This window comes from Mauremys reevesii, linkage group 7, assembly GCF_016161935.1.
Source record: "Mauremys reevesii isolate NIE-2019 linkage group 7, ASM1616193v1, whole genome shotgun sequence".
In the NCBI taxonomy this organism is placed as follows: domain Eukaryota; kingdom Metazoa; phylum Chordata; order Testudines; family Geoemydidae; genus Mauremys; species Mauremys reevesii.
In genome coordinates, this window is record NC_052629.1 from 115,654,312 (window position 1) to 115,778,727 (window position 124,416).

A 124,416-nucleotide genomic window follows, 5' to 3' on the forward strand; every position below is an offset into this window, starting at 1 on the left:
TTACGGTTCACACCCCTGAGCAGCATAGTTAACCCAACCTACCCACAGTGTAGATGGGGTTAGGTCAACGGAAGAATACTTCCCTCAACCTAGCTATCACCACTCAAGGAGGTGGATGACCTACATCCATGGAAAAACCCCTTCTGTCGATGCAGGAATTGTTCATGCTATTGTGCTACAGTGGCATACCTGCAATAACGCTTGTACTGTAGACATAGCCTCAGCCTTTGGTTAGCAGGAGATGTCTTATGTTACACAGCGGCAGCTCCTTGGGCCAATGATTAAGGCTTAACTTTCTTCAGCCTGAAAGATTGTGCCATTGAAATGGGACTTACCGGGGTTGCCAACTCAACAACAGAAATATTAAGGACAGCTGTAGTGCCAACTCCAAGCATTAAAAAATCGTGAGTTTGGCTTAAATTATTAGATTTTTTTTTTTTTTAAGTCTGAGGTTCTTTTTATTTGCTATTTGGTTATTGAGCTTGGGTTCACGTTTTCAAGCTCCGCAGCCATGAGGGCTAGCAACTTATTTTATTTTATTTTTAAAATTAGGGTTGCCAGTTTTGGTTGGACATATTCCTGGAGGTTTCACCACATGACAAAATCGTTAATTAAAGATTCATCTTTAATTCCTGGAGACTCCAGGACAATCCCGGACAGTTGGCAACCGTAGCTCAGATTCTCACCTAGTAATAAGATTCCAAGAGCTGGGGTTTTAAGAACACCAAATACCCTGAGACTCTTGATAAAATCATGAGCATTGGCAATACCAGGTGTTAAATACAAGGTGTTAAATGTAAATGAACAGTGGTAGGATCCAGCCAGTTCCTATTTATCCCCACCCCTCTTGAATGACACTGCCCTCCCTGCCTTAACTTTAAAATTTAAAGCCCTCTAAAATTTGCAAAAATACATACAAGACTCAAAACAACTCTTTGCAGTTCGGTTTTAGGCTCATGCACCAGGCATTGCTTTGGCTATGACCTGATCTGATGCTACTTTTTCAGGGGATTGTTTCATATGCCTATTAGTCACAGGACACTAGTGTTGACTGGGTCTGGCAATGCGCAGTTTGGTTCCAAGAAAGCCAGACCCCTACCTCCACCACAGAGCTTTTCTAGAACTGCACACAAATGGAATCTTTTGGTAAGAATCTGAAACCCATGGATAAGGCTTTTTCACTTCCACTTCTGGTCATAGCTAGAAATCTTGTGAGCACGTCAGTCCTCACGAGCTCAAGCTTGCACACACAGGAAGTTTTGATAGTTCAGATAAGCATCCGTCATTTTGGTTGCTTTTCCGAACTAAACCTGAACCCCAGCGCTCGATGACACAGACCTTTGCAAAGATAGATTCCCCCTTTAGTTAGATCTCCATTTTCAAGGGGGTTTCTGGCTCTCCGTTAGAAAGCTGAGAGCAAATCCTGCTGGCTTCAGTGCCACTGCTGATAAGAGTAGAACAAGCAGGATTCGACCTCTGATAAGAAGGCCACATCATTGGTATTGTCTGATTGTGCTATAAAAGGGTATTTGCTGTTCATGCACCACAAGTCTGTAGCCAAGGCTGTAGATTCTAGATTTGCATTTATTAGCCCAGACAACCCTGCAAACAATTACTCCATCCTGAAAACATCCTTACTGAACCCATTGAAATCCTGACTACAGGATTGGCTCCGTGTCACTAGCACGTCAACCTGTTAGCAGCATTTTGTACTGTGAACCTGGAGGTTTCATGGGAATACTTCAGAACCCTTACATGAGATTTAGCGAGTGTGCATTCAGTTCTGTCTGCACTAGTGCTGTCAATTTGTTTCCACCAAACATATTTTGCTCAGCTGGTTGAATTGCAATGTTGGGTCCCTGAGGGCTCCATCATGCTCCCCTGCTTTTCAGTGTTTTAATATGATATTTATTGTTTTCCAGCATTTTGCTGCTAGGTATCATTGCTATGCAGATGTTACACAGATCTATTTATCATTTTCCACTTATCCTGTTGTGGTAATCTCTTCAGTGCCTTAGTGTCTTTCCATATTGCAAGCTTGTATATTCAACAAATTGTTTAGAGCTGGTAGACAAAAGTGCTTTTTTGTGGGTTGCCAGTGTCTGGTGAGAGGGGGAAGATTCTGAGCTGTTGGGTTTTTCTATGGATAACAATCAATAAGACCCATTAGAAAGACAACTACATACATCACTAAACTTTGACCTATGCTCCCCAGAGCGGTCCCAAGATGCCTATTCATTCGCTAGTGACATCTAGATTATACTGTTGCAAAAAACCTCTTTGGTAGGGAAGGGATTAGAGATTTAAATTGCACGGACATCAGCCTCTGCAGAATATAGCAAGCGGGATGCTTTACCAGTGTCCCTGGTTTTAGCTGGCTTTCTCTTCAGTTCTACTCAGGTGACATTCATATTTGACTCTGCCACGCAAAGTATTTCAAGCATCTTCTTACCTATTCAGATTTTTTTTCTACTCCATTCTCTGTCTGTCAGTGGTGGGCAGTTTGTAGATTCATGGCACTGACTGGCTTGCATGTTACACCTCATCTTTCAGATCCTTTTTACACTGTGTTGTGCTTGCTGTAGGGTGTTTCTGATGGAAAGTTTTTGGCTCATGAATTTAAGTTATTGATAGCAGGGATTTGATCATTTGCTAATTTGGTGCTAATTAGCTATTTTATTTATTGTTCCTAAAGAATCATGAAAGATAATCTAGAAATAGATTATTAAAAACTATTTTGTTTTTCTGGAAGACTTCAAATTAAGAAACTGAATTTAAAAAGAAGCCAAAAAACTTTGGGGCATTTCAATGTGCAAACTGTTTTTGTATCTAGGTACATATCACCATGAGCAGCAAAGAGTCCTGTGGCACCTTATAGACTAACAGACGTATTGGAGCATGAGCTTTCGTTGGTGAATACCCACTTTGTCGGATGCATCCCACGAAAGCTCATGCTCCAATACGTCTGTTAGTCTATAAGGTGCCACAGGACTCTGCTGCTTTTACAGATCCAGACTAACACGGCTACCCCTCTGATACTTATCACCATGAGGTCTCTCTTCCCTGCCCTCTAAATCCCTGTGCCTTGACGCATAAATTGCAAATACCTATCAGGAGGAGCATCCCCTGAATCCCATTCACTAGGACTAAGTCTGAGGGCTAGTCTACACTTACCAGCCGGGTCGACGCGGTGAGTTCGACTTCTCGGAGTTCGAACTATCGCGTCTAATCTGGACGCGATAGTTCGAACTCCGGAAGCGCCGGGGTCGACTCCGGTACTCCACCACTGCAAAAGGCGGTGGCGGAGTCGACCTTGGAGCCGCGGACTTCGATTCCGCGGCGTGTGGACGGGTGAGTAGTTCGAACTAGGGTACTTCGAATTCAGCTACGCTATTCACATAGCTGAACTTGCGTACCCTAGTTCGACCCCCGCTCTTAGTGTAGACCTGCCCTAAGAAATGTATTCAGTGAGGGAAAAGAAGGCTAGAGTTATAAAATAACATATATTGTTCCCCCTTTCTGATTTGAGTGGCTAGTCAAAGTTCAGGGCCCGGGGATGTTCCATTTGGGAGCAGAAATTGATGGAGTCTGGTAATTTGTTTGATGCAATCTTGTTTATTTACAAAGAATGTACAAAGTCCTGCTTCTCTGAACACAGGAGGAAGCAAGAACAAAAGGCTGAGTTTCTTAACTTATAGCCCCAAGTCTCTTTAGCCAACAGACCCAAAGATCTGTCTAGCTTTTTCTAGGGTCACACTGTGTTCAGTGGCTACTGCTTGGCTTTTTGCCTCTGCTTCCCTCTGTTCTGTCTATTCTCGATTTCTGTGTGTTCTCCCTACACACACATAGGCACGGGAATTTTGGGTGCAGCGGGTGCTGCAGCACCCTGGGCTCCCAGATGCCACCCCTGCACCAGGGCTCTGCTGACACCCAGTGCCTGGGGCTTTACTCCCAGCCTCAGCTCTGGGGGGGGGGGTGCGGACAGGGGCAAGGGGGCTGGCTTTCAGCACCCCCACTACTAAAAGCGTTCCAGCACCACAGTAGACACACACACACATTGCTCAGCAACACCGCCCACTCACTACACATTCTGGGCTGGTTCACAACCTGCTTTTGTCTTAGGTGAGGGGCTTCTGATTAACTCATGCTGACAGTTATGTTAACTGAATTATGTGTTCGCACCCAATCTCGGTGAGGTCTTTGATCAGTGCAGTCACCACTACCTCTCAGCATAACAAAATTTAGGCCAGGTCTTCTACGCTACAAATTTACATCGGTATAACTACATTGCTCAGGGGTGTGAAAAATCCATGCGACCGCTTCTGATGGGGGTGGATTAACTACGCCGAAGAGAGACACGCTGTCATTGGTGTAGTAACATTAAAGCGCTACAGCGATGCGGGGCAGCTGAAGCATTGTATGTGTGGGAAACCCCTGGACAAAAGAGGGGCCAGAGAGAGCAATTCAAAACTCCAGCCCTTCCTACAACTTAGAGAGACTCAGGAGCACTTTTGTCATTCATGATGAATTTCTCAGTCTGTTCTTCTTTCTTTGCCACTCACTCCCTTCTTTTATATTGTAACTGTCTCCATTGTTTATTTCTTTAACTCCTCGTCCCTCCTCTGACAACGCCCTCCTCACAAGCTGCCATCGTTTCTATGAATGCTTCCTCAACTATTTCCTGAGTCTCTCCTCAAGGGTTCTTGTGATTGTCACTACAGTTTCTTCAGGCCCCCTGCCGTAGCCCTGAGCCCCATCCCGCACCTCAAACCCCTCATCGCCAGCCCCACGCCAGAGCCCACACCCCCAACTGGAGCTCTCACCCTCCCGCATGCCAACCCTCAACCCATGGCCCCAGCCTTGAGCCTGTACCCTGTCCTGCACCTCAAAACCCTGCCCCAGCCCAGTGAAAATGAGCGAGTGAGTGAGTGAGGGTGGGGGAGAGCGAGCAATGGAGGGAGGGAGGGGGGATGGAGTGAGTGGGGGTGGGGTCTCAGAGAAGGGGCGGGGCCTCAGGGAAGGGGCGGGGCAAGGGTGTTCAGTTTTCTGCAATCAGAAAGCTGGCAACCCTACCAGATCCTCAAAGGTGTTTAGGCATCAATCTCAATGGGAGTTAGGCTTTGTCTACACTACACAGCTTTTAGTGACATGGCTGTGTCACCACAGCTGTGCCGCTAAAACTCGTGCAGTGTAGCCACTGTATGTTGGCTCTCCTGCCGATAAAAAATTTCCACCCCCAATGAGCGGCGTTTTGGTTGTTGGCAGGAGAGCACTCCTGCTGACAACATGCTGTTCGCACTGGCACTTGTCGGGGAAAAACTTTTGTCTTTCGGGGGAGGGGGAAGGGTTTGACACCTCTGAAAGACAAAAGCTTTGACGTTCAGTTGCCTGTGTAGACATAGCCTTGGACTCATGAATACCTTTGAGGATCTGGGCTCACGTGCCTAACTCTTATTGAAATCAACACCTGTCAGTCAGTGTGGTTTAGTGCTATTTTTTAAGAGTATGTGACCATAAAAGAAGGTGAGGTCAGTTGGACAAATTTAACACATACTTTCTGTTCTGGTATTTTCTCTTGTGGTGGAGGCTCTCAGGCTTCTGAGCATGTCTTCCTCATGGTCCCAGCCAAGGGAGTGATCACACGGCTACAGTATATGATGTTGGTCTATGTGAGGTCCACAGGCTGTTACCAAACCATCCTCTTTTTTTCTAGCGGCGTGGCTGGGGTCATTTAGTGCACTGGATGAGGTATTCCACATACTGTGATAGACATGTGTAGGACCCAGCGATCTTGAAAGTAAACCCCCAAACTCACCAAGAAATCTGTTATGTACAGCCAGGCACTCAGATACCACAGGATATGCTCCAAGGTTAAAGTCCAGAATATGCACCTTCACACACTCAAAACTGCCTTCCCCAAACAAGGATACTCCGCCGCGTTATGTAACGGGCCACCCAAATACCCCGAGAGAACCTGCTCGCCATCCTGAAAGAAATCTTTCCCTAGCCCCCTCTTCTGGCCTTCAAACAACCCCCAATCTCTTCAAACTCATCATCAGAAGCCCGCTTCCCACAGACAAGGACACACCAACTCAAAGTGGCACCAGACCCTGCCAGAATAACAGATGCAAAACCTGCAGATATATCTTCACTGCTACAATGATCAACACCCTCCACAACACAGCTTTGAAGATCCATGGGTCCTACACATGCCTATCACAACATGTGGTGTACCTTATCAAATGCAATAAATCCCCCAATAACAACTAAGTGGATGAAACCTGACAATCACTACAATCTCAAATGAACTCTCACAGGAAAATATAAATGACAAAAACACTGTATCACCTGTGGGTGAACACTTTTCACAAAGTGATAGCTAACCTATCAGTCCTTATCCTCAAAGAAAACCTGCACAACACTTTCAAAAGACAAGCCTGTGAGCTTAAATTCATAACTTTGCTAGACACTAAAAGTCCTAGTCTTAGGCTATGGCTACACTTGTACTTCAAAGTGCTGCCGCGGCAGCGCTTTGAAGTGCTAAGTGTAGTCAAAGCGCCAGCGCTGGGAGAGAGGTCTCCAAGCGCTGACCGTACTCCACCTCCCTGTGGGGAATAACATACAGCGCTGGGGCTTTGACCACAGTGGCACTTTGCAGCGCCGCAATTTGCAGCGCTGGAGAGGGTGTGTTTTCACACCCTGCTGCAGCACTGCAAATTTGTAAGTGTAGCCAAGGCCTTAATAAAGACACTGGATTTACGGCTTATTACAACAGTTCGTAACCCATTGAGTCCCACCCCACCCCTCCTTTTTGTCTTTTGACTACAGGGATGCTAATGGGCCACTTCACTTTGAATGGTCTCTTATGGGCTAACTACTTATGCTAAACTATCTGTTCAACTGCATTTAGCTGTGACACTCCGATTACCTTTCCCAGATGTGAGGAAGAGCTCTGGGGAGCTCAAAAGCTTGTCTTTCTCACCAACAGAAGCTTGTCCAAAAAAAGATATTACCTCACCCACCTTGTCTCTGCTGTAGTATAGACATATCTTAATACAGACCCCCAAGTTCTGAGTTTGTTCCCAAATCCAGTGTAACAAATTCTTTTCTAAAATAAACCCACCACCAATAAACAAACAAATAAAAACAGCCATTTACAAGTGGTTAGGAATCAGGCTGTTGTGCACAACAAATCTATTCTCAGAAATTGCACACATCTGACGTAAAATTTAAAAAAATGCATATTTACCACATTGGTGGCTATTAAGCTTGAGTTAATATTTATATTTGGCATCAAATCCTATACACAAATACTGACTTTGTCCCCTTATGTTTCACACCAGTTTATTATTAAAACAGTTTATACTGACAGACTAGGTGCAGGAAAATAATCTCAGGATCTCTGCTCCCTGGGTTGCGGAAATCCACCCACGTTGCAGAAGCAATTAACTGGGTGCTGAGTTGGAGGGTGCAAGTTGTTGGTGTGCTCACAGAGCATCCCTTGCCAGCTGCTCCATGGAGAAGCCTGGACAGTAGACTTGGATCGTATCCCACTTTCTCAGCTGAAGCAAAGAAGCCAGAGCAGCTGCAGTTGCTTGCTACTGGGGATGAGAGATCATTCAATCAGGAGTTAAGTGGCTGCAGGGAGAGGGATTGGGAAGGCAGAGTTAGGTGCGTTGCTTAGATTTCTCTAGGGGGGATTCTTATATATTGGGGGGTTGGGAGGAGATGCCTTTGCTAGCATTCATCTCTCAAATGGTCAACATGACCTTTGTGAACAAAAGTGCACAGAAAGTGGTTATAATTTGTTAAACCTATCTGCTCATTTGGCATTTCTAATGTGCTCATCACCTGGGTATCTAGGTTCTTCATCCAGTGATTACCATAGAACAAAGATGGATCACTACTAACTGCAAACTGTTGGATCTTCCAAGATTAAGATGGTAATTTATGATTTGCATATATTTATCTATATTTTGCATGTATGTATATCAATATTTTAGTAGCACTTTCTCCCCCCACACATGACCCAAGAAAAGTCCTAATACAGGGGTGGGCAAACTATGGCCCGCGGGCTGGATCCGGCCCTCCGGCTATTTTAATCCAGCCCTCAAGCTGCTGGGGAGTGAGGTCGAGGGCTTGCCCCATTCCAGTGCTCTAGCCGGGGAGCAGGGTTGGGGGCCGCTCTACATGGCTCCCAGAAGCAGTGGCAAGGCCCCTCTCTGGCTCCTATGTGTAGGGGCAGCCAGGGGGCTCCACTCTGCATGCTGCCCGGACCCAAGTGCCGCCCCCACAGCTCCCATTAACTGGGAACTGCGGCCAATGGGAGCTGCAGGGGCGGCACCTGCAGACTGGGTAGTGCTCAGAACCGCCTGGCTGCGGCTCCACGTAGGAGCCGGAGGGGGGACATGGCTGCTGCTTCCAGGAGCGGCTTGAGGTAAGTGTCACCTGGAGCCTGTACCCCTGAGCCTATTCCTGTGCCCCAAACACCTGCCTCAGCCCTGATCCCCCTCCTGCCCTCTGAACCCCTCAATCCCAGCCTGGAGAACCCTCCTACACCCCAAACTTCTCATCCCCATCCCAGAGCTCGCCCCCCCAGCCGGAGCCCTCACCCCCCCCTTGCCCCAGCCCAGAGCTCCCTCCCACACCCTAAACTCCTCATTTCTGGCCCCACCCTGGAGCCCACACCCCCAACCAGAGCCCTCACCCCCTTCTGCACCCCAGTCCCAATTTTGTGAGCATTCATGGCCTGCCATACCATTTCTATTCCCAGATGTGGCCCTTGGGCCAAAAAGTTTTCCCACCCCTGACATAATCCGTGCTTTATTAACTACCAGGAATGCAAAGATCTGGCGTATCGTACAACTATTTAGTGGACACTGATTTGGACACGAAGCCAGGCACGGGAGTGGACAGCCAGGAAAGCAGAAAGAGTTAGGATCACTAGGAAGGGAGCAGCCAATGGAGTGGCTGGCTGAATATGAATAGCACACGTTTAACAATAACAACTGCAGTTGTGCCCAGAGGGCCCTGGATGTGTGCAATAGGGAAGTGGCAAGCTGGCTAGTTGGGGAAGAAGGGTATAAAGACAGCTCCAGGGGGAGGGAGAACAAGCTACAGAGGAGTCTTTCAAATAAATGATAGTAACATGGTGGAGGGCTGCCACTGTTTGATCTCAGAGCTGTCCCTAATGCGCGGCTTTAATTACACAACAGAGGTACAGGTTAGAAATTCAGAGTGGGTGTGTCTCAAATTTTAGGGTCTGTGGGTGACTGCTGGGCAAAGCCACCCTAGATCTAACTGGCATTGTTTGGTTTTGAAATGGGTGCCATAGATTTCACATGGGAGCTAAGCAACCTACCGCTTTAGCTCTTAACATCGGTAGTGCTGGAGTTCATAAAAAGAAGATGCTAAGTGACTTGTCCAAGGCCACATAGTAAGTCAATAACAGAACCTGGACTACAATACAGGTCTCCTCATGCTCAGTCCTGTGCTCTAGCCACTGTTGCATTTCAGTGAATTCAGAGGCAGGCTCTAGTGCTGCACTAGTGCTGACGATAGTCACAGTCTTACTCTCTGCACCTGGTTCCTCTCTCACTCTCTGTGTTAGAGGGTCTGTGTGGGTCTGCAGGAAATAGTGTCCTGTAAGATGTGGCAACATCAAGCTTCCTGCTGAAGAGTAACTATACTAGACAACCACTAGACTATGCTGCTTCTCAGTGAACCATTGCAGCCTTTCCATCCAGTCTAGGAAGCTAGAATCTACTAATTGCCACTTGAAGAGCATTTAATAAACTGGGAATAATTACCTCCTGTTGTATATACATGATTAAATGAAGTCACACTATGGTTAGGTTGCCAAGCTTTCAACATGTGACTATGAAAACATTATTTGCTAAGCAAGGAAGGTTTCCAGGGCAATTTACATAACGGATGTTGTAGGTTTTAGAAAGAAAACAATTTTCACTAAGAAAAAAAAATAACTTTTTGAGGAGATAAATTGCTTCCTATGATGTGCCATGGCTCCTTAGTACCGCTCAACAATAACTTATTCTTTGTTTGCAGAGACTGTCCTTTAGTATAGTACAGGCACTCTGAGTTAAATCTTTAGCGAAAAAACTCAAGCCAACATGAGATTTTTCTGGTATTTCAGAATGTGAGAGTCAAATTCTGCTCCAATCAACAATTGAATCAAAGTTCTGAAGCTTTTCAATTCAGTGTATTCATTTCTGATTATCCACTGACGTTCCTCAAAGTACTCAATCACACACACAAAACCTTTGGTATGATAGTGTTCTGGTTGCAGTCACCCTTGGCCCAGATTCACTGAAATCAATGGAAGTTAGGTGTCTAAGGGTTTGTCTACACTTGAAATGCTACAGCAGCACAGAGGCAGAGCTTCAGCTGCGCTGAATAGTACTTTAGTGTAGACAGTACAGAACTCTTCCAATCAGTGTAGGTAATCCACCTCCCTGAAAGGTGGTAGCTAGGTTGACAGAATTCTTCCGCTGACCTAGCGCTGACAACACCAAGGGTTAGGTCGGCTTACTACGTCACTCAGGGTTTGGCTACACTTGCAGGTGTGCAGCGCTGGGAGTTACAGCTGTCTTCGTACAGCTGTGTAGGGAAAGCACTGGAGTGTGGCCACATTTGCAGCATTTGCAGCGGTGTTGGGAGTGGTGCATTATGGGCAGCTATCCCAGCATTCAAGTGGCTGCAACGTGCTTTTCAAAAGAGAGGGGTGGAGTGTGACAGGGAGCGTGGGGGACAGAGAGAGTGGATTTTTGGAGCTGACACTGTGCGTCAGCTCCCTGCCTTGCAAGTTCCGATCCCTTCCTTTCTTTTAAGTTTGCCCAAGGAGATATCAGTGCAACCCTCAGCTCCTCTCACCTCCTCGTTCATGCTCCCTGTCTTGCAAATTCTGACCACTTCCCCATCCCTCATTCACTCTTAAATGCAAATAGCCTGCAGACCAGATAAGCAGCTGCTCCGACAGACTCCCTTTCCCCCCATCCCCCGCTCCCGCCGTGCTGTTTCTCTCCTCAAGCAAACACTAGCTGTGGACATTCATCCCCCTGCCTGCCTCATTCACAGCAAACAGTAGCTGTGTTTGTTTTTTACATAAGCAGCTCCGGGAGCCCCGAGTTCACAACAAAACAAAGAGAGGCATCATAACAAAACAAAGAGATTTCTTTAGTTAAAAGCATTACGGGAAAATTCCAGAGGTCAGTTACAGCGTAGTAAGATTAATCACTGTTTACACTGGCATTCCAGCGCTGCAGCACCAGCGCTGCAGTCGTTATTCCCCAGGCAGACGTGGAGTACAGCCAGCGCTGTAGCCAGGGAGATACAGCGCTGTACGTGCCTTGCAAGTGTGGACGGTGAGTGAGTTGCAGCGCTGTAAAGCCACCACCAGCACTGCAACTCTCCAGTGTAGCCAAGCCCTCAGTGAGGATTTTGCACAGCCCTGAACGCCGTAGATGGGTCGACCTAACTTTTTAGTGTAGATCAGGCCTCTATATCTTTGAGGATCTTGGCCATTGCGATTACTGGCACTACAGACCTATGGTACTCAGGGGTGTGAAAACTCTACACCTGAGCGACATAGTTATACTGGTCTAACTCCCCATGTAGAGAGCGCTATGTTGACAGGAGAGTTTCTCCTACCAACATAGCTACCGCTTCTGGGGGAAGTGGATTAACTACGGCCAGGGCCGGCTCTAGGATTTTTGCCGTCCCAAGCAAAAAAAATTTTTGGCTGCCCCCCCCTTTTTTTTTTCATGCCCCCCGGCCCCTCCCCAACTCCACCCCTTCTAAACCCCTTCCCCAAATCTCCAGCCCCGCCTCCTCCCCCAGGCGTGCAGCATTTCCCTCCCCATTGCTTCCTGGGTGCCCCCACGACATCCCACCCTAGCTCACCTCCGCTCCGCCTGCTCCCCCCGGTGTGCTGCCTCTTGGCTTCTCCCCACTCCCTCTCAGGCAAGGGAGGGCGGAGCAGCGGTGCATTCAGAGGAGCAGGCGGAGCAGAGGTGAGCTGGGGGGGGGGCGCGCAGAAAGTAACTGGGGATAGAGGAACCACTCCCCTGCTCCAGCTCACCTCCGCTCCACCACTGACGCCTCCCCCGAGCGCCCGCCGCTCGGCTTCTCCTCCCTCCCTCCCAGCCTTGCTGCACGAAACAGCTGTTTTGCGGGCGGCAAGCCTGGGAGGGAGGGGGGAGAAGCGGTGCAGCGGCACGTTCAGGGGAGCAAGCGAAGCGGAGGTGAGCTAGGGTGGTGGGGCACAGGAAGTAACGGGGGGTAGAGGAACTGTTCCCTACTCCAGCTCACCTCCACTCCACCGCTGTCACCTCCCCCGCCCGCCACTCGGCTTCTCCTCCCACCCAGACTTGCTGTGCAAAACAGCTGTTTCACGCACAGCAAGCCTGGGAGGGAGCGGGGAGAAGAGAAGTGGCAGCGGCATGCTCAGGGGAGCAGGCGGAGGCGAGCTGGGGCAGCGAGTTGGGGCGGTGGGGGCACTTTTTCCCCATGCCCCGGAGTCGGCACTTATGATGGCCGGCGCCAGAATGCCGCCCCTAGAAATGTGCCGCCCCAAGCACCTGCTTGTTTTGCTGGTGCCTGAAGCCGGCCCTGACTACGGCAATGGGAGGAGCTCTCCCGTTGGCGTAGTAGTGTCTTCACTAAGGTGCTACAGTGGCCGAGTTCCATTGGTGCAACTGCACTGCTGTAGTACTGTATGTGCAAACAACCTCACCATGTCCTTAGTGAATGTTGCAGTTACTGTTCCAACATAAATCCCTCACAAGAACATTAGCGCTATGATATAGCGCAAACAGCAAATATTAGGAGAACAGGAAATGCATCCAATGAAATGGGCTGTAGCCCACGAAAGCTTATGCTCAAATAAATTTGTTAGTCTCTAAGGTGCCACAAGTACTCCTGTTCTTTTAGGAAATAAGGTGATATTTCTCACATATATCCACATAACCTTAACTTTGTCCTGGTAGGGATGTTAGCATCCTGTTGTCTCAGTCCTTGGGGCTGGATGAAGAGGGAATTGGTGATCTGTATAAAGTACAAGAAAGCAATTTTCAGAAATCCCCTAGTGTATTGTTAGCCTCTTTAATTGTAATTGCACAGCTGGAAACAAGGAGGAGTGGTAGCAGTCTGTCAATCAGTAGCAATTACTGTGCAGATCACTGCTACTACACAGGCTGTACAAACAGGAATCTTAATTGGAAGTTATGGTGGGTCCAGATAACATGGAACTTTTCAGTGTTGCTAACTCCACTGATTTTATCACAAATCTTATATCTGGTGGTTTTCTTTAAAGCCACAGCTCCTGGAGTCATGTGGTTACATGAGAATCTTAACTTTCTTTTTTTTTTTTTAAAGTAATTTTCTAGCCCTAAGGGTTGTGGAAAAAACTTGAAAACATAATGCCTAAAGTCTCAAAAGCCAAATAAAAAGAACCCAAAATTTATTACTTTGTAAAATTATCATGATTTTTAGGGGCCTGACTCATGGTTTTTGAACCCCTGGGGTTGGTAATTCTGCTTTGTGTTCAGGATAGGTAGGATATTGTGGTGTTTTGAGTTTCTCTTGACATCCCTGTAGGCAAAGGGTTTAGGTTGTGAAATTCTCATGTGTGGGAAGGGCTAGGCGTGGAACTGGGCTGCAACCTTTGACTACTGAGAGGCCTGCTGCTCCATAAAAATACAATCCAAATCTGTTAAATTATACCCAGGGCTTGGCTGTGAATGGGCATGTGGGCAGGACTCTCACCACCTATGGATAAGCCTATGTCACTGAGGCTTTAAAGTGCAAAGCACAGCCACACTCTCGCCTTTTCCTGATACAAGCATATGCTACCTTAAGTCATTTACAAGAGTTTGTTTTTCTAAATCATGAAACAACACCCTTTTTTGGGTGCATTGTCACCAGCTGACTTCTCCAGCCCTGCCTTCCTTTGTCACTCTCAAGCCCTGCCTTCTTGCTGACTGATCTTTTTCCCTTTGTATTGCTGGGTATGGCTCAGTGCGTGCCACTTAAACTCTCCTAGGTTAACACCACAGGCTGTATAGTGGCACAGGTACGGCACTGCCATTGTGTCGCTATACCGTCATAGTGTAGCTGTGTCCTACATCAACAGAAGGGGATTTTCCATTGCTATTGTTAATCCACTTCTCTGAGTGGCGATAGATAGGGCGATGGAAGAATTCTTCTGTCAATCTACCTAGTTAGGTCAGCTTAACTAAATTGCTCAGGGATGTGAATTTTTCACACCCCTGAATGATGCAGCTAGGTCAATTTAAATTTTAAGAGTAGACCTGGCCCTCTAGACCATGTTGCATCCTGTGGTCTTGTCTGCACTAGCAAATTTTGGCAGCTGTAATTCTTCAGCAGTGGAGGCTGTTAATGTAGACATACATTTTTGCCAGTGCATCATCTAACCCTGGTAATGTGGTAAAAACGCCTGTGTACACTACACAGCTTCCACTATGCAGCTACGTCGGTGCAGAACTATGGTACTGGCTAATACCACTCTAGATGCACTCCTTTGCGTGTGCATTAGGGGAAGGGGAGGGGATGCACAGCTCATGCTGAATATACTACTCCCTATTCCCTTTTTGTTTTTAAAAAATGTCAAATAGTTCATGAGTCAACCATGAACAAATGTGAATGTCACTTTTGAAAAGCTAAGAAATTACAAATATGCCATAAAGGCAATAGTCAAGTATCTGTGTGGGTCTGTGATTCACCATGAAGAGCAATGGAGAGAAGAAAGAAAGTAGGTCAAGTCTGGACATCTTCAGAGGTGGCTCATGTACTCTGAGGGGGAAGTGGAGACTTGGGGCTCAAGTATGGATGCCTCTCCTCAGGAACTCACTACACTCTTTGCTTCTCTTTCCAGGCTAAATTCCACACTCCATTTCACCAGGGCAAATTCCATTGAAGTCAGTGAAGTTGCTTACGTGTGTGAGGACAGAGATTGGCCCCCTCTCTCCCCCGAGCTTGCTATGATACCCTTTGCAGGGTCTGAGGGAATGCGTGGCAGGGAAATGGGGATATACTTGCTCGGCTTTCCTATTAATGTCCCTTGCCTCTGAGATACTCAACTTTGCTCCCATGGGAGTAGACTCGCTTTCCCTTGCCCTGGGACTTACTGCATCATCCTTTGGGTGGGTACCTCCCCTCTCTCCTCCGGACTCACTGAACCCTCCTTTTGGTGGATGGGAGAGTGAGCAAATCTCCCACTGTTCTGGTGCACAAAGTCCCCTTTTCACTGGGCTGACTGGGGGTGAAGCTGGTCTTTCCTCAATGCCCTCTCCCAAGATCTCCCATCGCTAGTCCCTACAGGAAAGGAATGGGAGTAGATATCCTCTGTTTCTTGATCAGGACTCCCGTCTGCCTCTTCCCCCTGGGCTAGCTCTTGGCTTTCTGTGTGGGCTAGATATGGACACAGTCCCCCTTGCTTTCTCCCCATACTCTCTCTCCACTTGGCTGGACTCTTGACTTCGGGGACGGGGAGGACTCTTAGGGGACACAGTGTTTCACTCTTCCCTGGGCTCACTGTGGTCCCCTCTGGTTGCACTGGATGGAGGAGGGTTTGTGACCTTACTCTCTCTGAGGAAGCCCCTGTCCTCCCGGCCATGGGCTGTAAAATCTCTTTGGGTTCAGTGGGGGAGACCATCCCTTTCCTTCCCCTGGGCTGTTTTGTGCCCGTGATAGCGGAACTGGGTGTGGCACATTCACAGGTCTCCTCTCACAGGGGCTGAGATGGCTGTTGGGCAGTGTAGGCTGCTGCTGGCCTGTTTCCCCAGCCCAGGAAGGAGAGACTGCTGCACCTGCGACTTTCAGGGCCTTGCCCCAGGGCTTAGTTTTAGTCTTTCAAAACATAAAACGTTTAGGCAAAACCATCACAACACAGCAGTTGCAACAAGACACACCCTTTCCTTCAACCTCCCCTGCTTCAGGGCCTCCTGCAGAGCCCCTCACCTTCTAGAGCTGCCCCCAACTAACCTCTCCGTCCTTTATAGAGAACAGGGCTGGCTGGCCCCAGGCATCCCGGCTCCTTAAAGGGGCAGGCCACTGTGTTACAGCTGGAAACAAGCTGCCTTGTTGTCCCCCACCATTCCCATGGGGTGGCTCTACCCTGCTTTGGGTGGGTACAGACCCCACTGCACTGTCTATCAAGAGCGCCCTCTTCCCTGGGCTCAGGCTGTGCCTTCCCTGTTGGTTGGTTTAGCTTGTTCTGTACCTAGTCTCAGGAGCTCCCTTTCTCCTCTTCCCTCTCCTGGGTTACCTGGGCTCACCTTTGGGGAGGTCGAAGCTGGCTGTGGGACACAGTTCCCTCTCTCCTGTGGGTGGTGGCTGACTGGCTGGGGTGGGGAACACATTCCCCTCTCTCCTGTGGGTGGGCAGCTGGCTGGGCTGGGGTGGGGGTTGTTGGCTGGCTACATTCCCCTTTCCTCTTCAGGTGGGTGGGGGGGCTGGTTGTTGGGTGGGGGCACATTCCCCCCTCCGCTGTGGGTGACTGGCTGGTTGTGGCTGGGGGGCGGGGAGGGACATTCCTCCATTGCCTGTGTGTGGGTGGCTGAGTGGTTGTCAGGGGCACGTTTCCCTCTGCCCTGTGGGTAAGTGGCTGGTTGTGGCTGGGGAAGCCGGTTCCCCTCTCCCTAGTGAGTGACTGGTTGGGGGTGGGGGGCATGTTCCCCTAGGGGAGGCGGGGGGCTGGAGAGGCAGGTTTCCCTCTCCCCAGTGGGTGGCTGCTTGTTGGGGGGCACATTCTCCTGGGAGTTGGTGGAGGCAAGTTCCTCTCTCCCCAGTGGGTGGCTGGTTGTGGGAGGGCACATTTCCAGGGAGGGAGGCGAGGAGGCAGGTTCCTCTCTCCCTAGTGGGTGGATGGTTGTGGGGAGGCATGTTCCCCTGGGGTGGGGCTGGGGAGGCAGGTTCCTCTCTCCCTAGTGGGTGGGTGGTTGTGGGGGGGCATGTTCCCCTGGGGGGGACTGGGGAGGCAGGTTCATCTCTTCCCCAGTGGGTGGCTGATTGTGGGGGGGCATGTTCCCCCAGGGGGGCTGGCTACATTCCCCTTGGGGGTCACATTCCCCGGGGGGGCTGGCTACATTCCCCACTGGGGTCGCACACTGCCCTGTGGCTGGGGGGCTGGCTACGTTCCCCTCAGGAGGCACATTGCCCTGTGGCTGGGGGTCACGTTCCCGGGGGGGGGTGGCTACATTCCTCGGGGCACATTGCCCTGTGGCTGGGGCACGTTCTCGGGGGCACATTGCCCTGTGGCTGGGGGGGGGGGCACGTTCCCGGGGGGGGCTGGCTACGTTCCCCTCAGGGGCACCTTGCCCTGTGGCTGGGGGGGGCACGTTCCCGGGGGGGGGGCTGGCTACGTTCCCCGCGGGGGCACATTGCCCTGTGGCTGGGGTCACGTTCTGGGGGTGGCTACATTCCCCTCTGGGGGCACATTGCCCTGTGGCTGGGGCACGTTCCCGGGGCTGGCTACATTCCCCTCGGGGGCACATTGCCCTGTGGCTGGGGGGGCACGTTCCCGGGGGGGGGCTGGCTACGTTCCCCTCGGGGGCACATTGCCCTGTGACTGGGGGGGGCACGTTCCTCTCTCCCCTGCCGGTGGGTGGTTCGGGGGGCACGTTCCCCTCCCCCCTGCGGGCTGCCAGCGGGGGCCCCGCCGCGCTGCGGGTGGGTAGCTGGGGGCGCGTTCCCGTCCCTGCTCCCCTCCCTGGCGGAGCCCAAGGCCGGGCCGCCCGGATTGGCCGGGCCGGGCGGCGAGCTCCGCCCGCTGTCGCCGTGCTGTGGGTGGGAGGGAGGCAGCCGGGCTGCGCTGCTAGTCTGGAGCGGAGCCTGGCAGCGGCTGGAGCGTCGGCGGCGGCTGAGGAGCAGCCGGAGCCCGCTGGACCGAGTCAGCCCCGACCCGTCTCCTCTCCCTTCGCGCGCAGGGCAGGGGGGCCCCGATCCATGACCATGGGCGACAAGAAGAGCCCGACCAGGTACGGAACGAGCGGGCTCCCGGGGTCCGGCCAGGGGAGGCCCCGGGGGGGGTCGGCGGAGAGAGGCTCCTAAGATGGAGGGAGGGTGGCCGGCCGGGGTAGGGGAGGAGTGTGGGGCCTCCCCCAGCGGGCAGCTCCCCTCTTGTCTGGGTGCTGGGGGCGCCTAGGCCCTTGTGTGGCTGCGGGGGGGGCAGTGTGGGGGGGCTCCTAAGATGGAGGGAGCGGGGGGGGCTGTTTGTGCCCCTCCAGCCAGGTACAGAAACTCCAGCCTCTCCGCGGTGTGCGAGGGGCTGTTCGCGAGCAGCGAGGCGCCTAAGATGGAGGGAGTGTGCGAGGGCAAGAGGAGGAGGGAGAAGGGCTTGTGTCTCCTTGCTGCTGGTGCCAGGGCTAAGCTGGTGTGAGAGCAGCTATGGCGGCTCCTCTCCCTCACACAACACACTCTCCTCCGCTCCTCACTTCTCCCAGACAAAGGGAGATTTACCAAGGTGGAGGAGACACACAGACATGGGGGTGGGGGGAACACGCCTCCCAGCTTTTCAAGTCTCACCACCCACCTCTCTCCGAAAAAGGAGGCCGAGGGGGAGACGGGCTCCTCTTGCCTCTCCCCTCCCCTGCCCAAGTCTCGCCCTCCCAGGTTCACTGGGTAACCGCTGTTGTTTGTGTGAAAATCGATTGTCTGGGTTTAAAGATTGAGGGGAAACGCACCCCCTCTCCCCCCAGTTTCTTTCCTTCCAGGGTGTGTGTGGGCTGGTGGTTAGGTAATGCAGGGTGTGTAGTGTGTGTGGGGGGAGTTGGGTAAAGCTGGGTGTGTGGACGGGGGTGGGGGCGCAGGCTAGTGTAAAGCAAAGTGTGGGATTACTGCTTCATAATAGTACCCCCTCTCGCCTCCAAGAGCAGATATTTGATGACTCTTTAGGCAAGGAAGAGAAACAGAGTCTGGCGATGCAAGTTGAGAATTACAGAATGCACTGGATTTCACCGCTTGATAATATGGTTTCTAATGTGTGTGTTTTTCTTTTTCTCCTCCTCTCTTCCTCCTCCTCCTTTTTTCCTCCTCCCCATACACACATACGCACACGCACACTCTCTCCTCAAGGCCAAAAAGGCAAGCAAAACCTGCAGCAGACGAAGGCTTTTGGGATTGTAGTGTCTGCACCTTTAGGAACAGTGCTGAAGCCTTCAAATGCAGCATCTGCGATGTCAGGAAAGGCACCTCCACAAGGTATAGATATACATTAAAATATGTAGCTTTGCTTTTTATTTATTTAATCCATAATTATTCAGTTTTGTTGATTTTTACCTGCTACCTTGAAGTGGGTTCAGTATTTTATTTCCTTTAGAGGAAATAATCTCCCCTGTCCTGCGCTTAATACTGTGTGTTGTTTTAAATTCTGTTTCAATGCTTAAATAAACCTTGGACACAACTGTTTTGTAGGCATGGCACTGACCTGATGTTTTTTTCTATATGCTCCATTCGATGATGTAAAAAAGGCTCACTACTTTTTTTAACCTTTCAGTTCTGATTTGGGTGGATATTTCTCTCTGACATTTGGGGAAACAATTTTTGTTTTGTTGGAAATATTGTTATGCATTTTGGGGATAAGGGAAGTGAAGAGAAATAGTTGAAACTAAAGATGCCACAGAAACAACTTTTTTGAATTCCTCTTGTCTTGTTGATCTTTGAATTCCGATTGTCATTTGAAATGAGTTGGTTTTCCGCAGAAATTTAATATGGAAATGTATGTGGATTTCTGAAATCTTTAACTGTTGGTTCTTTCTGCATGATGGGAGTTTTCTCAAGATGGTGAGACTGCCATACTCCAGTTAAATGAGTACACATAATCACTCTCCCTGCCCCCCCCCCTTTTAGAAAGTTACTCTTGACTGTGTGAGTTAGGACTAGACTATGAACATAGAACTGCTTTTTTGTTTGAAAATCTCCTTTCAAATGCCTTTGACTCATTTTAATGTTTTTATATTTTGTACAAGTACATTCCTAAATTTGAGGAGTTCATATTTTTGTCTCCTTCTATTAAGGAAATATTATATTATTTTTTTTCAAAGTTTAAGACAGTGTTTTAAGTAAAACTCTTTGCATGCTGAGAGACATTTTCATGAGCAGACTTTCTTGAAGACTTCTAGTGCTTTGAGTTGATTGACAAAGGAGGCTAAAAATGTATTGTTAGTTTATTTGTACAATGCTTTGAACAGAAAAAAGTGCCTTATAAGTGCTAAGCTTTTTTTTTTTTAAATTTAGACCATGCTTTTGGGCCATTGAGCCTGTGGGTGACATGACCACTATAGCTATGTATAGTATTGTAGTACTCCACTAGGTATCTAGCATAATTTAATTATATTGAATGTTGATTATAGTGTGTGTATGCTTTACAGTAGGGTATTCTGAAAAGTGTTGAGCTAAATTGTCTTATCTGAATTTGATATATCATTCATTTAGATACGATAATATGAAGAATATAAAGCCATTTGCATGTGGACCTGAATCTTGTTCTGTTAGGCTCCAGTCCTGCAATTTAACCTGCACAGGTGGATCTCTTGAGTCTGGGCAAAGTGCTATGGGCTTCTGTGGGATATCTTAATGGATCCATCTGCAGGGTTAAGGCCTGACTTTACTCCTATGAGTAGTCCTGTTGAAATCAGTGAGTGTAATCATGGTCATAAGGTTGAGCATGTGTATAAGTGCTTGCAGGATGGGGGTCTAAATAAGACTAGGATTGCAAGTGTGGGTGGTGCATGGACTCACTTGGTGTATCCCTATGAGATCTTTTCAATTTGAGCACAGTACTGATATCCTTTTTGAGAAATGAAAATCCATATAAAACTTTTTTGAAAAGGATACATTTGAAAATGTTTGTTGAGCCAGAACGATTAGTCTTCCAGTTAAGAATGAAAAAATGTTTTGTAAGAGACAACTTTAGGTTAAGAAATGCTACATAAATTTGCAGATGTGATCATTGGGTCTAGAACATCATAGATCATTTTTCCATTAGCACTTTTTCTGGACAGCTTATTTTAATTTAGAATATATTAAGTTTCTGTGCATTTGAGTGCATTAAGTTTTTGTGTGCCGCTGTTTGATTTATGTTGTAGAATTTGAAAGTATGTATGGTACAGGATACTCTCTAAAAAAATCATAAAGTTTTGCTTCAGTGTCATTTAAGAATAGTCAACTGAAAGTAGTAGTCACTGTCTGTTGTGAGTGCACTTTTGTTTTTGTGCGTAAGTAGAAGACCTCAGAGGTCATAGTTCTTTATTGTGGTTTGGCTTTGAGTGTTACTGTATGTGACGTATAAGTCAATAGCTGGGAAACTCTTCAGAGTCTTTTTCATAAGTGACTAAGGAAATGTAGTGGTTATGGCTGACAATTTATTACTCAGAATACTTCTGTTTGATGACGAAATCTGTTTGAGTGATTTTATATAAATTTTATCCAGATAAAACTCTGGTTAACCTGAGAGATTGGATCAGAAATTTAAGATATAATTTGACAAATTGATGTCATTTAGCCATACTTACAGCTAGTGAGTTTCATTAAAGTTTGAAGTATTTTGCTTTATATTTACAAGTAATTTGGCAGATTTGTAATATTTTTTCAAAGACATGAAGAGAAGCAAATGTCTTTCATCTTTAACTCTGTGCAGTTGAAATGTGCCCAGTTTCAACAGATTTACATGGACCCAAAGTGACTTTTTTTTTTTAACCCCACAGTGAAGTCAGTGATTTGCTGTAGAATTTTTGTTTTCTGATTTGTGAACTACTTTAGACTTTAGCTAACTCTCATTGTGCACGTTTTTACAGACTTGATATAATCCTTGTCTGCTGTGTGGGAGGAGTGACTGGCTTCAGTGAGAAGTTTCACTTATTTTCTGATTTAACGTCCCTTCCCTAGGAGCCTAAAAGGAATTTTACATACAAATACAGTGACTTCCAAATTTGCTAATGAACAGGAAGAACCAAGATAGACTATTAATTATTAATCTGTACCTGAACAGAGTTTTTTTCAGTGGACCCCATGTAAATATTTAAGTTACGAAATAATATTTTTAAAATGCGTAGGTCCACATTCAGCCCGGGAGAATTCATAAATTTTATGGTTGGTTTAAACACATGATGTAAATTCTAGGGTAGTCATAATATGCAACCATTTACTTTCACAACTTATCTTCTCACTTTTTAACTTCTAAAATGTTATCTCCCTCTACTTCAATAAATTTATCTAGTATTGAGTGTTCTAAGGAATTTTCCGATAAACAGTAAAAGAAACAAAGGTGCAAATTACATACAATCCAACATTCATTTCAGTGAGGTGAAAACTTCAAAGCTGAATTGAGACAGAACAATAGTAACATCAAGCCAAGTAGGCTGAGGCTTTGTCTACACTGGGGTTTTTGTACTGGCATAGCCACATCAATGTGAACTGCCAGTGTAGGTGTGGTGCACGTGTGTAAAAGGTGACTTATGGTAACATGGCTTATCTTGGTTTCAAACCAGGGAAAGTTGCACTAGGGCAAGTCTGCTTGCATCTACTAAGGGGTTTGTGCTGATATAGCTACATGGTACCTAAAAAGAGATTAGGGCTTGAATAAAAACTTCTACTATTGGGGAGATTTGCTCAACACACACTACCCTTCCAGTATCGAATATTACTTCAAAATGTAGAAGGAATATTTAATCTGGACATTTTAGGGCCAGATTTTGCCCCCATTGATATTAATACGAGTTGTTTGTTTGAGGGCAGAGTTTAGTCCATTGTTTCTAACTAGTTCTCTTAAAGGTCCTGGCAGTCCTCTCCCTTTGTTTCTATTGCACATGTTGCATTCTCCCCTTCTCCTGGTCACTTCCCCTCCCAGCTGAGTGATCATACCTGAGAATCCTGCTGCCCCTGTTCATAATTAGTTTCACACTGCTGCTGGTACTCCCAGAAAAGTGGTATTTAGCAACAATAGTGATCATTCTCTGGGATTTTCCTGCTCAGGTGACTGGGGAAAATGTGGGAGGGTGATGGAGAAAACACAGAATGTCTGATAGTTTCCCTAGCTTAACCCTTTAGGATAGGCTCCTTGTTTGCTTCTCTGCTCCCAAAGCAGGGCTTTTCCTTTCAAGTTACAGAGATTGGCGTCTTCTCTGTACATGTGAAAAATGTGAGAGTGGAAATTTGCCATCTTATTCTTGAGAGTAAGTGACTTTTGAATAAAAGAGCAACAATTTGCCCCATAAATACCCTGAAGAGGGTATGTGTGTTATCACTAGTATTTGTAGACACAAGGTATGCACTTGGAGATCTGATTAGATATCTTCGTTGTACTTGGGGTAATACATGTTTGATATTAGGATCTTGATCTTATTTCTCATTTCAGTATAGTATATTCATAAAACACAGATTTACAATCCTTCCCCTACATCCTTATTTGGAAACAAATGGTTATGGATCATAATAAAAGCATTTGATACAAAATTAATAATCTGTAGTTGGGGACAAAAATCTAAATTACCAGCCTCCCTCCTTTTCTCTCCCCCCCCCCCCCCCGACTATTTCCCTTCCCCCCTTTAGAATGCATGTGGCTTCCAACCCATTTTTTGAAGGACATAAATCTCCAGCCTATCTGATTTAAAAAAACATTTCCCTTGTTCTGTATCGAATACACACACACACATCACTGTGTGGCTCTTTTTATTGTCAGTGCTGAGCTCATTGTAATAGTTGCTAGGTAGCCCAGCTCTGTTCTGGGAACGAGGGGCTGAACTCTAATTGTGTCCCATCCTTTTGACTTAACTGCTGGACCATCCTTTCCTGAAGATTTTTGTTTACCTCTATAGTCATGAGGTAGTTAGATGCAAGCTGCTTTCATTTAGCTCTCATTTAAGTGTCTTTCACATGTATTAAAATTCATTTGATTTTTCAACATAAGTATATTTCTATACTCTTAATATGCTACAGCTGTACCCCTGTAAAAAGGTTCTTCCTATTTTTAACTCCCCAACAACACTGGAGTTGGCAAACTCAGTGTGATTGGGGAGCTAAAAATAGGAAGAACCTTCCACAGATCTGGCATTGTAAAGCAGAAAATATTGGATGTTCACAAACGTGGCCTGAACCGCTCAGGTTTTTTCCCGGAGCTAAAAATCCAGCATCTCTGGGAAATAACTCTGAACAGGAAGTGTGTCCTAGTTATTGACATACACATAAGCACATCAGGAGACACCCCCAGATCCCCTCCCTGGATCTTTTTAGCTCCCAGCCTTGGGCATCTGAAATGCTACAGGTGATTAATACAGCAGGTGCCATCTGACTGGCAGAGATGTTTGTTTTCTACCTCCATTCCCTACTCCTCTCTTCCCATTTCTGAACACCTTATTCAAACAAAATAAATAGAGCTTTTGGGGTACATCTTCACTGGGAAAATGTTGTGTTTTTTACTGTGTTAGCTGACATGATAAAATCCTATTTTGGACACAGCAGTCTGTTAGCAGGATGTTAACAGGATGAGGTAAACGCTAGGGGGAAGCTGAAGGTGTAAAAGACATAACATTATTCCTAGTGAAAACAAGACGTTAGTTGCCCCCACGGGTTAGCCCCTGCCTCTGGCATTGACCCTGCTACTCCAGCACCAGATATAGACACTGTGGATGGCCCCCCTTCATCTTGGTTTGTCTCTTGTAAACAGGCCCTGCATCAGCTGGACACCAGCTCCCTCTGTGTGTCTATAGAGTCTTGTGCTGGAACTACGTGAAGGCAGAGGAATGCAAAGTCCCTTTCCGGGCATGCTTTCCTTAAACTGACTTGATTGTTTCACTTTCCTATGGGTTGATCAAAAATCTGGAAAGCTGATCAGATTTGAGAGTGGCTTCTTGCAGTGCACCCTGAAAGATCTCTTATGTGGGCCCTTTAAATTACAGGAACCCAATCTCACGTGGACCGGAAATAGGCAGCAAGTGTACACTATATAGGGTGACCAGACAGCAAATCTGAAAAATCGGGACGGGGTGGAGGGTAATAGGAGCCTATATAAGAAAAAGACCCAAAAATTGGGACTGTCCCTATAAAATCGGGACATCTGGTCACCGTAACACTATACCAAGTAGTTAGGAAACTACCAGATCCTGTCACCTCCTTAGAGCATGTCTTTTCTGCAGAATTAGCTTGCACTCATACTTGATACTCATTCTGATAGTCCTCCAGTGCCTTCCCACAATTCCACCCTGTGCGCCCAGAAGGACAGACAAGTTCTCCTACAATTCAGTAGGAAAGAGTCATAGAGCGGCTCAGCATATTGCAGCACAAAGAATCAGGAGATGTGCCATAGTGACACACGCACAGCTGAGTACAGCATCAGTGAGGACCTGGTAATGGGTATAGGTTTTCAGTGTGGCTGCTCACACCCAGGTTAGGCTAACCTGGGTGCTTAGACCTTAGTGCCGAACACTTGAGTTAATTTCATAGTGAAGACCTACCCTAACTGTTTTCATTTGGTAATTTGCTCCTCTGCATGAAACACATAAACTTATCTCTACATCTGTGTAGTCAGTCATGTCACTTTCACAATGATTAAACACTCTTTTTAAAGAGAGGAACCCAATAACCTACTTCGTGGGCATTCAGCTAGTTCTGTAGGTCAGTAGGTTTCCATTCCACAATGTAGGTCACCTGGAAGGTGTGCAGCGCTTCTATAATGAGTAGCTTTTGACCTGAAACAAAATTTATCCAGGCCATGCATGCAACTTTTTTTGTAGCAGTACTAGGTATAGCTTAGTATCTGTCTTTGTCCTGTTGTTCCTTTTCCTAAGGTACAGTAAAGAATTTGGGCTTTCCTGGATGGAAGCATTTTTATAAGAGGACTTGTGTGGATTTTTAAATTTTATTTTAAGTATTCATATTTTAGACAGACAGATAGGGACAACCTGTACTTATTGCTGCCTGGTTACTATTTAGTGCTCAGCAAAATCACAGAAACATCTATTTAATATTCTTTATATAATACACTAAGCAAATCTTCGGTATTCCAGAGGAGGGAGGAAATTGTGAAATTTTTGGCTTATCTCATCTAAGTCAACTCTATGGCTGTATGTGCTTACTACATCTGTCAACCTTTTGTGCAAATAAAATATTTCTGTGAACACACAACCAGTGCTCTACTCACACATCTTTAGTGCATCTATAAGCACAGCCAGTCCTTTCAGTTTATTTCCTAAACACAGCATCACCCCTTCCATAAAACAGGTGCAAATTAGAAGCACATTCTGGATATTGACATGCTAATAAGCTTGTCAACCATGTCAGTTTACATTGGGAATATAAGAATTCTAATGTTCAATTAAGGACTGAGAAAGTGGGTCTATTTTTCCTGGTTTTCACTTTGGACTCAGCAGTGGTATCTTCAGAAAATTCTGATAAATTTAGCTGTAGCCAGAGAAATTAAAACTGACACAAACATGGTAGAATTGGTTAAATATCTGGGTGCAACTCCCATCGTATCGTGGGGCATTTCCCTTTTGTCATAGGAGGTGTTGCCTGTGTTTCTGAGGCAGTGTACACACTACAGTGCTCCCTTTGCCAACAAAACTCTCCTGCTTTGCAGACAAAATAAAACCACCTTGGCAAGAGGCATAGAGCTTTTTGCGGCAAAGATATATCCCCAAGTGTCAGCATAGACACCGCGCTTGGTTATGTTGCTGTAAAATGGCCTCCAGGAAGGGTTCCACAGTGCCCATTCTGGCCGCTCTGGTCAGCAGTTCGAACTCCCCTGGCCTGCAGCCCGGTACACAGGCATTTGCCCTTCCCCTTTAAAGGCCCAGGAATTTTTTAAATTCCCCATCCTGTTTGCTCGGTATGGAGAGCTCACGTTGCATCTTCCCAGCTGAGCATGGTGGCTCCACGTAGCAAACGCTATTCCGCTTGAAGCACACGTGAGTCATTGGATTTACTGGCACTATGGGAAGAGGAGGCAGTGCAATCCCAGCTTCACTCCAGCCATAGAAACTTTGATGTCTACGGGCAGGTTTCTCATGGCCTGTTGGATAAGGGCTATGAACAGGACATGCAGCAGTGCTGTGAAAAGATAAAGGAGCTGAGGCAGGCGTGCCAGTTGGCAAGGGAGGCCAACCGTTGCTCTCGTGCTGCGCCGAAGACCTCCCGCTTTTATAAGGAATTGGATGCCATCCTCTGTGGCAACTCCACTTCCACTGCAGAGAGCCCTGTGGATACTTTGGTGAGGCTGGAGGTGGTGGATAGTAAACCTAACCCCAAGGAGAAAGTCATGGTCGAGGAGGTCAAATTAGAGGACGATGTGGAGCACATGGCAGGGTTGTCTGGTGGCACAGCGAATCAGGAGCTCTTTTCCACTCTGGAGGATCTAGCTAGTCCCAGCCATCTGTCTCTGGCACACATGATGCAGGAGAGGAGAGCCCTGGTAAGTGATCTTTTTGAGTTGATGCTGCTCTATTGTATGAGACTAATGTACAAGACTAGTTGTGTTTGAGTGTGCTCCACATTCCTTTGCGCAACTAAGCGGTGGAACAGCAGTCTGTTAATACACACTGAGATTTCATGGGACTCCTCCAGAGAGATCTCTAGGAAACTTTCCTGGAGGTATTCGCCAATCCTTTCCTGAAGGTTCCTTGGAAGAGCTGCTTTGTTCCTTCCCCCTTTGTAGGAAACTTTCTTGCACCACTCGGCAATCACTTGTGCAGGGACCAAAGCAGCACACAGGCAAGCAGCATAGAGTCTGAAGCGGAAAGCATGCAGGAGATGCATCCTTGCTTACCCTCAGGAGTGAGATATCGGCTTCAGTGACCCCTGCCTGTGGAAAATGGTGGCAGAATTTACAATATTGTCCCTAGTCGCCTGCACTGATGACCTTAAAAAAACCCACCTAGACCCTTTGCCCTATCGTAAATGTCCAACTCCCACACGAGCCGAACTCACCATGTTTAGGGCATTCGCAGAGATGTGTGCTTGCAAAGGGACAATGAGAAAGTGATCTGTATGTAAAAAGATGTGTAATTTACTATAATGATTCAATGCTATGTGTGAACCAACAATTATGCTTCTGTGTATTGTTTCTTGTGCTTCTGCAGATGTATAGGGTAGGCGTTCTCAAACTTCATTGCACCACAACCCCCTTTTGATAACAAAAATTACTACATGACCCCATGAGGGGCGGCCAAAGCCTGAGCCCCACCGCTCCGGGGGGCCAAAATCCGAGCCCAGCTGCCCTGGCAGGGAAGGCCAAAGGCAAAGCCTGAGCCCCATGACTTGGGTGGGGGTGGGGGGCCCAAAGCCCCAGGGCTTCAGCCCTAGGAGAGGGGCTGTAACAGAGCTCTGCCACCCATAGCTGAAGGGCTTTGGCCCCAGGCCTCAGCAAGTCTAACACCAGCCCCGGTGACCCTGTTAAAATGGGGGTGTGACCCACTTTGTGGTCCCAATCCACAGGTTAAGAACCACTTGTGTAGGGGGTTCCTGTGAAGGCCACACCGTCAGAACGCCTCTGCCAGATAAGGAAACTACCAAAGCGGTGCAAGGAGGACATGTTCCGAGAGGTGTTCCAATCCTCAGAGGCCGAAAAAAGAGAATGCAGGGAGGAAAGACTGGACAGAAAGGAGAGAGAAGCGCATTGTAAAGGGCTGGGAGTGGATGATGAAGGTGATGGAGGAACAAACAGAGATGTTGAAGTCCCTAATCATGCTCCAGGGAGATCACGTGTGCTCCCTCTTCCTCCCCGCCCCAGCCGATACAGAACTGCTTTCCATGCCCTTTCCAAACTCATCCCGCACATTCCTTGCAGCTTCCTTGACCATCTCAGGACTCTATTCACTCCACCCCTTTGGACAGCTTCCAAAATGATAGCTGGACTTACACACAGCTATGAGAGCCTACACTGCCCCTCACTGTTATCTCCCTTCCCATCAAACTGTGTGTGTGTGTTGTTAATTGTTATTTAATAAAAACAAACTCTGAAATATAGCCAATCTTTTGTCTCCTACACATGGTGATTTCTGTTGGTAGTAATACATAGTATCAGTTCGATCATTTTCTGACTATAAATCCCGGTCAGGAATCCTCACAATTTTCATGCAAGTTAACAAAGCATGGCAGAGTGCTGTATAGAAAGAGATGTTACTGGTGGTCATTATACAAATGTTGTTTCAAAGCCTCCCTGATTCAGATTCAGCCAGGCGATCCACCTCCATGCTCCTCACCAGGGGAAATTTTTCACCCTTAGCCTCACAAATATTATGGAGTATGCAGCAGGCTGCTATGACGATGGGAATGTTGTCCTCATTTAGATCTAACCTGCCATAAAGGCAGCGCGAGCATACTTTTAATCCTCCACTATCATTCTGCACCTGCTCAGCCTATTATTGAAGTGCTCCTTGCTGCTGTCCAGGTTTCCCATGTAAAACTTCATGAGCCATAGGAGTAAGGGATACTGTGGGTCTCCCAGGATCACTATGGGCATCTCAACATCCTCCACTGGAATCTTCTGGTCTGGAAAGAAAGTCCCTGCTTGGAGCTCTCAGTAACGGCCAGTGTTCCTGAAGATGCGTGCATCATGCATCTTTCTGGACCACCCTGCGTTGATATCAGTGAAATGACCCCAGTGATCCACCAGCGCCTGCAGTACCATAAAGAAGTAGCCCTTTCTGTTGACATACTCCATCACAAGATGGTCTGGGGCCAAAATTGGGATATGCGTGCCATCTGTCGCCCCTCTGCAGTTAGGGAATCCCACTGCTGCAAAGCCATCCTCTATTTCACGTACATTGCCCAGAGTCACTGTCCCTCATAGCAGGATGCCCTGTACACTTGCATTACCGCAGCCCCAACAGTCGATTTCCCGACTCCAAACTGATTCGCAACAGACCCGGTAGCAATCTGGAGTCGCCAGGTTCCACACACTGATAATCACACGCTTCTTCACTGCTAGGGGATCTCAGGTTTTGGTGTCTTTGTACTGCAGTGCTGGGGCTAGGTCTGAACACAGTTCTAGGGAGGTGGCTTTCTGCATCCGGAAGTCCTGCAGCCACTGCTTGTCATTCCAGACCTGCATAACAATGCAATCCCACCGCTCAGTGCTTGTTTCCTGAGCCCAAAAGCAACGGTCCACTGTGTTCATTTGCTCCATGAATGCAAAAAGTAATCTGGTGTTGTTTTTTCCATGGCACACAGGAGGTCAGGCAACTCTGATTCCTGTTCAGATTGGGAACTCATGATATACTGCATGACCAACTGCGATATTTTTGTAACACTGACCACAACAGTAGAGCCGTGCGGATCCATCTTTTCAGACAGAGATGGCGCGCGCACAGTGAACAGGGGCCCTTGAAAAATGCCATGAAACATAGTTGGTAAACCATAGAATGCTGCGACAGAAAGAACTACATCATGGGATGTTGTGCCTACACCCATGATGCGCTACGATCCACTCTGCCATCCCAGAACTCCCAGCTGCAGAAGGTGGCAAGTAGCACAGTGGGATAGCTACCCACGGTGTAATGCTCTGTGTCAGTGGTAGAGCACCAAGAGTGGATGTGCACCACCGACAGAAGGAGCGTAGTGTGACCATGCACAAGTGGTGTAATTATACCGTTTTTTGATTATTGGTTTAACTTGCATCAACAAAACTCTGTAGTGTAGACAAGGCCTGGAAGTAGAAGTGGGCCCGGTGTGTCCATGGTCAGCACTCTTTTCACAAATGATTGTTGCTAGGAATACTTGAGACAAGGATATATCTACAGTTAAAGCAAGGAACGTGTGGTACTTAGGAGATGACCTGGGTTTGATCCCTGATTCTGCTAGGGCTTGTCTTCACATAAAGTGCTATAGCTGTGCAGCTGCACCAGTGGAGCCACACTGCTGTAGCACTTTGGTGAAGACGCTCCTACACCAACAGGATAGCCTCTCCTGTCAGCATAGTTACCTCCCCGCCCCCGCCATAGCGCTGATTTAACCTCCTGAGTAGATGGTATAACTGTTTCTATCAGGGTTGTGGATCTTTCACACCCCTGAGTGATGTAGTTATACTGATATAGGTCTGTAGTGTGGACCTGGCCCTAGTCTTCCTTCCTACTTTTGCCTCTGTACAATGGTGATCACTGTCTGTTACAAGGGAGTTGAAGCTTAATATTTGTAATGCACTTTGAGATTCACAGCTTGGAATTGCAGTAGGAGCACAGGATTTTTTTATTTTATTTTTGAGCTGATACATTTCTGACAGATATGAATTTAGATAACTATGTATCTGATCAAAGTTTATAATTTATGGTGTTTTGATGGGAAGCCTCCACTTTTAGGTAAATGTAGCAATGTATTTTCTTTATCTCCTTTACTGCCATTCTTAATTTGAAATTATTGAAATCCCCAAGAATCCTTTTTACAACTTGTGTTCAAATATGTACACAAGTTTTAGCTGCTTTAAAGCCCATAGTATCCTTTTAGACTATCTTTTTTTTTTTTTTTAAAGCTTGCTCCACTCCTTGTAATGCACATAAGGTAGTTTGCATTCTGCTTGGGGACAAACAATGGATAAATGCTTAGACTTGTGGGTCTTTCACCAAGCAGGACTATATTCTTCAGTATTTAAGAGTTATGATAGATTTCTTTGTAGCACGCAGAAGTGCTGAATGACATGAATTATCTTGCCTATGATAAAACCGTCGTCTTCAGATTTATAGTGAGTAAACATGTGACTGCGTGGAATCCGAAATACTGTTTATTTTCTGAACTAAGTTGGTGGATTCATTTGTCCAGGGTTGACATATACTGGGAGATGTTACATAAAATATTCAAACATAACAGGCAGAGTAATTTAACCATTATTCATTCTAACAGATTTGGTTAGGAGATGTAGATGGACCCAGATTAATTTGTTTGAATTATTTTACAAAAGTTCTGCAGGTTTGGAAGTTGGGACCATCAGCTGCTCTAATTTGAAGGCAGACTAGAGGTCTAATCCTGCTCCTTGTTAAACCTGTGACACAATTTGCAATGACTTTAGTGAGTGTAGGGTGGAGGCCTATGTGAATATAAAAATGTTCTATATGTGGTTAATAGTAAAGTAATATAAATTCTCCTACTTTTATATTTCCCTCTCAGTCCTATCTTTAGTGGCCATCAAGGGAATGTAATATCCAGTGCATTCCGAGCCTACGTGAAAAGAGCAGTTTAAAAATGTCGGGATCAGCTAGTCTTTTCTTAATTATCCCCAATTTAGCATTTGCTAATTAGTTGAGATCAGATGTGATGGGTGAATATAATTCTGTATAGATTAATTTATGTACAAAGTGTTTTACTCCGTTTGTAGCTTGTAAAATCCAGATGCATGTGAGGGCATATAACTTTATTTATTCTTAGGCTTTGGCTACACTTGCACTTCAAAGCGCTGCCGCCGTACTCCACCTCCCTGTGGGGAATAACGTACAGCGCTGGGAGCCGCGCTCCCAGCGCTGGGGCTTTGACCACACTGGCGCTTTGCAGCACCGCAATTTGCAGCGCTGGAGAGGGTGTGTTTTCACACCCTGCTGCAGCGCTGCAAATTTGCAAGTGTAGCCAAGGCCTTAGTTGAATAGTGCATTCACTTATGCTCAAGCTCTTGAAGCTGTGTTCTGAGATTCTGCTCAAATATTTGGATCTAATTATTTGAGCTGCTGTATTTGACATTCTTATTATGAAAATACATGCACTGTTTTTTTCTGAAGCAGCACTGAGCACTCTCTTCCTGAGATTTCAACAGAAGAGGCAATATATTGATGGATGATGGCCCTGTGATGGAGTCAATCAGCCAGTGTAGTCATTTGTCTCCTGGGGATACTAGGATGGAGCACAGCATTTGCTGTTGCGGGGAGGGGTGTTCCTCTGTGATCTTAATATAATGTAGAAACTTTGCTATCCCTTTGCTGCTGTTGTGTGCTTAAATATAGTAAGAGTGGGTGTAGTGCTCAGTTTAATAATATTTATTGAGTTTTATTGAAATGCTCTTAAGTAGAGGCAAGACTAGGGTGACCAGATGAGCCGATTTTATAGGGACAGTCCTGATTTTTGGGTCTTTTTCTTGTATAGGCTCCTATTACCTCCCACCTGCTGTCCCAATTTTTCACATTTGCTGACTGGTCACCCTAGGCAAGACTATGTCACAAACAAATATTTCTAACAAATGGTTAAGTCCAAAAGTTGCAAACCTTCCTTTGTTTGTGACATGTGACTTCCAGTTTTTAAACTGCTTTTATACACTTAATTTAAGAATAAATTTGAGAATTCCAGTCACCGTCTTATATCAGAGGTAGAATGTAGAAGGAGGAAGACTATTTTTAAAAATACTTTCAATATTTTATTTCAAGTATTAGCAGTTTTAGAATTTTTGGCCAGGCATTGCTATAAATATAGAAAATAAAGCAGGAGTATTTGTCTCCTTAAAATACGTGACTACAGCTAACGGCTTGTCTATTTAACGTTTCAATGAAGAATTATGCATTCTGCTTGTATGGTAAACTTGTAGTATTAAAATTGTAAACATCTGTATTGGGGAACAGCTGAGTCCTCATAGAGCTTTATTGTGTCACTAAGATTGTTGACATGTAACGCTAGTAATCTAGTCCAGTAAGGAATTATTTTTAAACTGCGCATACTCAGGTTGGTGGAAACTGAAACAGAAAAGAAACGGAATAGGGTCATATCTTTAAAAACTTCTCTCCCTTCCAACCTACATCCACCCAAAAATGTATAATGTAAATTGCTTATTGAAAGCTTTTGACTATTCAGGTTTTTTTCTTTATAAATCCAGTGTGGTTTATAAGCAACTTTTTTCCAAAGCGGGAGGTTTTTACTGGCAAGTTAAATACAAATAGCGTAACATGGGGTGTTGGACGTAAGAAAGAACATCACAAATTAAGTGCACATTTTCTTGTTGAGACAAATAATATCAGTTTCAAGAATGTCGTGGGACACAGGTTATCTGATCTGGAACATCAGAAAAACAACGTAATGAACTTATTTGGGTGCCTTTTCTATAAATGATTAAGATCAGGGCTTGAAAACCAGACTCTTATTGCCTGAATTAGGAATCAAAGAAAGGGAACCATCCCAGCAAGATGTGGGGCAACATAGAGGTGAGAGGCCTATTGTATCCCTTTGGCTGCTTTGAAGCCTGCATGGAGCAGAAGGGGATGGGGATGTTGGTTGGTTGAGATTGGATGTTTTCCCAAGAGTGCAGTTTCCAAGACCCCAGTCTAGGGCTCACTTTTCACCGTAATTCTGACTTGCAGCTGCCAGATAAATACAAAGAAGAGATGCATCTTTTATTCTGAAACTTCCTGTTGCCTTGTGAGAGAGAGTCTCTGTCCCCTCAGCCCAACCTTTCCAACTTTGGCTGCAAAAAAGTGTTCTTGGGGAAGCTTGACACTCATTCACCTTTCTCTCCCTGTCAGCCCCACCTTCCTCCGCCCCACCAAAGAAAACCAAATCACCCACACTTTTCTGTTGTTCTATGAACAACTTCAAATATAAGAGTGAAATTGACATGTCCTATCTCCTATTTTGAGTAGTTGTGAAACTGATCTGATTATTATTAGTTTCACTTTGCTGAGGAAAAGCTTCCTGTTTGCCAATGGCCAATACATTTTTCATGGAGTGACAAAACTTTCTTCAAAGACAAAATAGGGGCATACAGCTGATGATTAAATTAGCCTTCTAGGTCAAAGAACTGCTATTATAATGGAGCCTGACAGAACTCGATTTCAGTCATGGTGGGTTAGAGCTGGAGTAGTTTTCCTGGTGGACTCAGCTTATCACCCAAACTGTTTACTGTCAGGTTCACATTTGCTGTAACAAAGCATACTAGAAAGCTTTGTAAGATGTGAGCCTGAGTTACTGACTCATGGAACTGTATTTAATTGTTTAAACTTCTGTTGTTTTGTTTTATTTTCAAATATTGTTTATCAACCTCTTGCACCTTGTATCATTACCAGATATTAGAAACTTGCTATATATTTTGGGTATATTCTATTGGATATCATTCATTGGGGATTAGTGTAAAGGTAAACCCAACTGCCTCAAATGAGGAGCAGACCAAGGGGAGGAGTTTGTTTCCAAAGTAGCTTGAGGTCTTGGGGCGGTCTTGCCTAAAAAGACAAGGGCTGAAAATTTTGCATGTGTGAGAAGGCCAACTGTCCAAAGACCTCTGATTTTTTGTGTGTGTGCTTCCCTCCACCCCCCCCTTTCTGCCTCCTCTGCTCTCCCTCCCCCGCAGCAGGAGAGTATAAACATTGGCAAAAGAAGATAGGAGAGTTTAACAAGCGTATTAGTTGGATCAGTTGCTTGGTCTTAATGTTATGAGCTACAGCTTGGGAGGCTCAAGAGCGGGAGTGGTCAGAGCTAAGAGCATGAAAGTAGGAGTCAAGAATGGATATTTCTGGATCTTCTATTAACTAGCTTTGACATTAGTCGATTACCTAACTTCTTTTGTGCTTCAGTTTATCTATCTGCAAAACAAGTCACAAATGGCTGCTGTGTGGTTTGTTTAATGTTTGTAAAGTGCTTTGAGATCCTCAGTCTCCCCCCCCCCCCCATCTGAAATAAATGCAAGTAGGCTTAGACTTAGAAGCAACTTTTGGACCTTCCATTCCCCAACCTATACAAATACGCCTTTAAAGTGACTGGGACACCACCTAGGCTGCAAGAGGACTGGGGATGATATCTACTAAATTATTCTTGGTGTGGCATGGCTAATAGTTCAACGTGTGAGTTGGATTTATCCACTAGAATTTAGCTGTTGTATGGACTGCAGTGAAATTTCTCCAACATGTTACAGGAATTTAAATTCAGACTCATTTGTATCGTACATACTTTTAAATAGGCATATGATTGGTAGGTGGAGGCTGTATGTTTTATGTCTTGGAGAGTGGAATACACTTGCTTAAAGATGGTACTACAGTGTGTTATACTGGGAACAGTTAAGGATCATTACTTACGACTACAAATCATAAAATCACGTCTGGAAATAGATGGGGGAAGCCACATTTCATTCCTTTTAGAGCACCAAAAAAACCTTAGACACATCAGCCCTGATTCTGTAAGCTATTTCATGCAAGCAGACCCCTGCACCTTTAAGGTGCCTCAGCATCAGTGGAGTTATGAGTGTGTAAGAGTCCATCCTTACGGTCCACTTGTCAAGACCAGAGTCTGAACTATAGCCTTAATCCTGAGGTTCTGTTAGATAACTTTCTGCAGTTACTTGACATGCACACTGGTAAGCAACAATACATTATCCAGACAGAGGCACAACCTGATTAGCACAAAGTAAAATTTCAAACAAAGCATGGCACTCTTCATGTGTTTTTTGGAAAGCTTTTTCTACGGGGTTTCTGCAAATTAAAGAACTAGAGTACTTAAAAATGCCCCCAAGCAGATTTCTTATTGCTGTATACTGTGACCAACATTTTTAGGTTTGGGTGTCTTAACTGAAGAACTGATATCTGTATTGAGACATTTCCATTGACTTCAGTTGGAGTTGCAAATTCTTGGTATCTCTAAGTTCAAGAGTTTTGTTCTGAGTCTTATTTTGAATTCCCAGCTAAAGTATCTACAGTACTGTAAGAAACTTGTAAAGGGGAGCCAGGCAGTTATGCTATCCTTTTAGCATTATTTTGTTGTGTAAATTGCTTTCTCAATATTCAAGAAATCAAATAAACTGATCCTTTAATGTTAAAAAATAGAAAGATTCAATCTTGGTTCAATCTTCATTACACTCCACTGAATGGCTGTTGAATAATAGTGATGGTCAGTACACAGGTTAGACTCTTGAGTCCATATGTCATGGCAGTCTCAAGAGTAGCTATTAAATGTATGAGATCACACCCTATAATTTTAATACATCGGGAAACATACTAATTCCCAAAGGTCTTGAATTTTGGTACACCCCTACCATCTGTGCTTCAACAGCACCCCCTCACCAACTGTCAAGGTAAATCATAGAAAATGAACCATAACCAGGTATCTCTGGTAATTCTATACCAATAATTAAAGTTCTGTGACTTATCTTGTATATGCAGTGGAAAAAAACACCTAGCTGTAGTTCCTTTTTCTCTTTGCTTCCTTTCATTGCTAAACCATTGCCTATCAGTTTCTCCCGTGTTGCAAATGTGAAGTTTTCCCTTTGGTTTGTTGGTAACTTCTGATTCTTACCTAGAGGGTATTTGAATTATAATGGTAAGACAGGCATTTCACAGATAGAGGAAAAACTGCTTATTTTTCTTTTATAGCTATTTGGGTACTCTCCTGTGGACCTTGTCCAAAGTCCACTGAAGTCAGTGGAAATCTTTCAATTGTCATTGATGGATTTTGGATCAGTCCCTTGATGGGTTTCTGCCACAAAAAAATAAAATAAAATTGAGTTTAATGCCGGTTTAATCTCTTCCTTTTAAAGAGATACCTCTGACTGTTAATTCTAGGCCTGCTCTCTTTGCTTTAAAATAATTCAGTCTGTGGAATAAAAGTTTGTTTAGTGTAACAATGGGATAAAAAGGTATGGGAATTTTTAATGTTGTCTTAGTCTGGAGAAAAAATACTACTGCTGTTTTCTACAGAGAGCTGAAATTGATGTGAAATCGGGCATATAGCACTTCTACCAGTCTTGATGGTATTTACTCTTCTTGTGTTTGCAAATCCTTAATAACGCAGACCATCTTGTACAAAATTTCTGTAGCAATCTTATAGATGGTGACATTTCATAGTTAAAGTGCAGGAAAAATCTATTTTTTTAAGGAACAAAAGAGTAAAAGTGTAATTTTCATTCATTTTTGCATAGCTATAATTCTCTGATGAAGGGCGTAGACTTTGAACATTATCTTCTCTCTTTTAATCACTTTTCTGTGTAATATTCCATGTTTTTATTGCATTAAGTGTAGAACATGCTGGCCCTCCTTTGACTGACTAAATACCTGTTTGTCATCTTGGGTCATAAGTAAGGCTGCAATTTAGTCATGGAGATCACAGATGTCACGGAATCTGTGACTTCCAAAGACCTCCATGACTTCAGCCAGCACCGCTGCAGGGTTCCTTGCTGCCTGTCGAAGCAGAGAGCTGCAGGGTACCCCCGCCACCCCAGGCAGTGAGAGCCTCCTGCAGTTCCCAGATACAGCAGGCAGACCCTCCCCTGCACCTTCCTGCCAGCGGGCGGCACGTGGCACCCCCACAGTTTCCCAGTGCTGCGGGTGACACAGGGCACCCCGGAACTCCCTGCCGCTGCGGGCCGCACGGGGGGTGCAGCAGGGGTCCCCTACCTGCTCCCCATCATCTTGATGGCAGGGGGGATTCTGCAGCTGGGAGCCACCATAGGAGGGGGGACCCTGTAGCTCCAAGCCCCCATGGGTGGTCAGGGCCCCTGAAGCTCCAAGCCCATGGCAGATGCCCAGGCTCCCCATTTTGTAATGGATATTTTTAGTAAAAGTCAGGGACGGGTCAGGGTCTTCTGTGAATTTTTCATTATTGACCTGTCCGTGACTTTTTTCCAAAAATATCTCTGACAAAATCTTAGCCTTAATCATAGGTAAAAGCTCCCAGCTGCAGAGAATCATGCCTGTGCAGTCATGAGTGGGACAGAAGAGTAGAAGTCTGAGTTCCATGCTACTGCCCCTGCCTGGTCAACTAAGAAGTACTGTGTGCAGTAGCAGCAAAGCAATGATCTTCCTGTACAGAAAAAATTCTGGCTTGGGGCAAAGCGGGATATCCGTGTTCCGTTACCAAATGTGATCTCCTGGGGTTTGTTTTTGTTTTTAAATTCATATAGTTTGATCTATAAAACTTCTAATGGAAAACACTAATTTTCTTTGTTATCTTCATCTCATCACTATGTAGCAGGAAAGAGTATTCCTGGGGAAAGGAGATGGATAATTTTTAAAATTGTATTTAAAATAAATCATTTTTTAAGTGTCGAATTGGGCTGTCTTAGAATGTAACTTCCATCACGTTAAGTTCTTGGATGAGACTGAATTTACCTGTTGATTAGAAGAGTACTTATTGTAGTCAACTGAATCTTTGCCCTAGTAAAATGTGCTGTTAAAGCAAGGATATATGCCTTGATTTCATTTATTCTTTGCTAATCAATAGAAGTTCTATAGATATCTCATCTTTAACATATTTCAATATTGTTCTACATGAAGCCCTGTAAATCACAAAGAAGAATTTCATAACTTTCCTAACATTTCATTAGATGTTTTCAGGGTGGATTTGATTTAAATCAATCCATGATTTGATTTTAAATCAATCATGATTTAAATCACTAGACAGGAAGACTCAATTTAATCATGTTTTTCTAGGTAAAAGTTCATTCTTGTTGGTTGTTATAACCTTAATACATATTCTTCACAACTCAGAGATAGATGTAGGTTTCATTTTTAGAAGGTACACACTATACGTTTTTAAACAGTGATTTATTTTGAAAACTTTTCAGATTAGTTTTACAGCTATATTGGAAAATGAATGATTGTTTGGTTATTTCATTTACCAAAGGTAATTGAAGCAGATATTTATGAAGTCACTGGGAGGTGAACTATCTCCAATTCAACAGGTTAATCATTAATATTTGAAGGATTGTCTTGCCATGCTGTACTAGGAGAACATCACCAGACAGACATTTAAATTGTTTTATTTAACTAAAACAACAATGTTAAGTATTATGGATTTTTTTCAGCAACAGCAAGCATATAATATTTTAACAAAACAAGCATATGTCCTTCACTTCTCACATTTATCTCCAGACTACTTCTCCTCGTCCAGATCTATTCTGCCCCCAACAGAGTATCCCTTACTCCTATGGCTCATTGAACTTTTTGAAACTTTGCACTTTTAGAGAGAGGTAAGGGATTGACTCTGTGTACACAAATTTGCAGAGGGACAATAGAGTTGAGGTCTGTTATTTCTCACCTCTATTTATTTATTTAAAAACATTTTTGCTGTTAACAAGCATGTTACCTCTGGAGAGACAAATCCACAGTTTGAGAACTGCAAAACTAAGTATCTCTGATGGTATCTTCTAGACTGAGCACTGAGTCCCACTGGATAGATAGAACTCTGTGGAACCCCATAAGATTGGGTCCCTAATCCATGAACTATTGGAACTCATTTACAAAACTTTTCTTAAATATTACATGAGTATATTGTCACATACAATAGAATTAGAATTTATAATCCCTATTCCATGATGAGAGATGTTTGAGCTATAATGTGTCTTAATTAAACCTTTCTTTAGATAGTTTTTTCCTCAAAAAACATTTTACCCAAAAAATCCAATTTTATTTATTTATTTTTAAATAATTGATTTTTTTATCCACCCTGAATGTTTTACAAAACCAGCTCGTGTTCAGTGGTTATTGGTAGATGTGAAAATCTAAATAATGCATTAATTTTGACTTTATTAAAAATACCATCTTTCATATTGGTATCCTCCTTTTTAAAATTCACTTCTAACTCTCTACTCCTAAACAAAGCATTTTAAATTTTACATTTTTTTTAATATGATGGGGGAAAAATACATTTTCTATGCTCAAACCATGCATCAAAAGCAGTCCCAAGAAAATCGGATAGAATAATAGAGCACATAAAATCTAATACAACCATTGCAAAGTATCACTGCAATATTTAAATAATTATCCCACTGCATGACTTAGCAGAACCAATAAATAATGCATATAGAATTGTGTTGGTGCTTGCAAGGGAAGACACATGCTGGCAGAGTGGATGAAAGAGAGAGGAAGATAGGGAGAAGGTACAGCACGCACAGCCTGACCTATCAGATCCTTTTCTTGGAAGCCACTGACTCAATTCAGTGCTTATGTTAAGTAAGATGCAGTTTTCTATTACTCTTATTGGTTGTGAGGTAGCTTCCTTCCTAAAGGTTATCATTGCCACGTTAGCAAACCAATTGTCATTGGTGGCACTACCATACTCTAAAAGTTGGCCTCGCTTCCATTTCACCAAGACATTATTAAAACATAAATAAATTTAAAAAAATAAAACCTAGTCTGAGGTTTTGTGTGTAACTGGCTTGTAGTTTTAATTTCAGATTATATTTAGGATTTATCCAGCCCTGCCTCTACTTTATTGTTGGAGAGCTCCTTCTGTCTGGGGCAGGGAGCTGACAAGAGACAGCACATGCTGAACTAGCTACTGTGCTGGGATGTTGGCAAGAGTGCGTCTCCCTAAAGAGCTCAGCTAGTTTTGGTGGGGATCCAGTTTTGGGGCTGGGTTGTGACGTGAATTGTGCAGGAGGGAATGGGTCGATGATAGTTTGGGAAGCTGGTGTCCAGGAGTCATAGGAGAATAGGCAACCAAGTGGAGTTATCTCATTTGCAGCAGCTCTGCCTCCTTCTCCTGATTCATGAGAGATCAGAGAGCTGGAGTAGGGAGCAACCCCTTCATCCCCTGCATTGGCTCTGCTCTCAGGAGCAAATTCCTTCCTCTGCCTCTTGCCTCCAGATTGCAGGCTCCCCATAGCCTATAGGAGAGATGGGTGAGGGCATCTGCTGCTGTGGAACTCCTCAGGCTCTCTGTTCCCCCTTTGGCTCTATATGGCCAGTTGCTTTTTCTCACAGCAGCTCCATCAATTTCTATACACTTCACCCGCATTCTTTGTCTGCCATACATCCTTGTCTGCTGTTGTCTGAGCCTTTGAGAGCAAAGAGGAGAGTGAAAGTCATACACAGGCTTTGTCTATACTTCACAGTTTTGTCGACAAAAGTCAGATTTCATTGACAAAAGATGTGTATACACAACAGTTCTCCTCCCGCTGATTTAACACTCCTGCTACACCGACATAATAAAACTATCTCAACCAGCGGCATAGAGCTTTTGCAACAAAGTTAGTGACGTAGTGTCAGTGTAGACACTGCTTACTTATGTTGCCCTAAGTGGCTCCAGGACATGTCCCACAATGCCCATCATGACTGCTCTGATAAGCAGTTTCTACTCTGCTGCCCTGAAGCCAGGTACACAGGCATTTGCTCCTCCCCCTTTAAAGCCCTGGGAATTTTTGAAATTCTACTTCCTGTTTGTTCAATGTGGACAGCTCACATTGCATCTTCCTAGCTGACCATGCCAGCTGTCCGCAGCAAATGTCTGTTGATGGAGTCTGGCGTTGCCGTATCTTTTGGGGTCTGTGGAGAGAGGGGAGAAGGTGGTGATTTGTGTAGTGGGACCCACGGTGCACTGCTCTCTGTCATTACTGATGCACCAACCGTGGATGTGGTCTACTGACACAAGGAGCGTTGTGTGAACATGCACAAGTGATGTAATTACAGCGGTTTATGATTGTGGATGGAACTTACCTTAACTCTGTAGTGTAGATATGGCCTCAGTACACTAGCACAGCACTTGACTCTCATCTTCTGCTCTGAATTTTTTCAGGCACATTTGAATGGCAAAATTAGGACTGCTATTTAATACTTTTAAAGGTAGAAAAAACAAATACTCTTGGTCTGTGTACCTCAGTAGAGAGAGAGAGGGAGCAACCCATGCATTCTAGATTAATGGAGGACTGGCAACGGTTTATGAATCTGTCGCACTGTAAATGACTTTGAAACATAGTATGAAGTAATTACTAGTATGGGATGTACCAAAACTTCAGCATCATGAATAAGCACAGGAAAATAGAATACAGTTTGAAAAGCAGCTCACCTCTCAAAAGAAATTGTCTCAAAGCTGTGTGTAACTCTTATGTGTTAAAACCCATTGTCGCAGTGCAAGTACACCCTGTCCCCCTTTGGGGTGGGGAAAAAGACATTATAGCCCTGCAGCTGAGCCCTGGTGACCACCCTTAGTTTCATAGCAGTATAACCTAGTGTCCAGTGTCAATATGACTGCCCTCTTTAGTGGGGCTGCCTGTCCTAATGGCCAGAGTCAATACAGTTGCCCTCCCTCACAAGGCTATGTGGCTTAGGGGCCAGAGTCAGTACAGCTGCCCTCTTTAGCAGGGCTGTGTAGCCTGAGGCCAGAGGGGGGTAGTGGCCGGGGCAGGGGGATCTGGTCTCTCCCTATTCCACCAGGTCCCAGCCCAGGACCCTGTCAGTGGCGAGTATATTTGCCACTGGGTCAGTGGGGATCCAATTGAAACGTACTGATTTATTGTTCAGTTCTACAACCGGACCAATGGCTTGTTCCCTTGGGCTGCTTCCTACCCTGTCTTCCAGGGACATGGTCCATAGGTCTATCCATGGCTTTTTACTGAGTTAACAGAGGCCTTTGGTGGTATTAATAGAGGCACTGTGGTAGCTCTTCAAGACACTCAGCTCCTCGGATAAGTTTGTACCATCCTGTGTTATTCCACCAGGATAAATCTGGAAGAATCTTTTACAATTGTCTTTTAAAATGTCTTTCCAGTTGAAACAGGTGTCAAGCAGGGATGGATATTCTCACCTTGCTTGTTAAATCTGCTTTTTGCTGATGCTATTGCTACAATTTCTAATTGCTGCCCCCACAAGCAGGATTCTGCATCCTCTTTGCAGAAAGTAAACCCTTCAGTTCATTACAATATGATCTACTTTTCCCTGCTGCTACTTATGTCGCCTGTTTTTGTTCAGGAGTTTTGAAGAAATTGTACAGCACCTTTCTTTAATGGAGCATTAATAAAACTTGGTCAACATTTTATCTACCTTGTGAACAATCTACTTCGTTCAGAGATGCTGAAAATTAGCAAAGAAATTTCTGCTGTTTGGAAAGCTCTAATGTCTGGAAAGACCATAGACTTCACAGAGACACCAAGCTTTTGGTAGGTAGTGCTAACCATTCTGTATAGTTCTCAGATCTGAACTCTTAATAGGCATCAAACCAAGTGGGTGGATGCCATCCGTGTGTGTTCTCCAAGATTATTGTTGTATCACTGTTCTAAGCATATAAAGGTGATGGTCAATCAAAATTATCAGATGTAGCTGTAGTTCTGAGGGAAGGGAGGAAAAGTAATTGAATGAGGTTAAACAGCTGCTTGAATGCCTCTGAATGAATATCATCTTCTAAAGAGCCTTCTTCTGTAGTCAACTGAAGGAAGGTTTGTGCTGGCATACAAGCCCAATGTCTCTATTTCAAAGGTGGATATTAATATATTAATATTGCAGCTGATACTTGGTTTGATTCGTTTTCAGAATTTTCCAAGAAGAAGATCATTAGAAAAGGAATCACTATGTTTCAAAAGAACTAACTTGAGAAACGTACACACCTTTTTTCGGTGCTATGGCTTCAGGCAAACTAGTGTAATCCACTGTTCAGTGTGTGTTGCATGTCCCTCTGTGTGTCCATAAGTGGGGGCTTGTCCAGGATTCAAACTGCTGCTATGTGCCTTAGATGGTGAAGATGAAGTTTTTCTGCCTAGAGGAAACGTATAACCTTCTGATCAGTGCATGGTACATGTCCCCATTTGTGCTTGATGATACGAGTTGTGTAACAGCCCCTTGTTGTTTTTAGCTCATGGTTGAAACTGCAAGTCGGTTATGGAAGTCCTGGATTCTGTGACTTTCTGGGACCTCCGTGACTTCTACAGCCGCACCGGGTAGCTGCTGGCCCTGGAGCTGCCTGAGCAGCAGCGGTCCCGAGGACAGCGCCTCAGGCAACCCCCCTCCCGCTCCCTCTGGAGCAACAGTGGGCCCCTTCCTCCCCGGGGCAGCAGTGGTGCCGTGGGGCTCCAGGAGGAGTATTTATGGTAAAAGTCATGGATAGGTCACGGGCAGTAAACAAAAATTCACGGCCTGTGACCTTTCCATGACTTTTACTAAAAATACCTATAACTAAATCTTAGCCTTACTCATGGTTTTAGCTTTGTAGGTCCCTAATGTTGGCCAGGATCTCAGACATCACATCGGCATCCCGCTTCCGTTATTTGGTGCTCTATGATCTTGATTGCAGAATTTTTTAAATTTCATACCTTTATTTATTTGATTCACCTTAACTTTTCTGAATATCCTGTGTAGACAGTCCCTTAAATTGGAAGCTCTTTTGGGCAAGGACTGTATATTCTATTTGTTGGTAAAGCACTTAACACAGTGTAGCACTGATTATGGTTGGCATCCTTGGGTTCTGCTACAGTGCAAGTAATTAATAGGTATAGTCTTTATTACTGAACCTGAAGTACAAACGGTAAACACAAAAATATGGGATGTCCTTGGGGTGCCACCCAAGTTTTACAAACTTCTGAAACCAATACTTATTGACTGCAGACTTGAAAATCTTTGTTTATTTTAGCCTTTTTGATAGGATATCAGTTGTTTGAAATGATGCATAATCTTTGTTGAAATTATCACTGTGTAGCTACTGTAGGTTTTACAACTTCTGTAATTGGTTTAATATAAAAATATTAAATATATTAAAAAAAAAAAAAGTCAGGCAGCGACTGTCACTGACATTGAAGTTCTGCAAGGGAAAAAAGTTGAATGGGAAAGGGCTTTAATGAAGGTGGTTCTTGATTTGCAATGAGTGACACAGAACAGTGTTCAGAGTAGCAGCCGTGTTAGTCTGTATCCGCAAAAAGAACAGGAGTACTTGTGGCACCTTAGAGACTAACAAATTTATTTCAGCATGAGCTTTTATGAGCTACAGCTCACTTCTTCGGATGCATAGAATGGAACACAGACAGGAGATATTTATACATACAGAGAACATGAAAAGGTGGAAGTATGCATACCAACAGGAAGAGTCTAATCAATTGAATGGATTTTTTACCTTTATCAACTCTTTGAATTGTTCATGAAAAGGGGTGTAAACTCTTCTATTTCCTACCCTGTGTCCTGCATTCTGAGAAACAAGTGAGGGGAAGGATGGTATTTAGAGTGGGAAACATAACATAATCCTACTAAATGCTCACTATACATTTTCTTATCTTTTATGAAATTGTGGGTGGGTGGGTGTGTGTATAATATTCATTTCGATTACTTATAGCATTTTAAGAATTAAATTACTTTCTTAAACTAGCGTGGATCCCATCTTTATTCTTTTCATAAAGATGCATAATCTCAATCTTTCGGTTTTTATGAGATTGATGGCAAAAATGGAGTACTTATAAAAGAACATTTCAAGCATCAAAAAAGGACTCTCCGAGCCACTTATTCCCTTTGTGCTTTCCTTCTTGTGTATCTTAGCAAGAACCTGACCATGCCTGTATATTCTCTGGTAAAAGAGAGAGCACTAAAAGTGATCAATAAAATTTGTTCTGGCTGTTGAATTCACAAGTAGCTTGTTGGCTGAACTCAGCAGTTGAGGTGGCAGCTGTTGATCATCAGCTTTGCTCTGTCAGTAGAGTCTGGAGAGCTTTTCAGGAGATGGTGATGGATAATCCACAGCAATACGTGGCGCCGCTACTTAGAATAAAATTAAACTGATGATACCTCTATAAAGTTAAACTGAAAATTGGATTCACATCTAAATTCTGGTTGTTAGGAAACAGATGTATTATGAAGATTTGTTGCATGTTGTGTGGTTAATCTTTTTCTATTCTGGAAACAAAAAAATATTTTACTCTTAAAGTGAAGATATTTCTTGTCATAACTAGTACTTCCCAGGGGTGATTTATTTTCCCTCCTACATTTTGCTGCCACTTGAGAGCATTTTATACTTTGCCTCCCACATATGATAAGACACGCACCCTAATCTGTGCCTCCCTGAGTAAGGAAAACAATTGGATTACTGTTTTAAATAATTGACTCACTTCATGAAGCAGACAGGTACGCCTGATGTTCATAGACTCTTCTGTCCTTCCATTGGTTTCCTGGAAGTACTTTGCTCAAATGACAGACCCAAAGGACTGTTAGTTTGTGTACAGATTACTTAATATTACCAATATCTATCACAAGAGTTTAGAAAAGCCCGGGTTTTCCCCTTTCATTTCCCATGTAAGGAAATGTATTACTGTCCTTTTATGTGTTCACACCAGAGATTAGAAATGAAATGTGGTATAAAACACGAAATATTAACAAGAGCCTAGAATCACTTATCAGTACAAGTACATCCACTCAGAGTGGATCCAGACTTCAGCGGAACTAAAAGATGGAACATTCCTCCGTCATTTTTTATTCCAACTTTAAAGCATGTGCTCCAGCATTGTTAACAGGGTTGTTGTAACCCAAGTATTTTTAATGCCCCCAGCATTGTTTATATGTGAGCATCAGGTCCTGAGTAACCAAATAAAATATGGGGATACAGGGGTCCATCCAGCTCTCATTAAAGTCAAAGGAAAGACTAAAGTAGGAGTTAAATCACGCACTTGGAGTCACATGTGACAGACTAACAATATTCTGAATGAACTTTATTAAATTAAGTTAAACCTTCTGAATTAGTTTTAACGTCTTTGGAGTTCATTGTATTAAAATGCAAATATTTATGCACTATTGTGATATTATATGGAACTTCTTTATCAAGAAGCCAGGATTAATGCAATCTCTGGGAGGGATTGTAAGGATCTTCAAAGGACCTTTTGAAACAATGCGAATTTTTAAGATTAAGGGAGTTTCTCAAGGGGGAGGGGTTATATGCTAATATAGTTCTTCCAGTTGTCGCCCATCAGTTTGCATATAGAAGTTCAAACAGGATTCTCTAGAAATCAACAGAAGAAAAGACTTTGGGATAAATAGCCTGAGACTCGGGGCCTTCTTCCTGAATCCCCATATCCCCCACACACATTTGATAGATCCTCTGGGCCACAGAGTGCCTCAATCCATAGGGAAGGATTGGAGGGTTTTGACCTAATGAGGCACCATTAGACGGGGTGCCCATTCTGAGCTGAAGCTGTGGTGTATTTGTAGCCACAAGGAAAACCCTAGGGTAGAGTGTTGAAAGACTGCTTTTGCCAGAAATGATGTTAGAGCTGACATGAATGAACTCTGGTAAACTTATTAAGCACATGTGTAGGTTCTTTTATTGTTTTTAATGTTTTCTCTATAGTGCTTTTTATCTTAGGAATAAAATAGGCTTGCTTAAAAAGAACTGTGTGATGATTTTAGATCTGTAGCAATCACTTGATCACTCTGTTATCAGTCTCTGAAGAGAAAGCAAGTTGGTCAGTTTAGGCAGACTGTCTTTGGTGGGACTAACACAGTGAAGGCAGGGAACTGCTCAGCGTGGACTTATCCTGGTCAGAAGGGAGTGAGATGTGCCTCCACCCAAGAGAGGCAACAGCTGGGGAGTTGAAAGCCAGACACTGGGTGCCCTTGCTGAACCACTGGGGGGAAATACTGGTACAATTGCCCTGAACTTGACACCACATTCTTAGTTCACTTTCTTAAAATCCACGATTAAAATTGGGGCCTGCCTAAGCAGTTAGATTGTGTCATAATTAGGACATAATGAGAGCTAAAAATCAGAGCTTAAAATTTTAGGATGGAGAATATACATAATTTAAAGTGGTTTTTGGAAAAGACTTGTGTGGAAACCATTTTAAACTGACTTAGAAATATCTTGTGAATATACACATTCACAAATTTCTGAATGCCGCTTTGATAGCAAAGGTCTCCATCTTCAGCATCTATTACTTTGATAGAAAAATCCCCAGTCTTTATCTAAAACATACACACAGGTTAACTTCCATATGGTTTGTAAATCATTGCTGAGCAATCTCTTCCCAGTGAGCAGAATTGGTTTTGTATCTATTTAGTCCATTGGAGTGTATGAATACAGGGTTAAAATAGTTTCATCACACTGAAGAATTTGGCACATTATTCCTTTAAGATCTGAAAAAACCCAATGCCATGATAATAGGAATAACTGTCTCACTGGAATGAGCTTAAAAGAGAATAAATGATCCACAGTTTTCAAGTTTGTAGCAAAGTTTTCAACTATCATTAATATACAATAATAGTAATCAACAAATAGTCCTTTGAGTATGTGTCATTTTGAGTGAAATACTTCTAGGGAATGGGTGGAAGAGTCTATGAATATTAGATGTTCTGGTCTGTCTTGTGAAGTACACCAATTATTTAAAACAGTAATCCAATTGTTTTTCTTACTCAGGGAGGCATCGATTAGAGTGTATGTCTTCTCAAATCTGGGAGGCAAGCATAGGACAAACATGAATAAATTCTTAAAACCGGGAACCCAGTGTGATGCTTATTGTTTATGAAGTGGTGGATAACAGTGGCTTTGTGAAAGACTTAGGTGCTGATCGTGCAATGAGCTCCATAAGGGCAGACTTCATTTGTCCCGTGGAGTTAGTTAAAGTATTATTGAGGCATTTTGTAAAGGTGATCTATGTTTGTTCTTGCTATAAGTATGCTGTTTTAACTTTCAGATATTTCATGAAAATGCATGTCAGCCATTTGAAATTATCTTTGTTACACATCTATCTGACAACTTTTTTTTTTTTCCAACCACTTACTCTGAGTAACACCCAAGATTTAGGCTACTTTATTGTGGATTTTGACAGCACTTGTCTATACAGTAACTCCTCACTTAATGTAGTTATGTTCCTGAAAAATGCGACTTTAAGTGAAACGATGTTAAGCTAATCCAGTTTCCCCAAAAGAATGAATGTAAATGGGGGGGATTAGGTTCCAGGGAAATTTTTTTTTGACATACAGTACTATAGTTGGGAGGTGCCCCTGCCTTACCCCACCCAGGCACAGCTCATTGGCGTTGGAGACAATGAGGCAGGTAAGGAGGCTGAAGGTGCTGTAGGCTAGGAGAAGCACGTTGCGCAGCAGCAGCGGCAGCTTTTCCTATTCAACCCTCGGCCTGCCCACTCCACCCCTTCCCCCATCCTCAACCCACTTCTTCTTCCTCCCACTTTACTCTGCACGCCATGTCCTCGCTCCTCGCCCCTGCCCGCGGCAGTCAGCTGGCTTGCGGCAGGCAGGAGGGGAAGCCTGCCTGCCGAGTCCTCGCTTCCTCCCGAACGCCACAAGCCATCTGGAAGGTGCTGATCTGCGGGATCTGCCGGCGGGCGGCAGGGACTGTGGGGGTGTGTGGGGAGCTAATGGGGGGCTGCCAGCTGTGGACAAAGCAAGCAGCCAAACAACGTTATAGCGAAGCATTGCACAACTTTAAACGGAGCATTTTCTGTAATTGAGCAGGGACATAAGATCGAAACAACATTAAGTAAGAGGATGTTAAGTGGGGAGTTACTGTAGGCTTCTGCACTCTGTTGCTGCATGAAAGACTCACAAATTAGGGAAAGAGAAACATCCAAGAATGTGGAAAGAGAAGCATCCAAGAATGTGGAATTTATGATGGTAAAAGCACAAAAATCATTATGGAGGACTCTGGTAGGTGTAACATGGAAAACTACTTTAACTAATTCTTTAAAATTGACTAGATTTCAAGTTACCTCTGTCCCTCAAATGAGTGTTGCCTCAGTAATCCTTTTTTTAGAATCCCCATGTGTTAATTCTGGCTTAGGCCAGAGGGGAACATGAGTTTGATCTGCAACTATTTCAGCTTGTAATGGAATTGAAGCTGCTCTGAATGTTTGTGTGAATGTTAGTTTAGTAATAGGGGGTTGTCAGGAAAAACAAACAGGGAAACAGTGGCTCAAGATGTGCCATCCCTCAGTAAACACTTACAGGTTATTAAGAGAGAATGCCCAAATTGTTAGTTTTGAAGATTCTACCACCTAGATCCAGCCCATTTACAGAACTGGTTTTGACAAGCAGGGTCAACGTGTGAGAGCTTGAAAGTTTAAAGGAACTTTTGCTGGGTTAAAAGTAACTCTCTCAAGAGTGGAGAAGTTGTTCAGCAGAACCAAACTGACACACAGGCACTAGCTGGGGATATCTGAAGAAGATAGGCTTGCCTACATTTTCAACTCAGAATGGTAGGGCTTTAGGTAGGATAGGTGTGGGTTTGTGCCTACTTTTAAAATAAACAATAGTTTGGTTTTAAAAGTGGTCTAGTTACTGCATCTGTCAGTGCTCACAGATTCCCAAAGGGAAAAATTTCAGGTGCTGAACTGAGTTGGATCTGCTGGGTAAGCATGGCTGAGACACAAGGTACTGTAGTTCAGGGCTCAATCTAAGGGTACGTCCATACTACCCACCCGGGTCGGCGGGTAGCGATCGACTTCTCAGAGTTCGATATATCGCGTCTCATCTAGACACGATATATCGAACTCCGAACGTGCTCCCATTGACTCCGGAACTCCACCACCGTGAACAGCGGTGGCGGAGTCGACGGGGGAGCCGCGGACTTCGATCCTGTGCTGTGAGGACGGGTAAGTACTTCGAACTAAGGTGCTTCGAGTTCAGCTACGCTATTGAACTTGCGTACCTTAGTTCGAAACACCCCCCTCCCCCCCAGTGTAGACCAGGCCTAAGAGTGGGAAACTGTGGAATTCTGCCCTAGGATAGGTGAAGCCACAAGGCCTGACACCTGAGGGGATGCACTTAAAGTTGTTCTACAATAATGATCATCTGTGCATGGAAAGGCTACAGCATTAGAATAGCAATGATGTTGCATATTAGGAATAATGCTCATTAGCCAAGCTATATCCAGACAAATTTGCAGTAAGTGTTTTGGCTCTAGCTAGCTTTTTTTTTTTTGACCTTACTCTCAGTGTAAGCCCAATCCTGCGAACACACAATTGTTTAAATATGAATAGCCCCACTGAAGTCAGTGGACCTACTCATGAATCAAGTTAAGTATATGGGTAAGTTAAGTATATGGGTAAATGTGTGCAGTATGTGTTGTGTGTGTTACTGAGCACACACAACACATCTCTGAGGTGTACTTTTCAATATCTGAAGAAATACAATTCATATCGAACATTTGAGAGCGAATAAAGGATCTCTGGGAAAAAGTTTGCCAGTGGTATAAGGTTTTGTAATACTTAGAAGTCTTTTTCTGCTTTAAGTCTTGAATGCAGATTCAACTTCCTAAGTAGTAGTTAAAGTTTAAATTCTATAGGTACAAGACAAAATTCAAACTAAGCGCTGTGTGTGTCAGGGGAATGAAATTAAACAGAAGCTGTACGTTTTTTTGTTTTTTTTTCTTTTTCGTTTGTATAATAACACATTTTGAATTGAAATAATTTGCCCTCTTCTCCTTAAAAACCATTTGAACCTGTGTACATGGTCAAAGGGGAGTAGCTGCCTGAATTTTAGAGTATCTTGTGTGAGGTGAACCCAATGGTATGGAGTGATCAATCCATTGAGAGTAGTTCTTGTTTTTGGATAAAGCAATCTTCCCTGTGCTTCAGCTAGTTGCATGGCTTCTTATTGCTACAGGTGGGGAAAGAGGCTGAATAAAAGGTGAAACTACAGAATAAACAGAAACAAAGTAAAACTTCGCTCCTATGTAGAGTGTGTTTAAAACTAAATAGGTGAAGCAGTTGTTTGAAAATGAGATTTATTTTATTAGGAATGATGTACAGAAAAAAGCATTTTAACTCTTGCATTTGTACCATAATATTGTTCATTTCCAGGCATTTTGCTTGTGTAGCTGATATCACTTGCAGATTATTTTTCTCTTGAGGAAACTCATATGGAAAGTAAACTTTCCAATTGTACTTGAAAATTGGGCAATAATTACTAATTTACTTAAATGGGTGCCGCTAGCATGAAAATCACATTTGTATGAAAAAAATTGTACCTGCTATTGTTAAAAAGGGCATCCAGATCATTAAGACTAAGAAGTTAGTGAGAAAATGTTTTTCTAGTCTTTTTCAGTTTATTTACTTTATGAATTTGTATGTTTATCCTGAAACTAGGACGAGACATGTAAATTGCTAAGCACTCCCCAATCTACCTGATGTTAGTACAAGCTAGGGCATGCAGGGAGGTGCTTAGTAGGTCACTGGATCAGATCCAGTGTGATTTATTAATAAATAATACAGCAAGAACTTGTTACTGTTTCTAGACCATCACAATTTCCAAGAAGTTAGTCAAAAATAAGTGATTGGCTATCCAATCCCAGGAAGCAATTAATATAGGAAACAACGTAAGTAAGTTAAAAGAACAGGAGTACTTGAAAGTATATTTATTTGAGCATAAATGTAAAATTTATTTGAGCATAAGCTTTTGTGGGCTATAGCCCACTTCATCAGATGCATAGAATGGAACATCTAGTAAGGATATATATACACATACAGAGAACATGAAAAGGTGGGAGTTACCCTACCAACTCTAAGAGGCTAATTAATTAAGATGAGCAATTATCAGCAGGAGGGAAATAAAACTTTTGTAGTGATAATCAAGATGGCCCATTTCAGACATTTTGACAAGAAGGTGTGAGGATACTTAACATGGGGAAATAGATTCAGTGTGTGTAATGGCTCAGCCATTCCCAGTCTCTATTCAAGCCTAAATTGATGGTATCTAGTTTGCATATTAATTCAAGTTCAGCAGTTTCTCGGAGTCTGTTTTTGAAGCTTTTCTGTTGTATCTTTAAGTCTGTAAAAGCAGCAGAGTCCTGTGGCACCTTATAGACTAACAGACGTATTGGAGCATGAACTTTCGTGGGTGAATACCCACTTCACTGGATGCATGTAAGTCTGTTACTGAGTGACCAGAGAGACTGAAGTGTTCTCCTACTGGTTTTTGAATGTTATGATTCCTGATGTCAGATTTGTGTCCATTTATTCTTTTGCGTAGAGGCTGTCCAGTTTGGCCAATGTACATGGCAGAGGGGCATTGCTGGCACATACCACATAGGTAGATGTGCAGGTGAATGAGCCCCTGATGGCGTGGCTGATGTAATTAAGTCCTATGATGATGATGTCACTTGGATAGATATGTGGACAGAGTTGGCATCGGGCTTTGTTGCAAGGATAGGTTCCTGGGTTAGTGTTTTTATTCTGTGGTGTGGGGTTGCTGGTGAGTATTTGCTTCAGGTTGAGGGGCTGTCTCTAAGCAAGGACAGGTCTGTCGCCGAAGATCTGAGAGAGTGAGGGATCATCTTTCAGGATAGGTTGTAGATCTTTGATGATGCGCTGAAGAGGTTTTAGTCGGGGGCTGAAGGTGATGGCTAGTGGCGTTCTGTTGTTTACTTTGTTGGGCCTGTCTTGTAGTAGGTGACTTCTGGGTATTCTTCTGGCTCTGTCAATCTGTTTTTTCACTTCAGCAGGTGGGTATTGTAGTTTTAAGAATGCTTGATAGAGATCTTGTAGGTGTTTGTCTCTGTCTGAGGGATTGGATCAAATGCGGTTGTATCTTAAAGCTTGGCTATAGACAGTGGATCATGTGGTGTGTCCTGGATGGAAGCTGGAGGCATGTAGGTAAGTATAGCGGTCAGTAGGTTTCCGGTATAGGGTGGTATTTATGTGACCATCGCTTATTAGCACAGTAGTAAGTAAGTTAGACTCTCACTCACTTATTTTTGTTAAGCTGCAGGCTGCAGTAATTGTCCCAACCTGAGGAAGTATGATCGAGTTGTTAGGGCAGTAGCCAGGGACTCAGGAAACCTGAGTTTAATTCCTTGTTGTACAAAATCTTATGTGAAATTCAGGTAAGTCGTTTAGTCTCTTTGTTCCTCAGTTCCCCATCTGTAAAATGCGGATAATAGTATTTTTCTACCTCATAGGGATGTTGAGGATAAATGTGCTAATAGGTTGTGAGACACACTGATACCTTGGCAATGGGAGGTCATGTAAGCCCTTAAAATAGCCATAAAAACCCCAGAGCAACCCAAACTGGTGGTCTCTCAGCACTTCTCAGCAAAAACATAATATGGCTGTGCTGTGATAAGGTGTATTACCTTTATAGTACATTTGCTAATAAGAAAAAAAAATGAGAACTATACAATGCTTTTCAAAGTGTATTTTGTGGTAGAGTTTCAGATATATTGGGATTTGAAAAGGCACAGAGAAGGACAACAAAAGTGAGTGGGGGGGGTATGGAGCAGCTTCCATATGAAGAGAGAGTAAAAAGACTTGAATGGTTCAGTTTAGAAAAAAATGACAAAAGGGGTTATGATTGAGGTTCATAAATTAATGAAAGGTGGAGAAAGTGAATAGGGAAGTATTTTTCACCCCTTCACATAACACAAGAATCAGGGGGTCACCCAGTGAAATTAATACGCAGCAGTTTTAAAACAAACAAAAGGATGCACTTCTTCACAAGACACATAGTTAACATGTGGAATGCCTTGCCAGGCGATGTTGTGAAGGCCAAAACTATAACTGGGTTAAAAAAAGAATTCATGGAGGATAGGTCCATGAATGGCTACTAGCCAAAATGGTCAGGGATGTAAACCTATGCGCTGGGTATCCCTAAACCTCTGATTGCCAGAACCTGGGACTGGATGGATGGGATGGATCATTCGGAATTGCCCTGTTCTCTTCATTCCTTCTGAAGCGTCTGGCACTGGCAGCTGTCAGAAGACAGGATAATGGGCTAAATGGACTGTTCTTTTCAATTGTAAACTCTTAATGGTAGGGACCATGTCTATACTCAGAATTTTTGTGTCTGATTTCCGTCTCCTCCTTCAGCCCCAAGTCAAATCATGAAGAACTTTTTAAAATAGCTACATCTTAATCCTGTTAGTGATAACTATTTCACTCAGAATTCATTTTTGAGATCATCCCATTGAACCTTTTCTGTAATTATACAATTAAGAAGATGAGTTACATACAAAGTAATTTTAAAATAGAATTCTTACTTCCAAATTTTGAATCCTTTTCGCTGTTGGAAAGGAAATAAACAAATGAAAGTTGAATGCAGTATATTTGTGTTTACGTGTTTTAAGTTACAGCAATATAAGGATCAATGTTGTTCTTGAGTTTATCAATCTATTCATCCGTCCCATAAAACAAGGGGGAGAAAAAAAACCCAAATATTCATGCCCCAATCTTTTTGGACCAGTATTTGAAACTTTAATAATTGGAAGTTTTGGAAGCCTGAGGCTGTTACTAATCAGGTGTTGTTTAGTTTTACTTCAATCTGAGACTCTACAGATGACGCATTGTATTGGGCTGACAATTCCACACATGTTGTGGGTCAGACACACTGCCAAGTTTTCAGCATTTAGCCAGCAGGGGAAAAAAGCATTAGGAATCCCAATAATCCACCCATCAGTCTCTGTATACTCCTTGGTCAGTGGAGACTGAACAAGTGATTTGTGGAGAGATTGCGGGTATTAAATGGGATGGGTAATGAAAGGCTATACTGGCATTGATGTGAGACTCTTTAAATAGAAAATGACTTTAAATGATGGTGCCAGGATGGTTGGAGTGATTTACAGCTGATACAAGTTCACAGTTTAACTGTTAGTTCTCAACAACACTGTCCACTTCAGAATGTAGCACCAGAAATGTGCTTTTAGAATTAAAAAGAAAACAAACCTTCAACCTGAAATTTGCTGGCTTCCCCTCTTCTTTAGCACATGCACCAGAATGAAGGAGATTAAAGATGCTATACATATGGCACATGAATGTATTTAAAATATTTGGCATGTTAATAGTGGCAAAGTAGTGGTGATAAGTAAAATATGCAAATATTTAATCTGCTGGACAAATACAGTAGAATTAATGTTATACTTCTTAGGCTCACTTTAAGCAAGCAGTTTTTCCTAAAAATGGTAATTTTGCATCTTGGACAAATACCTTGAATATAGGAAAAATGCTGATACTTAAATTAATTATTCCTGGCTTTCTGTTGTGAAGGATTGTTCTTTGTCGTGCTAATTTTGTTTATAAAGTTAGTTGTTTTTCCTTATTAGACAGTTTGTTTGGTACATGTGGACAATTAGGATTAGGACTCTTAAGTGAGGAATTGATTATGAAGTAAATCTCTTCTGATGTTCCCTAGTTAAAGGACAGGAAGAGAGAGGTTTTCAGCTGAGCATAGCAATGCGCTCTGTAGCTCCCTGTAAACTTTCAGCAAACATTGGGCCATATCCTCAAGCCCATTAAGAATAAAATTAGCAAGTAGGAATGCACAGTGTTCTGTATTTCTAATAGCTGTTCTAGCAGCACCTATATTGATAGTACTTAAATGTGTTGGTGCAAATTTGAAAATACAGGATACATAGGTATGCTATGCATTGTCTTCTGCTGATAAAGATAATTACAGGAATTTTTAATCTCACATTTCATTTTTGAAAGAAGCAAACTGACATCTTGAGTGGTAAATTTTCCTCTTAAAATAACCATTGGCAAATCAAATTTCCTTACAGATTTTGTCAGAAGTATGTGACATTAATTGCCTTTGTACTACAAACTGAAACTTTGTTCATAAAATTACTGTTACTTGAAGGACTGAAGCTTTGTTTTCATATCAAATGAAATCTATCCTTGATCCCCTCTTAAATAGATTTTCACTTGCTCTAAAGTCAAAACGCCCTTCATTTGAGTAAAACTTGTAGCATCTGAAGTGGCTGGAGAAAACGTGTCTTATTTATAGCTGGATTCTTTCTTGGTTTTCAAATGGAATCCTAAGAGATGTAGGAAGTGTAATAGGAAAACATGGTTTGATGTATCTATTTTTGAACAGGTAGACGTTCCAGTTTTACTTGTTTATGATGAATTTAGTGCTTAACAATGAATGATAGGTTGAAGGCAGTGTTCCTTTGCTTATCTATATGTGTAAGGTGTCCCAATATTTTGTGAGTGTAAAACTTTACTGTGATCTGCCAGTGCATCCCAGCTTGCCGTGTAGTATTACAGCACAAATCAATTTCCATGCTCATTTCTGTGTCATTTTAAGCAAGACCTACCATTACTTGAAGCAGGTGTATCTGTAGTGACATAATGATTTAAATATCTACATTGGAAGCAGAAATGTAAATATTTGAAATATCCATGCTTCTCCAAAGGGATGGGTGTGTGTGTGTGTATCATGATAGAGGTATATAAAATCATGAGTGATGTTAAGAAAGTGGATAAGGAAAAGTTATGTACTTATTCCCATAATACAAGAACTAGGGGTCACCAAATGAAATTAATAGGCAGCAGCTTTAAAACAAATAAAAGGAAGTTCTTCTTCACGCAGCGCACAGTCAACTTGTGGAACTCCTTACCTGAGGAGGTTGTGAAGGCTAGGACTATAACAATGTTTAAAAGGGGACTGGATAAATTCATGGTGGCTAAGTCCATAAATGGCTATTAGCCAGGATGGGTAAGAATGGTGTCCCTAGCCTCTGTTTGTCAGAGGATGGAGATGGATGGCAGGAGAGAGATCACTTGATCATTGCCTGTTAGGTTCACTCTCTCTGGAGCACCTGGCATTGGCCACTGTCAGTAGACAGATACTGGGCTAGATGGACCTTTGGTCTGACCCGGTACGGCCTTTCTTATGTTCTTATCTGTCTATCTATCTATCCTCAGAATTATGAACACTTTTTGGGAATTGAGGTTCTTTGTAACTCTGAAATGTTCGTAATTCTGAACAAAACATTATGGTGGTTCTTTCAAAAGTCTTTACTATGCAGAAGGAAAATGCTGCTTTTTTAACCATCTACAGGTTCCTTACTTTGTCAAATCTTTTTTAAATTTTCCCTTGATTTTTTTTATAGTTCATGTTTAACACCGTACTATACTGTACAGTGTGTGTTTTTTTGGTCTCTGAGAGCATAATTCCAGTTCCAAATGAGGTGTGTGATTGACCGTTCAGTTTGTAACTCTGACATTCTACTGTTATGTGTCACTTTAACCATGGATCTCTCAAGAGTGACTGGCCTGGATGGAACAGTCAGTTGATGTTCCTGCCAGGGACCACCACTGACAGATTGAAAAGCTGTTTCAGACACAACTGACAGCATTGACTTCAGGCCAATATTTAAGAATGTGGGTATGGGGAGAATTTAAAAAGTGGTCCTTTGGGTCAGGGTTGAGGCACATGGTTAGGGAAGTTTGCGGGGAAGTTTGAGTTAATGTTGTGCTTGACTTTATTGATCAAAAAGATTTAATTGTCTAGGGAAATAAATTCACCACATTTATTACATTTAAGGATGGATTCAAATTATGAAAAGTCCATATCTGGAAAACATGTATGTTATCAAAAGTGTCAGATTGTGGACCTAGTAACCTTGATAAAGTAATTTTGAAGGGATCATTGTAACTCCTTTAGAATCCCATCCAACATTTGTTATATTTATCCGGGCATGATTGTCATGCTTTATTGCTTATCTGTTAGTTTTATAGACTATATCCTGTTAAATTGTCTTCACGTTTTTGGGGGGGTAGGAGTAGATCTCAGGGATCACAACAGTACTACTTAATATGTTAGAACACTGAAACATGTATGTCATATATGTTTTGACATGAGTAACCCAGGACCATACTTCTAAAATTTTTAAAAACACTGATTTTGTTTTGTGAAATGTTTAATACAGGCTATGGAAATAAGGAAACATTTATGATGGGGAGTTTAGGGAAGAACACATCTTGCCCAAATGTTGCTATAACAAAACAATGTTTGCCATTCCCAACGTCCCTTCTCACTGTGCTCTGGCACAGTTATTAGCATTTATCCTTTTTTTTCCTCAGTAGTCTCTCTCTCCCCTGACCTTTTTCTTTTTCCCGTGCTGTTTTTTCCTTTGGATGATAGTATTGCCATCTTTTCCCTCTATTTCTGTTCTTCTTTCTCCTTCTTATCCCTTCAGTAGACAGCAACATGCTGTTTGTAGTGGGGACTTGGTATTATTCATTCATGGCTGGGCTGCATGTGCTCTAATGACTGAGATGAGCGCTGTGGGAGCAGAGAAAAGTTTGGCAGGCTGCTGCTGTCAGAGCCTGCGGCTTACATGTGAAATTCTTCAGCAGCCCACTGTAATAGGGACAGCTGTGGGATCATGGAGGGAAGCCAGGCAGCTTTCAAGCAGCCATCCACCGCTATACCCGAAGCCATGGGAGCACATTTGCAGTAGGAGATAAACATGAGAGCACGCAGCTTTTCCCATCCCTCTTTGGCATATGCTCCTCTCCCTGAACAATTATGGGTCCCCCCTACCTCCAAAAGGGACACAATCTGTCACCTTCCGAGGCAAGGCTGGAGAAACACTGAGTTGAAGCATTTTAAATTAGCTTGAACCTTCTTGTTTGAAGTGGCAGAAATCCTTGAGACAAATGCTTCCAGATGGGACAAATGTCAAGATAAATTAAGGTGTGATATAACCTTGACAATATCCCTTTTTAAACTTGAGAATTCGGAGTATGAAACATAATAAGAGTTGTTTTAAAGTATTTGTGTAAATCGTGTTAATTCAAATATTACTCTACTTCAGATATGGTTAATGTTGTAATGGATTCCATCGGTACTTCAGTTCTGAGTTTGAGTTAAAACAATGACATATGGTGTTAGCCGTTAGCAGTAGTTCTGCAAACTTCCGTGAAACCTGTGTGATAAGGCAAGCTTGATTTTGGACCCATTTGTACTCCATATTGTGGAATGCACACTGCTATAATTAGCATATTCTGATTCTTGATTCAGAAGGTTCACTTAGCTTAACAAACAGTCATAAATTTGAGGAATTATTTAAAATAAATTAGTTATGTATTTGTATTGTAAATCTGAACATTTGATTATGGTCATCGCAGTTGCTGGTAGCTCCTCATTCTATCGCAGCCTTGCTGAATTCCACTGGCAAGAGCAACTTTTTATTTTTTTAACAGGCAAGTAAAATTTCATTAGTTTTGCATAATCGTGGCAATAGCAGGCAAGTGAAATTTGTGTCCAGGCTAGTAAATTTTCATAGTGATTTTTGAAAGACATCATAAATTATGAGCCTGCAGTAAAGTGCTGTGTTTTTTGGGGGGAGGAGGGGCTGTTAAATAATTCTCACCATTTACTTAATTGGAAGGCTTAAACAAAAGTGAAAATAACCCAAGAAATCTCATCCTTAATGTTTCCCCTGTTCTTATGCAAAGTACCAATTTGGAGTTTCAGTACTAGATTTTTAGCCCAAACAGGAGCTTATTGATTACATTATTGAGTTGAAGACAGTGGCAGAGAGTTTCAGAACCATTTTTGGTGTCTTATATTCTTGTCTCTTCTTTTGAATATCACTCAAAGGGTTAGTTGAGCATGATGAGTGTGCAGGTGGGATATCAGTTAGCTCCTACAGAATGGTAAATGATTCCTGACATGGCTTAACATTTACAAATCCACTCATGTAAAACATATTTATACAAGAACCAAATAATTCTTACTCTTTTATACTTAAACGTTTCTGTGGGATGTTCCTGTGCTGCCTCATGAGTCTGAGATTGCAGTTGTGCAGTTATTTCTTTGCATTATGGGCAACGTGTAGGCTCATTTTAAATTACTATCTTTATTACAGAGAAATGTTAGTAATGCTATAGTTGTGACACAAGTTTTTTAAAATATCAGTTGTTTCTAAAAGAATGTTGTGTGCTTAACAAAACGATAGTGGTTCAATATTTTAATTCTGGTGATGCTTTACAGGTGGTTTCATTTTCTATTGTGTTTTTCATCTGAGAAATCTAAAATAGCCCATTTACTTATATATATAGGTCAGTTCAGACATCATTTTGGGGGTTTACATTGGAGCCACTTGTCTTATTCTTCATCTTTTCCAATAGACTTGGGTGTGGAATATATATGTTTGCACTTGTAAGACATGTCTGTGTTGTAAGAAAACTTTTCTCCCTTTAGATACAATATAGAAGTTCTAGTCAACGGTATTTTCAATTCCTTTAAATCCTCAAGACTAATGCTTTGACATGGGACTAATAATTAGAATTAAAATGGGAACACTTGTTACATCAGAACTAATCAGAACTTTCCTTAATTGCATGACCCGTTGGATGTTTGGAAGACATTGCAATATGAAATTAGTACGGTTTGTAAATCAGCACATGCTGCAGATTTCGGAGCCACATAAGAAAGGTGATTCTTTCCTTGTTACCTAGTTAGTTTCTGAATTCCTCTTTAACCCTGTTCATATCCTAACCTGGTTAGAGCATTTCTGTTTGTTTAAAACAGCCAAAAAAAAAAAATGTAGGTGACACTTCTGGAAAACTGATATCCTGTTTGATTGTAAACTATGATGTATCTTTTCTTTTAGTTTTCATGTAGTGTGTGAACCACAGTAGTTTTGATATGAAGACTGCATTTTTAATGACGTGAAGAGTTTTTATAATGACAGCACCAAGGGTTTCAGATCCCTTCTGTATCTTCGGTTTTCTTTTAAGAGGTGAAAGACTTGTGCGTTCATTCTTTATTCTTTGAGAAGAGGATGGATATATTTGTGCTATTTTCTGATGCCCTATGTTTAATTTTTTTAAACTGTCTCTCTTCCCCTCCCCCTTACTCTCAAGAGCTGTGTAATTTTTGTATAGTGTACCAATTTCTTCATACTGATTCTTACACTTTATGCTCAGCAGTGTCCTAGTGGAGTAGTCTAAGCTGTTGCATAGGGAAAAGTGCTTTATCCTGTATGTTTAACTAAAGATGAAATAGAAAGTGCTGATTTTTAACTATTCTTCCTGTCCTGTAGTAGATGTACTTAATTAACTGGAGGAAGTGTGAGTTAACTGTGAAATAATAAGACTGGGACTTTTCAGCTTGGAAAAGAGACAACTAAGTGACGATATGATAAAGATCTATGAAATCATGACTGGTGTGGAGAAAGTAAATACAGAAATGTTATTTACTCATAATTCAGGAACTAGGGGTCACCAAATTAAATTAATAGGCAGCAGGTTTAAAACAAAAGGAAGTATTTCTTCACAGAATGCACAGTCAACTTATGAAACTCTTTGCCAGAGGATGTTGTAAAAGCCAAGACTATAACAGGATTCAAAAAAGAACTAGATAAGTTTATGGAGGATTGGTTCATCAATGGCCATTAGCCAAGATGGGCAGGGATACAAACCCATGCTCTGAAGTGCCCCTAGTCTCTGTTTGCCAGAAACTGGGAATGAGTGATAGGGGATGGATCACCTGTTCTGTTCATTTCCTCTGAAGCACCTGGCATTGGCTACTGTCAGAAAACAGGGTGTTGGGCTAGATGGACCATTGGTCTGACCCAGTGTAGCCGTTCTGATGTTCTTATGAAATCTTGCACTGTATATATGAAAGCATTCCGTACTTTACAAATTTTATATACAGGAGTTACTGAACTGGTCACAGAGAATTCTATCGGCGCACATAAGCAACTCCCTACACAACTGCTTAGGACAAGAAGCGAAGACTGTTGGATAGAATTGCAACTGCGGGGGGAGGATGGGATATAGGTAGGCAGAATACAGTTCAGTTGCTCAAATTGGAATTTGGCCAGGACACTAGACATGGTAAAGAAGGTGGATGTTTCTCCCTGCAATTGTTGAACAGTCACTTGGGCTTCCCCCAGCACTTTTGTTAGCAACTAGAGATTACATTTGGAAGTAAAGCAGAACCTCAGAGTTACGAACACCTCGGGAATGGAGATTGTTCAGAACTCTGAACAAAATGTTACAGTTCTTTCAAAAGATTACAGCTGAACATTGACTTAATACAGCTTTGAAACTTATTATGCAGAAGAAAAATGCTAACCCTAACCTACTACCCAGCTCTCCTTCCCCCATTTCCACTGCCCTACCCCACCTCCCTTGCCCTGCCCCACCGCTGGCATTCAGTGTTGTACAGGAAATAGGATGGTGGCCATGCAAGGCGCCCAGCGCACACAGAAGGGGAAGATGACCCGCACTAGGATCCAGGAGGCAGTGAGCCGGAGCGGCCACTCTCCCTCACCCAACAGAAGAGGCTCTGTCCCACCACCTCTGCTCCCCACCAGGGTGAGCTGGAATCATGTCGGGGGGGTGAGGGAGGTGCAGCGTGGGAACAACAGGACCCCCTTCCCCAGCAGAACGAGTAGAGCAAACCCTGGGCAGCTCAGTCCTTGGAGAAATCAAGGGTGGGGGCAGTGACTCATGACCCCGCGTGCTCCCCCCCCCCCACACCTTTCCTCTGCTTGGTCGGGCAGTGCCCCCTCCCACCCCAAGCCTCCCCAACTTACGTCCATGTCAGTTCATAACTCTAGTGTTCGTATCTCTGAGGTTCTTCTGTATTCTCGTTGTGATCTGCTATGCCCATCTCTCTAATGCTACAGAATTGTCAGCCCTTCTGAGGGCTTAACCAGGAAAAAGTGCTGGGTGTTGCCTGGTTTTTTAAAACATGATGGCTAATATTTTAAAATCCTAATGTAGATGTGGGAAGTTGTAATTTCAGTGTGTTAGATAGTTGAGGTGATCCTTGGTCTCCCCTATTTTTTTAATCTATCATGGTTTTATTTTTTGAAAAGCAGAACTTCTCCCCCACCACCTTCCTCTGCCCCCCCCCATATGTATTGGCATAGAACAGTGGTGGAGAATAACTATTGGTTAACTATTGTTTCTAACCACGTTGATCTGGTATGTGAAATATTTCATGAATGAAAGAAAATTTGGCTGCTCCTAGCCTTAAACCATGCTATTGTGAAAACAGACTTTGTAGTGCCTTTTGCTCTTGCCTTATGAGAATAATTGAAGCTCTCATTCCAATACAGGTAAGGCAGTGTGCAGTATTGTGAATTTTATTCACACTGATGAAAGGACTTCTGGAGAAAATTATGTGTAAGAATGTATAGAAGGTAAGCATAGTGAAAACTCCATATGACTTTCAGTCATGATTTAGAAGGGCAGATTTGTCATGGAATTTATCAAAATCATGGTAAATTTAGTAAAAGTCACTATGGGGGAAAGTGGCGTAACATCTTGGGAGTGCCATTTAAAGTGGTGGAGCTATGCGGGAGGGGAGATGTTGAGTCCTGACCCAGGGGTGGGAGACTCTGGGAGGGGCTAGAAAATAAGCCTGCCCTGCAGCAGCAGCTCCTGTCATGAGGGAGGAGTGGCTGGTCCAAACTTGAGCAGCACTGTGACCCTCAGTGCCAGGTTGCAATACCTGGAACGGGAATCCAGGCCCAGCCCCACAGGCCAGAAGCCAGCACTGCAGGGTGGGTTTATTAAAATCACAGACACAAGAAAAAGGCACGGACAAATGTATGGTATCCATGACATTTTTAATGCCGTGACAAACCTGCAGCCCTACTCGTGACTATTTGGGGGCGGGGAGGTGGAATTAAAAGCACAAACTCATTTTAACAAATAGTTTACAACTTGCCTCATCTGGTTTAACCTTTGTTGGTCTGTTGCTATTTCTTGCTCAAAATGGGAAAACAGACTCCTTTCATTTTGGATATGTACTGTAGCAGGTTTGTTCCTTAGAGGATAGATGATTCAGGTTTTTGAAAGTTTTTTCTGTTGGTTTGGTGACCATCTCAAATGAACAGACTGATTTGGTAAAGAGCAGTCTCTCCAGAGGCATGGCTGATATGTCTTGCTTGATTTAATCCTTCTCTTAATTTAGTATTTGCATCTGGAATACACTCTGTATTGGAATTGCCTACTGTTCACCGACATGATTCATAGCCCCTGGATCCTGTTGGGATCCATCACTCCTCATAGATTCTCAGGAAGTAGCGGTGGTGCATAATGCCTTTTTCCATCTGACTACCAAGAGGTTATGACCTTACTTCTTTAATGCAAGGCTCAGAATGGCATCCATGTCTTTGTTACCTCCAGCCATGATTACTGTAACATCCTTCTATTAGGGCTACCCTTAAAGACTCCCCATTTACATTTAAAGGTTGGCAGTGAATGCTGTGGGACCCAACTATTTAAGGCCCTGATGCTGAAAAGACATATTTATGTGCTTAAATTAGGTGTATGTAGTCATATTCAGTTTAGCAGATCCTCCTGGTCTACACTGAAAACTTATATTGGCATAGCTATGTGTCTCAGGGGTGTGAAACATTCTCTGTCTCTCACTCACACAACCCCCCCCCCAAATGGAAGGATTGTAGTTACCGCCTCTCGGTGAAGCTGCAATACTGCAGCTGTGCTGCTGTAGCATTTTAAGTGTAGGCATATACCCTAAGTGAGTGCCTCACACTAGTTATGCCATAAAGATAAAATCAACTGGGATGCTCTGACTGTTGGCCCTGGTGTCGAACTTGGCACTTGGGCCTTCTCAGTACAGGGCCTGAAATTTGGAACTCATTCCAATTGGCAGTCTACCAGAGCCTCAGTTTGGCAGCTTACTGAGGACGATGTAAGATGTTTGTTTGTTTGTTTTTGGCTCTTACTTAATTGTCCTGCTTTGCTTTTATATTTAGACTTGTGAAAGTGCCTGTGCTACCAATTATGAGAAGTTGTGTACATGGTTTTGATTTGGTATCACAGTTTTAGATGGGTTGTTTGTCATGGCAAAATATCTGAATATTCATGGCATTATCTGATGATAATTTTAATTTAAAGAAAAGTCATGTCACACAATCTTTTAATAAGCTATTTTGATAGAAATTGTAAGAAGTCAAGTACTCCTTCTTTAATATTATAAAAACTACAATATTGTGTAAGAGAAACAAGGTTGGATGGGTAATATCTTTCCTAGATCTGAAGAACTCTGTATCGCTCAAAAACTTGTATTTTTCCCCAACAGGAGTTGGTCCAGTAAAATATATTACCTCACCCACTTTCTCTTTGTAATACCCTGAGACCAATGCAGCTACACTGCAAACTACAATGTTGTGTAACATTTTTTAAAGGTATAAAAACATGAAATTTTACTATACTGAAAGGAGACCACATAGAGACAGATTTGTTAATTAATCATGGAATCTTGCCCAGTAGTAGGTTCACTAAGTAAAATGTCAAAAACTGACTTTTAGGTCATTTCATAAAACATGAAAGACCATAAGCATTGGTCATGAAAGCCATGCTGTTACAAATATGGAGCCGTAATCCTGACACTTCGATACTGTGGTTATAAGTAAGGCTACATTTTAGTCATGGGTATTTTTAGTAAAAGTCACGGACAGGTCATGCTGCAGAAGTCACGGAGGTCATGGAAAATCACGGAATCGGTGACTGCCGTGACAAACTTGCATCCTTAGTTATAAGCCTTAAATAAAACAAACGTGGATCCCTGCTGGCATGATGGTGTCCTGGATTCCTTAGGACACTCAGGTAGTTCACTAATTATAAATAAATAGGCAGAACATGGCTAGCCCATTACCAGCAGATGCTTCCCTCCCTAATGCCTATGTTATATTGATTTAAATAGAGAAATGAAACCTTGCCCTTCATAATTGCTCTCCTACTGTCCTTATTTAAAAAATCCTCTTATGAGGGGGAAAAAATGGAGGAGAGGCAGAGATTCTGTGAAGTCTAGTAGGGACTTCACTATTGCTGTTGATTTTAAAAAGAAGATGCTCATACTAGGGTGATGGGCAGCAATATAAAATTCTTCGATAGGAGTGAAGTTCAAAATATCCTCCTCATTTCTAAATCAGCTGTGTCATCCCAGCTGGGGATACCTGTTTGAAAACTGAAGACCCAATCCTCCACTCACTCTTGAAAATGGTCCCTCCATGACCTGGGAATTAAAAGCTGGTGTATTTTGTAAAAGGGAAGGAAAGGACTGAGAAAGGTGGATGAACATAGAGAAGGAGGTTGGGTATCCAAGGAGTTTTGGTGGGTAAGGGAGACACAGATCAGGGAATTAATTGTAGAATCCAGAGTTGAGATTTCAAAACTGAATGATTCCTGTGGCACCAAGGGTCTACCAGGCTGTGAAGATGCTCATGGGGAGGAGCCTGGGAGACCCTAGTCTTTCTGGCTGGTCTTTTCTGGAGGTGCTGCTGAGAGGAGAGAGGGTGCACCATGGAATAAAGCCTTAGATAGGTCTCCTTCTGGCTCTTCCTCACTGACATAGGGCCTCCATATGGAAAGGGGGAGGTCAGGGTGTTGGTCTCACTGTCAAAGGCAGCCTGTGCCAAATCTGAGGAAGAGAAAGGGGCCGGGGATGCCTTAGAATATGCCCCTTCTGCCGTTAAGTTTTTGATTTATTGTGCCCAAATCTTTAGGAGGCTCTGGATGCATATTGAACCTTTCATTAAATATACAGTACCATCAAAATTAGCCGTCTGAATATGCAGTATTCATTGTGGATCTCTCCAGTCCACAGTATAAGGAAAGTATCAGAGGGGTAGCCGTGTTAGTCTGGTTCTGTAGAAGCAGCAAAGAATCCTGTGGCACCTTATAGACTAACAGACGTTTTGCAGCTTGAGCTCATGCTGCAAAACGTCTGTTAGTCTATAAGGTGCCACAGGATTCTTTGCTGCTTCTTCAGTATAAGGAAAAGAAATTAACATTTCTTTAGCAACTTCTTTGTAGGAGAAAGCTACTTCTGAAGAAAAACCTGCATGCTAATGTAGCTTAAATTTGGATGTTTTAAGAGAAGGTTTTGATTGTAACAGTTCCAGATCCTAGGCTTGAGATCAATTGAAAATCATTTTTTTGTTTTTGTTTCTTTTTAAATAGTTTTCCCCCCTTAATTACGCTGCAGCCTGTTTGGGATTTAACTCCTGTTTTAATATTTTCTGGTACCTAGTATAAATTATACCTTGACTTCTTAGAAACATTGTTAGGTGGCCTCAAACTGTGCAAAGGTTTAAAAATTCTTGTGAACAGATTTCACTCAGTTTCTCAAGAATTCCTCCTGTAGTACAGATTTTCATCCAGTCCTGCAGCATACAGTTTTCAGGAACCAAGCACTTAAGAGATAACTATTATTTCCTTAAAGCTGAAGCTTTGACCTCCCTGCTAAAAAATTCCTATGGTCTTTAATTACATTACATACAGTATCTCTGCTGTATTCTAATGTTTTATAATTGGAGATATACCAATCTCCTAGAACTGGAAGGGACCTCGAAAGGTCATCGAGTCCAGCCCCCTGCCTTCACTAGCAGGACCAAGTCCTGATTTTTGCCCCAGGTCCCTAAGTGGCCCTCTCAAGGATTGAACTTTCAACCCTGGGTTTAGCAGGCCAATGCTCAAACCGCTGAGCTATCCCTCCCCCTCAAAATCAGAAGGAACTCTTAGATTTGGAAAGTAACTTCTTTTCCTTATGAAGCAGAGTTAGGATTTTTAGTGAGTATATTAATGTAACTTGCTTCTTGTACCTCCTTAATGCTGGTAGGCTCGCGCTCATAATGGTGAATCTACAGTTGTTTCCCCCTGTAATGTGTATTTTGGTTGTAAACTATTTCTTCTGAGTTCTGTCAAGTTAAAACTTTTATTGAATAAGTTCTGCAGTTGATCCATTGATACATCTTGGTGTGTACATGTAACTATGAATGTGCTGACTTTATAATTTACTAAAAGGAACAGATGAGACAACATAAAAAAATTGAGGCCAGGGGAGTTGATTTCACAAAATCAGGTGTTTCAACTTAGTTGGTAGCAAAGAGTTAAAAGTTCCAATCCGTAAGTGGTATATTGAAACCTTTCAATAGTTTATTGTGTATGTTTAAATTTACCATATACACCCGATGGATAAGTAAAAATGGAAAAAATTTATAACCCGTTCATAAACCGATCTTATAATTCAGGAGTCAGCAAACTTTGGCTCCCAGGCCATCAGGATAAGCTGCTGGTGGGCTGAGATGGTTTGTTTACCTCGAGCAAGCGTGGGCAGGCACTGAGGCAAACCTAAGTAAACAAAGTGTCCCGGCGAGCTAGCTGCTTACCCTGATGGCCCAGGACAGCAACTGGTGGGGAAATTTGGGGAGGGGAAGCTGGGAGTCAGGGGAGTAACCCCTGTGACCACCCCCCACATGACCCCACCCCGAGCCCAGGACCCCCACACTCCCCATCCCATCTCTTCTCACCTTATCTGGGGAGGGCCAAGGGAGGATGTCTCTGACCTGGCTGGAGCTGCTCCATGCAGTGTGTTCCAGCGGGCTGGGCAGCACGGCACGGCCACAGCCTGCCCTGGGGGCGAGGCTGAGCAGCACGGCTGCAGCCTGCCAGCCCCGGAGCTGCAGCTGCTTCGGAGGCTGGGGGGAGAGCAGCATGGCTGGAAGTGGAGAGACTCTGGCCCTGTCTCTTCCCTTCTGCTTTGCTGACTGTGCTGCCTCTCCTTGCTCCCTCTGTTGAGGGGAGGGGCTGTGTCCCACCTCTCCCTCTCTATACCTGTTCATAAGCCGACCCCCTCCCCTTTTTTACTAAAAAAAATTTGGGTTATGAACGAGTATATATGGTACTTAAGTTTGTTGGGGTCTTTTTGTTTGAGGAGCAAAATTACATATCTTGGCTTTTTGTCAAATGGATGATGATTTTCCTCTTTCACATTTTGTTAAATTTAGAAAATGTTATCAGTGATACTTAATCTTATATGCAGCTTCCCTGAGATAACTTTCCTGTATTTCCTTACATATTGCATCTTAGATTAATATCAATTCAAATTTTTTTCACTTCTAAAGAATAATTGCTCCAGACTGATAGTATAAAGAACAACTGAAGCCCCGTTTACACTGTGGTTATAATTTGTCAACTGGCTACAAGATAGTGAATGTCCCATGGTCTTGTTAGTTTTACTGAAAACTGAAGTATTATGGGTGGGACCACAACTGTTAAGTCCAATTATGGAACATTGTTATGGTTTCCATCTACACTGCAAAGTAGAACTGTGCTTGAGCCAGTTTCTATGTCTTGGTTATTACTGTAATGTAAACAGGGCCTTGGAGGTGGCTGTGTATACTGATGCACAGTATATTTCTTCACTTGAGAAGTCTATACTGTTTCTGATTATATTTATCCGATGCTTGGGTTACTTAGATTAATTAACTATTTCTGGTTACTTGTCATCTAAGAGTAAAAGTCATTCATAGTAGTTTTTGTTTTACTTTTGGCTAATTGCATTTGAAACAATACGTCAAGAAAATCCAAAATCTTCAGAAGTAATGGTTTGTGTGCTTTTATTTAATCTCTCATGCTCTTTCTATTCCTGTTGGTGTGCTCTGTAGTCATCCAGTTGCCTTGTCCTTTTGGTGTATTGCTTAACATATACACTTGGGACTAAAATCTCCCCTCAGATACATCTGAGCAACTTCCACTGAAGTCATTAATGTTGTGCATGTTTATACAAGGAGAGCTTGTCCATTAGTCTACACTCTTTCTGATCTCTGAAAATGACAGTGGGCTCACAAGTGAGTTTCATAATATGCAACTACATAGCTGACTTAACATCTTCTAAAACTTTTGCTGTTTTTAGATTTGAAAAAACCAAGGTTTTGAGAAAATAGAACTTGGTATTTGAAGTAATGTTTTGAAGGGTTATTGTCTACCCTCTTCTTGCAGTGCATCTGTCTCAGAAGAGTGCTCCTTATTGCATTATGATCTTGGAACAGATTGTTTTATAAACAACTCTCACACACTGCTTTGGACTCTTTCTTTGTTAAATCTGTAGTTGAACACTTGAGGATTCTTAAACTGTTTGTGTACTTAGACTTCATGCTGAATTGCATATGAGACATATTTGCTTTCTTTGAAGAAATGGTGAGACCCCACTCAGAGGTTGGCATATTGCACCACTGTGTGAAATTATTCAGATCATCAGTTCTTCATGTTACTTTGAGATTTTTTACTTGGTAAAATACCACTTGATGCTACTTTCACTCCTGCGGTAACATAGTATAAAGGTAAAAGCAATTATAATTAGATCCACACTCCTGGGAATGGCATGAGTCCCCTAAGACTTTCTGTGCTTCCATGAGTGTTACCAGGCATTGAGTCTATCCTGGAGGAGTCAATTGTCTCAGTCTTCAGGAGGTGGCTGGCTTATGCCTTTCAAATCCTAGAGCAGGGGTCGGCAACCTTTCAGAAATGGTGTGCCGAGTCTTCGTTTATTCACTCTAATTTAAGGTTTCGCGTGCCAGTAATACATTTTAACGTTTTTAGAAGGTCTCTTTCTATAAGTCTATAATATATAACTAAACTATTGTTGTATGTGAAGTAAATAAGGTTTTTAAAATGTTTTAAGAAGCTTCATTTAAAATTAAATGAAAATGCAGAGGCCCCTGGACCGGTGCCCAGGACCCAGCCAGTGTGAGTGCCACTGAAAATGAGCTCACATGCTGCCTTCGGCACGTGTGCCATAGGTTGCCTACCCCCATCCTAGAGAAAGGGTCAAGGACTCTTGTGCAGGTACAGAATTTGGGAGCACATAGAAAATATACTGTACCGTGTGGTAAAAGTGATTTTGCTAAATAATTCTACTTTATTTCCCAGTAAATAACTTGCATCAAAAGTATGCTGCTGGCTATTATTCCAGTTAATTTGGCATTAACAGTAGTTGTGAATAAAAGGGCAGAACTAATGGATTTTAATACCCTGGACCTGATTCCAAAGGACAGATGGTACTTTGGCAGGCAAACATTTTGTTGGAGAAAAGGAAGGAAATATATCTGAGGTATCTACAGAGACTTATCAGAGTCCCAAGAATGTGGATCAATTACCGCTCTTGGAAATTAGAGACATGTGCAATGAGACCCCTGCTGAGCGATCTTGTGCTACTGTGTCATTAAAATCAAACCAAACCCAAACTCCTCAATTCTCTATTTGGAATTGGTGTGACCACTGCTGGAATATCGTTTCCAGTTCCGGTGCCCACAGTTCAAGAAGGATGTTGGTAAATTGGAGAGGGCTCAGGGAAGAGCCATGAGACTGATTTAAGGATTAGAAAACATTCCTTACAGTGATAGACTTAAGCATGTCAATCTGTCTAGTTTAACAAGGAAAATATTTAGGGGTGACGTAATTATGCTATATGTTCCTACATGGGGAACAAATACTTAATAATGGGCTGTTCATTGTATCAGAGAAAGGTATAAAGTATCCAATGGCTAGACAAATTCAGACTGGAAGTAAGGGGTAAATTTTTAACAGTGAGAGTCATCGGCGATCCCTCGAGGACGAGGAAGATCTCTTTTACAGGTTTTATTTTTCATGGGTCCTTTGACTGAGGAGTCTGATCGTTAAGCTACAGGCTCATTGGCAGACATTACAGGTGGTGTTGGAAGACAGGGCTGGGATGCGATTGCTGCGTGACTGTTGTCTTTCCTTTTCTGGCGTTTTTCTGCGACCAGGGCAAAGCAGTTTTCCTCAAAAGTGGATGTTCCCTCTTTGAAGAGTCTTTGCCAGTCATCCCTATCCTGGGCTGCTATCTCCCAGTGTGTGGTGTCAATGCCACATTTCTTGATGTTTATCTTGAGGGTGTCTTTAAAGCGTTTCTTTTGGCCTCCCCATTTACTTTCTCCTTTGGTGAGTTGGCCATACAGCAGTTGTTTTGGTAAGCGTACATCAGGCATACACACACAATTTTTAACAGTGAGAGTAATTAATCATTGAAACAATTTACCACGGGTCACGATAGTTTCTCCATCACTATTTTTTAAATCAAGATTGGATGCTTTTCTAAAAGATATGCTCTAAGAATTACTTGGAAGAAATTGTATGGCCATACAGGAGGTCAGACTAGATAATTATAAAGATTCTTTCTGGCCTTAGAATCTATGTATGTATGAAACTCAACTATTGCAGTGATTGGGTATCACTTTTTGGTAATAAAAATTTCAATTTGTAAGACCTAGGTGCCAAAACTGCTTTGTGGAGAGGTGTATGCATTTCAGCCTGTCGGTTCATGCCTCACTATTGTCTTCCTACAAAGATTACTAATTGTATTTTATTCTGCAAACATCTGCTTTTGTGACATGAACTGCGGCTTCCCAGAGACTGCCAAACTCATTTTAACTGGACTATTTTACTGCTCTCCAGTGATAATTTTCAAAACGCAGATTAATTTGGTTTTGTTTTGTTACTTGTCTTAGAGGACAAAGGTATTATTTATCTAGTTTACTTGCTTCTGAAATCATCTTATATGTTATTAGTCACATCAGGGTCAAATTTAATAGCTAAGCCCTTACCCAGGAAAACTGTCACTTAAATAAGCAGGCATTTGGCCAAGTAAGGAATGACTAATGTTGGCAATTAATTGATCTTTGACTATTAGCGGTAAATATGCCCAATGGCTTGTGATGGGATGTTAGATGGGGTGGGATCTGAGTTACTACAGAGAATTCTTTTCTGGGTATCTGGCTGGTGAGTCTTGCCCACATGCTCAGGGTTTAGCTGATTGCCATATTTGGGGTCGGGAAGGAATTTTCCTCCAGGGCAGATTGGCAGAGGTCCTGGGTTTTTTTTGCCTTTCTCTGTAGCATGGGGCACGGGTCACTTGCTGGAGGATTCTTTGCACCTTGAAGTCTTTAAACCATGATTTGAGGACTTCAGTGGCTCAGACATAGGTTAGAGATTTGTTTCAGGAGTGAGTGGGTGAGATTCTGTGGCCTGCATTGTGCATGAGGTCGGACTAGATGATCATAATGGTCCCTTCTGACCTTAAAGTCTATGAGACTAAGATCTCAGCCTTTGACCCGAAAAAATTAACTGTTTTAGACGCTTGAGTCAGAATTTGGTCTTTTACTACTACTATCTTGGTAATAAAGAACTTGCAGGTGTTCTGAAATTTGCGTGTCATTTTAAGGTTTATATTTTTAATGCAGAAATCTGGGGTGTCTGCAGTGAGTTCCTAGTTACAAAGCCATGTGCAAGTGTGTTCTCTTACAGAAGATACCAAAAAAGCCTGATTGGGAAAGAAGTATCTGTCTTGCCTAACTGGGCACCAGCTGAATCTCCTCGTATTCCAGAAATAATCATGGCATCAAGGTGATCCAAAGGGGAGAGGTGCAGTCAAAAAATACTTGTAGTGTACCTCTTTGTAATCATTCGTAAAGATGAAAGTGAACGTGAGGCTTCACTGCACAAAGTAGCGTCCTCATGCATTAGCCTTACTGTTTGTACCACTCTGTGCTATTGCATTTTGTAACCTTCCTGCTTCGGCAGTTTAAACTCTCATTATTATTGAGTTACTTTCAGTCTTAAGGATCTGTTCAGTTGAAGAGTGAAAGTTGTAACAACAGCCTCCTCTTTTACAGGTAGGAACGTATTTCCTATCTGTCTTTAGTTCAGTTTCCTTTGCTAGCCTAGTATATTAGTTACCGTCTCGTTCCCATTGCTCTAAATAATCCTAGAGATTAAAAACCTGCTCTGTTTACTACTCCTTTTCCTGTGGACCTGAGTCTGCTAATCATTGTTCCTCCCTGGGGTGTAACTTCTTGACTAAGACTTTTGCCTAGCATAAGACCTGGATTTATGCAGCTTGCTGCCTCTCTGGATTTCTGACCATTATATTTGCCTTGCTCCAAGTCCACATGAATCAAGGATCTAAGTGTGGTTTGCTAGGCTGAGGAGAATGTCCCTGCCACATTAACTCTCTCCATAGCTGTAGGTATTGTCATATAATACTTAGTAGTTTCTTTGCCTTCACTTCCAATCACTCATCTCACTAGCATCAGACACCTATAAAACATACTTGACAAGCAAAGCTGGCTGCTGACATGTAGCAAATACCAGTTCACAGGAATCCAGACTTTGGCCAGATCCATTGGAATGATGTTGTGACCCAGGGATCCAGATTCTTTGGAACGATATTGACTGGCAGGCTGTTGTGTGAATATCCTTTGGATTTTACTCAGCTGTTTGAACATCAATAAAACTTGGCCCTCACTTTTTTGTTTTTGGTCTGGTCTGTTACATCTCCTGGTCTGAAAACCACTAAACAGTGACTACAAATTAGAACCCATATTGGCCAATGATTTCTCACTGCCAGCTACTTGAAATAATATTAATAATATTAATATTTTTTGTAAAAAGTCACATCCAGAAAAGCTTGGCTAATCTGTTGCAGGTGTCTGTCCCATAGGTAAGCGTGGCAAAATTCAATTTTGATCTTTTTAATATTTTGATGGATAATGATGTTTATTTTTAAGCATTTTTTTCCAATGTTTATTGATTTAAATTTTCACAGCGCAGGAAAAAAAGAGGGGCCAGACAATCATTATTTAATGACCGATATCGATATGGAAAAAGTTAAGCTTTATAACTGTTAAAACACAAATTGTCAACATCATATATGTAAAAATATATAAAGTAAATAGCCTTAAATCAAACTCTAAGAAATTCTCAAGCAGCATTGTTCTTACTTTGTAAATTTTGATTATTATTGATGGAAATATTTCTTATTGGTTTGTGTATATGTGGTCAAGTTGATGTTTATCAACATTTACCAGTAAAAATCTAATCCGTCCAAGCCTACCCGTAGTATTAAGAATTCAGTCACATGGTGTTTACTGTCAAGCCTTCTGTGAGTTACCAAATTGCAATAGCCCTCAGCACGAATTCAAGTTGAGTGAAGAGATCCACTTCCTAACTAAAGACGTCCCACTCTCTCAAATGGTCACCCAATGCTCTCTAAGGAGTATGGTCATCTGCTCCAAATGTCTACCAACTTTTCTGCAAGAATCATCTTCAAATTGGATCCAGTGAAAGCAGGATGGAAAAGACCCCCTACGAATCCTAAAACATGGTGGCTGGACAGTGCCAACAGACACCTGTTCTCCACCCCATAACACACCAGATTTGGCACAGGACAGAACATCATAGAGGCCCATAAGATATTTGGTGGCCTCTGTGTTGTCCAAGTGACAACATGAGAGCTAACTCAACTACTAAGCTCACCACTGCTGAGAGGAAAATCCTCTGCAACAGATTGGTAGATGTTACTTAAAATGTGTATCTTCTTGCTTGGGTGCTTTGGGAGGGCTCTGATTAGGTTGCAAAAACAGGTGGGACATTGTAGTTACCACCATATTTAATGTGTGGCAGTTTCGTGTGAATGTAGCTTTATGAATTCCTGAAATGTCACTTGTGTTTAAAAGTTTTTCAGGGGGATATTGTGATTCATTAACTAACTCTGGCTCATGTATAGTGCTGGTTAATCTTAACATTCTCGCTAGTTCATGCAGTCTGTATTCATACATTCATTGATGCAAGTGAGAAGCTTGTCTACACTTGCAGCACTTCAGCGGCACATCTGCATTTGTAATACATGTCCCCAAGAGGCAGTAGCTAAGTGAACGGAAGAATTATTTTATCAACCCAACACTGTCTACCCCCAGGAGTTAGGTCGGCTTAACTATGTCGCTCAGTGGGTGGATTTTTCACACCTCTGAGCTACCAGAGCTGGGTAACTTTTTAGTATAGATCAGGACTGAGTAAAAGACACTAAAATCACAATACACTAAAAGTCGAGCTGTTACCTGAGCATTTCTGTTTGACAGAAGGCTAAGGCTTTGGCTATACTTACACTTCAAAGCGCCAGCGCTGGGAGAAAGCTCTCCCAGCGCTGTCTGTACTCCACCTCCCTGTGGGGAATAACGTACAGCGCTGGGAGCCACGCTCCCAGCACTGGGGCTTTGACCACACTGGCGCTTTGCAGCGCTGCAAATTTGTAAGTGTAGCCAAGCCCTTAGAGTGCAGACTGCCTTGTGTTTTCGTTTTGGCACCCAAACAGGATCTTGGTATGTGAAGTGCATTAAAGTTCAATTTCCTTTCTGTCTCAGCAGGATTTGGGCACAAAGCAGTTAATCTTCATTTTCGAGGTAATTTTTTTTTCTTGCAACAAGTGTATGTTGGAGACAAGTTTCTGCGCAGGTCACTCTGTTCTCATGCTAACTTGTTTAAAAAAATGGGATATTTTTGTTTAAAGCAGTAGTCTGTTTTTTGCCAGCTCTCCAGTCATAAAATGGCAGATAAGAGCAAAATTGTGGCCAGAAATACTCAAGTGCAGTGTGGTGTTAAACTAGCACAGAGAGATCCTGCTATACTTTTAGTGACTCAGAACTCTGGAACAGATGCCTGAGCAGGTTAATTCATTCTATTCCAAATGGAAATGAGGCTTCAAATCACCATCTCCTTCTAATTTTTAAAATATGAGCAGAATTGTATACCTCTGAATATACTGATTTTTGTCTGTCTTCTACCTTTCTGGAAAGCAAAGTAAGCTATTTTATAGCCACAGCCAGTGAAGGAGAAGGGAGGGATAGCTCAGTGGTTTGAGCATTGGCCCGCTAAACCCAGGGTTGTGAGTTCAGTCCTTCAGGGGGCCATTTAGGGATCCTGGGGTAAAATCAGTACTTGGTCCTGCTAGTGAAGGCAGGGGGCTGGACTTGATGACCTTTCAAGGTACCTTCCAGCTCTATGAGATAGGTATAATACTCCATATAGTATTATAAGGACTCATGAGATTGTTATAGGGACATCTTGTAACAAGTCCTGCTCCACTCTAAAATTGGAAAAACCTAAGCTATACAATAGAGAAATATAGAAAAAAGGTTCTCATATCTCAGGAAAAGAATGGGATATTTCAAAAAATAATTGAGATGAAGGATGCTGTATATGGACACATAACCAAAGGGATACCATGCATTTTTATGTTGAGAGGGGTTAACTATTTTTAAATTTTGAGTTTTCTCCGTGGAAAAGATCTCCTGTTTGAGATAGAGTATGGCCCAGAGGCCAGGCAAGCAACTTACATATCTGGACATAGCAAAAGCATTACTTCTGCATCATCCTCTGTGGTTAAAAATGCATTGTGGTAGGTGTGTGCTTGCTTGGCTTTTCTCCATGCAAAGGTCTTCTATCCAGTATAGTTTGATAATCATAATTTTGTAAACTATATCCTAAAATTGTGTTTTTCCTTGGATTTTCAGGGACATGGGTCCCCATAACTCACCCAGGCATTGTTTACTTTTCTCCTAAGTTTGATAGATATCTGAAGTAGATGACTAAATGTTTACTGAGGCCTTGTCTACGTGAACATTTAGTTCAGAGTGAGGTATGAATCTATCCCACACTAGCTTCTCACACACTAACTGTCCAGGGGGATACTGCTGATGTGCACTGAAAGTTCATTTGTGTACTTTATTCTATGCCACTTTGAAATGCAAGTAGAAAAAGTGCACTAATGAACTTTTAGTGCATATCAGTAAGGTCTACACAGACAGCGGGTGGTTGGCTACTGCGGGTTAGATTCACACTCAAGCTAGTCATTAACTACATAAATGTTCACGTAGACAAGCCCCTAGTTTTGGATTTTTTTAAATTATTGAAATAGACTGTTTTTCGACCTAGCGTCTCTTTTAAAATAGCATGTCCTGAATTAAAAACAAAAATATTTGCTATCAAACATGCTCAGATCCATCCTTTTTCTCCCCCCACTCTCCCAATTCCCCTTTATTTGTGCACTCTCCTGCCTGCTACCTCTTTGTGGCTGTGCTACTAGTAAATAATCTTTTTCATGGAGTAGGGAAGAGCGTGTACGTGAGCTTGCTGGAACTATGCATGAGAGTTATGTCACTGACCATCCCTGAAACAGTAAAACTGACTATACATACAGTGCTGTCAAGTGCACAGAGTAAACAAAGCATGTGAAATTATGAAAAATCCTCTTTATTTTCTGTGATCTTTCTTCTGGAGGTTACCTTTGACTATTTCCAGAGGTAGATGTGATTTTCAAGTTTTAGTGTCCCTTTAAAGAAGTTATATTTTTAACTATACAGTGCTGCACTCTTAACTCCTCAGCAGAGAATATGGGTGGAGGGTTATAAATAAAATATACTGATATGCAAGCTCCCCAATCATGGAAGTTGGAGCAAAGCTCCACACTTGGCTAACATTATGAAGAGCAGATCAAAGTGCTACTAAATAGAAAACCTTATATGAGATTCTTAAGAGTGTGAATTTCCTAATATGATGTTTAGACAAAATGCATAAACACAAATGATGTGTTTCTGATTTAACTAGTTATGTAAGCAGCAAGTAACTAAAACTTCCAGTCACTGCTGGAAAGGCAGCTTCAGCAGTGACGTCAGCCATGCAGGGGGACAGCCTGTGCTCTCCAAGGATTTGTTAACTCCTACTTTGCGTGATCCATTTTGGAGAAAGGATGTGAAGATGAAGCAATGTGTGAACATCCATTTTTTCGATCCAATAGTACAAGCTGATGACATGGAAAATTGTAAAAGTTGCAAAATGTATTTAAAGTTTAAAAGATCAATAGGTTGCATTTCACAATCTCTGCTATTTAAGTAAGACTTTTGTTAGAATGGATCATTAATTAGGTAAAATCTTCCTTCTACATGCATAACCAAACTGTTCTATTAGTCATGTTTATATCCACTAGTCACAGCTGTAGAATCCTTATTTAAAATGCAAGGATGCAAAACTGTCCCCAGTATTCCATTAAAAAAAATCAGTAGATAGTCTCTTATCCTTAAATCCCCCCGCCCCCCGAGGAATATTATTGATAAGATAAGTAGGCTGCTGATATAACGGTATTTAGAATTGTTCATAACTTGGGCCTTGTGCATACTATAGGTCATATGAGCAATAATTGTACCAAAAAAGCTTTCTAGGATACATTTTTCAGTTTTACTGTTTAGTGAGGCCCTCTGTATGCACACTCTTGAGAAGTGTAAGCAAACCACATTATAAACTGAATTGGGCTGTAACTGTGTTGAAGATTCTAAATGCAACATGGGTGTTTCATAACCTGGTTACAAATATTATTCCAATTTGTTGTGCAGACTGGACCATAATGGTATGTTGTGATAAAGCTAAAGCCTTGTACAAACAGGACCATGTTTGTAGTACAGACATGGTCTTAATGGAAGCAGCTTTGGACCCACAAAACAACTGCCAGCAAAATCCCTTCTGTTGATATCAAGAGAAGTTTTTCGTTACATAGGCCTTCACATAATGGTGGCAGAAACTTCTGGGAACACTTCCATTGTTTTCATGGGGCATCTGTAGATATTTAAATGTTACATTTTTATCAGCAAATAGTATTGTTCACCTTCATTTAAAAAAAACATGAAACCGCTAAGCAGGTTTTAAACAAGCTCTCTCATCTAAATTTTGGTGTTTCTTTAACAGAAATGTCACAGGCAGTTCTTAGTGTGGTATTTCTTTCTGTTAAAATACGTTTATACAGCAGACTTCTTAGTCTGGAAAAGCAACTATTTACAGTAGGTATCTTTAGCTGCCTTGTTTTTACTACTTGGTAATATCTAACAGGCCCACAGAACTGTCATTCTGAAGAGCTGGCTAATCAGTGGTTCCAAATTGGTGATCTCTAATGGTGATTTTACATATTGCTAACTTGCAGAGAGAGGTTAATTTTGATCTTGTCACAGAGCCCTAACTTTTACAATTTAAATTATTAGGCGTAAAAACTTCATCAGTAGTCTTAGAAAGGCAAAAATACTGACACATGACCAAAAAAAAAAGGTGAAAAATTGCTCTTATAATGCATGTGTGTATAACTAAGAAAGCAGCGCCCAAACGAGTGAAGTATAGGATAGTGTTATGTAGAGTTGTTTTCACACTATTTCAGACACACCGCCTCCTACTAGTCGTCCTATGTGACTGCGTGAAACCAGAGGCCTTGTATGCACTAACTAGGCAAATCTGTTTTTCAGAACCAGTGTAGATGCAGGAGTCCTGTTAATGGTGTGTTGGGCATAGGCGCCAACTCCATGGGTGCTACGGGGCTGGAGCACCCATGGGGAAAAAATTGGTGGGTGCTTTGCACCCACCGGCAGCTCCTCACCGCAGCTCGCCTCTGCTCCACCTCCTCCCTGAGTGTGCTGCGTCCCCGCTTCTCCCCCTAGCTCCCAGCGCTTGCACCACGAAACAGGTCTTTTGCGCGGCAAGCACTGGGAGGGAGGGTGGAAGAGGGGGAATATGGCGCGCTCAGGGAAGAGACAGGGCTGGAGCAGGGATTTGGGGAAGGGGTCCAATGAGGTAGGGAGGGGGTGGAGTTGGGGCGGGGACTTTGGGGAAGGGGTTGGAATGGGGGCGGGGCCAGAGGCGGGAGTGGGGTGCGAGCACCCACTGGTGCTGGGTAAAGTTGGCATCTGGTGTTGGGCACATTTTTAATACTATGTTATCTAACCATAGCATCATAGGGTTTTGTATTATTATTTTTTAAAAGCCTGTGATGAGTCTACACTACACAACTGGTAGCACTGATGCAATTGCATTGCTGCTGAAAAATTACTGCAGATTTTTTTAGTGTAGAGGTAACTAGGACCTAATCCAAAGACTGCGAAGTTGTCGGAGTATCTTTCCATTCAATTAATTTGATTTAAATGGGCTTTGGATCAGGCCCCTAAAGAGGTTTGGTGTCACAGATTCTAGCCTAAAATAAAGGAACATTAATAGTTTAAAATGGTGTGTAATTTATATGGGTTTTTATATAAAAAAACGTTTTCTTGCCTTTTAATAATGACATCCTAGATTAATAAAACTGGAAGAATCTTTAAAACGTATCTTTTACCCACTTGTGCTGTTTCATCTCTATTTCATTCAGGTTGGACAGCAAAAATAGACTAGTCAATTGCACTTTTAGTTTCTAGTAACTTTCAATATCCAGTTCTGCTCTAGCATAGTATTTGCGAAATGTCTGAATCCCAAAAAGTTGTTCAGCAAATATTTTAATTGATTTTTTTTCTTGCAAAACTAGGGATTGTTTAGATTTGTATTCATTTATTTATTTTAACTTTGGAACTAATATTAACTGACCTTTTCTAAATTTTTCATGTAGTGCTGAGGTGTAATAATTTATGGAGTCCTTTTGTAAAGACATACAAGAGCGGTTACACAAATGGACTGACCTATGTAAAACTTTGTATGTGTAGCAAAGAACGCATTGATTATGTTTGTCTCTGGTTCCCTGCAGAACATTTTGTACTATCTTCGGATCTTGTATGAAATGAGAACTTTGTGTGCCAGGAAAATCTGGCTGATTTCATTCTTGAGAGGAGTTTATTTTGTAGTCTGTAGTATTTTTGTTTTTGTTTGAATCTAGCAGAACTAGAGATCCATGCTGGATGAGTTTAAGCTATATCTAAATCTGCTTTAAAAAAAAAAGGTAATTGAAAATGTGCGAATATGTGTGTACACTTCAACTTTAATTTTATATAGTGTTTATAAAAGCACAGTGTCGGTATATCCAGAGTTAAACGTTAGGCCCAAGAGAGAGAAATGAAGAGGTATAAACAAGGTAGCAAACAGATGGGCTGTGTGAAGAAGGCTGTTAGGGATGGCTAGAGCTGCAGAGGTGAATGCTCTCTCTACAATCCAAGGAGTTTGCAGAGAGTGAGCTAGGTGATGCTAGGTGAGGGAAGTAGAGAGGATCTGGTAACATTTTCAAAAGCCCTTGAGTGATTTGGGAGCCTGAGTTCCATTGATTTTTAGTGAGACCAAGGATCCTAATCCATTTGGACACTTGGAAAAGTTTTGTCCTAGGAAGCATTCATAGAGATGTTTTATTAACCAGAACAATTTTTAACTTGAACCTGAAATAAAAATAGGGAGCCAATGGAGATGTTTGATGATAGGGAGGATGTGTTAGTGCTGCTTTTGAACACGTGTGAAGGAAGTCAGCAGTCTGCACATGCTGGGCTTTGGAGAGGCCAGAGAGAAGGAAAATATACAGTTGTCAAGGTGAGAGGAGATGAAGGAAGGAATGAGGATTGTAGAAGGGATGAATGTATGAATTACTACTGAGAGCACTCAGCACTGAATTGTTAACTATCTGGTGGGTTAGATTTCTGCTTGAAACATTTGAAATAAAAATCTGTCTAAAAAGACAGAGTAATTTGTTCTCTTCCCATTTCCCCTCCTTAATGTAACCTTTTCTCTTTTTCTGCCTGCACACTGCCTGCCCCCTTAATCACATTATCTCCCTCAAAAACTCAAACCTACTAGCCTTTAGTCACAGCAGAAACCAGCCATTTCACCTCACGTTGTCTTTTTTGCCCCTCACCTGGACAGCAATAGACCATTTTAGAATTCTTGATCTCAGTTACAGCAAGTCAGCTAACTAGGGTCTTTGACTAAGGACCTCATATTCCAGAAAGAGCATCCTTCAATTTTTGTTTGGTTTTTTTTTTTTGTCTAAAGAAATATATACGTTGTAAAGATTACTGAATACTATTTGGAGTTTGTAAACAATTGTGTTGAGAGTGAATGCTAGCTGGAGATTGGCACAGACAGACATGACACTTAATGGTACAGTGAATGTCCCATTTGTTCTGTTATTTGCAATGAATTACAATCTGAGCCGTTGGTGGGACACAGTAAATCTTAGTTGCTCCTTATCAGTAAACCTTCTGTTGCTCTTTATCTGTTGTTCAGGCCAAGTCCACTGCTTCAGAGAACTAGAACTTATTCTGAAAAACTAAATGTGAATGGCACCTTACTAACTTTATTTTTCTGTATTTAACATATTACCAATCTGTCTCTTTAATAAAATGAGATAGCACTTTAAGTCTCAGATGTTTGAAAGCTGTCTGTCCATGTAATTGTGAAAGGTTTAAGAGTGTAAATTTGTGAAGCACGTGGAAAAGAATATTATATTTGTTAGAAATATTGAGAAGGGTTCCTGGACTGTGGATTAGTACCAATAAAATTCTAGTTTGTAGGGCTGTCAGATTTTTAGTTTGAAAGTTTCATATTTTCAGGTAGCTGGTAATACCTGGTACTAAGTAAGGAAATATCCTCTGTTCCTGAAAGTCAAATATTCTTCCATAAGCGATTAAACGGATCTTAATGGTGCTTCTGCTATATTTGAAATGACATGTCCTTTATTAAATCATTGATTTGTGGGTCTTATTTTTTTCTCTTTATAGAAAACCTAGAATAAACTCTCAGCTGGTTGCTCAACAAGTTGCCCAGCAATATGCCACACCTCCGCCTCCCAAAAAGGAGAAGAAAGAGAAAGTGGAAAAACAAGACAAAGAAAAGCCTGACAAAGAAAAAGAAATCAGTCCAAGTGTTACGAAGAAGAACACCAATAAAAAGACTAAGTAAGTTTCAGGGGGACACTAGTAAGGTTTACAGTTAGTTATTCATTATGTAAGCTTTATTAATGGTTGTCTTGCCAAGCAATAGTGCACTTTAATCAGCCAGAAAACCTATTATAATTTTTTTCCCCTACTTCTACAGACCAAAGTCAGATATTGTAAAAGATCCTCCTAGTGAAGCAAACAGTATACAGTCTGGGAATACTACAACAAAGACCAGCGACTTAAATCACACTTCAAGGTAAGTTTAATATAGAATCAATTGATGTTCATTTAGTTAGATCTTGACATCTGAGAATTGAACTGAAGGGTCCATATTAGTGGGTTTTTTAATTGGGTTGACAGCCCTAGAGACAGAAGACTCTGATTTATCCACAGAATTGGTATGGCATGAACATCAGTAGTACAAGCTTCCTCTGTGCCTGTGCATCTGAATGATTACCTGGAAAAGAGTAGCTTCAAATAGTGGAAGCCGTTGACTCACTAGACACTCAGTCCTTGGCCTTCTGATAAAACTGTCATGTGTCAGTTGTGGTGGTTTGTTGCTTTTAGGCAGTTAAACTGCTGTGTAGAAAATAGACATTAATCTCCTCAAAGGAGGGCACCAGTCAATTTCTTCTTACCTTTTCTCTATTTATACCCAATAACTGTGTAAAGAGTGGATATATTATATTTGCCTGTGCCCATGCCTCCAATTCAAGCACTATTTTGATTGTGTTCTTAGGGGACTACATGAAAGGTCTCATTAAACAATTCAGGCATTTACAAACTTTATTTTTGTCCAAGGATAAAACAGTTGATTTGAGTTGATATTTCAGATGGGCTTTTGCCTGTGTGTTAGAGTTAAGTCCTATCCTCAGCTGTGATGACATTGCAGGTTTCTTTAGAAATAAAAGCTATTTCTCCTTCTCCAATGCAGCAGGCCCAAATTCTGGTCGTCTTTACACCTTGAAGTCATGGAGGCAACAAGCAGAATTTGACACCACAGTTTGACTACCTGTGTGAAAGTACCAAGGGGAGGAGAGTGCCTTTAAATTCCCTTTTGAGCATCAACCAGATTTGTTAAGCCCTCCCAGACCCTGAAGAATGAGCAGGGGGGTTAGTCCCAAACATCAGGGTGGATGGAAAGCCACGGCTGTTACCACCTATCACACTCCTGCAGTTCTCCCCTATTTTCTTGTCAGCAACAGGGTATCTCCCAGCTGCAGCTGTTTGGGAATCCCCTGAAGTGGTTTGGTAGCATGGAGTTATTCTGGACAGAAGTTAATGTGGCTTGGGGCTATGTTAAGCAGACCATTGAGAGGGAGAAGTCTGCTCAGTGCACCTGTCACTGTTCCAGCTCCTGCCAAGTCACAGCAGAGAGGTGTACTCAATAGCAGAGAAGGGCACTGGCAGAGAGATCTGCACCAGGATCCCAGTGACAAGATCCGGGCCAGGCTTTTTAGCTGTTTCTGAGTACGAGAGAAAACAAATGAGTCTGTAAAGTTACAGGAAGAACTGGGTTTCCTAAAGGAAATGGGGACTTGGGGGAGAAAAATAAACAAACCTACTACATTTCCTGGAATATTTACTGCAGATACCAAGGATCTATCAGTATAGCGTAGCCTTCGCCTACTAAGTCTCAAAGCTGACGAAATTGCCCAGATATGCTGAGCTAGTTGGCCTTTAGCACCCCCACAAGCCAGGTGACGTTAATCTTTTCATCTAAGTCTGTGGTTACATAGATGTGTAAATGAGTATATACGTACTTATGTGTATGTGTGGCTTCACATTAGAACTTACTGACAGCACCTACGGGTTTGAAGAATCTAGTGACTAAGTGGAGGGGCAGTATTAAAAAGAAAATAGTTATTCAGTGTCAGGTTGTTATCCCAACATAGTTATAATTTAATATTTAAACGTGATTAAAATATTAATGTTTTTCCTGTTAAATGTGACGCAATTTTCTTTCTAGGTTACCTACAAAACAGTGTTTTTAGAGTGAGAAATTTACAGCACACTTGATTGAAGGTTTAAATTCACAAGAATATCGTTATTTTCCTTTTGAAACTATTTATCATTATTTCCCCCCACTTTAGATAATCCTCATGTAGAACCTACATCTGTTTCAGTGATTTTTATAGGATAATCTTGGAAGGGGTAGCACTGGGATGATCATCTACAAATTCCCGACACCAGTGGAGATGCATCAAAAATATAAAATCGGGTCCACTTCCTCTTTTCTCACTATTTTGAGTTAGTCCAGTATGACCCAAATGGAGAGGAAAGGGTTATTTTCTGCTCAGTTGGAAAACTGGGGCCTAGTCTTGAACAAAAACCTATCTGCCTCCTGTTTCCCTGAAAAAGGCAATTTCTACCACTAGCGAGCTAGTTCTATCTGATGTCTGGAGAATGACCCCTCTGATTTCCCTAGTGGGGAAAGTTCTGCTGCATCAGTCTGACCCACGGTTGGAAGGGAAAAGAGTTGACTGTAAATCACAGGTAGTCACTGAAGCAGACATGGCATCTGCCAACAGCTAAAGGACTGCACATGGCCAGCAACAGCACACACCAGCAGAAGTTTGCCCTTAAATAAACTCATTACATTGTATTTGTATCAGAATTTTGGACCAAATCCTGCAAACACATGAATGCCAGCCTCTGTGCAGAGCACAGTCCTTTATTAGCTGGGTTACTAATTGCATGATAGCGCAGAAACAAATTACTGAAATAATCCTGAGCTGAAAAACCAACGTGTTTGCTTTGTTTTGTCTCTTGACAGAGAAAAGCTAACACTGAGAAATGTCCTGGGTTTTACTTACAACAGCCTTCTGAAGGGAGCGTTTTGAGCAATTTTATACTTGGATTGATTGGGCTCTGATTTGTATAAACTCAAAATAGTTGAGAAGGAGAAGCCAAGTTGTCCCAGTGCCTGAGTTATATGCAGCTACAGTGTTCCCCACATGGGACTAAAGGTCCATATTCGAATGCTTTCATGTGGTTTTGTATTGCAAAGTCACAGCCTTGTCTCAGAACATCAGGGCATGTGATGTGACAAGATGGAGAATTCTGTTATCTGAATTCTCCATCTATTGCATGGGCGGGTGGAGGGGGGAAGATTCTGAAAATCTGTCTCCCAACCCCATATGCCTGTCATCTTTGGTCCTTCTGGCTGAGTGGGGTTAAAGTCTGGGTTTGGCTACACGTTCAGCTGTACTGCGCTGGGAGTTAAAGCTGTCTTCGTACAGCTGTGTAGGGAAAGCGTTGCAGTGTGGCCACATTTGCAGCATTTGCAGCGGTGTTGGGAGTGGTGCATTATGGGCAGCTATCCCAGCGTTCAAGTGGCTGCAACATGCTTTTCAAAAGAGGGGGGTGGGGTGGAGTGTGACAGCAAGCGGGGGGGAGAGAGAGAGAGTGGATTTTTGGAGCCGACACTGTCAGCTCCCTATCTTGCAAATTCCGACCACTTCCCCCACCCCTCATTCACTCTTAAATGCAAATAGGCTTCAGACCAGATAAGCAGCTGCTCCGGCGGACTCCTTTCCCCCCCCCCCCCCCCTCTTTCTCTCCTCAAGCAAACACTAGCTGTGGACATTCATCCCCCTGCCTGCCTCATTCACAGCAAACAGTAGCTGTGTTTGTTTTTTAGATAAGCAGCTCCGGGAGCCCTGAGTTCACAACAAAACAAAGAGAGGCATCATAACAAAACAAAGAGAGTTCTTTAGTTAAAAGCATTATGGGAAAATTCTGGAGGTCAGTTACAGGTAGTAAGATTAATCACTGTTTACACTGGCACCCCAGCGCTGCAGTCGTTATTCCCCAGGCCGAGGTGGAGTACAGCCAGCGCTGTAGCCAGGGATATACAGCGCCGTATGTGCCTTGCCAGTGTGGACGGGGAGTAAGTTGCAGCGCTGTAAAGCCACTACCAGCGCTGCAACTCTCCAGTGTAGCCAAGACCTCTATTCCCTACATCCAAGTAATCTCTGCTGTGCTTTGCAAGGCATCCCTTCCCTCTGAGGACTGCTGCTGCAGCCCTCACAGCCTGTGCTGTTGCAGGGAGCAAAAGGTCACTCCTAGGTCATTTGCATGATACTACACAGTATTAAGCACGGGGCTGGTACCAGAGCTCACTTCCAAACTAATCTGATCTGTCCAAGAGTGCTCAGAACATGTCACTTAGTAGAAAGTTTGTTTCTGAAATATGGTTCCTAATAATTTTTTTCCCTTTTTTTCTCTCTTGTTCTTTAGGCCCAGACTGAAAAATGTGGACAGAAGTACCGCACAGCAGCTGGCAGTCACAGTGGGGAACGTCACAGTAATTATCACAGACTTTAAAGAAAAGACTCGCTCCTCTTCCACATCTTCATCTACAGTGACCTCCAGTGCAGGATCAGAACAGCAGAATCAGAGCAGCTCCGGCTCTGAGAGCACAGACAAAGGCTCGTCCCGTTCCTCCACGCCAAAGGGCGACATGTCAGCAGTTAACGATGAATCTTTCTGAAAATTGCACATGGAGTTGTGGAAAACTATGAATCAGGGTATGAAATTCAAACACTCCACCTGCCCATGGGGCTTCAATCCTGGAGAGCCTCATCTGTGCTTGAACACACACTTTCTTGGACATCACCCCTATACTGATGCAACCAGGATAATTTCTGCTTGTCATGGGCATCTGGCCACCAAGGAATTTCGCACCCTGACAGTTACTCTTGACACTTTTATGTATTCCATTGTTTTATATAATTTTCCTAACAATCATTTATAATTGGATGTGCTCCTGAATCTACTTTTTTATAATATCTGCTGTGCACAATTTTCCATGAACATTACAACTTTTTGTTTTTTTGGAGTGTGTGGGGGGAGGGGAACGGGACTTTATTTATTGCATTCACAACCTCCATCCTCCTTCAGCATATCCTTTAAGTTCAGTTCTTTCTTCTTCCAGTTATACTGTGTACTATCAGTTTTGATATAAATTATATATAAATATATATATAAATAAATATATATAAAGGGTTATTTGAAACCAATACATGGAAACGCTGGTGCTTGAAACACTGTGAAGTGAAACAAAAATATTGAACAGTTAAAGATCTGGGACAGTCCCCTTTTGTGAAAGTGCTGATACTGAAATGGAACCAGGCTTAGATGAAAAGTGTGTTCCAGAAGGTTTAAACCTAGATGAGACCTGATTTCTCCCTCCTCCCCTTCCCTGCCAACTTTTAGCTAAACAGTTCTGGACAAATAGTTTTTATTATACATTGTGATCTGTAATGGGAAGACTCCTCCAGATAGCCTGCATTCCCAATAGAATAACTCAGAATGACAAATCACAAGGCTGTGTCCAATTGGAGTGTGCTTATTCAAAAGTAACTAAGCTGGTTTCAGAATGCCATGCATTAATGTATATTTTGTTTACTTGTTGACATGGCTATTTCTTTCTTAGCCAATCATACAAAAATGTGGTATTCTGTAATTTTGATTAATTCCATCCATTTTCCAGACCGGCATCAATGACTGAGGTGACATTAAATCTCTGTGGAGTGGCTGTTTGCTTTAGAATTCAAGGCAGAAGAGAGCCCTAAGACTGGAAGCTTTTTTGAGCTGGTGAACCAAACCACTGCATGTTCACATCCGATGTGGCTTGGTTCTTTCTTGGTCAACTCTTTTTTCATTTCTGTCTCTTTCCATTCTGTTCTGGGGATTATTTTTGTGTTTAATTGATTTGGGTTTGTTGTTCCAAGAGCAATTTCTGAACAGCATATCATCCAATGATGACATAAATAGGCCTGTTAATGTTTGGAAACTTCTAGATATTCTGCTGTGGGAGCTACAGTTGAGAAAAAACTTTCATGCTGGCAAGTGAGCAGCAAGTGCTGCTCATGTTGATGGTCCGTGTCTCTTTCATTCTTGCTCTATATCTTTTCAGACTACAAACTTCTTTCCTGCTCTGTTGGCATTGCTTTACAGTTTACCTTCTGTGCATTATCCTGCTAAAATAATAACCTGAAGAGGTGAAACAAATGTTTTTTTTTAAGATTCAAGCTCTATTTGTCTTTTTATCCTTAATTATGTGGCCCAGAGTGCTTTGCAGTAATTTCAGGCACAGAGTCTGTAGCTTTATTTAACATCAGCAAGATAGCTTTTGGGTGTTACACTTGGAAAGAGGGCCACTTCTCGGTAACTTGGTGCCAGCTTCTTACATTGAGAATTAGTTGCCTGATCAAAATAATTTCTGTCTGTGGAGGCAACTGAATAAAATTCTATTTTGAAATCAGCTTGGTTTTGAGTAGCAGACATGTACGTTCCTTTCAAACTGATGATAAAATTATTCTGTGCTTAACTAAATCCGTTACCAGCTCTGCTTGCATGTGTAGGGTGCAAAGCAGTGTCTTAAAAGCTGCAGTTTTATTCTGAACATGTTAACATGGGCACCCCCTTTTAATTCTGTTTTATATCTGGGATATAAGCTATATTTACCTTTTTTAAACCGCATTTTTAAAGTATTTATTGAAAAACCAAAGGAAATCAGATGCTACCTATGAGCATCAATATGTTATACATAGTTTTAATACTATGAATTTCTCAATCCACATTTTAACATTAGTGGAACATTGCAAAGACATTCCTTTTCAAGTTTTAATGTTCCTTTAAGGGTCTCAGGGAGGGTAAACCGGTCAGCCATATTTATTTATTTTACTGAGATGTATTGGAATAATTTTTTTAAAGAGAGATTTTTCTGAAGATGCCCCTGAACTTATATATTTTGCACTGCTTTATAAATGAACCATAATCAGTTAGCTTGAAGGCATTTGGCCTAAGCCAGCAAAGTATGTAAGCAGGAGTCTAGTCCCACTGACTTCAGTGGGGCCACACTGAAGCTTAAAGTTATGCACGTGCTTGTGCGCTTTGTTGGCTGTCGTACTTTGTGCAAAAAAGCACTGTATGTACCAGAAAATTACTTCATGTTAAATGAATGGACCCATAGATCATTTGAAAAAGCTTTAACACACAGTAACGAGCTACTCAGAGGCTACTGATTAAGTCAGTGAAATCTTCTTTGGTGGTTGTTTATTTTGGGTGTGCCTCCTTGATAAATTAGCTTATTGTAAGGATGGAGTGGAAAATTGCTTTGGTACAAGAGAACTGAAACTCTGCATTTAGTAGAAATTGCTAGCTAAGCATTTGAACCTAACCGGGCCACATTTTTAACTGTTGTGTTGTGGATTTGAAGGATAGTGTTTACTTTTACACTTAATTTCTGAAATTGATAACACCCCCTAAGGCATGTATCTGGAAATGGACTTCCCTTCACTTTCTGCATTTTCAGTTTACCCTGCTATCATTAGGGAGCATGTTTTACAAATAAAATAAGACACTAGTGTAAAGGAAAGACCAGAAATGCTTGGTATTCAGTGGCACAGAAAGCAGGTAAGAAAAGCACAGTGTTACGTTTGCAAGTTTCAACTTTTACACACAAACACAGCTTGCCTGACTTGCTCAGTTTGACATAGTCATGCAAAAGAAAAAGTAAAATAATTTTAACACAGACTATTTATTTTAATCAAAACACTTTGGTCATTTCAAATTGGACAGATTTAAAATTTGGCAGTAGCTTCTGTGAGTTTATTTCCACTGAGATATTTTCACCTGCCTTATTAAGATCATTCTCAGTCTACTTTTTTAAGCTACAATAAACTTAAATTATTGAAAATTTATTAATTGCTGACTATATAATAACCTTTGCTTGTATGTAACTGAAACATGGTTTTAAGAGCCAACATTTAGAGTATGACAATGGAGCTGAACAGTTTTTAATGCGCAAGCAGTTCTGTTCTTGTGTATGACTTGTAACCTTAATTTACTGTGTAAAGATGGTTACATTATTTCCTTAGCTTTGTTTGTTGGAGACAAAATATAGAATGCTTGTTTAAGTATGTCAAAACATAATCTTATCTTGTGGATTTTTATGTTAATGTATTATACGAGCTATATTTTTCATTTGCCCAGAAAGACAGCTTGTATAACGCTTTTGAAAGTTTCTCCGCTCTGTAAAGTCTTTAGAGCTGACAGTCCTGTTAGGTTTGTTTTGATCTTCATGCTAAAGTGTCAATGGTGGTTTTGTGAACTGGTCAGAAATTCACAGGTCTTAAATGTTTTCGGGAAATTTATATTGGACACTGCTCTTTGTCTAGCAAATAAAAGATGTTAATATATTCCTGTTACTGGCATGTGCACGACTGTTATTAGAAGCCACTTTATCATTTTCCTGCTTTAAATAGAAATGTCTATTTATGAATTCTGCTTGTAGTTTTTTTCACAAATAAAATAGTAAAATTTAATTGAATCTGAAAGCTCTCTTTTTTGGGAGATGCCAGTATTCAGATAAGGTGAAGAGCTTGTATTATTGTAGCTGCTTTTCTGCAGAATGTACAGAATAATTATATATGGGAAACACAATTCCTGTACTCCAATCCTGCAAACACTTAATGCACGTGGTGAACTTCACGCATGTGAGTAATACCATATTGTTCACTGGGGCTAATTGCCTGAGTAAAGTTGCAGATGTGTTTGCAGAATTTGGGTTATATTGCTTTGCAAATAACAGAAATAGACAATTTCTTCCCCTCCCACTTCAGCAGCTATGGTGAAGCTTAGTGCAAAGAATTTTAGTGAGAGCTCCTGGATTTTCTCGTGCTACCAAACTCTTAAGAGTAAAATTTTATAAGACTTTAATTGGAAATCTAGATATATTTTTGCATTGTAAAATACTGCTATTTTACAAGTAATATTTGCTTGCACTGTCTAGGAAACAAGATGGTATGAAATACTGAACTCCTACCGGTTCGTTTTTTTTTTTTTAAGTGATTGAGTAATTCAATAGAACTGTACAAGTTAAATGCTACATTGGAAGGCTTAGGACCCAAACAGTACTCACAATATAGGGGAAAAGAGTAGTATTCTTCTTTCCAATCTACTAACCATAAAATTCTTGCACTGAAACACATGGAGAGCTATCAAACTAAAAGGAGTTGGGATTCTTCTGTGTCTTTTATAACTAATGTGACTAGAAGTTGCTTTTAAAAAAAAAAACAAACCTCACTATAGATCAGGGGTCGGCAACCTCTGGCACACGGCTTACCCTGGTGGACCAGGCCAGTTTGTTTAACTGCCACGTCGGCAGATTCGGCCGATCGCGGCTCCCGCTGGCCGCGGTTCGCCGCTCCAGGCCAATGGGGACGGCGGGAAGCTGTGGCCAGCACATCCCCCGGCCCGTGCCGCTTCCCACCGCCCCCATTGGCCTGGGACGGCAAACCGCGGCCAGTGGGAGCCGCAATCGGCCTAACCTGCCAACGCAGCAGGTAAACAAACTGGCCCGGCCAGCCAGGGTGCTTACCCTGGCGAGCCGCGTGCCAGAGATTGCCGACCCCTGCTATAGATGCAAACTGTTTAAATATTTATCTCACTTGGAAATGTTTCAAAAAAATAAGTAGCAACAGGAAGGTAGTTTTAGAGAGCCCAGAAGCATTGCTTGGTGCATCACAGAAAAAAGTAAAGAAACCGGCCTTGCTTCAAAAAAATGAAAGTGTAAGGCCCTAACCCTTCAGGCAGCTGGGCAGGCAGAACTCAGAGTCAGCATAATCATTTGCAGGATTGGGGCCTCAGCTTTGATGAGAGATAGAAAGGAGAAAGTGAGGACTGCAGTAATAGGATCACTTTTATTAAGAAACATACACAGCTTGAAAGATCCATTAAATTAGTGTTTTTAACCAGCTACTTGTAGGGAACAAGGCAAAAGCCAGATGTATTTGCATGCGGGAATCTAGTTCATAGCAGCTGTTCAACTTCTGCCCTAAAATGTCACAAATTTTAAAGTTTATATTGGTCATGGTTATAAAATAGTATCCTGCTATTTCATTATACAAAATAAAGGTGATAAAACTCATCAGCTTGTATGTCAGCTAATTTGAAAGCTTTTCTTTACTGGCTTTGTAGAGAAGAATAGGGATAGACGCACCAAAGAGGCGCCAGCTGTAATAAGAATTCGCCGAAGTCTTTTAGTGCATGGTGTCACTTTCAACATCCATTGAGGAACCATGAACTCACTGGGTTAGTTTGGGGGCACAGGCTGAACAGCCAAGAGCCATGTTTTGAAACGGTTGCCTATGCCCTAATATTCCATAACTTCATATTAATAAAATAAAATATTTTTTTGTTAGGAAGGGCTAGATTACAACCAGTTTGAAAGACCCATGCAATCAATCCTTTGAAAGACACAAGGCCATGTGAATTTCAGTCCAGGGCTATGGAGCCCAATTATCAGCTGCACCAACTAACTGTCTTTATCTGACATAAAAATGAGTAGGAATCCTGATCTAGCTTTAAAACAACACAGCGAATAAGAGTGTGAGGGTGGCATCTGCTGTAAAATAACTTGCCTTACTAATTAAATAGGAACAAAAAAGTCATAAAGAAGCGAACAGGATAATTAACACAGAAAGATACCCCTGAAGACTGGGTAAGAGTATTAGAAACCCACAGCAGGATTACTCTATTTAACTACTAGACAGACACCCTCATAGTGATTAATTACATGCGCCTAGCATCACTTTTATTGCAGTGAACTCACAATTGGAGTTTCTAGGGCTCAAGCTGAAAATTGTCTACAAAAGAGATGACAGATGTGACGAATGGCAGTTTCTGCCCCAGCTGTAGCAAGGTGTTGGATTACAGACCACTGAGTACCATGTCAAATCAGGAAAACACCAGAAGACAGGATTTGTGTTAGATCCAGAGTGTAGGCAAACCCTTCAGAATCCCATGGAGACACTGTTACATCAGAGAAGAAATGGCGGCTGCTTTTGTCTTTAGGATTGTAGCTGCTTCCCATCCGTCCTTGCAAGGCTGACAAAACTCCAGTTTCTTTAATACCCATGTGCAAAGCAAGCAGAGACAGCAGCCTTTTTGGAACCACTGTGAAGATATCTTTGGTTGAGGTATGTGAACTCAAACAGCGCCGTGCAGTCTAATTAGAAAATACTTCTGTTCCACTTAATGCAAGAACAGCTTGCAGCAGGATGATGTGCTGCTCTTTTAATTCTGCTTTGAATGTGCAATTCTCTTCTCAATGGCTTTGGGTTTGTTTCCATGCCAATAAGCTTAGCACTGTCCATGCTCAATCTCTTTATATAAACGTGTGCCTATCACTGACTGGCAGTGCTTGCTCCATGCTAAATGTTAGTCTGGAGTGATCCCTTGGGTAACTCCATTGCTTTAACTCCATCCATCATTCTTAGCCTCCTTCAATGCAATGTTAAGATTTTTGAAAGTGACTAGTGAGGCTGGGTGCCTCTGTTTTTGTGTGCCCTGTTTGAAAACACCTTGAAAGGGCTTGATCTTCCAGAGGATGGGTGCTCACACTTTCTTGAAAATCAGGCCCTTTTTCTGAGAGTCCCAAGTTGTACACTTTGGAAGGAGTCACTTCTTGGGCATTGCTTAATGATGACCAGCTAAAGTTCTAAATAAGTAGTCTGACCTTGGTATATTTGGTCTCGGAATGGTTTTGTGCGGTAGCCATGTGCTCAGGAACCTGATGACATGGCTGTCTCCCCTAGGAGATCTGGAGTGCTAGCCCAGAAGAGTGGTCTCTAACTTGGTTATACCTGGTTAGAGTTCTTCTGTGATATGGCACTGAGTCCAGCAAGAGTTATCCAACTCTTGAGGCTGGTGGAAGGATTGTGTGGAAAGAGCCTGGGTTTCCACTTAAGCAGCAAGGAAAGGAGGATTTGCAGCTCAGGTTGCACAAATAATCCCTGGCAACTTCTTGTGGAAAAGAAAGATGATCAGGACACATCTGAGGAAAGATACTGTGATCTATGGGATTTCAAATCTGTTCATGCTGCTGTGCATAGCTGTTATAAAGCCTAGGAAATATTTATTTACAACATTTTCCTTGTTTTTCTTCTGTATTGGTGGTTTCCTTCTATAATAGTTATATAATTGCTAATCCTATTTTTACGTGTATAATTGTTAAGACAAATAATACAGATCTATTACTCTCCCTAACCTTGGGATGTTTGCTTTATATTTATAAGAAATCACTCTCCCGGGGTGGATTGAATCTAACATCAATCCATCCTTTGAAACCTGCTATCCTGTTACCATTATATCTAATATAGAGAGATCAGCGAGAGAAAGTTTGTCCTACGTAGTGTACTCACAAAAGGAAAGGGGGGGGTGTGTGTGTGTGTGCGCGCGCGCGCGCAACCAACAACAAAAAACTTGAGAAATTCCAAAATGATTTTTTTTTAAAATAAATCTTAGTTTCTAAGTACCAACAATGCAGTCACAGCCAAACACATGATGGCAAGAAAATGAGCAGTAACGAGCAATAGCTATGAAGTTTTATTTCTTTGCTTTGCTCTTTGGCTTTAACTGGAAAATATGGTAGCTGCAGTCTTGCCAACTCATGATGTTATCACAAGTCTCATAATATTTACTCCTTTGTTTAAGGTCCCAGCTCCTCCTGGTGCTGACTCTCAAGTTTCCTTTTATAAAAAAGAAAAGAAAAGTTTCTAGCCCTCTTGCTTGCAGAGGGTTTAAATGTAACCTAAGTACCTCCTAAAGGATCTGAAACCAAGAAGTCAAAATCCCTGAATTCATTATATTAAAAAAAAAAAAATCAATCTATTTAGGGGCCTGATTCATGAGTTTTTTTTTAACCATTTGGTGTTGGCAATGCTGCACCTGATGTGTCTGAAAGGGTGTTCCAGCAGGCTTGTTTCCTGTTTGCTCACAAGTGTTTTCATTTTCAAAATTGAAAATTACACTTGAAGTGCTTGAAAGAGTCATGCTGTGAAAATCCACGTCCTGGATTCCCTGGAGCTGCTGCTCTCCATTTCCTCCTGCCAGCAGGTGAGTCAGAAATGTTTGAAGCATGTAACCTGACAGTTCACTTAAATGCTCTGAAATATCCTGTATAATACACATTTGAAAATTGCACATCAAAAGCTTTTTAGGATGTATTCATTGGTTATAGCTACTAGAGCTGGCCAGAAATCTAAAGGGCCTGAAAGGCTGTTGGAGGATGTAGGTGAGTGTTGGAGAAAGCTAGCAGGGAAACAAAGAGTGAATTTTAGAATGGCCCGGGGGAATGGAGCATGTATGCAATCAAACAGAGCTCCAGCATGCTGCAGCGGGACAGCATGTTGCACACAGCAGAAGAGGAGGGACCGATAATGCATCAAAACAGTTGTTTGCCTGGTGCCACACTGTGCCTTTCATCTGCTGTTTATGGGGCTTTCTGCTGTACGGCTTGCTTCAGATTGTCTGCCTGAAGAATGCGGCACTCAGACATGTGGTTTGTATTACCCTGCACGTCGTGTGCAACTCGCTGTTTTTAAATGTAAAGCCCAGAGCAGTACAGAATTGGTAGAGCCATTGAATTATTTTAATTACACCTTTCCCCTGCAAGTTAAAAATCTTATGATTTTAAAATGGAAACAGGCTCAGGGCTGCAGAGACATCCTCAGCGACAGGGTAAACACATAAAGCTGCAGAAAGATGTGACCTCCAAATTTCTCTGTCTAATGTCTGCTCACCCACCTCTGCTGGCTCATTTTAGCACTAGCAAGAATTGGCAACTTATCACTATGCATAAGAATCTCAACTATTCTGCGTAAAGCTTAGCCTGTTATCACTGAATTGGAGCAGAAAGATTCAGTCCACTTGCTCCTTAAATCAGTTCTCAGAGAGGGCTCCCAATGTAGTTTATATAAAATAATAAAACAACTTTAGCTACCTATTAGATTAAACTGATTTATCTAGCATAGGGGTGTCTAGAAACATAAAGAGAGTAGCAGCCGTGTTCTAGCAGGAGAGATCTTGACCTTCTGTAAGTGCCAGTAGATATGGACTCTGGTAGCGATATGTAACCTTTCCAGGTTCTGGAAGGACAAAGATCTGCTCTCATATCTGCAATAGTTAGATTCATGGCTGCTGACTGATCTTCTCTGGAAAGTTCAGTGTAGAGATCGCAGGACAGAGTTTCCAGTTTTGAAGAAATGGTGTTTTTCCATTGACCGCATCCAGGGCTAATTCACAGCCACCATTCAATTGTAAATCCTACCATCCGCCACTGTTTTTTTAGCAGGAGAAATGTGGAGGCCAGCAGTTCAAAAGCAGAAACAATTTTTTCCCCCATTTATCGTTTTACTCTGCTTTATTCTAGACAAGTTGAATAATGTAACATGAATGGAGTTCTGCTGCTTTTCTGTACACCTTAGCTGCTCAGCTGCCATTGTAACACTCCACTACCACCTTGTTTACTGTAAATAAATGAGACGGTGGCTGCTGTTTCATTCCTCAAAACAAACAGCTTTATATAACCGAGCACACCAGCCTTGCCCTGCAGCTGTAAGCCGGAGTGTGATCATACAGACATTATGCACATTATGCACTGCCAGGGCCCGGCTCCACTATGATCAGAGGCTAGGAGGAAAATGGGCATATGTTCTGGACAACCACACCAAGAATGGTCCGCAGCCTGGCTGTGAGTGCTCTAGCAGTGCTGGCTATCAACCCTTAGATCTCATTCTCATCGCTTGCTGGATCACTTTGTCCTTCAGCGGCACATTCTTTTTGGTCTTGGATTGGAGGCAGACAGCAACTGATTTCCAGGGCTGATTTCCACTGTCTGCTAAGCCAGTTACATGGGTGGGATTTTCAAGTGTTTGACAGAGTTGGCACGTCCATCTCCCTTAGGCATTTTTGAAAATCCCACCCATTATCTGCTAAGCAACCACAATGTGCTTCTGGGCTGAGCGCCAGTTGGAGGAGGATCAGAGACCGTCTGGGGAAAGATGCCCTACAGGCAGAGGGATGCAGATCACAGCCTGCCATCTTCCTGGGAGCCATATTGGGCCATGCCAACATCCCTGACTGCAGATCCTTGTGAGACACCCAGCAGTGTGTCAGGAAGCTGGGGGCGGTTGGATGTGCTCACAGCTGGGCATGGGGGAGTGGGGGCATGCCTGAAGCTGAGGGATGTTTGTTAACAAAGCCCAAAGCTGTTTCCTGCAATCTTTTTTCATCAAACTGGCTTCAGGGGAGGCGGCGGTGGCCACCACGGTGCATCTGGTCTCTGAAGAATTCTGCGTAGCTTGAGAGCTTGATCTGTCCACCTACAGCAGTTGGTCCAATTAAAATATTACCTCACCCACTCCATGTGTCTCATATCCTGGGACCATCTAGGGCAGGGGTTGGCAACCTTTCAGAAGTGCTGTGCCGAGTCTTCATTTATTCACTCTCATTTAAGGTTTCGCGTGCCAGTAATACATTTTAACGTGTTTAGAGGGTCTCTCTCTATAAGTCTATATTTTATATAACTAAACTAGTGTTGTATTGTAAAATAAACAAGGTTTTCAAAATGTTTTAAGAAGCTTCATTTAAAATTAAATTAAAATGTTGATCTTAGGCTGCCGGCCCGCTCAGCCCACTGCTGGTCTGGGGTTCTGTTCACCTAGGCCGGCAGCGGGCTGAGCGAGGCCTGCGGCCAGGACCTGGGCTGGCAAGGGTCCGGCAGCCAGAACCCCAGACCGGCAGTGGGCTGAGCGGGGCCTGCAGCCGGGACCTGGGCTGGCAAGGGTCTGGCGGCCAGAACCCCAGACCGGCAGTGGGCTGAGCGGGGCCTGCAGCCGGGACCTGGGCTGGCAAGGGTCCGGCAGCCAGAACCCCAGACCGGCAGTGGGCTGAGCGGCTCAGCCCACTGCCACTCAGGGTTTCCATCCGCCGGCTCCAGCCAGCTGGGATCCCGGCTGCCAGTCTGGGGCCTGGGTATGTGAGGGGGATGCAGGCATCAGGGCATCATCCCTGCTCCTTGTCCCCTGACTGCCCCCCTAGGACCCTACCTCTCCCTGACTGCCCCAACCCTTATCCCCACCCCCAGCCAGACCCCCGGGACTCCCATGCCTATCCAACCCCCCCCTGCTCCCTGCCTGCCCAACCCCACTCCATGCCCCGGCCTCCTAACAGGCCCCCCCCAGAACTTCCAACTCATCCAATGCCCCCCAGCTCCTTGTCCCCTGACCACCCCCTCCTGAGCCCCCCCACCCTAACTGCCCCCCCCCAGAACCCTCCTTGCTCCCTGTCCCCTGACTGCCCTGACCTCTATCCACCGCCCGTCCCCAGACAGATGCCAGGACTCCCATGCCCCATCCAACCCCCGCCTGCTCCCTGACTGCCCCCTCCAGAGACCCCCTGCCCCTAACCACCCCGCCCGGGATCCCACCCCCTATCCAACCCACCCTGCTCCCTGCCCCCACCCTTTATCCAACCCCCCAGACCCCTTTCCATGAGGCTCCTAGCAGCATGTTCTGCTCCTCGCAGAGCCAGACATGCTGCCCCACGGGAGCCCCGCCCCTCAGAGCGCTGCACGCGTGGCAGCATGGCTCCAGGGGAGCGGGGAGCGAGTCTGCTCCCTGTGGAGCCAAACACTGCTCCACTGGAGCGCACAGCCCTGGCCCCCAGAGCGCTGCGTGCGCGGCGGCATAGCTCCAGGGGTGGGGCCGGCGGCTTGCTGCGCTCGGCTGGGGGCTCTGGCCCAGGAGCACGGACCCTGCGGCTTTCCGCGCTGGGAGAGTGGGGCCATTTTCCCACCCCTGCATTAGGGTGTGCCTGGGCACACCCCGTGCGCATGCCTATGCTTCTGCCCCCTGCCCCCACGGGGGGAGCGGAGGGTGGAGAAGAGCAGGCCGGGCTGGGCTGGATTTTTAATGGCACGCTGCTGGGACTCCGGCAGGCAGCAGCATGCCATTAAAAATCAGCTCGCATGCCACCTTTGCACGTGTGCCATAGGTTGCCAACCCCTGACCATCACAGCTTCTACAACACTGCAAAAACCAGTTTGTATCCTTAATCCAGATGCTCCTGCCCTTGATTTCCACCAAGGAGAATGTGGAAGGCCTTTGAAATCTTCCCTGCAAAGGGCTTGGCTGGACAGGGGATTGTAGGTGCTTGGGCACTGATGGGCAGAATATAGCAGATGGCAGAAAAAACCCGCAGTGAGCCAAACAGTATCGTCATGTGTTTGCTGCAGGGTTTGTTCTCCCTATCAGGAGACGGTCGGGCTGGTCGTGTAGTTAGCTGTTCCAATTGCTCCCCAGTTATTCAATAGAAACGTTGTTGGTGTGAACTGAGCAACGTAACAGCGGGGCTGGAGTTAAAACCCTGGCCTGGATGTAGGGATAAGTGCTGCGCTGTGCTGGCAAACCCAGAGGGGTTTAATTGTTACTGCAGTGCTGAGCTTGATGGGTGTGTGACAGGCTGTGACAAGGAGCTAATTGGGAGTCACTGCAATACAATAGCAAGGAGAAAAATGACTGATGGGAAACCTGCATGACTGCAAATGATCATGAAATGTGATGACATTTTGAGGGAGGAGGGGGAGGCTGAGACGAATCAGAGGCAGTGGGTGCAAGGGGAGGCTGCTCTGGGAAGGTGCTAGGTTTGGGTGTTGTGCGGTGATTGGCAGCTCTGACTCAGAACAGAGGAGTCTGTTGCCTGCAGCCACCTTCGCTCGGCTTCCAGGGAAGCACTGAAGTTTCCCACTTGGAGGCTGCAGTGTGAAAGCAGCCAGAGTCCCGTGAATCCACAGGGCAAGCCTGACTGTCACTGGCAGGGGCAACGCAGGCAGGCAGTTCAGCCAGACCCCGGTTTGCTTTAGAGCCCTGGGCAGGCCTCCTCTTTAATCCTGCTCCTTCTATTATGGCAGCGGGTCCTCTGGGACCTGCGGGATCCCAGTCCCACTGCAGGGCTCTAGGCAAGTCCTGCGCAGGGCTCTGGTTTGCTTCCAGCTTGTCTGGGGGAAGCGCGTGGGGGGGGGGTGTGGGTGCACGCGCTGCTTGGCTAACAAGAGCAACCTGAGCAGACCTGTCCCTGTGCTGTATTTACCCTGCCAAGGAAAATCAGAGAACAGCAACATGAAAACAATCTGAACAGGAGTGAACTGAGAAGGGAGCATGTCCCTCAATGCTCTCCTCCTTTACGCCAGCCCCTAAACCAGCCCCGGGGCCTACCAGACAAAAATGGAAGTGCTGCATTGTTTTGTTTGGTTTTTTTTTTTTAGACCTTGCAACCGGCAAGAGTTCTCTTTAGCAGGGCATGTGCACAGAGAAAATAGGCCATTCTTTTAAAAAGATTTTGTGCCTAGCCCTCAGTTGCCATAATCACCTGGAAAATTAACAGCACCTTGTGAGATGGTGAAGCAGGCAGTATTTACTAATCCCATTTTACAGACGGGGAACTGAGACACGGAGGACTTATCTTCACTGCAAAGGTTAACTAGTGTCACTCCACTTGATCACATTGCGAAGCACCGCTCCAGCTGCGCAGAGTGATTGGGTTAGCAGCTGATGGGCGGTGCTAACTGGAGCTGCATCAGTAGTGCTCACGCGTCAACACCTCCTCTCCCGCAAGGGGGCAAATAGCTGGAGTTTAAAGCATCACTGAATAGAGACTTTGTGTGTGAACGGGGGTCGGGGCAACTAAGGATCCACAGGGCTAGAACCTGCGGTTGTGGGGTCCTGGAGGACCGACGCCTCCACATTGCCACTGGGAAGCGAGGCAAAGGAGCATCCAAGAATTAGTGGTGGGTTAGGCACTGCAGAAAGTACCGCTTGGAGAGGCCAGAGTGACAGAACCCTGTGGCCACCTCATCAGTCCACATCAACTTTTCAAACCAAGAAATTGTCTGAGCAACACCGCAGAACAGCTGGCTACTGTTACAGATTTCGTCTTTCGTCCCATTTTGCTGCTGACTCCTGCCTTCAAACCTGACCCAGCTTGGTGCCTGTCTGCTGATGTGGCTTGGTAACTAGTCTCAACTCCTCCCTTGGACTCCTTGTCCGGCTGCCTGCACCTCAACCATTATAGCATCATTCGAGTTATAGTTTGAGCTCACGCTACAGTGAAGACAAGACCTTACTGACATGATCAGGGTCTCACAGGGAAGTGAGCCCAGCTCTCAAGTCCTAGGCTGGTTCCCCAACCACTGGGCCAGCCTGTCTCTTTACAACTCAACTATGAAACCTAAAATGATAAGGTAAATGTCACCATTGTTAATGATTCACAGCTGACTGCTTTAGCGGAGACATTTCGCTGCTGTACTTTGGGCCCGAGTTGTTAGCCAGTGTGCAGGGCCTTGATTGGTTGGTTGGTAGGAGGAGGAACTGATGATCCGAGCAAGGTATTTCTCTTTTATTTACCAAGCACGTACACAAAGTCCTGTGTTCCCTGGACACAAAAGGAACAAACAGTACCAGGCAGTTTCCTTGCTCACAATTTCCAAGCCTGCCTTTCCTGCCAGTCCTGTGCCCAACAAGCATCATCCCCCTGCTTCCTCCCAGGGCCGTGCTCATGACTACTTCTCTTGCTGTCTGCTAGATAGTGCTGGCTTTCTACCTCTTGCGTGCGCACGCACACGTACGCACACACACACACACACACACTCCCTAAAATCCCAGCTGTCCAGAACTTCCAAACCCAGTTCCCAAAACTTCCAGCTTCTGTCCTGACAACAGCTACTCTAGGGGGAGGGATAGCTCAGTGGTTCAAGCATTGGCCTGCTAAACCCAGGGTTGTGAGTTCAATCCTTGAGGGGGCCACTTAGGGATCTGGGGCAAAAATTGGTCCTGCTACTGAAGGCAGGGGGCTGGACTAGATGACCTTTCAAGGTCCCTTCCAGTTCTAGGAGATTGGTATATCTCCAATTATTACCACACTGAAAAAGCTGGAGCAGGGCAAAAGAAACTGAATTCAATCTCACTACATTGCTGTCTGTCGCAAACAAAGCAAATACCATACGTTCTATTGAAACTACAGGACGACATGGGGTTTAACAGCACTGGTCTCACAAGTGCCATGGTCTTTAATGACCACAGTTTGAGAGCGGGGGAGCATGGAGGGAAGTGTTCTCTGGCCAGAATCTCCCTAGCCCTGTCCTTGACTAAGGGAGATTCTGTTGATCGGAAGACAGGTCACTCCATGCTCTGGCTCTCTATTACTCTCCAATTCCTGATCTATTATAATGGTCTTACTTGCCTACGCCAATGTAAAATGCAGCTCTCCAGCAGTGCCAGATCTGACAAACCCCGCTCAAATACGGTTATGAAATCCTTCAAAAACAGCCTACACGGCCTGGGATGTTTCAACATTTCCAGCAGCCAACGACATTCTGTAGAATAAAAGCATTGATGGTGAGCGTCCTAACTCCCTCCCCACCTCTTTCCAGCTCACTCTCAGACATTCCAAATGCTCCCAGCTGGGCAACAATTAATTGATCTAGGCCGCCAGTGGCAGCATTGTCCCCTCATGTGGACTCTGAAACAAAAGCTGAACAGGCATCAATCAGGGGCTTCCCCCCAGCTAGAACTAGGAGCCAAGGCCTGAGAGAGAAACAGCACCTTTAATACCCACTAATGTCATCAAGCATAGCAGCTGCAGTACTTCCTGTGATTTTTGTCTTAGAGGAATAGCTCCAAAACCTAGTTCCCAGTTCCTCCCACAAGACAAAAGCAGCCACAGTTTTCAACCCGCCTGAAGTCTTAAAATCCCACCGCCATTTGCTCCAAAAACCAGTCAGTTAGTTGAAGAGGAGTGAGTTAGAACTGATGGGTGGAAGATCATGGGCTACGTGCCATTGGACTAGATGGAGAGAAGATCCTCTAGGGGAATGGATAGTTGTTTCCTCCAGACCAGTTTTCACGTGCGGTGGTCATAAGTGCGGTAGACTCTACCCTAGCATTTTTGTCGGCAAAACTTTTGTCGGTCAGCTCGCTCCTGCCAGCATAAAGCAGCTACACTGGAGACTTCTGCGCAGCTGCAGCGGTACAGCTGTAAGGTCCGAGGTGTAGACACCGCCTTAGATACTACTGGCACCTTGAGCAGGTAGCCGTGTAGGTCACTGGTATGATTCCCGTAGCAGCTCTCATCCGGCTTTGGCACAACCTGCTTTTAATGAGCAATGGCAAGTTAGCTAGGATCACCAGGTTTGTCACATATTATTCGACTGATGTTCTGACTTCCTGCTAGACCAGTGACCCCCAAACTGTGAGGCACCCCTGCTCAGGGGGGCGCGGAGGAATGTCCAGGGGGGACATGGTAGGACCCAGGCCAGCCCCCATGGTGGGCGGGGAGGGAGGAAGCACCATCTAGCCCCACCCTGCCCCCCAGCTCTGCTCCGGTCCCAGCCGAAGCTCCACTCCGGGCCTCTGGGGGTGTGGGCACATTCCATTACTGGTAAGGGGGCACAAGAGGAAAAGTTTGGGCACTCACTGAGCTAGACAGCTGGAAGAAGTGGGGAGATGTGACCCCTCTTTAGGTTCTGAGCTGAAGAAGACACGGTTAAAGCTAGAAAGGGTGTGTGTGTGTGTGTGCGTGTGTGTGTGTGTGTGTGTACACACGATCCACAGATTGTGGCTGTGGAGCTTGTAGATTAAGGATTGTGGAGGGGGCAGAAGAGCTGGTTTCACAAAATCATAGAATCTCAGGGTTGGAAGGGACCTCAGGAGGTCATTTAGTCCAACCCCCTGCTCAAAGCAGGACCAATCTCCAACTAAATCATCCCAGCCAGGGCTTTGTCAAGCCTGACCTTAAAAACCTCTAAGGAAGGAGATTCCACCACCTCCCTGGGTAACCCATTCCAGTGCTTCACCACCCTCCTAGTGAAAATGTTTTTCCTAATATCCCTAAACCTCCCCCACTGCAACTTGAGACCATTACTCCTTGTTCTGTCCTCTGCTACCACTGAGAACAGTCTAGATCCATCCTCTTTGGAACCCCCTTTCAGGTAGTTGAAAGCAGCTATCAAATCCCCCCCTCACTCTTCCCTTCTGCAGACTAAATAAGCCCAGTTCCCTCAGCCAAATTGATCTTGGCCATTCTCAGGCACTTTCTCCCCTGTACATGTGAATCAGCAGGAATGACTCGTATCTTGTGTGTCACTTCGACACCACTTCCATTGTATTTATGTCCAGTAAAGTTAATAGATGAAAGCTGCTGCATCCAGCTGGAACAACTAATTGTGCTCATCCTATTACAGCTCCCATATCGAGGCTTCAGGGAAACCCACGCTATTGTGCAGTCACAGCATGCACGAATGCCCTGGTGCTACCCACATGAGCAGCAAGAGCCAGTGTACGACACTAGTGCACTGATCAGAGGAGCAAAATGCTTTCAAACCTGGGACGCATGAGAGTCTAATTGCCATGCTCCCCACACCACTTCTTATGCATAAACTCACAGTAAGTGACTCAGATCAGTGCAAGAGACACCACTCAGTATTTTCAAACCCCTCCTAAACTGACTGCCTGAACCAAGCTTGGCAGCTACACGTACATGGAACAAGGGATACTGGGCTATTAACTAGATTATTTTTTTAAAATCATTAGTGTTCCTTTAGCTTCAGGCCTTCTCATTAGCAGTGGGTTTAATCCAGCAAAAGCTGTCAAGTCTCTTTATTACCCTCTTGTTCAAATCCAAATAAGAGTCCATATGGCAAAAGTCCTCTAGAACTGAATAGAACATAACCAGTCTACTGGACCATCCTATACAATTTAGACTAAGAATATGAATTAGAAATGAAATTATATACGATGGCTAAATCTCCCCCTCCCCCCAACTAACAGAAAGGATTTAATCCTCTGAAGTTCTGTAAGGGCCATATTCTGCTGTCTTTGTCATTATTAAATCCTACTTTATTTCACTGAAATCAACGGGGCTACTCAGAGAACTCAACGAGAGTAAAGATCTCGGACTCTGGCCCAACACAATTAGGGTAACTTTAGAAGAACCCTCTTACATTTCCAAAGAAGGCTATTGGTTTTAGTCCTATTAACCTCTCTATGATATTTCTGTGCGGGAAGCAGCATTCCACAGAAAGCTCTTGTTTTTATCCCTGTTAAACGCTATAGGCTATTTCCCTGTGGGAAGCAGCCCAGTGAATAGCAGAGCTTAACATTGTTCGATACAATTAGTACTATAAAGACGAAGGAGAAAGAAGTGTATGAAGCTCAAGCAAATAGCCCGATGCTGCATCTACTTTTAGATACTTACGTGGCACCTGCTAGCACAGCATCCAAGCACCTCACAGTCTGTCATGTACTTTCATCCCCATTTTACAGATGGGGAACTGAGGCACAGAGAGGGAAATTGGGTAAAATCCTGGCTTGACGTCAATGGGACCAGGATTTCACTCTGTTATTTGCCAGAGGTCCTACAGGCAGTCTCTGGCATAGCCTGCAATTGAACACAGGTCAGCCGAGTCCCTAGTTAGCCCCTAACCACTGGGCCATCCTCTTTCTACTTCCTAGTAGTGTTGCTAACAAACAGTTGCCTAAAACCCAATGTCCCTGAACAAAACAAAGATTCCAGAATGCGGGAGAAAGGCGCAAGCTCAGTATGATTCCCCTGGAAATTTCCTTCTTGCACCCTAATAATTGTGCTTCTTGGGAGCCTATAAAAAAACTCCCAGCATCCCTGTATCCTTTTTACACTGTGCTCATTTAAAAAGCCCCTAAAATAATACAATGATTAAGGAACATTAATAGTCTGTCTTAAACCCACAAGCAGGGAAGCAAACAGCAGGGGATAGTCTAATTACTGCTGGGTTGACCCTGGCTCCCTGCTGCAGCTTGTTTGCGTGTCATACTGATGGATGCTGCTGATCCAGCCCAGCAAGTAATGAGCCAACATCTCTGGGCTTTCCTATCCACAGCGAAACAGCCAAGCCCAGGTGTTCAGGTCTGGTGTTGTCATGACACCAACAGCAAGGATTGATCTTGGGGCTGCTCCACCAGGTACCATCAGGGCAATCGCACATTTTACACAGTCGGGGCCTAATGCCTGTAAGCCCCTGGGATTCTGTGCACTAAAGTAAAACCAGGGTTTCTCAAACTAGGGACGCCATTTGTGTAGGGAAAGCCCCTGGCGGGCCAGGCCAGTTTGTTTACCTGCCCAGTCTGCAGGTCCGGCCGATCGCGGCTCCCACTGGCCGCGATTCGCTGCTCCGGGCCAATGGGAACTGCTGGAAGCGGCAGCCAGTAAGTCCTTTGGCCCGCGCCACTTCCCGCAGCTCCCATTGGCCTGGAGCAGTGAACCACAGCCAGTGGGAGCAGCGATTGACCGGACCTGCGGACGGGGCAGGTACATAACCTGGCCCGGCCCGCCAGGGGCTTTCCCTACAGAAGCGGCGACCCCCTTTGAGAAACCCTGAGTAAAACAATGTTGCTGGTGTAATAAATGGGGGTGTAGCCCCAATATTATGTGACCTGTGGTGGGGACTAGAGGCCTGACGAAAGCAGGGAGGTAGGCCCCACTGTGCTAGGTGCGGTACGCTGCACCGCCCCCGCCAAAGAGCAGGACTACAGGCGGGCACCCAAGGTAACAGCATGAGTGTAATAAACAGCTGCCGGGCCCCTGGCGAGCACCGGGTAAGCATCAGAGCAGAGAACCCTCCAAGAGAGGGACTTTCACCTTCCTCCAACGCGTAGAGGAAATACGCACACAGGCAAATGTAACAAGGAAACCAAACCAAGCTGGGCCTTGAAATGAACTGGGACGTATTCTGGGGGCAGGGCAGGGGCAATGCTGGACTTGTGCCTCCCACTCAGTCCCAGGGCTGGCCAGGGGTATTGCAGGCACAGCGGTGCCTCATTCAGGCAGGCACCTCGCGGGGCTCGAGCCCGTCCCTTCAGCAGGCACCAGGTATCCCTGAGTCACATGTCTCCCCTTCCTGCCTCCCCTGCCATGGGGGAAAACTCACCAAGCACTGAGCAGCCCTTCCACCCGCCCCCTCCGGGAGAGCCCACCTGAGTGTAGGCCCGGGCCCCACTGGAGTGAGAGCGGCTGGGGCTGAATGGGCTGAGGCAGCAGTAGGTGTGGATGCTCCAATCACACGTTGCACCTGCCTGAAGAGCCAGAGGGCAAGGGGCAGTGACAGTAATGTACAACACACGTACGGGGGAGCGGACGGTGAGTCTCTTCTCTGGCGGCCTCCCTTTCTGCCACAGTGGGCTGTTAAGTTTGAGCTCTAAAGTTGCAGGGGACAGAAGGAAACTAAGGCCCTTGACCTACAATCGGATCCATACAGGAAATTCTACTGCCCAATGGCACTCAGCCCTGGGCGCAGGCCTCCGAGCACATGGATTACACCGCAGGATCAGGGCCCTAATGCAGGGCTTGCTTGCCCTAGCGTGCACTACACGTGCTGATGTCCTGCAACGCTCACTATTGACTCATCCAGCCTAGCGCTGGGCAGGGCGAAAGCAACCTGCTTTGTTACAGCAGGAGAGTGAGTGAATTATGGTGCCAGGCTGCTGCCTGGGCGATAGGGACTCCATCAATCAATCAGATTCCAAACAAATGAATAAATATGCAGCAGGCGGGCTGGAGTGTGTGTCTGATTCCTATCAGCGGCAGTAATTTAAACCAGATGCTTACAGTTTCTTTGCTTCCACAGTCCCCATTACCTGGGCGGCTAAAGTCATGTGAGTGAGAGCAAGAAAAGTGCAGCGAGCTTTTCCTACTGTTGCCAAAGAAACCCTTCCACATGCTTAGCAGCCCCCACTCAGTTTGTGGCTGCATCCCCAGGGGCAAAGCGTGGGGCGAATGCTGGGGAAGAAGGCATGCAAAGGAAACCAGCGTCATTAAACAATACTGTGTGGCTGGACCTATGAACGCGGGGCCGGGCTCTGGAGGATCTCTGTTAGGCGGGGTTGAGTGCACACATGGAGATGAGTCTGGGGGGGTCTCTAGCCAGCAGCTTGGCCAAAGGGATGGGACCTTTCTAAGAATGTAAAAGCCAGAAGTGGAACTTGTGGCATGCTCCTAGAGCCTCATGGTCTCTGCAGGGCTGTGCCTCAGCTGGGAAATATTTCAGAAGGTTTATCCAGGCGGGAAGAGATGGCAGTGAGCCTACATCTGAAAGAGCCCTTCAACCCCTAGCACTTGAAACACTTTGGTCTCCTCCTTTCAGCCCACACTGTCACTTTGGAGAGAAACTTCTGCAGTGTTTGATTGTCAGACTGCTTCTGCCTCCCACAGGCACCCAGCTCCGGAGCGCTACCCTCCCTCAGCTGATTTGTTCCTAAAGGAGACAACAGGCACACAACTAACATACTATGTCCTGCCCTCGGCTATGCCCGGCGCTGCCCTAATCAGCTGCAGTTAAGAACAATAGGAAAAAGATTCATTTTGTGCCTTCGGCCCTCACGGCGGGCAGAATTTGACTGCATGAAAGAGAAAATTTGGCATGTCAATGTCCCCAAGAGAAATAGTTGGGGTGGGGTTTGGTGTACGTTTGCTTTTCATCACTAAATGGGGGACTGGCTGGTGCCAGAGGCTGGTGATGGGTTATGAAGATGTTCCTTTGCTCAGATAGGTTTGGGTGGGTGGGTGGGACTGTAAACAAGGACAACGTGAAATAAGCTATCAGTTAAGTCCAGTTCTTAGTAGATCGGTGTCCTGGTTACACCCCCCACCCCCCCAGTTGGTGCCCATCTAGGCAGTCTCAGCGAGGCGTTCCAAGATTGGTGCCGAGGGAATTTCTTTTCACTGGGGATAGGAATTCCTGAGCACGTTTAGTCTGAAGATTACAGAGGTGGGATTGGGGCTATGGCTTCAATTTATAAAGACACCTGCCAAATTTTCTATCTGAGAGTCATCTCTTTGGATTTCACTGGAATGCAGGATTAAATCGTTCACATATATGTGCTTCAGTATGACGTGCTGAGCTACACACCCGTAGAGCTCAAAGTGCATTGTGAGGGAGCAGAAAAACTGCTGCCTGGCACAGCAGGAGTTAAAGAAAAGCTTTGGGTTCAGATCGCCCCGCCCCGCTATACCTGCAACCAATGCCAGGCCTGGAGGGGGGAGAAAAGAAGGGAAGCTGGCTCAGTTGGGGGCTGATTGGTAAGGAGGCAGGACCTCTCTTTGCCTGCCCAAAGGGATGGATCAGTGACCTGACAGCCAGCGTGGCCACTGGACGCAAGTAAACCTTCCCCTGCAGCTAAGCCTCAACAGTATGGTAACTGGACTGGTCTGGCCACGCCCCAAACTAAAGGAACTTGTATGAAATAGCCCATGGAAAATGGTGTTGACCCTGCCCCCCAGCCCCTGTCCTCTCACTGCAGGGAGGGGAAACCCATCCCTCTGCTTATAGGTTGAACTACACATGGCCATGGGAATCGGGACCTGGTGGAGAGGGAGGACCAAGTCCCCCTACCACTCCCTTTAGCCTGATGAACCAGGGCTGCCCCGGGGGGGCGCAAGTGGGGCAATTTGCCCCAGGCCCTGGGCCCCGCAGGGGCCCCCCACAAGAATATAGTATTGCAACTTTATTTTATGGAAGGGACCCCTGAATCCTATGAGTGGCCCTGTGATGAACTAGCCACTAGGCCATCTAGCCATGAAGGCCCTATCACATGCATTATAAAGATGGGTGAGCAGTGTTGCCATCATCCCTAGACACTGATGGAAAACTAAGATTCCGCTTTGGTGCTCAGTTCCACCAGTGTAAATCCCAAATAACTCCATGACTTCACTGAAGTCATTCCAGATTAACATTGGTGTAAAGGAGAGCAGAATCTGATTTAGCAGAGTTACTCCATATGTATGCTGAATTAAATGAGAGCAAAACCTGGGCTAGAGAAGTTAAGTGACTTTCCTGAGATCACACACATCAGTAGCAGAGCTGGGACTGGACCTTAGACTTCCTGACTCCTAGCCCCGTGTGAGAATTGATATGATGGACTGTAATGGACTTCCTTCTGCGAGCTTTTCAGGATCTTTTATAAAGCCATATTTGTGACTCAAAAGATCATTAACCAAAAAAAATTAGCTAAATACATCCAGTTATGTGTACTAATGGTAATATACCATCCTGGGTCCTTCTGAATAAATACAATCTACAGAACAATTAAGCAGGTATATTGATACAAATTTTAATGTTAAATATATGCATTATTTACCCATCAGAGCCTAGCAGCTGCATCTGTCAGGTTGAAGCATTATTTTGGTACAAAACTTACTAACACTGACAATGCATCCCAGCTATAGACTATTGTGTAAACAGTTTCTCACACATCATTGGCCGAATAGGTCACAAAAGTTCCTTTATGGTCTGTCAAGGCAAGTTAGATGCCTAACATACACCCGAAGTCAGCATAGTAAAAACCTTTATGAGCTTTTTAATGAAAAGAGCTACTGCACATGGACAGCAACTAATGTTTAAAGCCTCAGTATTTCAACTACATTTCTTTTTTCCTAAGTTGGAAAAGCATTTAGACTAAGAAGTAGCTATCTGAAGCATGGCTCCATAGTGTATTTTCAAAACTACTGAGCTCCCTGTTGCTTCCACTGAAATTTACTTTTGAAAATTAGGCCACTTATTTAGAAACCTAATTGCTGTGGATGTAGAATTAAGCTCCTGTGTTTGAAAATGTTGGCCTCAAACTTTAGCATATTAGCATCAAATTACCTGTAACAAAAATTCTTGCCATTCTAAGTGCTAAAAATGGTCTCAAACGCTTGAATTTCTATTCTCTGCAATGAAAAACCAGCATGAGTTTGGGAATAGACAAGGGGGAAATGGCTTCCCTAGCTAAGTCTTTATATATCAAGTTCTAGCCAGGTGGAAGTTTTGACCTAGCAGCCCATCCTGTTGTAACATGCTATTACTCATAGCATCTATTACTGCTCTGGTGTAGCATGAAGTGTAGCAGACTCTGATTAACTATTTATTGTTTTGGAACAATATTGAAACTAGAGCGATGCACTGCAAAGAAATGAGACCAGCCAGAGTGAAATGCGTCGGACTCTTCCAACATTCTTTTGTCTCCGAGTGGCTCAGCCCTGCATTCTGCTGCCAAAAGGGAAAGGCTGTAAGCTGTGAGTTGAAAGCAGTGCACTGGGGACAGAGCGTCACGTTTAGGGCTGCAGTTGGCCGGTATATTGTGAATTCTCCCAACTGCTCCAAGAACAGTTGGGAGAATTCACAATATACCAACCAAGCCCAAGGTGCTTTCAAAGCAAGGGATGCTAAGATAGAGTTCGGCCATGTAAATCTGGCCATCAGTGTTTGTCTGAAACAGGGACCATTAGTAAGGATACGATTCTGTCACAGAGGTTACGGATTCTGTGATTCGCCCCCTCGCCCCCGGACCTCTGTGATTTCTGGGGCAGGGATGAAGCAGCTCTCAGCCTTGGGGCCACCAGTGGTCAGGGGGTCGACAGAACAGCTGACCAACGGCCAGCCCTGGCCCGCTGGATTGGGTGAGCTCCCCTGGGGCTGATGCAGCAGCAGTCAGCCCTGCCACAGGAGCAGTACCAGGGCTGGAGCCGCTGCAAGCCCCAGCAGAGCTCTGGTTGTCACCTCACCCCTGGGTATTTTAGTAAAAGTCAGGGACGGGTCCCTGGGCTTCTGTGAATTTTTGTTTATTGCCCGTGACCCGTCCCTGACTTTTAATAAAAATACCCGTGACAGGTTCTTAACCATGAGTAATGTGAGGGGAGGGGGAAATGGACAGTTACTTAAAATACCCAACAGGTAACCATCTTGGTCACAAAAGCAACTGACCAATCAGGTGTAAGCCTCTACTGCGCTACCATTGCATAGAATGGGGGGGAGGGGAATTGTTTAGCTGAGAGCAGGGTTCCCAAACTTCATTGCACCGTGACCCTCTTCTGACAACAAAAACTACTACCCAGGATAGGGGTCTGAAGCCTGATCCCACCCAAACCCCACTGCTCCGGATGAGGGGGCCAAAGCCCCAGGGCTCCAGCCCCAGGCAGGGGGCCTGTAACCTGAGCCCCGCCTCCCAGGGCTGAAGCCCTCAGGCTTCTGCTTCAGACCTGGGCCGTGGGGCTTGGGCTTTGGCCTTGGGCTCCAGCAAGTCTAAGTCAGCCCTGGCACTTTGGGGTCACCACCCACAGTTTGAGAACCGCTGGCCTAGAGGGTCTCCCCCCACATGCGGCTCTCGCCACTCCCTCATGCAGCAGGGGAGGAGGGTCAGCGGCCTCTGTGGCATGGACCCCCCCCATCTTCCCTTGACCTTGTGGAGCTCCCTGTCTGGAACCAGCACCCTGTGCATGAGGAGTGGACTGCAAGTAGGTCCAGGTGCATGAATCCTCCCAGCAACCAGTGGTACTAGATAGCAGCGCTCCAGGCTGTATTGCCCATTCTATATCTCCGGGACATCCAGGGACCTCCCCCACCCTTCTTGGGGGGGGGGGGGGGAACTGGCCAAGGAAGCAACAATTGGCAGAGAGGCCGGGCGAGGTGTGAAGAACTTTGCAGGCAAAGCAAAGATATGAGGGCTCTATTCAGAAGGCACGGGCTGCTGGCAGAGCTTGTGTGATCCATGAATAGGGTGACCAGACAGCAAGTGTGAAAAATCGGGACAGGCTGGAGGCTAATAGGAGCCTATATAAGAAAAAGCCCCAAATAGCAGGACTGTCTCTATAAAATCGGGACATCTGGTCACTCTATCCATGAAGTACGGGGGCCAGATCTACTGCTTCTTGCCGGGGTGGAAGAATGGATCAAACCCACCCCCTGAACAGGAGGATTTTGTGGAAACTTCACAGCAGGCAGCTCACAGAATGTTCTTTCTGCTGGGACCACTCCCCTGGGTTTTACCATGAGGGGACCTGGATTCTGCGGAGCCTGGATTCTGCGCATAGTCCCTCTGGTGCCAGTTGGGTATTTATAACGCTCCTGTCAGGGGACAGCATCTAAGTGCTGAAGTCAGTGAAGTGACTCCACATTTGCGCTGAGAACAGAATTTGGCCCTCCCTATAGTGGAAACAATGGTGATGTCTGAGCCGCAATACAGCATTGTGCACAGGCCGAGCGTGTGAATGCTCTGGGGAGCTGGAGGGAGGCACTGCAGCTGTCGATCCGTTAATTAAGATTAATGTGCTAGCTGATAAGGCGCTGACTGGTGTTATGAGCCAAGAGCCTGCTCGGCAGCAAACAATACATCCTTATTCAGAGGCTGTGGGCCCGTGCCGTTCAGGGGCTGAGGCTTGCAGCGAAAAGCAACGTGCTGCATAGCGCTGAAATACTGTCAGCGCTGAATGAGCTTGGGCCCGGTTTGCTAGCATAGTGCATGCCAGCTAGCGTGTGCACTAGCTTGGTAAAGGGAGGCATTTTAGATTCTTAGAGAGGGAATTAAAGCAGCAAAAATAAATCTCAGGCTATGTGGCTTACGTTTTGCAAACCCAGAAGCCCTCCTTTGCCCCCTGCTCCCAGAACACCTCTAAGGGGGCTGGGCATTCATACTGCTGTAATGTGCACAGTGTGCTGTAATGAAGTGACCTCAGTCCCACATGATCTAAAGGACACTCCTATTTCACATGCCACTGGCTAGAGTTCATGCACTGCCCTGGTGTGTGTGTAAATCAGGAGCATGAAAAAGTGACTTCCTGGCATGGCTCTCCTGCACAAAGTTAGGCACGTGCTTAACTAACTTGCTGAATCATTCAGGGCCTTAGTGAACCCTGCCTCTTTTCTGCAGAACAACTGGAAAGTAGAGAGTCTCTCAAATAACAGCTGTAATTTGCACAGTGCAGTGAAGTGATCCAGGATTTTCATTGAAACCAATGGAACCGTTGCACACTTAGAAGTTAGGCACATGCTTAGGACCGTGTTGAATCTGGTCCTAAAGGAGGGTTTTCCTGTACTGTGTCCCTTCTCACCAACCTTCAGAGTTGTTCATTCTAGTCCGTGTCTTCCTTTCAGCTCACTGGCTTCTTGGAGAGGAACTTAACAGGTTTCAGATTCCTTTGGACATTGCTGATTATAAACTAGCTGAGCCTACTGGAAGAGCTCTCTTCTTTTCCTTGTTTTCTGTACCCTCTAGCAGAGGGAATCAGGAATGGACGCTGATGTAGTCGCTACCGGCTCCAAAGAAAAACTGCACACGAGAGCCACTGAATTAGGACAAACAATAAAAATTTTGAAAACTGATCATTCAAAAAAATTTTTGAATTGGAGCAACAAATATTTCATGTTGGTAGTTTTGCAGTATTTTGTTTTCATCGTGACGTTTTTATTTTTGAAATGAAGGGACGTTTCAGACTGGAAAGCAAAATGTTTCACTTCAAAAATGTGCAAATGGGATTTTTTTGATAAGTTTGAAACTGTTCTCCCCCACCAAAATTTTCAAATTGGGAGATCAACCGAAACCGACCGAACAGTTTCAGTTTTGATGAATCAGCATTTTCAGACAATAAAAGGGTTGTGTTGTGATGAGCTCTATTACACAGAGTCCCAAAGTCCCTCTTCCTGGGGTCTAGTTTTCATTAACAAAAAAGTAATTCCAAAATAACACTCCATGAACCAGTGTAAATCATCTCAGCTTTGGCTGTTTGAGCACCTTCCCCCCTAACTCACTCCCCCAGCAGCAACCCTTGCATTCAGGGTGGAGTTTAACGAACCACACCTGCCCCAAAGCATCAGCAGGAATTAATCTGCAACAGCAACCAGCAGGATGCCACCAGCAGCTAAAAGGGGGTGAGGCCTGGAGAAAATCCTGCTCTCTGGTTGCTGAACCAATGTTCCAAAATGGAGACTATTCTGCTATTTTGAAGACAGGTATGTTGGAAATTTATACCAGCTCACAGCCTGTAGTGGCAGCAAAAAAGATTCTGTTCAATAATAACACCTTGATGGGGAAAGGGGGGACCACTTTCTCTGAGGGAAAAGCAGGTCATGTCACACTGAAGATGGAAACTTGCTTTTTAACACTGGAGTAGGATTGGATTCAGAACCTTGCTGAACTCACAACCCCCCTCTGGTTTGCTTCATAACTTAGCTCTCCAGACATCCTGACTGCAGTTTTGCTATGGAGGAACCTGCTCTACACCCCAGAGACTGACCCAAACAGACTGAACTGAATGGCCTGCTTTCTGCTCTGTTTTCTCTGCAACTCCTACTTAAGCAGCCTACTCCTTAATTAGGTCCTCAGGACCAGCTTTAGGCCGATTCCCCAGAATCTCCGGGGGGTCTTTGGCGGCATTTTGGTGGTGGTGGGGTCCGCTCCGGGGGTCTTCAGCGGCATTTTGGCGGCAGGGGGTCCACTCCAGGGGTCTTCGGCGGCATTTTGGCAGCGGGGGGGGGGGGGGGGGGTCCTTCAGTACCAGGGAAGACCCGTAGCAGATTCCCTGCTGTCAAAGTGCCACCGAAGTCCTGGACCATTGCTGGGTATTCGAATCGGGCCCTGCGGGTCATAAAGCTGGCCCTGTAGGTCCTAAGCACCTAACAAGCCTTGACCTTCAAGGCTCAGCTTGCTGTCAGTTAAAACATACACAAAATATATACGGGTTACATTCAGAATTAGGTAACCTTGTGACTGCACTCTGTACAAATCAGTAACTCTGGATGACTGTCAGTTTCTTTCAGCCAGGCACAATTGCCCAGCAACATGGCTCTGTCTCTCTGGATGCAACCTAATTCAGTTTCTGGTCATCCATAACAAAACCTCATCAAGGCATCTGGCGAAGCAAGAGACAGACAAGCCCCAGCCTATGGAAAAGGGTGGGAGTGCTGCTAGCCAAAGCTGATTATTTTAGCAAAATCTGTGCTCTCAGACAGCCAGCATTTCAGATGCTGATGAAGAGCCTGCCTATAAAATTCTTACTGGTGAGTCTTGTAGCAGTCTGTCCTCCTGCCCCAGTACACAGGGCGATTAGAACCAGTGTTTTCCCCAGGAATTGAAATGGGGGTGGGGGGAAAGGGGTGTTTGAATTTACAGGGGTGTGGTCAGGGCTGATGAGGGGTGAGGCCAATGAGGGTGAAGGCGGCCTGTATGGCACATAGTAAAAACTGAAAAATGTTTCATGACCATTGTATTAGATTTAACTCGTGTTTTAAAATCATCACACAAACTAAAGTTGGCTACTCAAGCCTTCTATGAAGCATTACGTCTACATCCTTCTTGGTTTCTTGTTATAATTTTGCACAACTCTGTTAATGAACTTCTTGAATGCAATGCGTTCATCCTTGGCGGCTTCTCATGTGTCCGGTACTTCCATTCCTTCAATTGATATGCTCATTAGTTCATATGATCAGGCAGAAGGTGACTTCTTTCAGAACACAAAATTCTATTCAATGATGAAAAAGAATGCTCGACTGCAGCTGTTGTGACTGGGAGTAGCAAGAGATGAATTCCTACTTTTTTCATCCCAGGAAACAGAACACAAACATCGGGTCGAGCCATTAGTGATGATAAAAAAGAAGTTGAGTCAAATCTTCATTCAGTCGTCGTATGATATTCCACTCTGTGTTCAAATTCTCTATTCTGTCCTGAGCACATGGCAGCCCCATTGCTGGTATTGCCTCACTCCACTCAACTGTCGGTGTTTTATAGGACAAGCATCTGTAACAGCTACGTAGCAGTTGAGTAGAGTCTATAAGTCGCTGTTGTAGATTTTTAAGAATCAAGTCTGTGCACTTTTTCAATTGTCTTAACAAACACTTCTTGTCCTCTTCACTTATGGATTCAATATAAATGCCTTTATTAGTCAACTTCTGGACTGAAGTCTTTGCTTCTTCCAGTATTTTTTCAGTGGATAGCTCTCTGATTGATCCAAATGTAGCTTCTATTGCTGGACAAAGATCTACTACTGATGGATGGCATTTGTCAGGGTTCCCTCCCCACTCTGAACTCTAGGGTACAGATGTGGGGACCCACCTGAAAGTTTCCCTAAGCTTATTTCTACCAGCTTAGGTTAAAAACTCCCCAAGGCACAAATTCTTCCTTGTACTTTGGATTAGGTAACGCTGCCACCACCAAGTGATTAGACAAAACTCAGGGAAAGGACCACTTGGAAATCCTACTCCCCCTAATATCCCTCCAAGCCCTACACCCCCTTTCCCGGGGAGGCTTGAGAATAAACAAGATGAGCACAGACAAACCTTGAGGATTTTTAGGACACTAAAAAAAAACCCCAATCAGATTCTTAAAAAAACAGAACTTTATTAGAAAGAAAAATGGTAAAAGAAACACCTCTGTAAAATTAGAATGGAAGCTAATCTCACAGGGCAATCAGATTCAAAACACAGAGGCTTTCCCTCTGGGCAAAACTTTAAAGTTACAAAAAGAAAACCAGGAATACACCTCCCTCTCAGCACAGAGAGAATCACAAGCCAAAATAAAAGTAAGCTAATGCATTCCCTTGCTAGTACTTACCAATTCTAATGGAGTTGGATTGCTTGCTTTCTTGATCTGGCTCCGGCAAGCACACAGAACAGACAGACAAAGAACAGACAAACAAAGCCCCCGATTTGAAAGTTATCTTGTCCCTTTATTAATCCTTTTGGTCAGGTGCCAGCTAGGTTACCTGAGCTTCTTAACCCTTTACAGGTAAAAGGATTTTGTGCCTCTGGCCAGGAGGGATATTATAGTACTGTATACAGGAAGGTTGTTACCGTTCCCTTTATATTTATGACAGCATCGTTTAATGACCCAAGTGGTTTCAACAGTAGACTTACAAGAGAGAGAATGGCAATAGTCTTCTCTGAACGTAGTAGCAAAAGTAATCCACCAGCCTCACTACTTAGATCCAGCCCATCTTGGTAGATACTTTCCAAAGCAAGTAATAATGGCTGGAGTAATTTTAAGACCACAGCCAAAGATCACTCATGAGAAAGCCAGCGGGTTTTCACAGATTGGACTAATTTGAACTTCAGTCCCAGGGTATTTTCTATATTTTCCAAGCTATTTAGTCTTTTTGGACTCTTGCTGAAAAAAGAATATAATGAAGACATTAACTGTATAGCTTTTAAAATGTCTTTTGAAGAGTCTGCATCATGTACTAGCGCTAGTTGGAGTAGATGGCCTCTGCAGTGTGTATAGGAGAGATTAGGGTTATACTTTTCTCTCCACCATGTCTTCCAGAGAAGTTTGCAGCTCCATCAAATGCACAAGCAGCCATCTGTCTGGGGTCCAACTGACAGGGATTTAACTCTTCTAAGATGTGGGTTGTCACAGATGTATCCGATGTGTCTTCTATAACTTGAACATCTAGAAATGCATCTATTGGCCTACCACTGACATCAAGATAACATACGCAGTGACTTAATACTGGATGCGCATTTGCATCAGTGCATTCATCAGCTATGTATGAAATTTTTTTGAATGTGGTGAGAGAGTTTTTCACTTTTTCAACTGTTGAGTCTTTCACTGTTGCACCACATGCTTCTAGCCAGTCAGTTGAGTTTCTTACAGAAAGACAGTGAGCATTTGCTGGTCTTGTTCGGAACCAGTGTTCAACTTCAGGATGAACAAGTGACAATGCGCTTAACATTGGCCTCCAGTTTGTAGTGTGTGGTAGCTCTTGCTTAAATAGAAAGTATAATGCCACAGCCATGTTTGTTCGCATGAACTGAGTTGTGTCTCCAGCATTCTTAACAGCCTCTGGGTGGCACTTACCTTAGGCGGCTCCCGGAAGTGGCCAACATGTCCCTGCAGCCCCTGCGTGCCGGGGCTGGTCTGGGGGTTCTGCACACTGCCCTCGCCTGCAGATGCCACCCTGCAGCTCCCATTGGCTGTGGTTCCTGGCCAATGGGAGCTGTGGAGCTGGTGCTTGGGGCATGGGCAGCAGAGCCTCCCTGGCCACCCCTGCGCCTAGGGGCTGCAGGGAAACATCATCCGCTTCCAGGAGCCGCACAGAGCCAGGGCAGGCAGGAATCCTACCAGCCCTGCTGCGCCATCGACCGGACTTTTAATGGCCCAGTCAGCGGTGCTGACCAGCGACACTAGGGTCCCTTTTTGACGAGGCGTTCCGGTCGAAAACTGGACACCTGGCAACCCTACCAGGCAGCTGAGCCCAGATGAGGTGATCTGTGCTGCAGTAGCAGTGACAAATGAGCACAGGAGAAAGTGGGGCATAAGGCATGGAGATATCTGTCCCATTCCAAAGATTTTCTCTAGGTTTGAGCCTGCAGTTGTTTCATGTACCATGCACTGGGTAATAGCAGGAGAGGACTCCAGGCTTCTAAAACTAAATGTGCTCTTTATTAAGTAACTGACTTACAGGCCTGGTCTACACTGGGGGGGGGAAGAGGGGTCGAACTAAGTTATGCAACTTCAGCTACGCGAATAGCGTAGCTGAAGTCGAACTACCTTAGTTCGAGTTACTTACCCATCCTCACGGCGCGGGATCGAAGTCCGCGGCTCCCCCGTCGACTCCGCCACCGCCGTTTGCGGTGGTGGAGTTCCGGAGTCGACGGGAGCGCGTTCGGAGTTCGATATATCGCGTCTAGATGAGACGCGATATATCAAACTCCAAGAATTCGATTGCTACCCGCCGATCCGGCGGGTAGTGAAGACGTACCCACAGAGATGTTGCAATTACAGCTCTGTTCCAGCCAGGTGCAAACAGATTGGCTTTGTGATACCTCCTCCAAACTCTTCCCTCCTGCAACCTCTGCTCCTCCCTCCAAGTTCCATGTGTGTGGGTTACACATGCATGTTGCTAGCACAGTGGATGGATATGAAATTCAAGCTCGCTGTGGGCTAGGCTGTGCCTTTAGAGACACTCCCTGAGCACAGAGCAGTGCACATTGCATAACACAAGGAGCAACCCTAGAATTGCAATTCCTACTCTCCTTGCTCCAGTGGGAGGAGTAGCAATTTGTTGTTGGCCTATACCAGCAAAATTACTACACCTCTTGAGCCAATGAGTAAAGAGGGTAGAGCCAAGGCCTTATTCAACTTGGTCAAAGGAGTAAGGGGGCATGCAACATCCCCACATGTATCCAGACCCAAGGTCCTGGTAGCTTTCATGGGCGTATACCTGGGATTCTTGCTACCCTGCTCATGTGCATACACTAAGCCTCAATTATAGAATCATAGAAATGTAGGGCTGGAAGAGACCTCAAGAGGCCATCTCATCCATCTCCCCATGCTGAGCCTTATCTATCTGTTATCTGCTGAAGACTAAAACGGGTGAAATTCTGAAGCAAGCCCCAGAGACGTGTCAAACTAGAAGTTCTACACTGATCAAAGCAGAACAGGCATCAGTGAATCAAAGTGTTTTCAAACATGGTAACACTATTAAAGGAGGGTGATCAGACAGGTGCCAAGTTTAAAATTTACCATTACTTAAACCTACTACCAAGCAGAGCTGTACAACACTCAGCCGGTCTGCCCCGCAGGGGTCCAGGTGAATATGTCCTCTGGGCTTCTAACTTTACCCCCTCCGCTGCAGGCTCACATCGAGTTTGAAAGTAGTTGTCTGGGTGACTGGTTTTCCACAGGAACCACAAACTCCGCATGATTTTAATGCATGACCACAAGACTCAAGTTTATTTGAAAAGTTTGTGAACCTTTTGAATGAGGGTGTATTTAAAAACAAACAAACCGAGAACAACCCCCCCGACCAGGCAACTTTGAAGTGTTTTTATGTTTTATGGTGAACACGCACAACTTAGATCTGACTCTGATCTCACTGACCCCTCTTTTACACTAACATAGCCCCATTTGATCTGCTGTAACTCTGATCAGAAGCATTCAATCACTTGGTCAGTTACGCAGGGCTTGTCTACACCACCCTGCCATCCGGGGGTGTGAATAGCAGTGCGCACCGAAGTGCGGCGCTGTATCTCTCCCATGCGGATGCTGCTGGCGTGAGCTAAAAAGTTCCCAGTTCACATTAATGTAGTCCTCTTCAGACAGGATTCCATTCATGCAAAGTAGGAGTCTTTTAGTTGGTGCACACAGCATCCCCACAAGGGACTAACCGTGCAGCACTTTGGAGTGCGCTGCTACTACCCACGAAATAGTCTTCGTTTGTAAGCACTTAGGGCAGGGACTGGCTCTTTGTTCTGTGTTTGCACAGTACCTCGCACAATGCGGGAGTGGCCTGTATGCTCTATCACAACACAAATAATACAGAACAAAGCCCCTTGACTCTAAGACCCTTTTTATTTTTCTGATTTTTTTCTGTACTGTGTCTTGATGTTTTTGCTCTTTCCAGCCCGTTCTCTTTCACTCCTTGGGTTTTCCCCTTACAGCTCACGCTCCCCTTTCACTTCTTGCAGTGAAATCAGCAGCAGGGTTTTGCACTCTCTGTTATGACTCTCATCACATCAGATTGATTGCTGCAGTCTCAGGATCCTGCAGAAAATGTGGGGCAGGAAGAAAGTTGTTATTCAGGCAAAATTATCTCCAGTAGCAGCAGCAGGAACCCCGAATACGCCCAGCAGTGGCAACACCAACAGATATAATGACAAGGTAAGATTTGTGCATATTTTTTATCTAGCCACTGAGGACTTACAGTAAAAGCCACTAGCAGTAAAAGGTCAGTAACCAGGAGAAACAAAATCAAATACATGAAACTGGTAGGGTTGACAATTTAGGTTGGACGTATTCCTGGAGGTTTCATCATATGACATAATCTTTAATGAAAGATTAATTTTTAATTCCTGGAGACTCCGGGGCAACCCTGGAGGGTTGGCAACCCTAGAAACAAGACAAACCGACTGATGTAGAGAGTGGGAGAAGTGGCTGCAATGCCTGGAACAATCCTGAGCCGTACCCCCTCTCCATGGGGCACCCTACGCTCATTACAGGAAAGGAGACAGCTGACTCGTAATACAAATTCAAGTCCAGTCCTGCTCTTATTGACGCTAATGGCAACAATTCCATTTGGCTTCCTGGGGTAGGGGATCGGGCTGGGACTTCTCCAAGTCTTTGGGTGATATCCTCCTAACCCCCGACTCCGGTCCCTTCGTGGCAGATAAAAGGACAG

General features: G+C 43.8%; 1 protein-coding gene and 2 long non-coding RNA genes across 8 annotated transcripts in view; 2 read left to right on the forward strand and 1 right to left on the reverse strand.

Moving 5' to 3' along the window:
- Positions 1-7,399: 7,399 nt before the first annotated feature.
- Positions 7,400-17,071, reverse strand: LOC120369126. 2 transcript variants are annotated; one of them, XR_005582940.1, is made up of 3 exons: positions 16,314-17,071; positions 12,986-13,062; positions 7,400-7,638 (listed from the first exon to the last, which is right to left on the reverse strand). It is a non-coding gene; the product is annotated as an uncharacterized LOC120369126 (long non-coding RNA). The 2 variants fall into 2 exon arrangements; XR_005582941.1 differs by lacking the exon at positions 16,314-17,071 and adding an exon at positions 15,165-15,990.
- Positions 7,925-89,914, forward strand: LOC120369125 (RING1 and YY1 binding protein). 3 transcript variants are annotated; one of them, XM_039482058.1, is made up of 6 exons: positions 7,925-7,943; positions 17,964-18,014; positions 19,111-19,236; positions 84,454-84,630; positions 84,770-84,868; positions 88,855-89,914. In XM_039482058.1, exons 2-6 carry the CDS (start codon positions 17,983-17,985, stop codon positions 89,105-89,107), a joined length of 687 nt encoding a protein of 228 aa, XP_039337992.1. In that variant the 5' UTR covers positions 7,925-7,943; positions 17,964-17,982; the 3' UTR covers positions 89,108-89,914. The 3 variants fall into 3 exon arrangements, with proteins under 3 accessions (XP_039337992.1, XP_039337991.1, XP_039337993.1); XM_039482057.1 differs by lacking the exon at positions 7,925-7,943 and adding an exon at positions 15,063-15,179; XM_039482059.1 differs by lacking the exon at positions 7,925-7,943 and adding an exon at positions 16,622-16,634.
- Positions 89,915-117,189: 27,275 nt separating this feature from the next.
- LOC120369365 overlaps positions 117,190-124,416 on the forward strand; it is a 17,055-nt gene continuing 9,828 nt past the window's right edge. For 2 of the 3 annotated variants that reach the window (XR_005583109.1, XR_005583111.1), the window contains exons 1-2: positions 117,190-117,256; positions 123,680-123,899. This is a non-coding gene — a long non-coding RNA (uncharacterized LOC120369365). The remainder of the gene's footprint in view (positions 117,257-123,679; positions 123,900-124,416) is intronic. The other variant, XR_005583110.1, reaches the window with a different exon arrangement.

Bases quoted from the DNA above. Each gene is read 5' to 3' on its own strand.
- LOC120369125 (XM_039482057.1), top strand. From the start codon at position 15,091: ATGTCCCTTGCCTCTGAGATACTCAACTTTGCTCCCATGGGAGTAGAC. The intron at 19,237-84,453 runs GTATAGATATAC...TTCTCTTTATAG, and splicing joins AGGAAAGGCACCTCCACAAG to AAAACCTAGAATAAACTCTC. The intron at 84,631-84,769 runs GTAAGTTTCAGG...CTACTTCTACAG, and splicing joins AACACCAATAAAAAGACTAA to ACCAAAGTCAGATATTGTAA.